At 49.1% G+C, this 143,031-nt stretch overlaps 2 protein-coding genes and 1 long non-coding RNA gene across 9 annotated transcripts; 1 reads left to right on the top strand and 2 right to left on the bottom strand.

Annotated features, from left to right (window-relative positions):
- Positions 1-24,655: 24,655 nt before the first annotated feature.
- Positions 24,656-28,713, top strand: RNF223 (ring finger protein 223). 2 transcript variants are annotated; one of them, XM_025186676.2, is made up of 3 exons: positions 24,656-24,891; positions 27,376-27,514; positions 27,863-28,713. In XM_025186676.2, the coding sequence occupies exons 2-3, from the start codon at positions 27,460-27,462 to the stop codon at positions 28,648-28,650; spliced, it is 843 nt and encodes a 280-aa protein (XP_025042461.1). In that variant the 5' UTR covers positions 24,656-24,891; positions 27,376-27,459; the 3' UTR covers positions 28,651-28,713. The 2 variants fall into 2 exon arrangements, 1 of the variants encoding a protein (XP_025042461.1); XR_012897357.1 differs by lacking the exon at positions 27,376-27,514 and having other exon boundaries at positions 27,863-27,999.
- A 3,040-nt stretch (positions 28,714-31,753) lies between these two features.
- LOC102443910 (tyrosine-protein phosphatase non-receptor type 11-like) lies at positions 31,754-142,714 on the bottom strand. Of its 6 annotated transcripts, none has more exons than XM_075906704.1 (17): positions 142,538-142,714; positions 132,140-132,235; positions 74,232-74,354; positions 55,940-56,134; positions 51,505-51,697; positions 51,218-51,337; positions 50,243-50,356; positions 49,812-49,908; positions 49,146-49,225; positions 48,015-48,170; positions 41,779-41,910; positions 40,514-40,668; positions 40,007-40,074; positions 38,944-39,095; positions 37,931-38,031; positions 34,676-34,784; positions 31,754-33,231 (listed from the first exon to the last, which is right to left on the bottom strand). In XM_075906704.1, the coding sequence occupies exons 1-16, from the start codon at positions 142,549-142,551 to the stop codon at positions 34,700-34,702; spliced, it is 1,881 nt and encodes a 626-aa protein (XP_075762819.1). In that variant the 5' UTR covers positions 142,552-142,714; the 3' UTR covers positions 31,754-33,231; positions 34,676-34,699. The 6 variants fall into 6 exon arrangements, with proteins under 6 accessions (XP_075762819.1, XP_075762817.1, XP_075762818.1 ...); XM_075906702.1 differs by lacking the exon at positions 142,538-142,714 and adding an exon at positions 133,373-134,447; XM_075906703.1 differs by lacking the exon at positions 142,538-142,714 and adding an exon at positions 133,373-134,447 and having other exon boundaries at positions 31,754-32,872.
- LOC142819447 (uncharacterized) lies at positions 129,414-132,133 on the bottom strand. The gene is made up of 2 exons (XR_012897358.1): positions 131,342-132,133; positions 129,414-129,537 (listed from the first exon to the last, which is right to left on the bottom strand). It is a non-coding gene; the product is annotated as an uncharacterized LOC142819447 (long non-coding RNA).
- Positions 142,715-143,031: the final 317 nt, after the last annotated feature.

The following is a 143,031-nucleotide window of genomic DNA, read 5'->3' as shown; positions in this document are numbered from 1 at the left end:
ACTTCCTTGCTATAATCAGGGTTTGACACACTGGCAAGAGATTAATCTTTATAGCCTGCCTCCCCAGTCAGATGATCCCGGCCTGTCACATGTCTGTGGTGCTAATGGTCACATGTCTCAGAATGTTTTGTTCGCTCTCTCATACTGCTCGCTTCTGTGGCTCTTGCTGTCACAGGGTTTGTCTTTCCCTTTCAAAGTCCTGATCAGGGCTTTGGGAAAACCAGCAGACCAGCTAGATGCATAGGGAGCTTGGGCATGTTTGGCTGGGACTTGAAGCATTTAGGCAGCATGGGTAGTCACACTAGAGCAGCGTGTCCCAATTTTATTTGGCCTTTTAAACTCAAAAGAATTTTGCAGAACCCCTAATAACAGTCTTATATATGGAGCTAAAAAAGTAGACCACAAACAAGTAAGGATAATAATGATCTCATGACTTTAACATTTAGTTTAATTGTACATAGCTCAAACAAATGCTAAACAATCTATCATAGTAAATTTATATTTGTCAGGATTAAATTTTTAAATACAACAAATCATGCGATTATACTGAAGTAAAGTATTCACGAGAGCACAGCCTGCGCATGCCCATGCAAGCAACTGGTTTGACAGTTGAAGCTTGGACTTTGTCCGACGCGGCGCTAGTATATTCATATTCAGTCACCCACGTGATCCACACTCTCTGAGAGTGCCTGTTATATACCACCGTAAATCCCTGTACTCAATCGCACCACTGATTGACTGTGAGCACAGCGCTGAGTAGTGACATCCTCATCCCCACTCTCTGGCTAAGCTGGCATTACACAGGGACACAGCAGGGCAAACACAAATAAATATTAATAATTGTTATTTTTTAAGCATGTATTAATTTTATTGAAACCAATTTTCAAGTCATAAAATGTCGTTGTAATGGAATTTTCTCGCAGAACCCTTATTTTCACTTTGCGGAACCCCAGGGTTTCGCGGAACACCATTTGGCAAACACGGATCACTCAGGCTCTGATGATTCCGTCTAACAGGGATTGTCAAAAGAGCCTAAAGGAATTAGGAACCCCCAAGGTGTTTGAGTGGAGCTTCCAGTGCCCTGGCAGACAGAAAATCTCATGGTCAGCCCACAGCTTAGGTTTCAAGGGGAGATTGGTTCCTCCTCCGCAGAGCAGGGTGCCCTGTCACAGACCCATGTCTCTCAATGAGTGGCTGGGGGGGATGATTAGATGGCTCAGCTCAGGTGAGTGCCAGGACTGGCCTAGCAAGGCTGAGGAAGGTGTATTGGCAGGTCTGCAAATAGAAAAAGTGCAAAGCACTAATTGAGGCCTCATGCAAATGGTTGCTAGGCCATTATCTCATCCAGGCACGTGCACCGGCACGCTCATGCAGTGCCAGTATTCCAAAGTGCAGGAAGAACAGTGGAAATGTTTTAGAGAGGTCGCCATGTTAGTTTGTTGCTTTAAAAACAACAAGTGGTCCTGTGGCACCAGAGGGCATGTCTACACTAGGAAATTATTTCAAAATAATAATGCGCAAAATAACTATTTTGAAATAGTGTGTCCACACTACAGGGACTCCTCAAAATTAGGCCAAGGCAGGCTCCCTTAATGTGGATGTGTGATGTGTGACGTTCTACCTCCACTTAGAGCCCCAGGAAGCTCTGGGGAGTAATTACTTTGAATGACTCCAGGACATAGTTTAGTGGTAGTATGGACGCTCCACTGCTGCTATTTCAAAATAACTATTTCAAAATAAGCAATAATCCTTATGGAAAGCAAGAGTTATTTCGAAATAACGCGCACTATCAAAGCTGTTATAAGAGGCTGGTTATTTCAAAATAACTCCCTAGTATAGACCAAGGCTTAGACACTCTCAGAAATGAGTTTTTGTGGGTAAGACTCATTTCTTCAGATGAGTTGGAGTGGAAATAACTGAATCCAAGTTATATATATATATATATATATATATATATATATATATAAAACAGCAAAAGAAGATATTATATATATATATTGGATTCTGTTATTTCCACGCCAACTCATCTGAGGAAGTAGGTCTTACCCATGAAAGCTCATGATCCTATATATTTCTGGTAGTCTCTTAGGTGCCACAGGACTACTTGTTTTTAGTGGAATTTTTTGTTGGCCAAAGACAGGGAACAGAAAGATTTCAACAGGTAGAGAAATAAAGAAAATGTGTTTTAAACCTTCATTCTTAATAATATGTTCAGCATGAGCTCGCCAAGTGCTGCAGGAACACATCTGGGTATTGTTCCCATAAGTGCATAGTTATGTGGGGGTGTAACTACCAAGCTGAAATGCATTCACATACCGAACAGTCCATCGCCACATAGCTCAGTAAGCTCTTGCAGCACCCAAAGGATGAGCTGCATTGTGCCAAATTCTACGGGCTGTAGTCAGGTAAAACATCCCAATGGGACCAGTGGACAAAGCAGGCTCTGGTGAGCCCTACAAATATGACAGTCCTGGCTAAGATACCTGCCCTGCCCTATGTCTGCAATCCACGGGGGCATTCAAATAAAAGGGCTGGTTCAAGTATGAATCTATGTGAACCAGTATGGAAGAGAAATATATGGTACAGTTTGAAACTCTCTAGTCCAGAACCATCTGTGGTCCAGCATGATTTGAGTTAGCCAGATGTCCACTTTTCAGGGGTGTGGCCACGTTTCCTGCAGTTTCATAAAGTTTGTTTACAGCCCCCAGCCCTGCCTCTCAGTGGTCTGTGCTGTTGTTTAACCTCTATTTTGCCCCCTAAATGTCGTCTAACAACCCAGCAAGCAGTGGAAGGATTGGTAATGCTCCTGGACAAAACTGACCTCCCATAGTCTGGAAAATTCTCTGGTTTGAACCTCTCTAGCCCGGTACCCTCGGGACCTGACTGGTTCCAATCTGTATAAACCATGCAGCCAGAAAGCCCGCTCTCAAGCCCTGTGAGACATGATATCTGATAAGGCAGCCGAGGGACACACACCCACTTGTAGGCCCACTGCACAGAGTACATTAGCCTGTGAATGTTTGCATTTAAAAAAATGATTCCCATGTCTTTTCCCTTGCATAAGCTGTATGGGGGGAGGGAGTTTCCCAGATCTGTGGCCCACTGTCCGCTGCTACATGGAATTGGAACTGTGTGTCATAGACCGTGTTCTGCTAGACAGCATCTTCAGTGGAACAGAAGGGCAAGTTTAATCATGCAGCGTGGATTTGACTCTGGGCCATCAAGCTCCCTTGTTCTTAGTTATCAAACTGGGTGCCAGCTGGCTTTATAGCGTACTCTACAGAGGCTCCTACAGTAAGCTCCAGCGGTCACAAATTCAACTCTCCCTGGTGGCTTTATAACTCAAGCTATAGTGGTTCCTATGTTACGTTCCAGAAGGCTCAAAGTGCCACAGTGAGGCTAGGTCTGCACTATGGGGCTTTATCAGAAAAAGGTATGCAAATTGCGCGCTATAATTTTTATAATAGTTGTTTTGGAAGAGGCTTTTCCAAAATTTGACCCGTCAAATTTCAGACCCACCCCCCCCTTTCGGAAGAGCCTGTCTTCCTCATGGGATGAGTGAGATAGGGCTGCCAAATGAGCATGGCTGCTCTTCCACAAAAAAAAGCATAAGAGCAGACATGTTTCCAGGACATAGCCATAGCCCACACTCGAGGTGTGGGTTACACACACATTCTATCACCATTATTTCTGTGCTGTAGCGGGACACCTGTAAAGCTTGAAGTGACTGTAGAATTATTGCACTCTACGTGAGATGCTCCAGGGTCCAGCTGTGTAGTTAACAGTCTGATCTAAAGCCAAGAGAAGTGCTTCCATTTTCTGCAAAGGCCCGTGGCGACAACCCTAAGCAAAGCTGAGTACAGACACTTAGTACTGAAAGTGCAAATTGCTGTCAGTTGCAAGAAAAATGGGACATCAAAGAGCTGTCCTCTGGAAAAAAGAAAAGTGTGTGTGTGTAAATAAAAGGATCGCCCCTGTGGGTTTGAACCACAATTGATTGCAATGGCACTGCCAACCTGTGGGTGCCAGCAGGTGGGGTTGCAAATGTCAGCCTCTGCTCTGAGATGGTGCCGGGGACCATGCCCAAGACACTATCCTGCGTCCTCCAAAGACTGCAGCTCAGGGCTTCTTCTTAGTAAGGCACTTTGTGCAACGCACGTGTGAACGCATATACGCAACGTCAATTGGAAACTGCGGCCAAAGGCTCAAGCGAGCACATGCAGCTAGTTTGAAACCCCATCTGGGCCAGGTTGCCTGGGTTGACTCTGGAAGGGCTTCAAGGCCGTTGCCACCATGCCGAGATTGCCCTAAAGCCTTGTAAAGTGCGTCTCGGTCTAACTGACACACCTTGGCTCCAGGTATAGTGTCTGGCGCTGCGTTTCCACTTGGATGAGGTGGGTTTTACCCATGAAAGCTTAGGCCCTAATAAATGTGTTCGGGTCAAAGCTGCCACAAGCGGCCTTGTTAGATTTGCTTCACAGAGCCAATGCAGCTGGCGTGAGTGAAGGTTTGACCCATTAAATCAGGGGTGGGGAAGCTAAGACTTGGGGCCAGATGCACACCCTCACCCCTGGCTTGGACCCAGGCCTCTCCCCCCCCAAAGCTCGGGGCTCCCTCAGCATTGGGGAGCCTGCGCTGGCAAGTTACTCCCCCCGCCCTGAGCCGTACACCCCACTGGGCTGTATCACACAACAGCTACTAGCCTGGGCCCCCTTAGGCTATGGTGTGCAAGGGGAGTGGCTTGCTCCTTCTCAGTCAGAGGCCTCATCAGTGAGGGGTTGTTTTTGTTAATTTGCTTCTCACGTGTGTGCCACCCCCAACTGATTTTTCTGTAGGTCAGTGCCCTCCCCACCCCCAAACAGGTTCCTCATCCCTGTGTTAACTGAAGACCAAACCCCTGTGCTTATAGAGCCGAGAAGCACTGAGCCCACTGATAAAGGGGAGTACTATCTCTCTCTACAGCATGAGCTAAAAGGCAGGTGGCACTGAGGTAAGGATGTAGATAGAGACAATGCTTTAGCCTCTAAGGCCGTGGTCACCAACCAGTAGATCGCGATCTACCGGTAGATTTCAGGAGCTCTAAGAGTAGCTCTTGAGTCCTCTCTGAACTGCGCACCTGCGCAGTACATTTACATTAGATTTCCTCATGTAATGTAGGCGGGGCTTCAAGGAAGGGGCGGGGCAGTAGATCTTCGCCTGTTCTGAGACTTAAAAAGTGATCTTGGGTGTAAAAAGGTTGGAGACCACTGCTCTAAGGTTACAGGTTCAATTCCGTCTACCGACAACCAGGTCCCTCTGTCTTAGATTCAGCCTCGGAGCGGGTGTGACTGGCGTGTGGCCAAAGGCTACCTGGAACGCAAGTACTTTCCCTTGCAAAGATACAACTATGCCATTTAGATAAGCCATTTTCCTCCCTAATGCCTTGAATGAGCTACAGCCCTCCTCTGCCCACCTCCAACCGCCCCAGTTCGAGTCAGCATAGAGCCTAACAGCCTAGCTGCAATCAGGCAGTCCCTCAGACAGCGGATGTTCTAGCCTTTCAATTTAGTTGAAGGTGAGGTGTTTAATTAAAGACAAAGATAAAAATGCTCAGTAATTAAAAAATCCCTCGGCTGCCTTGTGTGGGCATCCAGGATTTGGCCACCAGCCAAGCAGACTCAATTTGAGGTAGGTGGCAGGCTCTGTGTTCCTTTCGTGCCTCTCCAACAGCCCCGGGATCTACTTCTTGGCCTCCTGTACTGGCAGACTTCAGCAGCAGCGCTGCACGGGGCAGTCTGCCAGACTCGGCCCGCGTAGGTCTTTATGCGCTAGAGAAATTTACAGCCAGCAGCTTCCTGTTGTTGCACCGCCGGCCAGGTGTTGGCTGGTTCAAGGCTCTGGGTCACCAGTTCAAATCTGACCGAGACTGGTTAATGCGGGGAGATGGCTCGCTGCATGTGTGGCACAGATTGGTGAGTTTTAGGGCCGTGCGAATTTGCCACCTTGTAAACGCTGGAAGTGTAGCTGCTACTCCCCCAATCTTGGCTGTAGTTGCGGGATGGGATGGATATGGAATCTGTCAGCCCTAAGCAGAGTAACTGACAGCATCCGTGGGCCCCTGGGCAAGGTGTGTGTGAGGCAGGGGGAAGCTTTGTGCTCCCCGAATGGGAGGCAGAAGGGTTGGGGCCAGCCCTGAGCAGAATCTGGAGTCCACCAGACAGCCCTCAGAACCATCCAGAGCATGGCACTGTCCCCCCAGCCCTTAGCACTGCCAGGAGCATGCGGCATGGCACTCTGGTGACAATTTAAAGGTTCCAGGGCTCTGGCTGCTGCCACAGTAGCAGTGGTGGGGGCAAAAAGCCTTGCCGAATCACCTGGCCCTAAGGCCACTGTTCCTCCTCCCTGGTCTGGGGCAAGGCACATTGACCAGACAGTGGGGCTCTGCTCACACTGTCCCTACGCTGGAGCTAGCGAGGGTGTAATTCTCCGTCGCCTGCCAATCATCCTGGCCCGGCTCAGCCATGCTAACTGCACAGCGGCAGTTAATTATTGTTCATCAATTGTGGAGGAGAATGGCATGCATTGTAAGGAAGTGATTGTGTGACAGATTAAGGAGCACCCTGAACCATGCTCGGGATTCGACAGCCTCCTACAGCCTTGGACTATTAGCCTTTTATTTCCGCCTCCTTTGATAACTACACAAAATATCAAACACAGAAATTAAATTTAACCCGCCCCCCATTTCTTCCTGCCCCCCCCCCCCCAGTTGAAGTAGCATTTGCAGCTCAGCCCACTACAAGCCAGGAAATTCAGTGTCAGGGAGGATGCTCCAGCTTTACAAATGCACCAAGGGTTTCGGTTTTTATGGCAAGAGGGAGAAAAAGTGCAAAGGGGTTTTCATTTTCATATTGCCAGGAAGAGGAGCAAAAAAAAATCTGCTGTCCTTAGTACTTTCCTGGATCATTTATTAGATAGCTAATCAATAGTGCACATGTGGTGCAAGATGGGGCAACAGCCATGAGGAACTGTGAAGAAAAACGACACGAGGTTTTTATTCTTCCTGGGAATAAAGTATGTTACCCTCCAAATCATGACCGATGGCCCTGATAAAAGCACAACTGTTTGTTGGTATGCATCACTGGCTCAATGACCCCCCCCTCATCCCAGTACAAAGTGCACCGCCCCAGTGCACCTCCGAGGAGCAAACCAGTGCATGGCCTTCAGGCCTCTGTTCATAGACACACTGGGGAACTAGAGGCTTCTCCTACTACCTCCCAGCTTCTTTTGGAGATGGAACTGGGAGGCTCCGGGTCTTCCTTTGCTGCCCCCTCACCCCAGTCATCCCTTGCTTGCTGTGGCTAATCCACCCCAGTAAAAGTACAGAAAATAATGGTGTAGAGCAGCGGTTCCCAGCGTGTCCGGGGTCTGCAGAAAGTTGAAACTAGAAATTAAAAAAAAAGAACAGTGTATAAAACGTATGTATGTTAATTAATAAATATTTGCATATTGTGTAATTATAAATCTATAGCAAATATTTAGTTCCATGATTGTGTTATATAAATATGGCACCCCACTCTAACCATTCAAAAGCTATTAGAGTGGCAGGAAGAGTTTAGTAGGGCTAGGGTCCATGAAAAGCTTAAAATAAAAATACAAATAAATGTAGAGTGTATAAAAACCACTTATGAATTTTAATTAATAAATATTTGTAGCATGTTTAGGAGGGTCCGTAAAATGTTAAGAGATTGAAAAGGGGTCCATATGCTGGAAAAGGTTCGGAGTCACTGGGGTAGAGAAGGAGGCCGCTCCAACTAGCGGATACCTAACCCAAACTGCAGTGTGCATACTCGGCCCTAAGAAAAGGAAAGCGTTTCTCATGTAACAAAATGACAGAGCAGAGGAACTCATTGCCACAAGTTATTCCTGCGGCCTGCAGTTTAGTGGGACCCAGAAAACGCTATTTGCGCAAGATCCTTATCAAGGGGCTTTTGCGCAAAACGGACACATTCACACTGCTTGTTCTTGCGCAAAAACAGCTCAGAATAGATTATGCAAATGAAGTATGACAATATGCTAATCAGCGCTTCATTCGAATTGCCTCTTCCGACAAAAACTGATAGTGTAGACGTAGCCTAAGTGTACCTCAAGGACCATAGCTCTTTTGGGTTGTGTTTAGAGCAAACCCAAGGCCAAAAGCTGGACCAGCGACTGAGGCAGGAGCGCTCCTAAGTCCCTTTCTATCTCTGTCAGCGGGTACCCCGAGACAGGCGATGCTCTGGTGCATGGTACCCGTGGATGCGATTAGCTGCTTGATGAGAGTGACTGTCAGAAGCCAGTGATATGGCGACACAGTGCTTGGGCAAATATTGCCGTATGCTGCTGTAGATAAAGGCCAGGCCTCCGCTCAGACAAGCCTGCTCCAGAGGTATTAACCTGAGAAGGTCTGTCAGAAACCCCTGCGGTGGTTCTGCTCTCACAGCGCCCGGGGCCAAAGGTTCTGAGCTAATCCCAGGGATTCCTGTGCAGTGAAAGTTCATGGCTGGGTGCAAAAGGTGAGCTCCAAGATAAAAAGTTGACAACTTCAGTGCTTCCAAAATGCCAGCAGGGGTCAGTTTATAGCCCAGCAAATCGCTCAAATGCAGCTGTGTGCTGGGGCTGAAAGAGAGGATGAAGCCAGCTCCTGAATGGGTTTTATGGGGGCTGGTTCCGAAAGGCAATCTTATCTGGTGCTTGCTGTTTCCTCCCCATTTGTGGGGCTTTATCAGTAGGGCGAAGGATGGTAAAGCACTTTCTTATCCTGCAGCGCCCTGGTGTTAAACCTCTTCTTTGAAATCCTAGGGGAGAGTGACAGACTCTTGCTCCCAGTCCGGCTGCAATCCAGGAATTTTGAATGCTCCATTGGAAAACACACCAGAGGAGGGAGGAATATAGTATGGTGGCTCCCTGCATTTGCAGATCCACTAGTCCAGTGGTTCTCAAAGTGTGGTCTGAGGACCACTAGTGGTCCGTGACAATCTTGTAGATGGGCCCCGGGCTCTGGGCTCACTCCTCCCCGCACAGCAGGGCTCCTGCACTGACACTTCAGGCCTACCCATCCCCCGCGAGGTTGGAGCACCAGCACCGGCTTCCCGCTGCGGTGGGGGCAGCTGCTGGCTGGGGGAACAGTAGCACAGGAAACCACTCACCTGGAGGCTTTCCCCACTGCTCCCATTGGCCAGAATCACAGCCAATGGGAGTGGCAGGGGGCAGTGCCTGGAAGTGGCAGGAGGCATGGAGCCCCCCCATCACCCTCATGCCAAGATCCCACACTCCCACCCTGCTCCTGCACCCTCCCTCCCACCCAGACTCCCTTACTCTCAGCCCCCTCCTACACACATTTTGTAATCACGGGTGTTTGGCTCGTGGTCTGTGGAAAGGTCTGCGTTGAGCAGGGTGGGCCGTGGGCCAAATAGTTTGAGAAACACTACACTAGTCCTACCCTAGGAGTATCTCAGGGACTGTAGCTCTTTTGGGATTGCTCTCTGCACCTCCCCCCGCCTTCTCCTGCCATCCTCTCACCACCAGCTCCCATGCAGCAGAAAAGCACTACTGCTAGTTGCATCTCAGCGTTTCTCAATTTTTTAAAAATAAAGTTCCCCTTTTTCAAAAAAAAATTGTAAGTATCTCTTTGAAAACTGTAGGTACTGGGGGTACTTATCTTTTTTTTTTTAAACACCGTTTTTTTTCTACCATTTGTTGATGTGATTCGTTGATATACATGTGTTGATGTGCTTAAACAACTTAATCGCAGCTGGGCAGGCGATTACATTTTTGGGTATAAAAAGTACAAATATAATAAAGCGCTGTAAAACTTTAACAAAAATTCAGTTTTCTCCAAATTTCAGTTGTGTTGACGTAACTCCCCACCCCCCAGACTTCTCTTGAGTACCCCTGAGGGTCCTTGTACCACTGGTTGAGAAACACTGCCCCAGATCTCCTGGCTTCCACAGTCGGGGATGACATAGTCCCTATTGTCTATTAATTCGTTGTGTTTTACATTAGCATTTGCTGCCTACAACAAGTGGCTTATTGCTTCCACATGAGGTCAACTTTCCCATAATCAGGGCCCACAATAGCAGAGGCTTATGCTGGCTTGAGGGTTTTCAACTGTCTGTTGGCGGGGCTTGTGGGCCTCTGACATGGAATGTGAGACACAGCATCCCTGTGAGCCTGTGTGATGCAGGCCCCATCCCCAGCTTTATCTGTGGGGCCTGTCTGATTATTCTGGAGTTTTCCAACATCCCAGTTAAAACCTCTGGAGGAGAAGGGTGATCGATCTGATGGGCCATATGCTGCGTGCCAGGCAAAGAACCAAGCCATTTACTGCCCCTTGACACAAAGTTCAGGCAGCTGACCTTTGGGTAGCACCCCTCTCCCCTCAGGAATTCCACAAGCAGATCACTGACCTTTCTGTCAATAATTCCTGCATTTTTAATAAGTCAAAGAAAGTCTGTCAGTTCCTGAAGTTTCACACTCTATCCAGCTGAGGCATGGTGGGGGCAGTGTGTGTGTGAGGGTGGAGGCAGTCTGAAATCCTCCAGTGGGAGCTGTTACTATTCCCTCTAAAACATATAATACCTAGCTGTTAGCAATAGATTTAAAAACACATTTCAAAGACTATCAGTAACATTATGCCTATTTTACGGGGGAGGGAACTGAGGCACTGGGCAGCGACATGACTTGCCTATGGTCACCCAGCAGTACAGCGGCAGAGCTATAAATAAAACACAGGTTTCCTGAGTAGAAAACCATTGCTTTACCCCTTAGGCCACATTGCCTCATATAGGACAGCCCTTAGAAAAGATTGGAGGCTCATTTGAGACTACTGGTTGAACCTCTAGTCTGGCACGCTCAGGACCTGACTGGTGCTAAACAAGAAAATTTGCTGATCCATGGGAGGTCAGTATTGTCAAGCAGCATTATCAACCCTTCTCCCGCTTCCTGGGCTCTTAGAAGACATCTGGGGGTAAGTTAAAACTAAAGAACAGCACAGAACACTGAAAGCCAGGACTGGTGGCTGCAAACAAACCTTATGGGACTGTGGGAAACTTGACCACACCCATGACAAGCGGACATCTGGATAACTAAAATCATGCCGGACTACGGATGTTGCTGAACCACATTAGAGTGGTTCACCCTGTACTTAAGGGGCCTGATTTTCATGCTATGCTGAGCACTCACCCTCTGACAAGAGGACAAGTTGTAAAACATTTCAAATCTGACTCCTACAAACACTGGCCAATTTAAAAACTCTTGGCTGCAGGGTCTGCTGTACGCGTGTTCTGGCTGCCAACTCTTACAATACACGCTGTGTTACTGAAATCCCCAGCTCCCGAAGACAAGTCATTTATGTGAGCGTGCTGGCCTCATGTTGTGGGGGGTGGGGAAAGAGTCTGTTTCTCATCCTTGCAAGGCTATAAATGGAACCCAAGGGTGGCCGTACTAGCTCTGAAACCAGGGGGCCAAGGACGAGAGCACCAAATTAATGTTTTAAATTACAGTCGTTCATAATTCTTGAAGGGCTCATAACTTTTGAATGCTAGGAGCTGGCAAGACCAAACTCCGCTGAAGTGTTTGTAGCCTAGAGCTTAATGACTCCTAATTGCTAACCCGCTCATTACAGCAAATGGCTACACAGGCAAGAGCAGCAAAACCTTGAATCTAACCCTACCAAATACTGAGCACTGTCCACTCCCATTCATGACCCCAGGAATGCAGGGGGGGCAGCCTGCAACCCACGTCCCCAAGAGGCACTAGCGGACTTGAGCAACCCCATTTGACTTATCTTGCAAGATAAGTTAGAGGGTTATGAATTCCCTCCCGCCCTCTCCAGCTGCCTAATCAATGGAGCAAGCAAGCCTCAAAAGCAACCCGCACTTATGCTCCACTTAAAGAGAAACATTCATCAGTTCTGAGGCTCTAAATCAGTCTGCAAAACAAGTTTACAGCTAACACCCAGGAATGGGCCTGTCAGAGATACTTATCACAGGTTACATTTTAAAAATTATATATAAATTGTATCAGTTCCCGAGTCAATTGGCTTTAACAGGGAAGGTTTGAAGCGATAAGAGTGCTCTTTATAACCTTGGAGTTATACAGGTAAACAAAAAGCCAGCCATTTCCAGCACAGAAACAAGACCATCTGCCCTGCTACAGTGAAATCCTGTTCTATCCAGAACTGGGATTCTCAAGCTTTGAGGCCAACATGTTTGAAAGGTGAGGTGGAGGAGGGAGCAGAGAGAGAGAGGGTTGTGTGTGTGGGGGGGGGGGGTGCACACTTGCATGTGCGTATGTCTGCAAATCAGACCAAGGTGTGAGGGGAGCATAAAGGTAAGATTTTGAGTCAGATACACTACCCTATACCAATAATTGGCATATGAGAGCTAAGTAATAGCAATTATTAGTATTACAGCAAAATTTGAAAAAATTGTCACTCTCATACTGAATGTTTGTTTATTGTATTGGATGTAAAAATGCAGCGTCACAAGGCTCCCACAAATCAGGCCAAGGGAACGACATCTAACACCCTCTGAAGCCGTCCATATCCCAGCCTACCCATTCCCTGTATTAGAACTATCCCTCTTGCTTATGTACTGCCCCCAACAGCAGCTGGAGAATTTCAGTGAAGTGTGTATTTGTGTGGGGGTGGGAGGGAGAGACAATCAGCCAACTGGTTAAAGAAAAACTAAATCCTGTTTCAAAGCTGCATTATCCCAGCAAAATGGCAGGAACCAGCTTCTTAGGTACTTAGAGCGGGTACAATTCAATATACAATCCACACAATACAGGGTCACTCCCCACCTGCATGGCTGGCATGGGGTTGGGTATTTTCATTTGGCTCTAGACCTCACTCTGAATGAGGCTTCCCTGCTTTTCTGTAGAGGGTTGGGTGTGGCGGTCAGTCTCTTCCAGGCTGTCCTGGTTAAAAGTCATCTTGGGACAAATCCCTGTAGGTTGAAAGTAGGAGATTTTTTTTCTCCCTCTAGGGAAGTATCCTTTATGCAGCTATGTTTCTGTGTTTGCCATGTTGTTCCAGATAGGGAGGCAATGGCAGTCAGAGGGGAACAGAACCTGTTCCCATAAAAATCTCAGCTGCAGCTACAGAGAGTTGAAACATGTATCTTTGCTAGGAAAAAAGGTCTTGCAAACACAGAGACCCGAACGTGAGGACAGAATATTTTTTTTTCCCCTAGTGAAGACAAGGGGACCCCAGAGGTCAGCCACAGTCTGAAATGTGAACTGCCCAGCCCAGCTACGGAGCCCAGCAAGGTCCTTTTAAGCCCAATGCCTTTTGTTAGGGCTGCGTTTCTCAAACTGTGGATCCCAACCCCCTGGGGGGTTGCAAGCAACTTAGAGGAAGGTGCGAGCAACATAGAGGGGAGGTCGCGGTATCACCAAGTTTGAAAAGCCCTGTGATTGGGGGTATTTTTAAATGCAAAAAGGCCGATGAAACCTTTTATTCTGTAACATGGAAGGATGTGAGAGGTTTAACCAATGTAAATGATGTTGTGGGTTATTTCTAAAGCATCTGATAACAACATTGGCATTTACAGTACTAGAAACTTAGCAGTTCAATCGGAGTGGACTATACGTTGTACCCAAACTAAAAGAAGATTAATAAGGCTGCAAAAAAGTTAAGCACCCTGACATTAGGCAATGACAGAGTTAAGGTGGCCGTTCCCACCTTAATCCAGCCCTCTTGTCCACATGCATTATGGGTCCGTGTTTTACGATAACACACTATTATATCTATCCACTGGCTTTCCCAGGGTTTTATAATGGAAAGAGCAGGACAACACTGAAGCCAGAACTGCCTCTTATCTATGTTATTATTAGGACTCAGGGTCACTCAGCGGAATGCAGCTGGCAGTGCAGGTGAAGGATTTAGGACTTCAGATGGCACCTTTCACCTTCAGATCTTAAAGCCCCTTCCAAAGCTGTGTCATCCCCAGCTGACTTCATAGACACAATGTGACTGTTGCAGACAGGAACAGAGCCCAGCTCTACCCGCTTTGTGGTCCCCGTTCAGCAACATGCTTGGACCCATGCTAAGTGCTTTCCTGAGCTGGGAACCTCTAGGTTCAGTTCTGGGCACTTCCGTGAGATGCTGGATGCCTCCAATGTTACCCCAAAATTCCCACTGGAGGCTACCCAGGGTTGCACGAGTATGGATTTGTTAAAACTAAAGAAGATAGAGCTGCCACTAAAGGTATAAACTAAAGAGGGAACCAGCTCTCTCTCTCTCACACACGAACAAACACACACCACACACACACCTTCATTCATTCCTGCCCTCAGGCACTCACACTGGCATATGGGTTGCAGAAGGAGCCAAGGCATGTAGATGCTGGAGGGTCTGTCTGCTCATCATGGCTGGGGAACTGGTCAGGAAAGAAACTAGCTATTTCTTCTCAGAAAGAAAGAGGGTTTCTGCCATGTACTCTCTCCTTTTATTGCCTTTTTGCAACCCCTGTGACTCATCCACACTGGTCACCAGGGAGCATGCCCAGACTTCCCTTGATCCAGCAGAGCAGCAGTCTCCTTAAGTCATCTGATGACTCATCACCTGGCTCCATGTGCTCAGCCTTGCATTTTCTAGTCCCAAACACACAATAGTTCTTGTGCAAGAAGCTGCCAGTGTCGACGTAGCCAGAGACTATAGACTGTTTTGCAGAAGAGTTCTTGGGCAAAAAGTCTTCCACAAGAGCACGTCTACACTGGCATGTGCTTTTGCGCAAGAGCATCTATGGCAGTGTGGATGCTCTCTTGTGCAAGAAAGCCCTGATGGCCATTTTAGCCATAGGGGTTTCTTGCACAAGAAATTCATGTTGCCTGTCTACACTGCCCTCTTGTGCAAGAGGGCTTATTCCTCGTGGGGAGAGAAATAACTCTTCCATAAGAAGCCCTGTTGTCCAACGCTAGACTGTAAATTTACTTGCCCAAAAATGCGTGTGCAGTGTAGACACCTGGCAAGTTTTTGCACAAGAACAGGTGTTCTTGTGCAAGAAGCCGCCAGTGTAGACGTAGCCCCCCTCTCTCTCTCTCTCTCTCTCTCTCTCTCACACACACACACACACCCACTTGCCTTGGGACAATGCAGTTTAGAACAAGTTACAAGCAAAGTGGCTGAGTTACAAAGTGGCAAGGTTTTACAAAGGCTACAGAGTTGCAAGGTTCAAGATCACAAGGAATTACAGAGTTGAAAAAGCAATGCAGTTGAAACAATTCAGCTTCAGAGAATTATTTACATATCAACAGGAATTAAGTGACTTAAAACAGTGTTTCTTAAATTGTGTTCCGTTGAACACTGGTGTTCCGTGAACAACTCGCAGGTATGCCGCAACCTCTTCTTTGTTTTTGTTACTTCTTTATTTTGGGGGGTTTTTTTGGCTGACAATTTTTTTGGAAGAAAATTTTCATCAGTGTTCCGCATAAAAAAAATTATTGTTTGGTGTTCCGTGGTCTCAAAAAGTTTAAGAAACACTGACTTAGAAGAAAACTACCCCTTCCCCACAGCAATGCAGTCAGTAGGAGGTTTTTGTCAGTCTAAGTCAGTGTTTCCCAATGTTATTTGGCCACAGAACCGCTAGAGTTGCCTTAAAAAAAGGCCCCTGCCACAGCTCTGTCTCTTTAAGAGGGGGCGGGGGAGTGCCGGCTCCTCACAGAACCCTTACTTTCACTTTGCGGAACCGCAGGGTTCTGCGGAGCACTAATTGGGAAACACTGGTTTAAGTTATGTGTTGGCAGGACCTTACAGTTTAGTGTATTTCCAGAGAATCCATGTGTAATAGCTCGGGTGGAGGCTTTTATGCAACATGCAACACCCACCGACTTCAATAAGCAGGGAGGAGTTAAGCACCCTCACTTGACTTAATGCACCTGGAGTCCCCATAGAAAAGATGCAACTGATAACTGCTGCCCAACCCTCCACCCTCCACCCTCCTTCAAGCACCTCACAGGGTTGCTTTTCTAGTTCTGCAACTGGTGTCCACCCTAGCTCTGTGTCGGAGGCCTGCTGTGGTATTTACATGCACAAAGAAAGGAGCCCCTGTTCAAGAGGATAAAAGCAGGCATTGTGGCAGCAGCACGACCCGACTGGTCAATGGCTTAATGTCCCAAACCCATTCCTCAGGGCCTTTCCACAGACACAGAAGCGCCAAGTCGACTGGGTGCTACTTTCCCGACAATCCTCAGTCTCAGAGAAAAGCCTCCTCAGACCCTAATGGTAACACCCCACCACCTCTGTATCTAATCTTCCTTCCTACTGCTTGCATCAGTCCTGCATCAGCATGGCAGAGAGTCCAAACTGGAGCCCTTCGTGTGAAACTCCCCTCCTCTCCCAAAGGGCGGGGTTTCAAAGAAATGGGCAGGGAATCCTGAGAGCCACTTGTCAAAATTCAGCCAGATGCTGTCATTTCCCTCATCCGTCAGAGAGCACAGCTACGCCCTAGCTCTTGCCACGGACTATTGGGGAATGGAAGCTCCTATTTTTCCATTTTGGGATGGTGTCTTCCCAGGAAAGGATACACCATCCATCCTCCAAATCCACCTGCCAGGTTGTCACCCGTCTGTCTCAGGACCTTGTACATGCTCCAGAACAATGGTCAAGAGGAGCAAGATACGGACTTCCCAGCAAAGGGAATTTAATATGAGTTTGCTGCATAGAGGCATGTGGCATTGCATGTATTAATATTCGCATTGCAGTAGTACCTTAAGGCCATAAGAAGATGCGCATTTTTGAAATTCTATCAACCCTCCCCCTCCCCTATTTTTCTTGCAAATTTCTATCAGCTACCGCCGTGCTGTAAACATTTTGACCAGGTCATCCCTACCCATATGCAAAACTCACAGCTGCGCAGGGCACCTCAACATTTGGGGCACCAAATTGCCCCCAATTTCATGGTTCCATAGGCAGCCTTGTGTTGCTTATGGGCTCCAGCAGTCCCCATTCCCCCTCCACAGGCTCAATGCCCAGTCTTTGGCAGCTCCCAGCTACCCGCCTGGGGCTCCAAGGGCCCCCATCTCCCAGCTGCTCCCCCAGGGCTCAGTGATCAGCCCCAGCATTCATGGGGCCAGAGGAGTCATGGAGCAGGGGGCAGTCATGGAGTCGGTGGCTGGAGAGAAGCAGCCTTAAAAGTGCCACTTCTCTCGGGCCGGCTGCACGGCCGCCCACTGCTCCTGCCGCCTGCACCTCCCTCCTGGTTCTGCTCCTGCACTGCCAATAATCCTGGACTGGACACCAGTGCAGTAAATAGCATCCAGCCTGGGACAGTTCGCAACCCCTTTCCCCACAGCTTCATCCCCACCTCCCATTGGCAGGTGCCGGTGCTGGGTTGCTTAGGGTAGTGTTTCTCAACCAGTGGTATGAATACCCTTAGGGAGAGAAGTCTGGGGGATAAGTCTACACAACTGAAATTGGAGAAAACTGAATTTGTGTGTGAAGTTTTACAGTGCTTTATTATTGTTGTACTTTTTACACCCAAAAATGTCATCGCCCGCCTGGCTACGATTAAGTTATTTAAACAAAATGTGTTGCAATGGTAGAAAAAAATTGTGTGCACCTGAAAACTGTAGGTACAGGGGTACTTTTTAAAAAAAAAATGGTATTCTATCAAAAAAAAAAAAGGTTGAGAAACACTGGCTTAGGTCATCAGTAGGAAAAACTTAAAAAACAAAAACTGGTCTGGGAGCACTTTATAGACTAACAAAACATGGAGACGGTATCATGAACTTTTGTGGGCACAGCCCACTTCTTCAGATGACTAGAGTAAAACCTAAATAAAACTCTGGTCATCTGAAGAAGTGGGCTGTGCCCCCGAAAGTTCACGATACCATCTACATGTATTGTTAGTCCATAAAGTGCTACCAGACCAGTTTGTGTTTTTTAAGTTTATCCTGTACAGACTAACTCGGCTACCCCCTGGAGTACCAGTAGGGACGGCCCTGGTTTTGACAAAGTTTCATTATAATTTTTACCCAAGTTTGGATAAAATTTAGTTTTTGGACCAAACCCTCTTGTTGTGTTGATGCCACCTGCCTGACTTCAATGGCACTGCACTTGTGTTTCAAGACAATTTGCTCCATACATAAGCATTTTTAACTAGAGCAACATGCAGCATCCCACCTCCTCACCCCCGGCAGCACCCCATTCCATTTCTGGAGCTCAGACCGGGGCCACACGGGGCCTGTGTGTGAGTAACATTGAAGGAACCTGGTCTCTACAAGAACACTCATGAGAGCAGTGGAAAATAGCCCAGTGGTAATTGATTGGCATTTTCTCAGCCTTGCTCTCGGTTCAGCATCACATTGGTTGCCCCATTAGTCTTGCTGTTAAACTCTGCTGTGAAAGGGACTATGACTAGTAGCTGCAGGGTATAGTCTGTTGCCGTCTTGCTGGTTCATGACAGAGAACATTCTGTCCATTCCTAGGTAATTATTTTGATTCCCCTGTGCTGAGTAGGTGCTACGTCTCAGCTTCAGTGGGAATCACTTCTGCACGGAAAAATCCCAAATCAAGTAGCATCAGCAGGAGTTGGTCTCTTTGCACATCTTAAATCATGGATGCCCCTGCCCAGTTCTTTGTTTAGAGCTGGATCAAACCCAGGTGGTCTTCACTTCAGCATATGCAAAAGCATTGGCCTTCACGCCCAATGCAGTTTGCTTCACAGCTTGGGACCAGCCCCATGAGAAGTCTCGGTCTCTTGACTAGAGGAGGGGTAAGAACCGTTGTGCCAAAGGAGCAGAGCTGTTGACCACACTACTCATCCTGGAGCATTGAGCGAGCTTCTAGCTATCCTGAACATCTTGAAGAGAACCACCAGGATTTTGAGTAGGATATCCTATGGGAAGCCAGTTGAAAGAGAACAGTTGAGGTGTGCTCTGGTGAGCCTGTGGAGCTGTTGTATTTGGACCTTTGTGGTGATCTAGAAGCTAAACATGCTGTTTACAGATCTCAACGGCTTTGGTGCAAGTGATGCTTCCAGAAACAGTGTTTTTTACAGCAGACATTCCAGGGAACAGTGCACTCCCAACACACACAACCCCCCAGCTTTCAGGGATCTTGGTGGCTTTGCTGAACTACAGTAAGAATCCTCAGAGGGGTGACTGGGTTAGTATGTAAACTTTAAAAACAATAAGTGGTCCTGGGGCACCTTAGGCTACGTCTAGATGCACAATTATTTCGGAATAAGCTATTCAAGAATAGTTATTCCAAAAGAGCTTATTTCTCTATAGCACGTCTACACTGCAGGGAAACCTCAAAATTAATCCGAGGCAGGCTTCCCTAATGGAGACGGGTGATCTTGATTTAGAGCCCCAGGAGGAATAACTTAGAATGGCTCTGGTGAGGGGCTATTTTGCAATAGCAACAGTGGAGCATCTACACACATTTTATTTTGAAATAGCTATTTCAGAATAGGCATTATTCCTCATAGAATGAGGTTCACAGAAGTTGGAATAAGCCGTCCGTTATTTCAAAATTATTTTGAAATAACAGAATTCCTGTGTAGATGCTCGCATATTTTGGAATAACAGCCTTTATTCCGAAATAACCTTGCTGTGTAGACGCACCCTTAGAGACCAATCAAAATATATAGAATCATGAATGTGAATGGGCAAAACTCACTTCATCAGCTGACTACATCTGAGGAAGTGGATTTTGCCCACAAAAGTCCACGATTCTCTCTATATTGGTTAGTCTCTACAGTGCCACACGACCACTCATTTTTATAGTAAGAGTTGATCATGAAGGTGCATATTGACCTTAAAGTCTATGAGTCCTTAAAGCCCAGAAGTGTAAACAACTGAACAGCATAAAGGTGAGCTGAAAGAGTCCAAGCCTATGGAAATACAGCTGAAAACATTTTGAAGGACTGACATCTACCAGTACATCATCTAGGGCTTAAATGTTCACCATGGCTGGAGGAAGCTTGCAGTAGTGACAGAAGCCCCAAGCCAATGCTTCCTAAGCAGTAATTGGCTGGGAAAAAGGCTTGACATTAACTCCAGGAGAATGGTTGCTATTCCTACTATTTGGGAATTATGCCATGACTGGCTAATGAATCATGCAGCTATGAGGCCCTAGCCGAGCAATAATCACAAGGCTATGACATCATATCCTCACCTCCTTGCATCTTCTCATTGTTATGTAATCGCTGGCCTTCCTCATTTCCTGTAGTGAGGCGTAATAGTGCAGAGTAGGCACATCTGGGTGAAGCTTGGGACAAGGCTACACACCAGAGCTGGGTGGTTCTGGGGCTTTGATTTGGCCTGCCATAACTGACAGAGAGAAGCTTTTACTCTTTACAGTGCTGGATCGAGACTCAAAAGTGCCACCCTGTGATGCTCCAGCTCAGGATCTCTAAGTGCTGCTCAGAAGAGATTCAAGTGCTGCCAAGCTGATTAGCAGAGTGCCCACAGCTGGGTTTTTGTTTCTACTGATGGTGCACATTCACACCTGTCTTGGTGCACATTACAATTTATTCCACACGTGGATGGAAAAGATTAGAGGGAACATTTGCTAGCGGACATGTTCATTCCTTGGGTTACCCTTTTAAATACCCCAGCCCTTAATGCAACATACACTCTACGTCAGGACTACTCAACTTTGGAAGCCTCAGGGGCCACAATGATATTCACAGCACATGCCAAGGGCCACAACATGTACATGCAAATATATATGCAAATATATACAAACAACTTCTTTCACACTGACAGGCATGAATACAAAGATTAAGGCAAGACTACACAATATACAGGCCCCATTTAAGTCAGTTCTGCTGATATTAATAACATGCAATAGTTATCCGACTTCCACCCATATGACAGCACTTTTAATGAGCAATGACAGCCCAGGAATTTAACTACTAAAATACATCTCAGCAGAAGACCATTCTATTGACTCGTTGTTGTGGAGCGAGTTCCCAGTGGAGGCCACATTCAAAGGCTCCCACCTGTGGGCTGCGTGTTGAGCCCTGCGTAAACCCAAACCGCTGCAGGGGTATCTGTGTCCAAGCTCATCGGAGCTAATGGGAGAATTTCCATTCTCTTTGAATGGGCTCGGGATCAGGAATTTGAATGCTGGTGGAAAATGCAATCTAGGCAAACTCTCTCCACTGCCTACAATTAACCCCCTCTGGCCTTGCCAGTCTAATTTGCACTCCAGGGCAGATTTGGCCAGGCTTGTGTGTGTCTTGTTTAAAAAAAAAAATCAGTTCACCTGGCCTTAGCACTGAACTGATTATTCTCTGGCATGAAATAAGATGCCCCATCAGGAAGCCAGAGAAGAGGTTTGGGAGGGGCATGATCATCATCAGAACCTCTGGTCATCTGAAGACATGGGCTGTGCCCGCGAAAGCTCTGACACCATCTACATGTTTTGTTAGTCTATTTATACAGTGCTACCAGATCTTTTGTTGTTTAAGTTTATCAACAGAATGACCTGGTGAAGAGGGAGGGGTTGATAAAGAGAGTCCTGGCAGAAGCACTTGTGATTAACACTTAGTATTTCAATAGTGTCTCCTACTTGCAGATCTCAGCACTTTATAGCTAGCTTTCAAAGTGTTATAAAGACAGCACAGGTTTGGGGCGACCCACAACCACCAGCTTTTCCATCCCTTTGAGCTGCAATCCAAAAAGCCATGGTACAAGCAGCAAAAACCATAACCTAAAGACTAGCCCTTGCCCTCCAGAAACCAAGGAGCCCTTTGATCTCCTGCTTTATGTGTTTATTTTCCTTGTCGCATTTTATTGGCTGGACTGCCTCCTTTCAATTTGTACACAATGCAGGGGAAAAGTGAAAGAGGCATATTTTGCTGAACCAACCCTGGAAAACAGTCAGTTACAACAGCAATCAACGTTTCTCTTTTAGTTTTATTACCATTTTACTGTATACTTGATTTTAGAACAAAGGCAGGTCGCCAAATATTTATGTTAAGTCACAGTCCTGCTTGCCCAGTCAGCTTTTACCAAGGAAGGCGTCTGCCTGGGAGTGGTTACAAATAAATTCCAGGGGGGAGGGTTGTTGTCATTGGTTTTTCGGAGCTGTGGAGTCAATGGTCACCCAAGAAGTTCTCCCTTTGCCCACAGCACAGAGAGACCACAGATAACTGAATAGGAAAATACTCTAGAATGCCCGCTACCACAGTGGGTAACTGGAAGGTTAATTGAGGAATGAATACAGATCAAGGGCCCAAGTCTGTGTCTCTCTCTCTCTCTCTCTCTCTCACACACACACCCTCTGCCCTACCTGTCTTGTAATCTAAATTGATGAGATGGGCAAAGTGTAAGGGAGAGGGAAGGATAGTTCTCGCCCCCCCTCTTTTTAACATATGGGGAATTGAGGCTCAGACTGAGTGATTTGCCCAAGATCACAAAGAGTCTGTGGCAGAGCTAGGGATTGTTTCCCGATCTCCTGAGACCTAGTCCAGTTTTTGAACCACACTTCCTCAACTGTGGACAAAAAGTAATGAGAACAAATATTTCTAGCCGGGTGTACACGTGTCATTGTCTGTTCTGACCCCTATGTACAAAGGAAAAATGCAATTTCTGAAGTAACTGTCTATATTTAATTCAGTAACAGAGATGTAGCCGTGTTAGTCTGGTCTTTCTGAAACAAAAGACAGGACTATGCAGCACTTTAAAGTGCTGCATAGTCCTGTCTTATAACTCAAGACCTGATCTCCTGTGCCAAAATTGCAATCAGTCTGGGCACACTCAGTGCTGTGCAGATCTAGCATGCCCTTGTGACAGAAGCACGTATGAGACACACAGACTTCCCCTCCTCACTCCAGGCAATCAGCTGCTGGAGCCGAGTCATTCAGTACCATGTGTCCATCAGCCCTGGGGCTAGTGGGGAAACCAAGGTAAACAAAGCAAAGCTTGAAACTAGGAAGAGGGCACAACAGCTGGCAATAGCAGAATGGCTGGGTTGATTTAAAATCCTCCTGTCCGTTTCTCTTCCCAACAGTCTTCCTCCATTGGAATATTTGAGTGTCACCTTGCCTACAAACCTGGGAAGACGGCCGGATCTTCACCTGTTTACCAAAGTCAGTGGAGCTATGTCAGCAAAGTGCTGCCCATTTACACCTGCCAATGACCCAACCCTCATCTTTGTCAACACAAAAGCAGCATTTGTTGGTTGCGTATTTCCAGGCTGCATCGTGATGGACACGGGCACTAAGTTATTTATATTGCTCCAACTTTAGCAGCACTCAGACAAAGCAGAGATGCTTATTAATATGCTTAGATACACAAGCTGCTCACTGACATGGATGATGCCTGCCAAGTATTGTAGGTACACACATACACACGCAGATATGTGCACACAAGTCTCTGCTATTATTATTCACGTGTCCTGCTGCTCAGTTTGGATGCCTCAAGGCAGAAGATGAGCTATATATCTGCTAAGTAGCTTCTCTGTTCATTCCTCCTTCCTCCATGTCAGGTCTCCCATTTTCAGGGTAATCTGGATATTCAATGTCAGAAAATCTCAGAAAGGATTGCAGTGGTCTTCAGGAGCTATATAGCAGACCTGATAAAAAGCACCCATGGACAGGTCGGGTAACTCCAGATTTAATTAAAAACAAAAAACCCAATTAGAGATCACATTTCTTAGTCCTAAAATCCACCCTTCTGGCACAGTGACATATAGAATTTAACAGGGATGAGGGAAAGGACTTGATTTTCAAAGGCACAAATTGAGTTAGGCACCCTGTTCCCACTGAAAGTCAATGGACTTTAGCCAGTTAACATCACCCCCTACACAAAAAAGGCACCATATAAATTTAAATATGGCTCCACAGCAGCGCAAAACCCTTTAGTAGAGAATGGGATTCTGCCTATAGGCTTATTTTGAGCTAGCCTATAGAATTACCTAGCAAGTCTAGATAGAGCCCTGAAAATCTGAGGATCTCCATTGCTCATTTTTTGTGGATACAGATGCAGGCACAAATTTTGTATCTGCGCAGGGCTCTAAGGTACAGTCTATACATTTCATCGGCCTACAGAGAGACCGATCACACGTTAGCTGCTAGTAGTGCACTCTGCCATTAAAACAAACCCACTTTTTCAACCAAAATCATGGCAGGGGAGCTTCAAAGATATCCCATCTCTTGCTGGAAGCCCCAAGGTGGTCCCTTTCTTGCTACAGACCCAAAATGATTTCAAACGTAATTTATCTTGAAAGAAGAATCAGGAGAAAAATAGTAACCTTCCTAAAATTTGCTGCACTTACAATTCCACCACAGAGGACAAAAGATTTTATGGAAAACTTATCATGCATTAGTAAGCCCAGAAGCATTTAACATGAACTACTTAAAACTAGAGTAGACCGGCCCAGGCCAAAGCCTAGACAAACATACTCTAACGAGGGCTGGCTGCCACAGAAGATGATAAGCAAAGAAATGTTTCCCATCATCGGATTCAATAAACAGCAACAATTCAGTCAGCGAGCAGGTATGACTTCAACCCTGTATCTCATCAGTGACCTTCCAACCTGCTTTATCTGTCAAAAGAGAAACCGCCCCCTAGTGGAAATGTTCTTGCAGTCAATTGAATGATTCACTTATAATTGGGAAAGCCAGGTGATGCAGGTAATCATCTTCAGACAGGAAGGTATAAAAGACACCCGAGTGACAGAGGCAGGCCACTTGCACATAACACTGGGAGCTGCTGGAGATCATTCACTCTACCAGATCAATCTCATCTCATCTGGAAACTTAGTGAAAAACCATCAGGGGACTTGGCAATCAGAAGACAACCAGAGGCGGCTTATAACTAAACAGGAGCAGAGACTGTAAACACAACCTCGGAAGAGGAGAGCCAAGAACAAGAGGCAGAACATGCTTTTCTCCTGCTAACCTGAACTCTGTACAGGTAATTATAGACTGTAATCTCAGTTATGTAGCTCTTACCTCTGCATTCAGTTGCTTGGCGTTAAAGACGGCACTGGGGAATCAGATTACATGGTTAACACAGTAGGCCACTAATGCTGTTTTCTGTGTCTTTATGGTCAAGATGGAAGTTTAAGAGGGTCGCCTGGAAGTAAAACTACTTAATGCTTTTTCCAGTAGCCTGGCAGAGGCAAGTGATTTGGAATTTGATTCATTGCAGAGTCTCCTTTCATGGCTCATTTATTGAAAAACTTAAACAACAAATAGTCTGTTAGCACTTTAAAGACTAACAAAATATGTAGTTTTTAAAGTGTTAACAGACTATTTGTTGTTTAAGTTTTTCCTGTTACAGACTAACTTTAGTGTCTACGGGGGCAATTGATGCGCCATTATAAATTAGATACATGTATGAAGTTATGGCCGAGTTCAGATGACATTTAGGTGCCTGGTTTCCTGTTCATGCCAAAGCAATGCCCCGTTCTTACTACTACATGGGATTGTTTTAAATAGGTTTGTGTACTTTTCTAGCAGATTCACAGGAGTTATTCCAGAGCAACTCAAAGTTGCATTCAAATATCTTCTAATAAAACTAACTCCTTTATAAAAGTAGTGATTATTTGGCTTTAGTTTTGAGAGATTTTACTAACTACTAAGTGTGTTCAGGTTACCAGGGCTTCTGCAATGACCATTATGGAGCACTCGTGAAAAGTTTTCACCAAGCTTTTTAGGCTTCTAGCCATATTAACTCGTGCAAAACTTTGTGATATCAGCACAGACTGGTGCATCCTTCATCACCTGTCCATGTGGGTGCTCCTGGTGCCCCAAACACTGAAAAATGAAACTTGGGTGAAAAAAAAAAAAAAGTCAGCCAGATTTTCCTGGATGGAGTTTTAAGAAGCCACAAAGTCTGTCTGATTTTGATTGAAAGCCAGGAAACTGCCCCAAGTTCCCTGAAAACTGGGCTCTGGCTGGTGAACGGTTTGAAAAGGGCTGTGCTGGAACCAGACCCCATGTCAACTTCAGGTTTTAGTGCAATAAAATAAATACATGCTAGGATTTGCTGAGGTGTCAACAAGAGCCACCCGGCAACCTGTAGAATCAAGAAGGGATTAGGTGACCATAAGATAAAAACATTATTGTGCAGGCGATGAGGGGGAGACATGACCCCCCCCCCCACCGATGAGCTAAATTCTCCTCGTTAACAGACCAGGTTTTGGCTCAGAGGTACAAATCTGGGTACCTAAAATTAGCTTCAGCCCTAGCAAGATTAGCTTTATTCGGCAGCTTCAGAGGGTAGCCGAGTTAGTCTGAACAGGATAAACTTAAAAAAAAAACAACAACAAATGGTCTGGTAGCACTTTATAGACTAACAAAACATGGAGATGGGATCATGAGCTTTCATGGGCACAGCCCGGTCATCTGAAGATCTACATGTTTTGTTAGTCTGTAATTCAGCAGTATTTTATTTCCTGCAGGGTGTGTATGCACTTGATGGGGACACACTTAGGTACATGGAGGAAAAAGCAGGATTTTCAATACCATTAAGATGAGACGAGTCATGCCAAGGGTGGGGAATTACCCACTGAGCAAGTCGGGTGCTATAAGAAGGGCTGTGCTTAGAACACCCTAGCATGTCATCCAGATGCTGTTTTGCAAAACAAAGCCAACAGGTTCGCCCAGTTCAGTGACTAGTCTGAAACCAATGCTTCCCAGGAATTCTGGGGAAACCTCCAATTAAATGTCCACTTTCCAAGACAAACTTTTAAATATTCCCCCAAGTCAGGGTAGCTGCCCTGTTGTCATGGCTACAGATAGCCTCCAACTGTGAGGCCACATTTACACACCAACTGGAGTGACTCCACCTCAAGCTTGTGAATTCACTTGCTGACAGGGTGGCAGCGTTGGCACTCGGTGCCAGAGCTCCCTCCCACGTGGACATCCTTGGGGGCAGACAGCACCAGGGCATCACATAGCTCAGGGCAGGCTGGCGCGGTCAGTCTGAGGTGACCAGGCAGAAGCCGCGTCTCTAGGAGATAGCACAACAAGGAAATAGCTCAGTGAGGAATTCTCCTCCCTCAGGTTCTGGAGGGAATTTCCTTAGGCAATGTTTCTTGCCATGTCATGATTGCAAGATTAGGTCTCTCCTCTGCCCCAATAGGAAACACAGCAAGCTTACCTACCTTGCAAACAACCGGGGTCCCCCACCCATTCCCAAGGCGGTGCACTGGAGAGGACACTCAGGGGCACATGAAGGCACCTGGCTGGGGGTGCTGACCATAAAGCTGAAGGGGATGTTCTATCAGTCCATGGGGGCGCTTTCGAGTTTTCATATCCCAAGCTCATAATACCAGTTATCTGAAGAAGTGGGCTGTGCCCAAGAAAGCTCATGATCCCATCTCCATGTTTAGTCTATAAAGTGCTACCAGACCATTTGTTGTTTTTTTTACAATTTATCTATTTATCTTAGGCTTTTGTACTGGTGCCCATCACCGTTACCCCTGAGCACCTCCCCGCTTAATAGATTGGCATAGCCAAGTCCTTAGTTGACTTCATGGAAACTTCTGCTCTGCTCCTCCCGTCTCAGGTGATGGGAAGCGGCCAGTGGGGTACGTCTTTTGGTTTTTGGTGGCAGGGGGAGGCAGCCGTTGTGAACTCCTTCCAGCGGCTGTGGTGGAAATGTTTTGGCTAGCTTCGCCGGATGCCTGCTGGTGGCTTGTCTCTGTCCCCCACACAACTTTTGCTGGAGGAGGATTGCGGGCGTGGGGTCTTACTTTCATATCTACCTCCCCCCCCCCATAATTTCAGCTCTGTGGGAATTGCAGTTCTCAAGGGAGCCACGCTCATGCCTGCATCAGACTAATCTCTCTTTAGGGGTAAATATTTAGGAGAACGTAGCAAAGCGTTTTCCCCTCCCTCTTACCTAGCCTCTAACGTTGTTCTGCTTGTCTCCTCAGGGTCAGTCATGTCGTGGTTACCCCAAATGCGGCGCACCGAGACGCCCCGTTCCCCCAGCAGCCCCATTCCTGCCGCTCAGGATGAGGTGCCTATTCCCATAAGCCCCATCATAGTCACCTCCCCCACTTATGGCAGGAAGCTCAGCTCCCCGACCTCCCCCAAGCCTACCTCCCCCATCGAGTGCTCCATCTGCTTCAACACCTACGACAACAGCTTCAAGACACCCAAGTTGCTGCAGTGCACCCATGTCTTCTGCCTGGAGTGTGTGGCCCGCTTGACCTCGGCGCTGCCGCCGCACCGGGTGGAGGACCACCTGCCCTGCCCCCTGTGCAGGCAGCCAACGGAGATCCCCCTCGAGGGCCCTCCAGCACTCCAGACCAGCAAGGAGCTCCTGTCCACCTTGCCTCCTGAGCTCCAGCGGGAGAAGTTGGTGTGGATGGAAGGCAGCAAGCTGTGCTGCCGACAATCATCCCAGGACACAGAAGACCCCAACGCCTGCATCTGGCTCGACGTGGCCATGAGCAAGCCCAACGTTCCCACGACGCCAACAGAGGGCATGGCCGGGCGGCTGTCCCGCTGCGCCATATGCGATGACTGGAAACGCATCGTCCTCCTCTCTGCCCTCGCCATCATCCTACTGTGCATCATTCTGTGGCCAGTTCAGTGCGCCCTGAAAACCGGGAACCTCCGCTGCTTCACAAGGACCGTCACGTACACAAGGCCGGGCACCACCCTGTTTACACAGAACAACTCTACTGTGCCTGGTACCAGCCTGCTCTCTAACTAGAGTTGGCACTGAAAAGCAGCCCTAGGGCTAGCCATGCCCCTCCACTTCTCTGACCTAGGCCAAGTTGCCGACTACTGGGCTTTGCCAACATACCTCATGGCCAAGCGGTAGCAGTCCCTGTTCTCGACCTACATGCTGCTGCGCCTATGCACTTTAAACTTCAGTGATGCCAGTGCAAAGTAAGGGACAGCATTCCCTGTAAGCTGAGCACCTGGGCGGCCACCCAGGAGAGCTTGTGTTTCTACTGGTGGTATACATCTGCACATGCCTGAGTGCACAAAATTTATTCTTCACATGGATAGAAAAAAAATTAAAAGGGAACCTTGGTGGAGGGGTTGTGTATAGCAGCATATTAAGCCACCACCTCAATGTTGTCACCCCTGTAAATGTTACGTAGCTAACAGAACCCTGAAGGCTTGCACAAAGAGTATTGTGCCAAAGGTGTATTTCTAGGACTGGTGCTTCTCAGGAAAGATGCATGTGCCTCACACCAGTGCCATATTCTGCTAAGACACGGCTGGGAATAGACTCAGCACTTTCAACTCACTGATGACAAAGAAGTGACAGTAAAAGGATTATTTTCTTGGAACCCCATAACACTGTGAAAAAAATAGTCTAGCTGTGATTATTTCTAAAGGAGAGAAAACCATCGGCCCTTGGAAAGAAGCGTGCAAATGCTGTGTATCTATAAAAAGTGACTATTTAATTTTATACTGTGTGCTTTATTAAACATTTCATAACTATATTTGTTAGTGTTCAACTATTGTTGGTGTTGTTCAGCTTGATATTTGGGGCTGGGGCTTTTTACTTCCAACGCTGGTCAATGGAGGAAACCCCACCTGAAGACCAAGCTGAAGCTGTGAAAAAAGTTGTAAAACTACCTTCCACCCCAGCACTTGTGCTTTAATGTTTAAGTTTGAGGGGGAGGAATAATTACTACAATAGGAGTGCCTTAAAAACTGCAGAAATTTGCATTTTCTGTTGAAAAGCCACCTCTCCATATTTAGCTTGGCCATTTTTTAAAATTCAAAACCATAGACGGGAATGGGGCAGTGGGAGCGGGGAAAAGGAGTAGTTAATTTCTCTAACATGCAGGACTCTGGTCCTGTCAGGGGTTACCGGTTCACTGAGAACTTTGCACAGCTCCATTAAAGATGGACTAGCCCATGTACCAGAGGGGGAAAAACAGACTAGATGCTTCTCCGTAACGATCACTTACCTCCTTTAACAGCAGCGTGGTAAGACACCGGCCACTTGTCTCCAGCTAGGTCTTTAAACAGGACGACTTTGCTGCATTGCTCAAGCCTGGAGGACTCAGTGAATACACCATTGCTAGAGACCTGCTAATGGAGCTAAATGTTTCTCTTTAACCACAGCCAGCAATAGCAGTTCTACTATTTTATGTCAGTGGCACTGGTTAACTCCAGGCCATTGCTCCTTCATGGAGGTGCTCCGCTTTAAATCCAGACCAGATGCACCTAGCATTTCCCCAGCGTCTGCATCAATCCAGCACTCAGCTGGATATCGCGAGCCAGGGTCCCGCTCATGGTTGCCAGCCCTCGGTAAATTCAGGGACAGTCCATAAAAGAGCTAAAATCAGAGTTGGGTAAAAACACCTTAGACCAGTAAGACACCCCACCAAGCTTTACAGTGGAGCAGGGTTCCTCTCCCTTAATCCCAGGGTGACTTCTTTAGGGTGGGGCAGCTCCAGGGGGATCTAAATTCCCGGGACAGAGGGGGATGCTCCTGGCAGGGCGCCCTCCGACCTGTGCCTGGGGGTGGTTCTTCTCTGCCTCCTGCCTTGAACTCTTCTTGGGCATCGCTAGCATCAGCACAGCAGCACCTGTAGGGGTGGGCATGTGTGCAGCACCCCCCCCCCCCCCCAGGCTCCCGTGGTGGGGGACAGGGTACAACGGGCTGGGCCTACCAGCCTTCCCCTGGCTCCTGTTTGTAACTCACAGCATGGTGGTCACAGGGGTGGCCCCTGGCCCCAGCCAGCAAGCAGCTCCTAGGAGTCCCCTCCCTGGCTGGGAGGAGGGGCCGGGCAGGAGGGCTGTAGGAGGAATGGGATTGTGTCTGGATGCATGTGAAATATTGTGCCCTTTTGAGCCATCTTTGTATTACAGAATAATGGGTCTTAAAAAAAAAAAGTCTGTGCGCCTGTAATTTGTCTGTACTGTCCATAAAAACCAATCAATCATTTTCAGCAGCTGGCAACCCCCATACAGACGCCCTAATGCTCAAGTGTTTACCCTCACCCTACTTGACCCCCTCTGCAGTGTGCCTCTAGAGATCTTATTGTAACCCCCTGAATAGGGGGGGAAGGCTCGGTTTGCAGATGGGCCAGCCTGGTGCTCTCCCCAGCTCTTCTCCCCCTCCAAGCCGTCAAGAGGGATTGGAGTAGGAGAGCAGGTCGCCAGCATGGGCATGAGAGCTTTGCCAGGGGAGCATTTCTGCAGGGCCCTGCTGCTGTCACCGATTCAATAGGTGGCTGATTTATAGCAAGCCTTAGAACACACGCATTGTCCAGGCCAGCTCCCTGCCTGCTGCATCCAGGACTTTTAATCCAGTGCTGGGCGGAACCTTTTGTACGGAAGGGGCTCAGTCTGGGGAGGGGGGGATGGATCAGACGACCCAACAATCACCAACATCTCACCTGTAATGGCTAGGGGACAAATAGAGAAGGAAGGGGACGGGGCTGGTGCCTGTGTCACAGTACAACTGCCTGCCGTCTGCTCATTTACTTCCCACTGCAAACTGCAGCCCAGGCAGAGCCCTGCACCCGCTGCCGTCTGGTCTGTTCCCCCGGATTTACCCCAACAACCAACCCCCATCACCAGCAGCCCTTTAAAACCGCCTCATTTCCCAGCATGCGCTTGAGGCTTGGGAGGACTTGGAGACTGGCTCTCTCAGAAGCTAGTGGCTCAGAGCTAGCCCAAAACTAGGGAGGGATGCCAATCGGGGTGTCAGAGGAGCAGGTGTTCAGGTAGGACAGGCCTGGCACCTGCTGGCATCCCTCCCCACTTCAAATATCCATCCGCCACTGTCACTAGCATTTCAAATGTAAAAAAAAAAAAAAAAAAAAAAAAAAAGGGCAGCTAAATCCTTTAGAATAGTCAACATTTATTAAAAGTGCAATAAAAATAAACGGCTTTCTTGTCCCTGTGACCGACGTGCCAGCCACGGTACATCCTTGTACTCCTTGTTCTACCCCGGCAGCGCCTTGGAAGGACCACAGTGCCACCCCTGCATGCTAACGCCACTGCCCAGCAAGTCCATCTTCTCAGGCAGACAAGGAAGAGCTTCTCTTTTGCCATTAACAGCTGTCCAAGACAAGTTCTCCAGCTTTAGGCCCTGGCATTCAGGCCCTGGGCTTTTGCACAGAGCCAGGAGTCCGGCAGAAAGGAGGGTCTTTGGCAGAGCGGTTTGCTGGCCCGGCACTGCGACAGCTGACAGTCAGAATTAAGATGCCCGAACCAAACTGGAATATGAACCCTCCAAAGCGTTCTCTCCTCTTCTTCCCGGTGCTGTACAAATATTAAAGCACTTCCCACAGCTCCCCTATGCGGTGTACATGGTATCAGCCTCAGCATACAAACGTGGGGGAACGAACGCAGCACGACTGCAGCAGAGTCAGGAATCGAATTCAGCAGAGCTCTTAGTCCTTGGTTCGCTCTCACGTGCTGACGGCCCACGAGAGGTGGCCCTCTTGCTGCTGAGCACACAGATCCGTGACCTCCCTCCTGTGTTTGCCGCCACAGAGAGCTTCAGGCTCCACGGACAGAGGCCTGCGTTGCTGGAGATGAAGGTTCCACGGCTGGCTCCTCACTTATGCGGGTGTCCGAGTCTACTCCCTGTGTGGCAGGTGGATTCTGCTGCCAGATGGACAAGTCCACTGCACCCCACTGGTTCTCTGCATGCGGCGATATCAGGGGCTGCCCCATCGTCAGGAGCTAGGCGCTTTGGCAGGACGGTGTAGCTGCCCACGTTTAATACAGCAGAATGGAGGGGCATTTTCCAAAAGAGCGAGGGAGCAGAGGGCCTTTACACAGCAGTGATTTGCACAATACCTGGAGCCAGTCCGCGTTCTCAGTCCGTCACTCCCATGCCAGTAGAGTGAACCCAGGATTCGGTTTAAACACCTCGTGCTCAGAAAGGAGCAACCTCCTGAAGCTGTGAAGTGCCGCCACACGCCGGTGATTGTCCTCAGCAGGCCAAGCTCCTAAACAGAGCCTCAATTTATTTCAATTTTTTACAAAACAATTTAAAAAAAAAAAATTAATTTAATTCTTTTAAAACAAAAACAAGACAAAAACATTAAAAAACACTGAGCTTTTACACCCTATCAACATCCAGAGGCACTTGCACATAAATATCGGCCTAAGTGAAAAAGGGAGCGGATAAAGGTCGCTCCCCGTGAATACGTTAGATCGAGGCGAGTTCCTAAGGCGCACACTCTGCCCTGCTCATGTGCTTTCAGCATTGTGGTTCCTCGCTGGATCCAAGGTGCTTGGAAGGCGAAGGTAAGGGGGAGGCAGTGGTGGCAGAATTTGGGAAGTGTGGAGGGAAACACGGTAAACCCTAAGACCCAAAGAAGAGAAGAGGAGAGAGAGAGAGAAGTTGTCAGCTACTAGGTATAACGAGTCAGACAAGACAGACAAATGAGACGCGCGCCCCTCCAAGCTCTAAGGTGAGGAAACCATGCATAGGAATACTGCAGTTGTGGGTATTTTACATCTGGGCACCTATCGGAAGCGGTGGGGCTGTTGAAGTCATATCGAGAGGTGTCTGATGAAGCCAAGCCAGAGAGGGCTATTATGGAGGTCATGTCAGGTTGGGATTGACCATCCTGGCCCAGTGTAGTGCAATGACACTGACTCATCCCCAAAATCTGAGTCTCCCCTGCTGGTCATGGAGGAGGGAGAAAAATTATTCTCCTTAACCTCTGATAGGACAAGCAGCAATGGGCTGAAATGGCAGCAAGGGGAGCTGGAAAACCTTCCTGTTGGGGTGGTTAAACACGGGAATAAGTTGCCTAGGGAGGCTGTGGAATCTCCATCCCCGGAGATATTTAAGAGCAGGTGATGACGATCTAGAGCAGTGTTTCTCAACCAGTGGGACAACTACCCTTAGGGGTACTTGACAGAAGTCTGGAGGGTACATCAACAACTGACATTTGGAGAAAACTGAATTTTTGTTTTAAGTTTTACAGCGTTTTATTATTTTTGAAATGTTTTGGGTGCAAAAAGTACATCGACCGCCTGGCTACGAGTAAGTTGTTTAAACAAATGTGTTGCAACGGTAGAAAAAAATTGTGCGTGTGTCTGAAAACTGTAGGTACTCGGGTACTTACATTTTAAAAAAAAGGGGGGGGTACTTTAAAAAAAAAAAAAGGTTTAGAAACACTGGTCTAGATGGTGCTTGGTCCTGCCGTGAGGCAGGGGACTGGACTTGATCTCTTGAACCTTCCAGTTCTAGTATTCTAGGTGTAGGTCTCCCTCTTTCCAATACGCAATCCAGGGTTTGCCTGCAGCTCAAGAGTACAGGCCTGTGCAAGCATGGCTCAAAACAGCAGCATGGATGCAGAGTTGTGGTTTTAGCCACCCAAGTAGGTACGCAGGGTTCTGTGCCTGTGCTAACGTCCATACTACTGCATCTGCCTGGCTATTTGCAGCCATGCCAACCTGGACATATCTACTCAAGCTGTAATCCAGTCAGACTGCAATGTAGACATACCCTCAGCACCGACACTGGGAAGACAACCATAGAATGAGACCAACAGGACAAGCTGAGGCCTTTTTCTAAAAATAAAAATTCCTGCCTCATTTCTCCCACCCCCACCCACAGCCAGCCACTGCCCAGGAGCAGCACACACATACATTTAAGATCTGTTCGAACATGTAGCTGGGTTTTCCCTGCATAGATGGGGCCACACATGTCACATGATGCTGACCAGGGACTACAGCCCACAGAATCCAGGTGGGGTTTAGTGCCCATCTCAGACAATGGAAGGGAACCCTCATACCTGTGCAGCCTCCATCCAGCTCCTTTATCTTCCCACGTTATTCATCCCTGAAACCTTTGGGCCTTTGATGTTCAGGTTCTCGTAGACAGTGGCTGAGTCGTCATCAGCCCTGGAAAGACACAAAGCCTTCTGTGAGTAGATTGCCTAGGGGCCCTTCCACACCCTCCCCTCAGCTAGTGAGCCCAAGAACGACCCCCATGCCTATGCACCTCATGCCTATGGTCCCTCACATTGAATGCGCACTCAGACCAGGCCTTGACCATTTATCCAAGAGGAGGGCCTTTATACGCACATGCACAGGGATTGAATAGTGTAGTCGATTAACCGATAAGCAAAAGCTTATAGGTTAATGCTGTAGATTACACACATTTCCCTGCTCCCCCCGGTCACATTTTTTAGTGTGTTGGCCAGCAACCCAGCTCAGTCCTGGCTTGCACTGGGTCCAGGAGCTCAGACTCTCACCCCCAGACAGGGGCTGCTGCCACCACCTAGCACTGCTGCCTCTGTATCAGAGGCAGCAGCATGAGTGACAGGCAGCCAGTCCGTGAGGGGAGCTGGTTTTTAGAGTCTGCCCTTGCTACCCTGATACAGAGGCAGCAGCGTGGAGTGGATGGGGGCTCATCGGGAGTGGGGCCGGAGTGCACTGGCTACCAGCCCCGCCCCCAGGGACTATAGAATAAATGAGTAACTGATAAGAATTCAGGAGGCTACTTGACTAGTCAATTAACTGATATTAACATCCCTAACACAACACTAGAACAAGATCGGTGAGAGAACGTTCCCAATGCTTCCTTCACCTCTAAAGAAGGGGGTGAGCCAAAACTGTGGACTTTCTGGAGGAGGGAGGTGGATAGCAGCCTCCATCCTGACCTGCTTTTTGCAAGCCAAGCTTCTCATTCAGAACAGGCCTAGCCAAAATCCCAGGTGCACATAACCGTGAACATCCCTTGAAAGCCAGCCCAGGCCTTGTGAAATAAGGGCTATGCAATATTCAGCCAGCAGGAAATAATTTTCTTTGACTTTGTCCCATGTACCATCCCTCCCTACCCTCATTCTGAGGTTCAGAGTTTTAGGTTCAAACATCATCAAGAGAAACATTTAGGTCATGTCTTCACTCTGGGGAAGATAGATGCTGCTGCGATTGATCTTCTGGAGTTTGATGTAGCAGGTCTAATAAAGACCCACTAAATCGAACCCAGAGGGTGCCCTCATCAGCAGCCAGTACTCCTGCTTCTGCAAGGAGCAAGGGAAGCCAACAAGAGCATTGGCTCCCCTTGGCCTCCCACTGAGGGAAGTTCGAATCAAGGTTCACCGACTCCATGTATGTAATTAACGTAGCTGGAGTTGCGCATCTTAATTTGACCTTTCCCTTTAGGGTAGGCCTGGCTTTTGACAGGTTGCAGCAGCGAAGCAGGGTTCAACTTGGCTTGGAAAGTTCACCATACTAGAGAAGAACTAGGGCTGAGTGATCGTCAGACGAGCTCAGGGTCCACAAAGCTCATTTGCAAATAAATGGACACGTGCAGGTGTCTTGGGCTTGTAGAAGGACAGTCTCAGCCCCCCAGCCCCTCTGCCCAGCGTGTCTGCTGCCCTCTAGCAGATCCTGCTGCTACTGCTGGTACAGCCCCAGGCCCACACGTCTCTCTGCAAAACCCGTATTAGAGATGGGCTCTATCTGCAAAAGGCAGCTCTCGGGCTTGAAACATCAGGAGCATTTGGAAGGAAAATTTTATTCTGCCGCCATTTCCACTGGGTATGTGGGCTCAGAAAGCTTTGGTGCTGGGGAGGAGACAGGAAGGGGACAGCTGCTAGACCCTGCCTGCCTTCATGCACAGCCACTCGGCACAAGGCCAGAGATGCCTGGATTCTTCTTGCTGCCGGCATCACAAGGGATGCGCGTGTGATTTTTTTCAACCACTGTTCCAAGAGTAGGCAAGACTTAGGCTGTAGCCCTCAGCTAGCCTGTAAAAAACAAACCCTCAAGCCACCCACTAACACCTCCATTTCTGCTTCCCTAGCCTGCTTCAACTTAAATCTGACCTAGCACCGGACCACAAAGTCTCTTCTGGAGGAGTAAGCAGCTGTACAAAACATCACCCCTTCAAGTGTCCACCCTGACAGCTCCGGACACCCTGCCCCTCCCATTCATCAATTCCACTGCCCCTCCCATTCATCAATTCCACTGCCCCTCCCATTCATCAATTCCACTGCCCCTCCCATTCATCAATTCCAAAGGCAGAAGGGACCATTGTGACCATCTCAACTGACTTCCTGCATAGCACAGGCAAGAGAAGTGCCCCAAAGTAATCCCCTTTGAATGACAGCATCTCTAGAATTGGTGGCCCACAGATTTCCAAAGGGGTCCACTGCTGATTTCAACAATTTTTAAAGAGTCCACAAATGAAGCAAGGTTGAAAAGCCTATAGTTTTAGAACAAAAAGCTGCCAGCAACGGCAAATTCGTTGCCTATATAGCACAACCCCCGGCTCACCGCTTCTATGGCCCCTCTTCTTTTAGAGAGAAGTGTAGAACCTCTACTGTCACCAAAGAGTCATCAATAGACTGGGATGAAGTTTAATCAACCTCAAGTGTTTCTTTTGGCGAAAAATGCAGATTTGGTGACTGGGAAACGTTTTGAAAATTCACGTCTTTTGCCAAGCTGCGTTGGTGGGAAAAATACTCTAAATAAATGAAACCCAAAGACTTCACTCTTTTGGGGAGGTGGGGAGCAACAGAGAGCCTCGGTTTTTCAATTTGAAAAAAAAAAAAAACCCTTGAAGTGCAACATTTTGGGTAACCTCCAGTGAACTTTTATTTTATTTTTCAGAAGGGGCAATGAACCGAAAAATACATTGGTCACTCAGCGTTCAGCTTCTCCAGCTCACCTCTCCCCCAACTCATCCCCCACAAGCGCGCTCTCTCGCTCTAGAGCGCTGTGTAATAGCGGATTGTTACTCTGCTGCCCTCCTTCCTCCCTCTTGCGGCTCACAGGACAATTCCAAGGAAAAGGGGCTTACGCAATTGCCGACGGAACGGCAGCTGCAACAATGGGGCAGACCAGCAGGCTGGGGAGGGGCTGACTGGTACATATTTACACTGCCAGTTACAGACTCCCTTCCCTCTGGGAGCTTGGAAAGTGCCCTAGCGGGAGGAGGAAGTGGCGGTGTGAAAGATGGCAGCCATTGGGGAGGCGATGGTCCTTTCAGTCCCGCCTGCTCCCCGCCCCATCCCTAATCTCCTTCCATGCAAACATACCCAGGCTGAGGCCTCGGCGAGGGCAGCTGCCCTTTGGCTCTGGCTTTATCCATAGGAGGGTAGCGGATATTCAGGTAGTCCCGCTCTTTCATCTTATTCCTCTGAAAGGGAAAGTAAGGAGATGCAGCAGCTGCCAGAGGCACGTGTCCACCCCCAGGCAGCTAAATGGGTGATGCTTATCAGTTCTGGTTAACTGAAAGGGGCTGGAGCAGCTTCCCACCCGCCTTGGGCAGAGAGCTGCTCTAGACCTTCCAGGGCCAACGACCCCACGTCCAGGGAGCTGCCCACTGCAGTGAAGCCCGTTGGGGAAGCCGACACGTAGCCACTACGGTTTTTAGCGGTTACCTTTTTAAGTGGATTTTTACATCCCTGCCTGCTCCAGACAGGGGGCTGCTCCGGCCCCACGGGGGCTGCCGCTGACTCTGGCTGTCTAGAGCAGCTCCTGTCCATGGTGGGCCTGGGCGCACCCATCGCAGGCAGGGGCTGCTCTGGCCAGGCTGGTGCAGTCCCTGCCTGCGGTAGGCAGCCCGCTCCGGCCTGCCCCTCCCCCTTTAAAAATCAGTGAACTGGTTAAATCTAAGTTTAACCCGTTAACCAATTGAACAGGATTTTACATCCCTATTGGAAGCTCCCTGGCACTTGGCTCCATGGCAAAGCAAAATACTTGAAAGCTCTTGAAATTGCCATTTTTTTTTTTTTTTTTACAGTCAGTTTCATTGTTAACTAGAGAGGGGCCCTGACCCAGCCTCCCTGGGGGTCATGCTTGGGATCTGGATCCAGGTTTGGAGCTGGGGACGGTGTGTCCTCACACGTTCAGCTGCCTGGAGGCAGCTGGGCTCAGAGCTGGATTTCCAGTGCTTGCATTCAGCGGGCCCGGGATTTGGATTGGCCCCAACAGGGAGAAGTGGCTCCGTTCTGACCTGCTGCTCTGACCGGGAAGGGTAGGTTTAGAGCAGATTCTCCCATGGAACCAAATCCCACCGAGATGCCTTGCGGACAGGAACGGGACCCACCTGCTCTTCTTCTAGCCTCTTCTGCTCGGTCTCGATGTACTGCTGAACCGCCATGTAAACAAACTTGTACTGTGCCTCTGTCTGCACCATGCCAGAGCGTTGCCTGCGCACCATCTGGATGGTTTTGGGGATGTCTATGTCACAGTCCAAACCTGCTCGAGGGGGAGAAGCAAACGGGGTAGAAGGGGGAGGGCGGAAGGGAGAAATCCCTCTCTTCCTGAGCACCACACAGACCCACTTCCTTTGTGCGGCATGGGAAGCCATGACACTAACCCTTCTGGAAGAGCCCTGTAGGGCACAACACAGAAGGACGACCTAGCTGCAGGCATCTGGAGCACTCCAGGATGGAGAATTCTAGTCTACCCTGCCTATGTTGTTCTAAAGATGGGCCCACAGAGCATCTCGAAAGGAGATCCTTCTCCATTACATCCTGAAGGTCAGGACAATGATTTCTTGGAGAGGCTGGTGGGCGTCAGCCCCACCTTAGCACAAGGAAAGGAGGTTTTAAGGAGGTCCTCTGGGTGAATGGGTCCCTCTGAAACCAATGGATCACTTGATGGTTCCCTGTTCATTCCCTCCAGGAAACCGGGCATTGGCCACTGTCAGAAGATGACAGGATACGGAGATAGATGGGCCTTTGGTCTGACCCAATATGACCATTTTTATGTTCTAATGGCCGAACTCCCAGTAAGGCCAGGAACTCAGCCTCCATTTCAACCAGAGCTTGCTGTGGGAGTCTGGGTGCGCCAGTTTGTTTTGGGAGGCAGTGGATTTCTTCCTCAGGAGGCAGAGTGCTGCCCCACCCCACACACACCAGGCCCACTAACCCAGAAGGGAAGCTTACCATTCCAGTGGGCAAGAGGCCTTTCCCCCGCCCTTCGGACACTTTCAGACCAGCCCCCATAACAAGGGACGTATGGCTGAACAGATTCGGTTGGCCACAGATCCTCAGACTCACACTTGTAAGGGGACTAGGTTAGACTACACCGCCATTCAGCAACCAAGGGGAACCGTTTGGGCACCAGGGGGCAGCTAATGCCATGGGAGGGGCCAGGAGCCATACCTTGCCGGTGAATAATATCCACCAGGATATCAACCACTATGATCGTGCCTGTGCGTCCTATTCCAGCACTGGGGAGAGAAGAGAAGGAAGGGTCAGCGCAGGTGCAGCCAAAACACATCCACAGACCTTAGATCTGCCAGCTCCGTGCATGCCCTCCGTCAGCACACCAAGCCCATCAGCGCCTGTGGCTGGAAGAGACACTCACCAGAACCGCATGCTCAGCAGCACAGCCCACGGGTCTGGGCAGAGACCTGGGAGCTCAAACCTCCCAAGTTCTAACCCGGGCTCTGCCTCTTTCCCCCATCTGAAACCGCCCCAGGGAAGTGCTAAGTAGTGGCAGTGCACTGGGGACAAGGCAGGCTCCTTTTTAGGCCTTGCTGCCAAGGCCACCTAAGCAAGTTGCGGCAGATTTCACCTCAACTCATGAATGACTCGCTTGAGAAACAGCCCCCTCTGTTCACCCACCCCCGACACCCCTCCGCGAGCAGGGAGGCTGCTGGTGTATACCTGCAGTGCACGACGATCGGCCCAGAGTCTGGAATGCTTCGCTGTGCTCGGTTGACTTGGTCCAGAAAGCTGAGAACCCCTCCTGGCTCGTTAGGGACCCCGTGGTCTGGCCAGCTGAAGTACTGATAATGCTTGACCAGTCTGGGGTGCACCCCCTGCAGGACAGAGCCCGGTCGCTTCGTTAGAACACCCCATCCACCACAGACGGGTACAGGACGCGCTCCCACGCCCACAGAAGAGATCTTCTAAGCCAAGGGGGGGGAGGGGTCAGTAATTTTTGCAGGGAGGCTGCTTAATGAATTTTGGTACATGGTCATGGGCTGGCTCCACTCCCAGAAGGGGCGGGGCTTAGCATGGAAGGGGCGGGGCTGGGGGACTGCCTCCCCCCCCACACTGGTCTGGGGTTGGAAGCTTTGAAGTGAACACACAGCAAAGGGCTCGCAGAGCCTCTCCCAGTCGCTACTGCATTGCCTGGCAGCCACCCGGGGTTGTTCCAGCTATTTAAAGGGCTCACAGCTCTACCGAGGTAGCATCATGACCAGGAGCCCTTTAAACAGACGCAGCAGCCATGGGCACTCCCAGGCCAGACGGTAGCAGTGGGACCGGGAGCCATTTCAATAGGATCCTGCTGCCTGAGCTACCGCCTGGAAATTCAGCAGCACAGGCAGCAGGATATCAATAGCAAGTGGCCAGATGCTGTCCGCCGGCCGGATTTGGTCCTCGGGGTGCATCTTGCCCAGCCTTGCTCTAAGCCAAGTAAAAAAGGAGGGAAACTGCCCCATCAAGGTTTTCTGCACCAAACATTGGGTGGGGGAAGGGGAGGGGAGGGAAGGGAAGAGAGAGAAGAGACACACAGACACACATACTATTCTGCTAGGGTAGAGCCCCACTGTGTAGCCACAAGCGAACAGGAGTGGGCTGACACCCGCAGGGCCTGGATTCTTTTCCTGGGGAGGTCAGGGAAGATCGGTCCCCACGCTGATCCCACCGACCCTTGTTTGGGAACCTCTCCCACCACGACAGATTTCAGTGCAAGGCCCAGAGGGCCAGGAGCACGAGAAGGATTCTCTACAATGCTACCGGCCCAGGGACAAAAGCAAGCGCCGTCCTCATGAGGGCGATGCCGGGAGGAGCCGCATCAGTGCAATAAAATATTTCTACAGCCGCCCAAAGCCTCAAAGGTGCTGGCTGGGGACTTCTCCCGCACCACAGCTCCGTGAGCATCTTGCCCCCCCCCCCCCCCCCCCAGGAGAGGCCCCTCTCACCCGGTCTGTCCGCGTGATCTCCATCTCCCGGAGGTAGTAGCCCTGCGCCTCGCGCTCGCTCACGATGCGCACGCAGATGCGGCCGTACTCCTTGGTGCAGTTCTTCTCGGGCCAGTAGCGGAAACATTTATTCTGGAGGGACAAGGGAAACGGCGTTCGGGGGGCTTGGCTCTTCATTCCGGGCCCGCAGCACCGGGCAAGGAGCTCCGCAAATAGCACCTGCTGTGACCACACGTGCTCGTTGTACTCCATGCCAGGGGCTGGCTGGGCAGCCACAGAGATGCCCAATTCTAAGAGCACGAGCTGCTGCTGGAGCGCCAAGACCCAGTTCTGCTGGCCAGAATCTTCCTCAATTGCCGCGAGCAGGGGGCAGAGCGCTAGCCTGTGTGGGGTGGGTAACATGGGCACTTCGCATTGCATGTGCGCTGTGGAGAGACACCCTCCCCAAGGACGAACTGCACCTTCCTCTACCAGATACGCCACCGAACGCAGGGGGACTCCTCTGCAGTATCGCACAGAGCAGTGCCAAGTACTATCCCTGCTTTATAAATGTGAAGGCGGAGGGGGTCCAAGGCAGCCAGGAGGAAAAGTGACTTGCCCAAGGTTGACAAAGCCTTGGCTGGGTTGATTTAGTTGCGATTGGTCCTGCTTTGGAAAGGGGGCTGGACTTGACCTCCTGAGGTCTCTTCCAGTCCTAGGATTCTAAGGTTGCACTATGAGGCAGTGGCTGAGCCAGGAAGAGAACCCTCCTGCAAGAAACTGACTGCAGCCTTGTCAACACTACATGGAAGATCACTGCTGCCACAATCGATCTTCTGGAGGTCGATTTAGTGAGTCTAGTTAAGACTCGCTACATCAAACTCAGAGCGCCCCATCCCCCCCCCCCCCCCAGCATCCGGCACTCCTCCTTTTGTGAGGAGTAAAGAAAGCCCACGGGAGTGTTTTCTCCCATCGGCCTCCTGCTGTGGAGATGCCGCCAAGCTCTGCTTATGGTAAGCCAACTCCAGCTATGTATTCTGCGTAGCTGCAGTGGTGCACCTGAAGCCGAGCTGCTGGATCTAGTGGAGCCCTGGCCTGAGGGTTTCCTGCAAGGAGGAGGGTGTTTTCAGGAGGTTAAACAATCCAGAATTTGATGAGGATGGAGATTCCGCCCCCTCCCCAGCCACACTACCCCCAGTGGCCTCTATGGGAAGGTTTTTGGCCTGTAGGACATATTTCTAAAGGCTGTGTCTAGACTACATGGCTCCATCGACGGAGCCACATAGATTAGGGTTGTAGGCAAAGGGAAATGAAGCAGCGATTTAAATAATCGCCGTTTCATTTAAATGGCTGCCACGCTGAGCCGACAAACAGCTGATCAGCTGTTTGTCGGCTCAGCGCGCTAGTCTGGATGCTCCGCTGTCAACATCGAAGCCCTTTGTCGACCACCCCGTTATTCCTCGTGGGATGAGGTTTACCGGGGCGGTCGACAAAGGGCTTTGATGTCGACCGCGGAGTGTCCAGACTAGCGCGCTGAGCCGACAAACAGCTGATCAGCTGTTTGTCGGCTCAGTGTGGCAGCCATTTAAATTTAAATGAAGCGGCGATTATTTAAATCGCCGCTTCATGTCCCTTTGCCCAATAAACAAATCTACATGGCTCTGTCGACGGAGCCATGTAGCGTAGACGTACCCAAAGAGGGCTAATCCACAAGAGATTATCACTTGTCCCCAGAGATCACCTCTTCTTTCCCTTGCCCCCCACAGACCCATCTGCATGCCTAGCTCTGCCCAGCCATTGCAGCCCTAAACTGCAGCACCCCCTGTTGGCCCATGTGCAGTTATGTGGGTCACTCCATGAGACATCCTAAGACACTATGCTGCTTGCCAACACCCCCCTCTCTAACCCACCGAGAACGCCATCAATCCCTATTTCTGTACCTTAAAGCCTTGCCTAGAAAGGACTTGCAGGTGTTGCTGATTAATAGCTACTGGGCTAGCATACAGATCAGTCATGCTACCAATATATATTGTCTGCACCACACATTTAGGGATGTTAAAAGGATTAACTGCAAAGCCTCCTGCTTAATAGCATGCTCGCCACATGCTTCGTGATTAACTGGCCCCTGCCAAGTGGCTGGACCTCACAGCTGGGCAACGGGCCTCGATCCAAAATGGCTAAACGAATAACTTTTCATATCCCTAGATACATTAAGCACATAATATAGTAATCTAGCCATTACAGAGTCTAAACTGACCTGTTCTTTTTAAACAGCCCTGCTCACTTGTGTGAACTATCCCATAACAGGGGCAGAGAACCATTTTTGGGTTGAGGGCCACTCACTCACAGGGAGAAAAAAAAATCAGTCAGAGGCCACACAAATGAAAAGGCAACTCTCCCCTCCCCCCCAATCCACCTCGCTCACTGACAAGGCCCCCGACTGAGAAGGGGAAAGACATTCCCCACACTCCCCTCACACACCAAAGTTCAGGAGGGGGAAGCCTAGTAAATTGTGCGCTCCAGCCCCACCGTGGGTAGCAGGGGGGCTGGAGCGACAGCGCGGACTCCCCAATGCTGGGGGAGGGCCTTAGTCTCAGGGGGCTGGATCCATGCAAGCCAGGGGCCACATCTGGCCTAAGCCTGAGGTTCCCCACCCTTGCCAGAACCCCTCATTTCCTGAAGCAGCATTTGGCATAAGCAGATAGGAAACTTGTCAAATCAAAAACACATTTGTTCTAGGTCTTAATACAAGCTAGGGAAGGACTTTCTGAAATGTCAGTATTCAAAACAGAGGGAAAAAGAGGAAGGACCAGGATATGATAGGAAATGGGGACAAATGGATGGGTTGGATTTTAGTGACGCAACTTGTAAAATCATCAGATAAAATACCAGCTAAAACGTGTAACTTTGGGATCACAGCTTCTGCTTAAGATGAATGTAACAATCCCGCACGACTCATGCATCTGGCAAAGTGGTTTCGACCCACAAAAGCTTATGCCCAAATAAATCTGTTAGTCTTTAAGGTGAAAAGACCTCCTTGCTGTTTTAACGCTGCATGAGAGAGCTTCCCAGAGACTGGAGCTACAAAGAACCTTTTTCCTGTACTAGTTTATTATTGGCTTATAGCAATAAACTTGACTGGTCTCTGGACTATAAACAATTTATCAAACAGCTATACTGGGAAAGTCTTCTGGTTTAGACACTGCTTGTACTGGCGCGGGAGTGCTTTTTGCTAGATTTCTACCACTTTCCCTAATAAAATAGCTGTTTTGCGAAAAGCACTTTGCCAGTATGACTGGGGTTGCACTAAGGCTTTTACTGTAGAAATGTTATTTGTTTAAGACAAAACCCCACTGCTCTAAGTGACAGATACACCAGTCAAAGTTTCTAGTGCAGATGTAGCCTAGCAATCTAGTCTGGTCGGTGGCTCTATTGGTATCATAACATTCCTCAGGACTAAAGATGTTAAATATCGAGTCATTTACTAATCGAGTAGTTGATGGAAATTTCCATCGGCTACATGACTAGTCAATAGGCACATCCGCATTCCTCCTTTGAAATGTACACGAGCCCCAGAGACATTTCAAAGGAGGAATGCAGAACCCTGTGTGCAGTCCGGGGCCCGCGGGAAGTCCTGCTGACTCTGGGCTGCACGCGGGTGGATCAGCTTTGAAATGTACAAAAGTCCCCAGCGGGGGCTCTTGCGGATTTCAAAGTGGAAGCACCCACATGGAGCCTGAGGTCACTTTGAAATGCCACGTGGAGCCCAGGTCCCGCATGTTGTTTCCATGGAACCCAGGATCAGCTGGGGACTCTCCAGCTGATTCTGGGCTTTGTGCTGGAACCTGGGATCAGCTGAGGATTTCCCAGCTGACCCTGGCCTCCATGCAAACGCCATGGCAGCGTTTCAAAGGGGCGGCGCTTCACAGAGCCTGGGTACAGGTTCTGTGCAGCACTGCCACTGTGAAGTATTCTCCCCGCCCTCCTCCCCCCCGCCTCTGATAGTCGACTATAAATCAGGAAAGATCTTGGAGTTATCGTGGACAGTTCTCTGAAAACTTCCACACAGTGTGCAGCGACGGTCAAAAAGGCAAATAGGATGCTAGGAATTATTAGGAAAGGGATAGAAAATAAGACCCAGAATATCTTACTGCCCCTGTATAAAACTATGGTACGCCCACATCTTGAATACTGTGTACAGATGTGGTCTCCTCACCTCAAAAAAGATATTTTGGCCTTGGAAAGGGTTCAGAGAAGGGCAACTAAAACGATTAGGGGTTTGGAACAGGTCCCATATGAGGAGAGGCTAAAGAGACTGGGACTTTTCAGTTTAGAAAAGAGGAGACTGAGGGGGGATATGATAGAGGTCTATAAAATCATGAGTGGTGTGGAGAGGGCTGATAAAGAAAAGTTATTTATTAGTTCCCTAAATAGAAAAACTAGAGAACACCAAATGAAAGTAATGGGTAACAGGTTTAAAACTAATAAAAGAAAGTTCCTCACACAGCATGTAGTCAACTCATGGAACTCCTTGCCAGAGGAGGCTGTGAAGGCTAGGACTATAACAGAGTTTAAAGAGAAGCTAGATAATTTCATGGAGGTTAGATCCATAAAAGGCTATTAGCCAGGGGATAGAAAAGGTGTCCTTGGCCTTTGTTTGTCAGAGGCTGGAGAAGGATGGCAGGAGACAAATTGCTTGATCACTGTCTTCGGTCCACCCTCTCTGGGGCACCTGGTGCTGGCCACTGTCGGCAGACAGGATACTGGGCTAGAAGGACCTTTGGTCTGACCCAGTACGGCCGTTCTTATGTCTAATCTAACATCCTTACTCAGGACCTCCCTCCCCCCATATGAGCTGTAGAAATATATGCAGATGGAGCATATACAAATTGTATATGCTCTAACTCCCCCCCCCCATACACACACACACACACACACACACACACACACACACACACACACACTCACTCTCTCTCTCCTCCCCCCCCCCCCCGGGTTTATTGCAAGGAACACATTTCCTCTCGTCCAGCTGCAGCAGTTTTGCAATGCCTCAAAGAAAGTCGTCATCTGCAGGGCCATGCATAAATATTTAGCCTACCAGATAGATCAGCTGCGAAGGGGGAACATGATGGGGGGTTAGAGCAGCTCCCCCACCTGCAGCACGCTGGGGGGTGGGGAGAGGCCTTCTCCAGCCCCAGCCGGTTAACCATAATTAGTAAGGATCACCCAGAGTGGATGATGCTTACCAGTTAACCATTCACATCCCTGGCTGAAACAAATCATGAGAATGTCTGCCTTGCCCAGGCATCAGGAGACGATTTTCTTAATGGAAAGGGACATATAATAGCCAACCAGTAACTTCACACATTCTGCATATTTCCCCTCCGGTGGCTGGGCTGGCGGGTAGAGAGATGCAGTTGTTCATACAGGGTGATGCGGAGGACTTTCCCGCCTGTTGAACCACAATCAGCTTGCTAGGCTTTCCCCTCATTCCCCTTCACATTCCTAGAGGCTACTCAGGCTTCTTACAAGCCTGTTGCAATCACCCTCTTTGACATACGAAGAATCAGACTGGATCATTAAAAACAGCTAAGCAGGGACATGGGGCTGTTGCGGGCGAACTCTGACACAAGTTGAAACGCTCGTGACAAAAGTGCTTCCTGTGTTTGTGCGTCAGACCTACGTCCTGGCAATACTGGGAGTTTTCTCGGGGGCTAGGCAGGGCTGATGGAGTAGCCTTTCACCACAGGAGGCCTGGGTTAAAAAGCCTGAGGCTTAAATTTGACTCTGCTCATTGACTGCAGCCCAGCTGGCTGAAGATTCTGAGGGACTGGAGCTAGGAAGGGGGTAGCTAGGTGTGGGGAGCAGCAGCAGCGTGAAGGGGCACGTCAGGTCAGGATGGAGGGGCTTTGCCAGAGCCGTGTCTGGATTGAACCAGCCTGGGATGGCAGGCAGGGGGAGGGCAGTGGGAACGCCGACGTTCCCTGACGGAGTTGGCCTGGGATGGAACGAGGTTGCTCAACATTCCCTGGTGATGCTTTATCTGGCACAGCCCTTCACCGGCCCAGGTCTGCTTTCGACTGTCACCTTTCATTGCTCAACATGGAGGCAGCACTAGGTCGCGGCTCTGCAAGCCGGCAGGTTTCCCATCCAGAACTGCCTGGCCAAGAGGAGGGGCAAAGTGCACTTGATAGGCAAGAGGTCCTATAGACAGACCGCGCCTTGGTCTAGCAACAGCCTGCAAGCCAAGTACCCACCCTGCCCCGCTCCACTTCCTTGGTCGTCATGACTATGACGTGGGTGTTTTCTTGGTACACCATGGCCCAGAAGTCGTTCACCGTCGTCTGCAAGCAGCCTTGGGTGGCAATGTAGACTTTGCAGTGCTCGGAGCTCCTTCCGTCTTCGGGTGTGCTCTGGGGGTGCAAAGAGATAGGGGTGAGGGACTAAGGACCATCCCAGTACAGCCCTAGCTAGGAAGATGGAGAAGTCGCATGAGCTGTCCAGTACAGCACCTGCTGCCACATGCTAACAGGCTTTCCTCTGGGCATCATGCTGTATCAGAGTCCCAGACACAAATCTTTCTGTTTGCATTTTCTAGGAACCCCATGACCACTGCTAACGAGACACCCTCTGCTAATTTTCCTCATGTCCCTGCCCGCAATGAGCTTACCACCCTCTGCTCCGTGCAGGTCACAAGACAGCGGCACAAGTTCTGGCTGAACCGGACCGGAAAATACACGACCCCATCACTTGGCAAATGCTTACACACCACCTGAGCTGCTCAGGGCTGGAAATCCAGCTCCAAATTGGTTTCAGCTCACAGGCACAAATGAGTTTGACCTCAAGGGCAATCTCCTGCCACGGCGCGCCACTTGGCTTCGGAGCCCCTGCTCCGGGAAGGCCAGGTCAGGAGAGCAGCACTGGGAATAGAGACGGAGGCATCTCGGGATGAGCCGTGCAGGGACGGCCAGGACATGGGGTGCAGCAGCATTAGCAAAGCCTCAGGTCTGGAAGCACACGACGCCATGCACCCCACGGTGCACTGGAGCACGCCTGCCCTGCTGCTTTTTCTGGCTACCCTGAATGATGGCGGGTAGGGGCTTCCGTGACGCACCTCTTGTGCTGGTCTCTCTGGCTGCAGGGAGCAGTCCATAGGGGCCCCCTCACCCTGCCAAAGAGGCAGCTGGCTCAAGAGCAGGTGGAGGAACATCAGGAAATTGCCGGGAGTGCGGGAGCACGCCACAGTCAGCATCAATGCAGCTGGTCCGTGACAGCCAAACACACGGGCTCCTGCTGGGCTTTGCCTTGCCAAGGGTATCCTGCTCCCTCGTTGCCCACAGGCACGGAGAAGCAGACTCTGCAAAAGCCACCTTTCCCTCCCCACGTACCTTGATGTAATTGGCGTTGATGTAGTCGGAGCCTGGCACGCTCTCATCCACGTCTCGGAGTGCAACCCGCGTGGTGTCGACTGCACCGGGAGGGAAGCCAAGTGTGAGCCACGCGGAGAAGCGTCACTGTGCTGCACACCCAGCCCCAGGAGTTTGCCAGCAGCCCGGCGGTGGCACAAGCTCACTCACACGTGACCGGCTGGGTCTTTCAGGGCTGGGGCTAATTGGATCCCACTCCAAAGCAGAGAGAGGTTTCCCTTGGGTCCGATAAAGGCAGCCCATTCTGCCTGGCCCTGGAGTATGCTGCAAACGCATGAAACTTAAGCCAGCCTCCTGGGCGGCACCCTGATACAGCTGTGTGCACAACCCGAGACTGGGTCCGACTGCCCCAGGGGCTGGAGCTTGGGCTTCACGTGATTTTTGGCCAATGCCAGCGAGGCTCAACCGAGCTCTGGGCACGAAGTGGCAAAGATGAAAAGGGAAAGCCTGGGATTAGGAAAGTTTCCCTGGGATCAGGAAAGCAACTGAATGGACCCTCCCCCACTCTGATCCAATAGGCAACGATTCGCTGGCATGTGAATCTAGGGCCAGGGCCTCTGCCAGGCAATCCCAGCCCCGAATACCACTTGTCAGCAGCCCCCAGAGAAGCTCGGAGGTTATCCTTACAGGGCAGGATGTTCTTATAGCGATTCTTCGATTTGTTCTCCAGCCGCTGCCCTTCCTTCCGGGGGTAGAGGAGCTTACATTCCTGCTGCTGCAGCATCTGAGGAGAGGGGGACAAGCACGTGACATGCTAACGGGGAGCTCTCCGGTACCATAAAGGGATGTGGGTGTCGTCCTACAGGGCCCTGGAGCCAGGAGGGGCTCCTCGAGCAATAAGGAGAGGAGGGTAGGACTAGGAAAGGGATCCTACAAACAGGGCATAGAGTGGAAGGAGAGGAAGTGCAGAGAACTCCCTCAGACCGGACCCGGCAACCAGTGCAGGGAGGCGGCTCCCCTCTTCCCCCCCACATACTGGGCAAGCCCGAAAGTTCAATGCCGAGCTGGTGTCCTCTGCAGGTGTGGGGGAGGGGAAGGGCACACAGTGTCTCCTGTACCTCAAACTCTTCCCAGAAGCCTTGCTTGGCCTTCTCGCTCTGATCCGCCATTTTGTTCAGCTCCTTCACTCTGTTTTCGATGTTGGCGGCATTGATGCGGGTGGCGTTAAAGGGCTGAAAGGCAGACAGGTGCAGGCACGTTCAGAACAGAGGGAGCGTCACATACCTGTGACACTGGGACGCTGCTCCCACAAGGGTCCTCTGCTTTCTGCTCTGCCCCCCCCCCCCCCCACCGCCAACTAGGATGGGCATCAAAGCACAATCTCCCCCTCACCCCCCTCACATTTTCTGCTCGAGACTGCGGTTGTAGTGCTGGGCTAGTGACACAGCAACGATTTACTAGCCGAGTACAGCTCAGACTCTAGCAGACAAACATCTGCTTGCGGATTAGCCACTAGATGGCGACAGAACAGTGACGACCAGGGTGTAGAGTGGCCGGGCTGCAGGGCAGAGTAAAGGCTGTAATAGGCTGGAATCAGGTCATGACATAAGAGGTGCTGTTTGGTCACAGGATCACCCTCCCCCCCCCCGCAAATCTATTCCACTTCCTAAAGCCTGGGAGAAGCCAGGCTGAAAGTTGGGGGGGGGGGGGGAAGGGGAGGGAGTCTTATGGGAAGCCACTACACTGTTTGCATTCTCTCTAGCCTCAGTAATCCACTGCTGACTTGGCCAGTGCGAGACATGCCCTCACCCTCAAGTTTTTGCTACTGTGCAGGTTCTTCCTTAAGCGTGAAACTGATTTCCAGTTTCCAGACGGGTGGTCTAAACATGGGATGGAGAAAGGGAGACTGCCCAGTAAGTGGAGCAGGAGACAGATTCCACCACAGATTGCCTTTGGCCACCTTAGGCAAACCACAATGCCCCGTGCCTCAGTTTCCCCAACTGTAACAACCAGGAGATAGGACGGAGCACTCTGTGGCTCAGGAGAGGATTAGTTAGCTCACACGTATCCGGTCCACGCTTAGCAATAGTTACCTGTTTCAGATGAACCACAGCTCCGGATTTCTCTACCATGGGGTTTTTCTTATAGTGCTCTACGAGGTCTGTGAGCGTGTCGAACCTCTCGCCTCCTCCAACGTCGTACTTCCCATCCAACTGCGGGAAGAAGGGGCAAGTTATCAAAGCTCGCACCATGTGCTTGAGCCAATTCCTACTGGAGTTGGTAAGACTTCCCCACTGGACTGAAGGAAGAGCTGGACAGGACCCCAGGAGAGCCAAGACAACCAATTCCCCACCCTACCAGCACATTTGGGGTTTCCCACCTGGTAGCGGATCATCACATGAGTCACCCGCGGCTTCCGGTCTCCAGTCTCCATCTTGTCTTCATTCGTCAGCACCGATAAGACAAAATCCCCCGGTTTGCTCTGGCTCTCCCGCACCAGAAAGCTGCCCGGCTTGCCTTTCTCCGTCAAGAGCTTCTCTGCCTCTTTGCCAGTCAGGTGCCCATGGTACCACCTGAGAAATGGAGAAGAGAATCAGGGTGGAGGAGAGACACACCCAGATAGCAGCACTCCAAGAGAAAAGACGTCCCTCCCGATAAGCTTAGATGCCGCCATGACTGGGCATTAAACAGTTATGCTGTCCGGCAACTGGCAAGATACTTCCATTGGCACGTGGGGTTTGCAGTGAAAATCAGAGAAGACAGAGCAAGGAGATGGGAACCGCTCAAGCTAAACCAAGAAAGAATGTGCCAATATACAAGTCTGTACAGCTTATGCTTGCCACGCACAAGGCTGGTGTCCCCACCCTCACCCCCACAGCCTGCCTAACTGGGGGAAGCCCCCAACTCCGAATATTTAGAGTAAAACCCCAAGGACATTGCTGCTATGTGTGGCAACCGCGCGTCGATACGTCATCCGGCTGAAGATGCCAACGGCAGGATGTATTTGCCCCACTGGACAAATACAAAACTCCGTGGTTTAATATAAAAAACAGGACTATGTAGCACTTTAAAGACTAACAAGATGGTTTATTAGGTGATGAGCTTTCGTGGGCCAGACCCACTTCCTCAGATCAAACAGTGGAAGTAAATGGTCACAGCCATATATACCAAAGGATACCATTTAAAAAAAAAAAAGAACACAATTTGGTATATATGGTTGACAATTTTCTTCCACTATTTGATCTGAGGAAGACTAACACGGCTACATTTCTATCACTATTCTACATGCATGGTTTAATATACTAATTGATCCTGCTGGAATCAGATTCTCATTATGTTACAACTGATGGAGAGTAGCTCTGTCATCTGCCACCACTGAGAAGAACAAGGAGCAATGGTCTCAAGTTGCAGCGGGGGAGCTCTACATTGGATATTAGGAAAAACTATTTCTCTAGGAGGGTGGTGAGGCACCCTATCTACGTTCCTATCTCCAGCTCGTCCTGCTTTAAAAATGCAAGCCACTTATTAAAAACAAGGCATCCCGGGGCAGACTGAAGACTAACAAATTTATTGGGGCATAAGGTTTTGTGAGCTGCTACTCACTTTTTCAGATTTGCAATGCCAACTGGTGGAATCAAATCTAGGACCTCTGGAGCTTAGTGCACGAACTTCTATTGCGTGAACTAGAAGTCAGCTGGCTGGTAATTAAGGCGTAGAGTAGGGATGTTGTTAAACATTTATTTTGGTAAATGTTTGTAGCAGCTAAAAAACACTCCACTGTTACACTTATGCATAGCGGACAGGCAGGTGCCAACTTTCAAGCCAGCTCCCAGCGAGCACCAGCTCCTCCCCACTGCTGCCTCTGATACAGAGGCAGCAGCACAGTGAGCAGGTGGCTTTACCGGAGCCAGCACACATGGAGAGCTGGCTCCAAAGCCAGTTCCCACCTCTCCCATCCCTTGCTCCCTCCAATACAGAGGCAACAAAGGGAGTACATGCACGTAACTGTTAGGATTAACCAATGAGCTCAGGCTTAATTGGTTATACATGTAAACGGATACACACTAAAATCCCTAGCATAGAGAGACTCACTCTCTGTCAGTGGTCTCAGTGACACTAGATGGGACAGTGTCCAACCCCCAGCAGGTGTGTGGTTACACATGAAGTGAAATTCAGATGGCAGGGAACACACACACACACACACACACACACACACACACACCCACCCCCTCTAAGGAGACTAATTTCAATCCGGGTGAATGTGGCCCACTTCCAACAGTGATAAGAAGCTGGGAATACTAAAGGGGAAAAATTACTTATTGTAATGAGCCATTCCCCGTTATTCAACCCATTCTGAGGGGGTCAAATCTGCTCAGTGGTTTCAGGAAGTTTTGTTTGTTCATGTTCCACATCTTCTCCACTAGATGGCAGCTCCAACATGCTCTGGCCAGAGGGATACAAGCTTTCGTAGCACAACTCGTCTCATCAGCGGAACTTCCAGCACTTTACAAGAGTGGCTATTACCCCCTCTTGCTCAAGGCTCCCCAGTGAATCACAAGTACAGTTGGCTGAGAACTAAACACCATTCCTCCCAGCCCTACGTCACCACCGGAACGCACGGCTTTTATTCCTGGACTTATGTTAGCAGCTCCACTTGTTAGCTCAGATCCAGGAGCCTTGTGAGTTTCGCTTGGATAGTGGAAGGATGTCCTACTGGTTAGAGGACTAGCTCAACACTGACTAAACTCACTGGTTCCTGCTCTACCACAAACTTCAGTGTGGCTTTGGGTACATCTCTCTGGAAGAGGAGGAGGATTCTTCCTGTCTTACAGCTGCAGCCCACAGTCTGTCTCAGCTTAGGCCAGGTCTACACTGAACTAAGGGGGTCCGCTGAAAGTATGCAACTCTAGCTACATCAATAATGTAGCTGGAGTCAGCTTACCTTAAGCCAAGCTTGGCACTATCTTCACAGTGGAACGCCACAGGAGCAAATGCTCCCGTCGACTTTCTTTATTCCTCACAGTTATGAGGAGTACTGGCACGTGCCCTGACTGGGGCAGGCCTCAACATTCGATTTCACAGGTCTTAACTAGACCCACTAAATCAAATGCCAGAACATTGATCTCCAGTATATAAACACATGACCTGAGATTTACCCTCCTCAGTTCAGGTACTGTTACTGCGGGCCTACAACACGAAGCACAAACCAGGTCTTTGACTACTGTCATACAGTCTGAGCATGGATGTCCTGACGCAGAGAAGCTCTGAGTTAGCTCACACATCCAAACTGTGTCTGTGGACAGATGCTAGTTTGTTCCCAGTTTGAGGAGGCTGGTGCCTGGCCTGCAAGTCAGGCTGCCGGGAATTCAAAGAGGTCCAAAATATCTTCCCGGAATGATGCAACAGCATCACATCATGTCTCAGCAACTTTGCTCCAGAGGGCAAAGTTCACAGTGGGAGGCAGCAGCAGAAATCCCAAAGGAACGGGCTGTGACCACAGGGATTTCAGCCAGGGGCTGCGGGGCTCCCCAAGAGCCAATCCCTTTGCGCCGATTCGAGAACGTATTAGGATTCTGCGTACGGGTGAGTTTTATTGCTGCTGAGAGTGGCAGGATGGCACCTCGGTAGAGCCAGCCAGGCACTGCACACAGCTCTGCAAATGTGCTTCGGTCCCCAGGTCCCGCTTCCCTCCCCAGTCCCCGCCTCCCTCTGCTTTGCAAATCCCGATCCTCACACAGTGCCCCTCCGTATCCGCAGTCCCACCCCTTGTACCTCAGGCCCATTTCCTCCTCCCCTCTCCAACCAGAGAGTCATCATGTTGGCGATGAGCAAGAAACCCTGTAAGCAACTTCTTTGCCATGCCCTGGGAGACCCTATAGGACTGCCGGGCCTTTGGGCAACGTGTGGGGGCAGGGTAGGGGCACTCAGCCTCCCAGGACAACCCCGCCTCCCCCCGAGCCACATGGAGCGCATGGCGCTGGACTCAGGAGCATGCCACCCAACACTCCAGCAGCAATTCTAAAGGGTGCAGGGTGCCGCACCACCAGGTCCCGGGGCAATACCCCTTTACCCTCCTCGGCTGAGTCTCTTTGGAGGGAATCAATACAAAGGGAGTTTCCACTTCTCCGGGTCTCCTGTGAGCCTTGGCTGCTGCCCGGCCTCCCCTCACGCTGCAGGAGAGAATGAGCAACCCGCCACCTTAGCAACCGGGCCGCACGTGACCCAGAGGGACTGCCCAGCCCCTCAGCTGGGACAGCTCACATGATGGAGCAGCTCTGCTCCCTGTGCACTATTTCAGGAAGTGAGACCGTCCTGCCAGCTGACTGGGGCTGCTAAAGTTAGAGTAACAGGGGCCGTTGGTGGCGTCTCCGCCCACCCTGCCCATGCATTTCCCTTTCTGGTCCAGGCAAGCCAGCTCTGTCGGGGGCATGTGACCTGGGGGAAACTCAGGAGGGGAAACAGGAGTGCGAGGGTCATGGGGGGTGACTAATCTGGGACTGCGGGGGAAGTCTGAGGTTACTGGAGGCAAGTTTGCAATTCAACCGAAGCCAGAGGGATCCCTGGCCTGATGGTCACGACTGTCACAAGGGGCTGTGCCCTAATGCCCTTGCTGCTACATGGGACAGGGAAGGGATCACGAGGTCTATGCATGCAGCTCTCGAGCTAGGAAACCCAAAATACACCTCGTTTTGGGCTCCATTCCCTGGGGTGCCGGCGGCCTCAGAGCACACCTATGAGGACCACGCCAAACGGCCCTCCGTGATTTGCCCAGCGTGTTTGAGAGGCCAGACGGCAGGCAGCAAGCAGCAGCTCACCTCTCAGAGGTGGGGTCCTGGCAGTTCAGAGGATATTTCAGCTCAATGACGTTGCTGTTTTTCTCCCGCAGCAGCCCCTGCTGCTCTGTGTAGTACTGCACCAGCTCTGCCAGGGTGGCAAATTTCTCCCCTCCATACAGGTCGTAGTAGTCTCCGGTGTTCTGGATCTTAATGTGGGTCACCTCATCATTCCTCCTGGTGGGGGAGAAGGCAGGAGATCATATCACTGTGGGAGGAGAGGGGGGAGGGAAAGAGCACAGCACACACTGGCAGGGGTCTTGGAATTATCTCAGAGTGGTTAGACTCCAAACATGATGCTGTCCTAGTAAACAGCTCTTCTCTAGCACACTTAGCAGATCTCAAGAGGCTTTACAGAAGGAGGCCGATATCATTATCCCCATTTTACAGACATGCAAGTCAATGCCCGCCCCTGCCTCAGTTTCCCCAGTCAGCAGGCCCTGTTCAATGTTCTACCCACTATGTAATACTACTCTGCTGATATACTCATATTAAACAGGCAGCCGCATCAACAGGAGTCCTATCATACAAACTTCATAACAGCTAATTAGTTCCCTCCCTCCCCCGCCCCAACAAAACTCCTTCCCCATTTATAAGCAGCCCAGGGCCTGATTCAGAGGACCTGGGCATTTGCCTCTCCCATCAACTTGGGCCATACAGATGCTTAAGAGACCCACCAATTTCTATGCTTGACTCTGTTCTCTTTCCTAACTCCAGTTCCGAGAGCTCCCTACCAGTTAGCTGCTATCTGGCAGTGCATTTTTATTACCCACCGCCAGTGTTTCCTCTAATTTTTTCCATCCATGGGCAGAATAAATTTTGCTCTGTGCACCGAGGCATGTGTGGATGTGCACCACCAACAGAAACACAAGCTGCCAGCTGTGGGTACTTTGCTCATCAGCTAGGTGGCTGCCCAAATGCTCAACTTCCAGGGAACACTGTCGGGAACCTCGGGACAGGGAGGACGATCACTTCCTAGTACCCAGCAGACATTTATTCGGTCCACACCACATACAACTGAGCACGAGTTCTGCCTGCCTGCTCCAGGCCTGGGCTCCCATGGGGTTAATACATGCAAGCAGGACTCAGGTGCAGCAGCATGGTTGCCCAGGGTGCAGGACTGGATAGGAGGCTGCATGTCAGGATTCAGGTTCACCAGCAGAGCTGCACAGGCAAAATCTTCCCAGCCCCAGGAAGCAAACTGGCTCCACGCCCAGGCAGCAAGGCACATGCTGCAGTGCTCAAGATAGTCCACCTCCCTGCCACGGCTTCAGAGAGCCAGTGTCCACACAGCTGTTCTCAGGGCCTTAGTGCAACCAAATCAGTCGCCCCAGGCTGCAGAGGGAATCTAGCCCAACGCTGTTGGTGAAGCAGACGCTGCAGCGTGGGGCTGCTGCACAGGGCTGACTTGGGAGGGGAGCCTGTGGCAGGAAGAGCAGAGAGACTACTAAAGGGCAGGATTTCGATCTCATGCACTGGCCATGACCAAGGGCGAAAGCCTCCAGCCCACGTGCGCCCGGTCTTGGAAAGGAAAGCGATGACCCGACCTTGGCTAGAATCCAGGTCCCCACCGCCCATTAGCATTAAAAGTCTAAGAGGAAAAACAAATAAGCAGGAGGATGTGGATGGAGCTGGATTATTTCATTCTTTCCCCTCCTACTCCAAACCTCCCCCCACCCCAGCTGCCACCAACCTCTCCAGCCAGCAAGCCCAGTTGGCTAGGACAGATCTGGCATTCTGAACTCATTTTGGTTTCCTTCGGATCCATCCCCAAGGGATCTGGGTGGGATGCACATGAAACGCGAGTGCCCAGAGCAAACCCTGCCCCCCCCCCCCACTTTGCCACTGGCTCTGTCCTGGTGTCTCAGAGCCCCAAGCCTGGGGGTTTACTAGCTTCTTCCCACGGCCCCCACCACCCCAGCCGGCTCCCGCCACTTTTCCGAGAGGCAGGCTAATTGCATTTTAAATGCACTTAGCAGCAGCCCTGCTGAGCTCATTCATGGTGGCCAGGAGCCTGTTGCTTGATGGATGAGCTGGCTTGGAGAGAGTTTTTTAATCTGGGGCGGGGGGGGGGGGGGGGGGGGGAGAAGAGAAGGGAGACAAGCGGCTCCCAGTCTTGTATTTGTTACCAAAGCAACCGCTACAGCCAGACATGGGAGCCTGGGAGGTGCAAAGGGTGGGCTGGGTTGGATCGAAGAGGCACCAGTTTTGGAGCATTCCCAGGGCAGGAAGTATTCTGCATGGAGTCACATGGAACAAGGAGCCACACCCAAAGCCTGCCGAGTAAACGCCCTTTTCTGGGGGTCCAAGAGTCCCTGGGCAAGGCTGCTTGCAGGTCTCCCCAGAAGCAGGCTGCCTGTCCAGGAGCTAGGTTACAAGAGAAGCGGTGAGGCCTGGGCAACACCGCAGGGTTTGTGCTAGAGTAGCTCCAACAGCGTTACCACGCCAGGGCAAAATTCCCAGACATGAGGCACGTGCTGCTGCGAGATGGGGCTGGCACCCGCGCTCCTTAGCCACAAAACCCCCTCGGACAGCTGCACCAGTTCTGCAGCATGCTTATGCCAGAACTTTGCTGCAAAGTCTCACATCAGTATAGTGGCTTCCATGCCAATTTTCTCTAGCATGACAAGCCCTTAGAGCAGCACCAGGAGGTTGAGATTTCTTTGTGGCGCTGCTTCCAGGAGCAAGATGACACCCATCAATTTACATGGGCTGGGAGGAAATCAGAAGGTGGAGGGAGAAGACAGGTTAATCTGCTGCATACTAGGGTAAACACTCATTTAATTGTTTAAGCAGTTAACCACTTACAGGCAGGGCAAGTGGAGAAGCGGGGGGGGGGGGGGTGTTAATCACTCTCACATCCCTACACCATAAAGGTTTGGTTGTGCCAGGAAAAATGGGATGTGCCTGGAATAGGATTGCTTCTCAACAAGCCTTATAGAAAAGGAGATAAAAGAGAAATGTGTAGTGCTGCTCTATTTTGTCACAGCTAAATCAATGCTTAAGGTTTGAAAACTAGAGGAAAGTGTTATTGGAAACTTAACTGACGATTGCAGTTTTTTGATAAAAATAGCAAACGTTAAGAATATATAAGGATGAAGAAAAAAACCCACTTGACGTAACTCCCTTTTAAAAAAAATTAAATGGACAAATTTTATCAATCCTTTAAAAATAATCTGAAATAAACAAAAAAAGACAGTAGTCGTTTTTGAAACTACAATCATTTAAATGAAAGCATGTACATTTTCCTTTTATTCACCAAAAAAATCCAAAATGTAATTGAGTTACGGACTTGAGCAAACATTAGATAAATTGCTAGTTATTTTGCACCCATGAAGCTGCCCAAGAAGCAGAGATGAGTTTAAGTGCCAGCAGCATTACTGAGCCTGTGGTGACCCATGGCAAAGCTCTTCTTTGCAAAGACACGGTAGCAGCCATGTTTTCTCCAACCACTAAGCCTCCTTGGAGGGTTGCCAGCCAGCCATGTTAGGCCAGATCTGCCACTGGTGTAGGCCAGCATATGCTCCACAGGTGAGTTTCACATTGAGTATGGAGCTGTGCCCATGTGCTGGCCATTTCTCTTCAACTCTGCTAACGGAGACATTTAAGCTAGTAAGAATGAACTCACTAAGCGTTCTCTACAGAAGTTGGGAAACTCCAACTGGAGTCAATGGAGCAGACTTAGGCCAAGGCCTAGTGCTTTTGAAAATCCTATGTGTCTGTAGAATTTTTGGCACAGCAATACATAGAAACCCTCTCTGGAGAAGCCAGCGCTGCACACCAGGAGCACAGTACATCACATACTGTAAATGAAGAAGCACAATGGCATGTGGGGTGGTGAATGGGATCATTGGTTCATCTAGCCTGACCTCATATTACATTACAGCCAGCTAGTCCATAGACTAAGCACACCAACTTTAGTTAGACCAAATCATTTCAGTCCTCAAGAAATGAATTTATCATGTGCCATAGGCAGACCAGGAGAGATGTTTCTAAAACATCTGGTGTTTTCATGTCGTTACTGGGAGATGGTTAACACCTGCCTGTACTACCGCTGTTTGCTACAGCTTGAATCTGACTCTTGCAACTAGAACAGATTGTGGAGGTAGACAGATGTAAAACTTGGGGAGCATTTGGATCTGGAGCGTAAGGTCAGTCTGCTGTATGGAAGTAGAAGCCAGCTGTGAAATGTCGTTTCATACTAGGTTCAGATGACAAACCTGCTCTCAAGCACTGGTTGTTCAGAAGCTCAGGTTTATTGCTGTTGCTGACAGACTAAGGCATGTCTTCTCTAAACGGAAGATCCAACGCGATCAATCTTCTGGAGTTCGATTTAGTGAGTCTGAATTAGACTCGCTAAATCAAACTCAGGGCATCCCCCATTGGCATCCAGTATTCCTGCTTCTGTGAGGAGTAAACGAAGCCAGTGGAAGCATTCACTCCCTTCAGCCTCCCGCTGCAGGGACAGAGCAGAAACTTGAAACGAGGCACGTCGACTCCATCTACGGAATTAACGTAGCTGGAGTTACCTATCTTGATTTGATATTCCCTTGTAGTGTAGGCCTGGCCTGTGTGTAAGGTTTTCAAGGGAACTCAGCCAGCTTTTCAAGAGAGATGCCAAGGCTTTTCAAAAGTCTGTCGCCAACTGTGGCAGCTCAGCCCTTCAAAAACAGACCATGGTCAGAAATGGCCACACACTGGGAGCACCCTTACTGCCAGAGGCAGAGTATTACCATGGGTGAAAGACCTTATCTCCCCCTTACACAAAGCGAGTCTGTGCACTCAAAAGCACCAAGAGGGACAGATCTCTAGCCTATGCTTCCGGCATGGTCATGCAAGAGTTTTGTTCTCTGTTGGGCAGCACCATTAATGGTCTCGGCACAATTGGCAGATTAAGCTCACCAGCCATTTAATGCCAGACACTGGATGCGAAGAGCTTTTGCTCAGCACAGACCACATCAGATGGAAACCGCATCTTTGCCATTTGGCCAGACGCTCTAAAGTTTCCTTCATCCCACTCCGCCCCCCCCCCCCCCCCCAAGCGCCTTAACCTACAAAGCCTCAGTTCACTGAAATCTCCCCCTTCCCCCAGTCTAAAGGCTACTAGTACTGCACAGATGCAAAGGAAAAAAATAAATGGACAATCAAGGCCCTTTATCCAGACAGCCCTCAAGGTCATGCTTAGCACAAAGGGCATTGAGGCATTTTGTCCTTCCCTCCCTCTTTTGCAACTTTAAAAAGTCTCTCTGGAGCAGCTTCAAACTGGGCAACAGAGCCTGCTCCCAGATCGTCGTCCTCCTCCCCTCAATTGGCACCAATGCAGCGCCCTAGCATGATGAGAAAGAGCAAAGCTGCGATATGTGAGGCACGGCCGTTGTGGCATTCCTATCGCTGGTTAGCAACAGGGACCTAGTGTTGCATCCACGTGCTAGAACTGCTTGCTAGCAGGAACCAGCTTCAATGGAGAGTTGACACACAACAAATTTGAAACCCCGAGCCAAATGGTGCACCCCATTCCAAAAGCCTCTCAGGAAACACCAATTATCTCTCTTACAATGGCCTATCTAGAGGCCCTGCTCAAGATTGGAGCACTATCAGGCTAGGCATTGCACATGCATGGAGACACTCAGTCCTTGCCCTGAGGGCTTTGCAATTTAATTGGAGAAGTTTTACATTTTCCTTCTATTCTACAGGTCAATATCTGCAGCAGAAGGCGACAAATAAGGTCACAAGAAAGCAGTGATGGAGCCAAGATTCAAACACAAGATCTCCTGAATCTAATGCCTTGGCATTAGTTCATAAGTTGTAGCAGCAGCAGTGCCTGGAAGAGCCCTCCTACGTTCTTTGCTAATTGAATGGGGAAGCGACAACCCAGAAGCATCTAGGTGAAACCAACTACGGCTGGTCAAAATGTTTCGCATGAGCCAAGAGCTCACTCAACCTGCCCACAGGGCCTGAACCACAACCCATTATTCTGATGGTTGGAAAAAAAAATATTTGGGATTTTCTTTATTAGTCCCACATTTCCCTCGTGGGAAGAGTTGTTCTACGTGCTCTTTAAGTGGCCCAATTGAGAACAGCCTCATTAGGTTTCCAGGCAGATTTCTAGACCGAAGATGTGCAGATTGGGGTGTGTTTGAATCTGATATTTTTGGCACGAAAGGCAGAGGAACTGTTCTATGAGTCAAAACATGAGCCACCTCTGGCTGCTGTCCCCCCCAAAGTACCTTTGGTCATGTGATTCATTGGGCAGAGCCACAAAGACAGCCTAACTGTTATCAGGCAATTTGTCACCCCACTTAAACTGCAAGAGCAAACAAAAAACCAAAATCTTGCCTATGCAAAACAGGAAAAGCCTCCCACGTATTTTACAATCTTGGTTGAACACTTGATCAGATCGTAACCTGGATTCTCAGCTACAGGCTCACTTCTCTACCAGCGCACCATGCCATTTGGGGATGCACGTGCAAACGGATGGACAGAAGTTAGAGAACCAAACAGCTCCAGGATGGACTTGAAAAGACGTGAAAGTAAGGGGGTGTGCCCCGGTACACAGCTCCAGCAAGAACTGGCTGAGCTGTGGCAAAAGCCAGCAGGGAACTATTGAAAGAGTTGGCAGGGACACTGGTTGTGATAGGACAGTACCTGTAAGAATGTTAAATTCCTTTCACCCCAGGACTTGAGTGACTATCTTCATCCAGCTGGTTAATGGTTCAAATCCAAGTCAGGGTGCCCAAGCCAGAACTTATCATCCCCAATGTCCCAGGAGCCTACCTGAAGTCAGCTGATGGTTTCAGTCCTGTTCCCCATTGGCAAGGTGTCCCCAGTACAGCAACTTAGCAAGGCCAAAGGATCAAAGGGGCATGGAGAGTGAGCTGGTCTCTTGGGCGGAGGTTCAAAGCACACACAAGCCTATGCTGCTGCTACACCTTGTTTACTCAAAGAATTTCAGTCCCCTGGGCTAGCAAGGTGGCATCTTTCACCAATGCTAGTATCACTCGGCGGGAGGCAGAAGCCTTTGGTGACCCAGGCTAGAGAGATCCCAGCGTTGAAGCACTTCCCTTCTTTGAAGGCCCACTCGGACCACAAGGATACCTCGGCCATAGCCAATTAGCTTCCCCTCAACATTGTCTCACTGTTCACCAGGGCCCTAAACCAAGGCCATCTCCTCTTTCCCACCTGCTTGTGATAGGCAATATGAGATGGCTTCACCCACCAGCATAAACTTGGATGGGCACTTCTCCTGCATTCATCATGCTTGGTCATTATGGAACGGGTGCAGATGGTTCAATCAATGCAGGCTCCAATGGGGGTGGCAGGAGGGAAGTGGAGAGGTCTCATCCCTCAAGATTACTTTGCAATGGGAAAAGCATTTGTCCCATGCAGACTCAGCATGAGGAACCCACCTCCTACTACAAGGCAACAATAAATGTTCCCATGTAGGAGAAGACCAACTCACTTATTTTAATTCACTTAGGACGATGCTTAAAAAAACCCCAAACACCAGACTTCTGAAAAGCTCCTAGAGAGGTTCCCAGATTTCTCACATCACCTGAGACGGTGTCAGGGATTGCTCAAGTCAGTCAACAAAGCAGCTTCAGGCACTGCACACGCATTACCGAGCACACCATGGACCCAGGATGGTGCAAAGAGATCAAGGACATCTAGGTAGTTTGTGATCTCACAAGTTGGCAATGATTTCTCCACAGGGTTTGAGCTCTGTAGATTCCAGGCTTATGCTTTTTCCATGCAAGCTTTCCATACAGAACTAGTTCCCTGCTTCCAGGTCTCAAAGTAACATTTCCCTGACTTTGTTCTTCCCAAATCTGACTTGACCAGCCAAAACTGCCCCCCCCCCCCCGCAAAAAAGCTCAAACTCTCACCAACAATTCAAAGGAGGCATTCCTAGGATATACCCGAGGTATCAGGCAAACTACAGCCCCGAGTTAAATTTGTAAAAAACAACCAGTAGCAAACAAGTGTTTAAGCCAAAGTCTCAGATGGTGGCATTCCAACTTCTTCCTGGCAGTTACATGCGTGAAAAAATTTGGCCCTTTGTTTATAAAAACCCTGCTTTGTCTTATTTTTTGTCAGAAGAGAAACCCAACACCCAAGAAAGATGGTTTTGTGATTAAGGTGCTTGACTGAGGCTCAGAACAGATGGCTTCTCACCCTAGCCCTGACACAGACATCCTGTGTGACCCTGGGCAAGTCATTTCATCTCTGCTCCTTATCTGTAAATGAAAAATAATACTCCCTTCATCTGGTCCATTTGAGTGTGAACTCTTTGAAGCTGGGTCTGCATCTCCCTAAGTGTATGCAGCATGTAATGGAGGACTGATATCGGATGGCACCTCTAGGTGCTAATGTACTAACCTGCAACAACAACTGCTTTTTACAAAATTTTCTGCAAGACTTGAGTTCCCCTTTCAGGTGCTTGCCTCATCATTCCATCCATACGCCTGCCAACAGTATCTCATTAGTACCCGTGTGTTTACAATATCGGATTTAAACCCTGCAGTGTGCCTATGTAGAATTAGAGAATTTAGGGTTGTGTCTCTTTGGTTATAGGTTTAATCATCCAAATGCCAGAAGGGCAGGGAAGGAAGGAAGGGGAACAACCTTAAAAAAAATTCAGCGTCTAGCTAACAATAACAGTGTCCTACAGGAGTGTTAAGTGGGACACCGCTATGGGAGAAAAGCACTTTCTATTGTATCCAGCAAACCAAGATAAGATCAGGTCACAGTTTATGGGAACAATTTACCAAGTTAGTAGGGTCTCCATTAGGTGGTTTGAACAGATCTGTGTAACTTCTGTGGTCTAAGGTCAACTGTGTCTCAGGAAACTGTAAAAATCCCTGTTCCCCTTGTTTACGGTTATTTACAGAGAGCAGTCTGATTTCTGTAAATGGATCCTTGCTTTTCTCCAAGGTGATTCTAAATATTTGGATGCATCAGAAGGCCAGAAACATGGCTCTAAACACGCACCAGCTTCCCCATGTGATAACAGAGACAGTCTAACATAGCTCAGAATCTCTCCCAGACATGTTTTCCTTGATCCACCTCCATCACGTCACTCCCCAGTGTAAGAGACTAGTTCTGTTACAAACCAATATTGAGCTTTGTAAGACAGAGTATCAAAACGCTAATTAGAATCTGGTCCTTCCTCTGAACTGATAAGAGAGCTGTGATTAAGTGTGGGGCGAAAATAGGGTAAGGGTATGGTATTTTTAGAACAGTCTTCTAATCAAGACTGCAATATGCAAATAGCCTCGATTCAAATCAACCGTAAGACGACTGGCTGAGCCACCTCTGAGGTCACCATTTCACTCCCCCGCCCCCGCAACAGTTTCTATAATTGTCCTTCCAAGCACATTAAGTTTCACAAACCCATTAAAGTTTAGGAAAGATTTTGTTTCTCAAAGTGCCCCATTGCTCCCCAAGATCCTACTCTACACTGGCTTTGTATGCCATTTTAACAAACCAGGAAGGGTCGACTTGTTGTCAGGTCCCTGTGAAAAGGCTCCACTCCCAATAACCCACACGAGCCAGTCCCTGAAAGAGTAATTCAGTGCCGTGTAACCCGCTGTTGTATAAACAGTTGTCTTGTTATCTTCCAGAAGCACCGAGATACTCCTAACAGATCAAGGTCCTCCATATTGAGCAAGAGACTGTACAGACATGGGATAAGAAATGCAGCTGTTTCTCAGGAGTAATTACCACTCTCTTAATTTTAGCATAAAGTCACAGCTCTGTTTCTTCAGCTAATACAGCTAGACCCTTTCCATCCTATGCTGAATCAAATATTTATTATTAATTAAAATGTATTGTGCTCTCATTGCTGAAGTGCCCAGAGCCAGAGACAGACTCCATTAATAAAAGGCTCAGTAGAGCCCTGCAAATCCATGGCTCATTTTTGCGGACACAGATGCAGATACAAATGTTGTACCCTGGCAAGAGCTCTAAGGATCATTAGTCCAAAATAAAGACTTCTCAAGAATACAAACTCCTCCTCCTACTGGACTAAGATGGACTAGCAACATCCCAAGTGTGGCAACAGGTTATTCTAACTAGCTGAAAACTATCCTACCAGAGGGGCGGAAGGAGGAGAACAGATGGGAACATGGAATATTCAATAGCTCAAATAAATAAAGAGAGGGCATCACTCCATTTCTTACAGGCATGGAGTCTCTCCACACAGGCCTGCCCTTTCCCCATGTGAACGATTTATATAGCCCTGCACAGCGTAATAGCTACAGGGATGGAAGCAAATAATCCAGGCTGTGTAGAGCAAGGACGAACTGGAGAGAGGGGTGTTTACAAAGGCTGCTGCATATGTTGTGGAAGGCTTCTGAGGTTCCCACAAAGTAACTGCTTAAAAGAGACTTCCCTAGAGATCCCAGAACTGTGGACCACTTGCTGTGGGGTCTGGTCAGCTAGAGCAACACCTAACACCTCTCCTCAGCCCATGTGCCTTCTCTCAGGAAGGGAGCTGCCTTTTCATATGTTCTTCGAGAAGCTGAAGGCGGAGAGCTTGGTTACTCTCTCCTGACCTTTTCAGCCCCACTCGGTTCTTTGAAGACATTTGTGATTTCCTCTGCAGAAAAAAGTGCCCTAGAACCAGCCTGGAGCCCTCCCCTGCGTGGCAAAAAGGACCCCCGCCAAAGATACAATTGCAGCCAGGCATGCTGGCAGGCAGGGAGGAGAGAATAGAAGCCTTGGCAACATGACAAGTTAGAATTCACCAATGCTACTCAATTCGGTACCCTGATCTGTGCTTTACTGTTCCAATACGAGCGCTTGTGCGCACATGCTTACATGGCATCTGAGTCAACGGGACACAAGCATGTGCCAAAGCGCTTTCCTGAACCACAAGACACGTGTAAGGGAAGATCGTATCTATCGGGCACATGGCCCAGTTTGGGTGACAAAGTCAGCATTTGAAGGCAGCCACTAAAAATGAGAAGGAAGCAAAGGTGGGAAGATTTGAGACAACAAGGAGTCCGGTGGCAGTGGTACCTTAAAGACTAGGGAATTTATTAGGGCATATGCTTTTTATGCCCCAATAAATCTGTTAGTCTTTAAGCTGCCATGGACTCCTTGTTTGCTGAAACAGACTCACACGGCTACCTCTCTGATAGAAGACAAACACATTTTCATAGGCAGGACAGTGAGAGAGATTGAGGCATTAGGTGTTTAAGCAATGGAAACAAATATATGACACACAGGTTGAAAAACAAAAATCGAATGCACAAACTTAGAGGCACTTTCCTGGAAGCCTCTGAAGTGTCCCAGCCTTTGCTTGTATCATACTTTGAGAGGGGTTGGGTCAGAATTTCCATTGAACCAAAATGTGCCAGTGGGTTGTGGCCATGCAAGATTGAAGTCTTAATATTTTAAGGCGGCAAACAGCAAATTCCGTGCTTGACACATCTCGGTCTTCCCTTACACGTGGGCGAGGGACATTGGACTGGGATTGAGCTACCCACAATTGGTTTTTTATTCAATATTCACACTGCGGATCCGCCGAGAGATTTGGGCTACAAATATGACCATCTGTCCTAGGTCTTGCCTACTGGGAAGGCACCTGCTCCCTTAGCACAGACAATAGCTGCCCCTGATGCAAAGCCACCAGGGACTGGGCTAAATGACCAAATTTGTTTTCCCCCTCTGGAAAAATGTTCCAAGTACTTCCTCCTCTCCCCTCACCCGTGGCTGCCCTCCCTCCCCATTCCCCTGCAAGAACAAGGGATACAGATTTCCTTATTTAAAAAACAAAAACAAAACCAAACAAGGTCGGGAAGTGGCAAGTTTGGAAGAGATCACCTGCATTTTAACCATTCCACGATAGCACGTGCCAGAGACAGAACGAAAAGGGATGCAGATTTAAGGGCAGTTTGCATGATCAACCACATGTCTCAGGGTTGTGCTACGATGGATGGGAGAAGTTCTGTCCTTCTAAACATCCCAGCATTTGGTAACTAAAGGGTTAAACCTAGGTAGCTGGGGGGGGGGGGGGAGAGAAGGAGGAATGTTGAGATTAAAATTGAAAGGGAATCTGCCTGCTGCTTTTTTTTTGTGGGCGTTTCCACCAGGAGTTGGGGGGGGGGGGGGGGGGGAGAGATGAATTGAATCAGGTAGGGATACCATGCATAGAAAAGGAATAGAATTGGACTGGACTTTGGAAGTATGGATATGTGAGTAGATAAGAAATGTTTTTAGGCAGACACGATCAAGTTATTTTCTTTGTTTTTTTGTTTGATTAAACTCCTCTGTGTTAAATCCATTCCCCCACCATGTACACACTGTAATTAAGCTGAATCACAGGGATGCAATTCTGTGTTTCAATATATTTTTTCCTCGGTTGCTTTATAACATCTAGTAACCAAGTATGCTTTGCCAAATATATCTTTTTGTTTTGTTAATAAAATCACCTTGGTTAATTCTGTAGTGGACTAAATGGTGACATCCCTACTTTAAACAATAAGCCTTGGCTTCTATATATGCACTCCCCCCCCCCCCCTTTGCTGCCTCTGTATCAGAGGCAGCAAGGGGGAAGCAGGAGCTGGTGCCTGTGAGGAGCTGGCTTTAAGCAGGCTCCTCACAAGCACTGGATCCATCTGCCCCTTCCCACCCTCCTGCTGCTGCCTTTGATAGCCAGCTCCCTGCATGTATCGGCTCTGTGGACCCTCCTATCCCATCCTTGCTGCCTCCTACAGAGGCAGTGAGGGAGGGCAGGCAGCAGCCAATTCCCCCCAACCCCCAGCACTTCTGCCTCTATCAGAGGCAGCAGCATGGGGGGAAAGGAGGGGGGACATGTGAGGTTGCTGCAAAGCAGCCTCGGTCCATGGAGACCCGGGCTCACTGCAGACAGAGACTGGCCTGTGGCAGCAGTCCCTGTCCGGGGGAGGGGCTCTGAGCTTGCATCCCTTGCAGACAGGGGCTGCTGCCACCCAATGCTGATGGCTCTGTATCAGAGGCAGCCAGTCTACTCAAGGAGCAGGTTTTTAAACGCTCCCCTTGCAGACTGGCTTCCGCCTGCCACCCTGTGCAGCTGCCTCTGATACAGCAGCAGTGTGGGGTGACAGGGGGCTCCTTGGAAGTGCACTGGCTGCTGGCCCCCCCTTTGGAGACGATAAGATTTCATGCAGTTACGTGACTACTCAATTACACTACATCACACATCCCGGCTGCGTCTAGACTGGCATGATTTTGCAGAAATACTTTTAATGGAAAAATTTTTCCATTAAAAGTATTTCCGCAAAAGCGCGTCTAGATTGGCACGAATGCTTTTGCGCAAAAGCATCCATGGCCAGTCTAGACGCGATTTTGCACAAGAAAGTCCCAATCGCCATTTTAGCCATCGGGGCTTTTCTGCGCAAGATAGTTCTTCCCTGTCTACACTGGCACTCTTGCGCAAGTATTCTTGCGCAAGAGGGCTTTTTCCCCGAGCGGGAGCGTGAAAGTATTTGCGCAAGAAGTATTGATTTTGTACATTACAAAGTCAGTGCTCTTGCACAAATTCAAGCGGCCAGTGTAGACAGCTGGCAAGTTTTTGTACAAAATCTTGCCAGTCTAGACGCACCCCCCTAGTTAAAGCTATGATTTGATTCCTGTGTTCTGGAAGGTAAAGGTAATAGGAGGTCTGTGTATTCAGTCTCAGGCATGTACGGTCAGCTATCAGAAATTACAGTATGTACCCCACCCCACCCCCACAAGATCTCTTGTGGCAGAAGAGCTTGGAGGTACCCCTCTGGAAGAAGTTCAAGTGATTTCTTCCTGGGGTCAAGAAAAGGGTTTGTTCTCCCCCCTCCACACGCAGGTTGTGGTATGTAACTGCCACAGGGCAGATTTTAACCTGGGACCTCTGGAGCTTAGTGTAGGAGGCTCTATGCCAGGAGCGGGAGAAAAGGGCCTCCACAGGCCAGATTTGGCCTGCCAAGTGGGTTGATCTGGCCCCCCGCAGGACTTGCTGCTCCCCCGCCCCAGGCCAATTACGGCCTGGGGCCAGGGGAAGAGCACGAAGTTTCTTCCACCCTGCCAGGAGCATGTAGCACTTTGAAGTACTTCACACGCTCCCCTGCCCCCAAGCCCTGATTGGCCTGGGGGCGGGGGAGCATGCGAATCCTCTTCCTGCCATGCCAGGGGTATGGGTGCTTAGTGGGAAGGCGGGGGGAGGAGCTCCCTCACCCTTAGACCAATCATGGTCTATGGATGGGGAAGCCCAGATGCATCCAGACCTTGTCCCTTCCATTTTAGGTCGTGCCCCTTCCGGGACAGCTCGGGGCCACTTCCAAAAATTATTGCCCACTCCTGCACTACGCTAAGGCTTGAGCTATAAAGCCAGCTGGCTCTCAGAGTGGGACATAGAGCTCCCTCAGTCTTATGTCTCGCTGTAAGTGGTCTACGTGCCACTACATGGGTACGTCTAGACTACAAGCCTCTTTTGAAAGAGAGTCTAGACTGCAGCCACTTTTCAAAAGAGCGAGCCGCTTTTTTGAAAGAACGCCCAGGCAGTCTGGATGCTCTTTCAAAAAACCCTGTTTGCATTCAAGAACCCCTTTTTTCGAAAGAGCACTTTCAAAAAAAAGGCGTTCCTCGTAAAATGAGGTTTACTGCGGTTGAAAAAACGGCCACGTTCTTTCTTTTTAATTTTGAAAGACTGCGGCGGCGTCTAGACGCAGGGGAAGTTTTTTCAAAAAACCCTGTAGTCTAGACACACCCCATGGGACAGCAAACCACATGACATGTGTGGGTTGCAGCAGCACACCTCCCAAGGTCAGGGAATCTGTGACCCTGGGGAATTTTGAAGCAGAAGCCTATAGAGGCAAGATATTAAGGTCTCTTGCAGGCCCCCCACCTTCTGTACTGAGTGTCAGAATGGGGGGAGAGCCTTGACACGTGCCAATGGGCCAGCTAAGAATGGAGCCCTACAGGCCCTGGAATGGCAGGCGTGTGTAGGCAGAGTGCTGGAAAGGAAAGCATGAGATGCAGTGTCAGCCTGCACATACACCATGCCTGACTCTAGGATGCTGGCAGTGGTTTGCTTTGAAAAACGGACAAAGCCCTGACTCACAAAAAAAGTTCACACCACACAGAGACAAACCCAGTCTTACACTTCTCTCCCAGTCATCAGCTTGTTCAAGGCAGCTCTGTGTGAGTAACTATTTTCCATTCCAATCAGAAACACTTCCTGTCTCATTAACTCAACAGCTTTTGATTGCAAAGATAACCAGCAGAACAAGCAATTAAAATCTGACCCTGGAGCTCTCTACCCTGCTAAAAAAGTTAGCTGCTTTCCTTCCCATGTTTCTCACCCCCCAGAAAAAGTCATAGGTCACCTGCCCAACTTGTTAACAGATCAACCGTTACTTGCTTTGGAGTGCAACAAAGGCAAAACCCTCTCTATGGCTAAAACTTAGTAGATTAGCATGAAGAGAGTCATTTTGGGTTTTAGCATCAGAGAGGAATCGGGGGGGAGGAGGAGATTTTATTTTTAGGCAAGAACAAAAAACCTCCCTGGAAATATTCAAACACATGATTTAAACCTACAAGTGGCTACCAAAGAAGTCAGGGAATTGGGGGAGGAGTTAACTATCCCTCCAGTTAACAAGTCATGCTCACATCCTGTAATGCAGCAATACCCTCCCTGCCATATGGGAAAAAAAAAATCTAACCAATACATTGTTTAGAATAACCCCATGATGCCAAGTATATGGTAATGACTTGATAACTAGCCATTTTAAAAACCCAACAAACTTCTAAAATAAGTCTCAGAAGAGGTTTGCAGGGGACATGAATATTGTTTTATCCTCCGTAAGGCTCTACATTGGTACGGCACAGGAGGGGTTAAAAACTATTCCTGACACTCACCAGTTTCCCCTTTAAACCTCACAGACCCAGATGGTTCAGCATTACTCTGCATGGTCAGACAGAGAATAAAGACAGTGGCATCGTGATATTTTCTATGTAAATCCACGGTAGACTCACACCCTGAATACTGTATGCAGTTCTGGTCACCTCGCAGAGAAGGGCAACAAAAATGATTAAGGGTATGAAACAGCTGCCATAGAAGAGGAGATTAAAAACCATGGGCTATTCAGCTGGGAGAAGAGATGATTTGGGGGAGGATATTATAGACTATAAAATCATTAATGACGTTGAGAAAGTGAATAAGGAAGTGTTATTTGCCTCTTCACACAACATAAGAATCAAGGGTCACTAAATGACTCAATAGGCAACAGATTTAAAAAAAAAATACCGGTAACCAAAAGGAAGAACTTCAGTCAGCTGTTGGTAGCCAGGGATGTCATGAAAGCCAAAATTACAACTTAAATTCAAAAAAGGATTTAGAATAGTTCATGGAGGAAAAGTTCATCAGTGGCTCTTAGTCAAATGAAAGACAGGACTATGCAGCACGTTAAAGACTAACAAGATAGTTTAATAGGTGATGAGCTTTCGTGGGCCAGACCCACTTCCTCAGATCAAATTGTGGAAGATGACTGGCATGACCATATAGACCAAAAGGGATGCAATCAAAAAAAAAGTGAACACACATAAAATTGACAAATCAGACTAACACGGCTACATCTCTATTACTATTCTTAGTCAAATGAGTAGGGATGCAACCCCATGCACTGGATATGCCTAGGCCTCTGACTGCCAGAAGCTAGTCCTGGAGGACAAAGGATCCCTTGATTCCCCTGTAGTATTCATTCCCTTGGAAGCAGTTGGCATTGGCTGCTGTCAGAAGACAGGGCTATTGGCTTAGATGTACCTTTGGTCTGACCCATTATGTCCATTCTTATGTTCACCTTCACATCAGTGATGAATGAACATTATACACCGTTTCCTGGAAGGCCACATTCAAAAGCCAAATCAATCACAAGCTTCACTTCTAGGACTGCTTTTAGCCCAGCAGACCCTGACAGCACTTTAAAGGTTACGTACAAATGACTGTGGAAATGCAGCCGACACGAGGGTTTAGGAGGTCTGCCCTGTGGACATCAGACAATGAGAGGCTCTGACCCAGTTTTCAAAGGCAAAGCCCTCTTTTTAGTGGAAGTTATCTTGCGATTTGTCCGTGCAGAGCAGACAGGACCTGGGTTTTCACAGGATTCTTTCAAAAGGCCTATACCGTTCATGTTGTACTTGCGTTTATCCTGGAGCAACGAAGGGATCCTTCAGTCCTGACAGAGTTTAATGCTATGCTGCTAGGGTCTGAGGCATTCAAAGCTGAGGCCTCAATCATTAGCACCTCCTCCTCCCCCCCACTCCCCAACACCTCATTCTGCTGATGCTCTATTATGCATGCTCAACAGCTTGCCTTGACCGGTCCCATGAGGTTCAGGGCTTGGCCCTCCCTTCTCCCCAGTGGCAGGCTCATGACTAAGCCCCAAGGGGCCGGATCAAGATAAAATGGGGCCAGGGGAGGAAGCAGTTCTGCACGCCACAAGGAAACACCTCCTGTTGCTCCCTCCCACCCTGGCCCCACATCACCAGCCTGCTCCTGCCTCATACCTACCGCCCACCCAGACCCCCGCCCACTCCTGCACCATACCTCCCACCCAGACCTCTGCCTGCATCGTACCTTCCACCCAGACCCTGCACCCTCACCCCAGCCCACCTCCTGGTAGCTCCCTCCTGCACATTAAATTCCTCCTTTCTGTACCCCACCCCACAGCCTAGGGGTGCCCTCTCAAAAAATCCACTAGCCCCAGGGCTCCCACAAGAGTTAATCCGGCCCTGGGGGTAAGCTGGGGCTTGAGGAGAGTATCTGTTTTCCTGCTTTGGGGGGGGGGGGCACATCCATGAGGGGGTTTTGATCCTCACTTGGGGATAAGTGAGAGTTTGGAGGAGAAGGGGGGGAGGGGAGAAAGAGGGTTTTTTTTTTACTTCGCGTTTGTGTACAGCTCCTGACTAATTTCAGTGAGTCAGAGGCCCCCTGACTTACAGAGAATGACAAGTCTGCTCTACAGCCTTAGCTACTGACCCGTTGGCTTTTAGCTCATGAGGTGTCAAGGTCAAAGGTTCGATTCTGCCCTCAGATGACGGGAGCCCAAAATCTGGTCAGTGGAAATACTCCCATTGATCTAAACAAGGTTGGAACCAGAACCATGTACAGGTACCTATAGGCAACCTACAGCTGCCCCTGCCCACCCCCCATTTCCCTCAAGCATTTGTCAGGAATTTGCCCACTACAATAGAGTATTTAGACCAATGCCGTTAGTTGCCCCAATTCAACCCTCTCCTGTCCCAGCTGCCACTTCCATACCTGACAGAGAGAGTGAAGTCTCCTGGGTTGCTTTTACTAGGCCGGGCCAGAAAGCTTCCATGGACGCCTCTTGTCAGGAGCAACTTCTCTGCCTCTATGCCGTTGATGTTGGGGTGAAACCACCTACAATGAAAACGTGGAGTGTGAAAAGAAATACACTTTGTTGACGGCCAGGTGGCACCCAATCTCCTCAACGGGGGTAAAAGGCTTCTCTTCGCCAGGTAGGCCAGAAGGGAGCACTGGAGAGCCATGAGTCTCTCCAACCCACCTGCTTACAATTCTCACATGCGTAAGGTTGGCCCACTCCCGTCCCTCTTTCCTCCAGATGCGCTCAGACACAGAAAACTGGAAACTAGGGATGTCAACGTGTAGTTGACTATACAATTAGCTAATAAGCCTACATGCATTCTCCCTGCAAGCTCTAACACACTGTAAAATCCTAGCCAAGAAACCTTTATGCAGCAATGTTTGCTATGAACAGCCACACAAGAGCACAGGTTAGGAGAGAGATTCAAATGCTGCCCAGCTGATTAGCAGAGCACCCCCCAGATAGGTTTTTTTCTGCTGGTGGTGCACACAAAGTTATTCTGCATGAGAATGGAAAAAGATTAGAGGGAACATTGTTATGCAGGTGAGCAGCTATAAATATTCCTTGCATTAACCTTAAACTACAGCTCACTGCACAGTAACGTGAAGTGGCATCCTTCAAGACTTTGCCATCAACTACAAGAACAAATACACTTGAAGCTCAGAGTTACAACCTGGACCTGTCAATCACACACCTAATTTGGAACCAAAAATACACAACCAGGCAGCAGACACCCCCCCACCACCTCCCCAAAAAGATATTAAATTACAAAAAAACCACCACATTTAAACACAAGATTTGACAAAGTAATTTAAATGAAACAAGTTGAATTTCCTTAAGATGGTAAAAAGCAGTATCTTTCTACTGCATAATGTCTTTGAAATATTGTTAAGGTAATTCAGCTGTCAACTTTTGAAAGCGCCACCACAATGTTTTGTTCAGCGTTAAACAACTTTCATTACCAAAGTGCTTGTAACACGGAAATTCTACTGTGCCGAGATCAAATTCCCCTTCCAATGACAATGAGTAATCTTGGAAGAGACCTCATGTGGGTGGCGTGATGCGTTTTACCTAGATCTGTGACGAGGAGCGGGCAAAGCAGGCAATGGTCTTTGGGCCCCTGGCTGATGCTGCTACTCTGGCAGCGGCCGGAACCCGGGCCCTTTAAATTAGCACCAGAGCCCCATGCGGTGTGCTCTAGGCAGCTCTGAGGTTGGAGGGTGGTGCAGCATATTCCAGCAGTGCTGAGAACTGGCTACCCCAGTCCCGTTTCTCCCACCCGATGCCCTCCCTCTTCCAGGAGTATAGAGCTAATAGAACTGATGGAAGAAAAGATCCGAGGATTGGAGATGCAGGTGGAAACTCTGGTCGAGTTTAGAAGGGTGTCCGAGCAGATGATGGAGCAAAGGCATGAGGTGGCTGAAGGGGAAAGCTTAGACATGCAGACTGAAGCAGGATCAAAAGGCCTCTAAGAGGGGACTGCTGGGCGAAGAAAATGGACAGTGGAAGCATGTGACGATGAGAAACAGGAAGAGGAAAAGATGGGCCAGTGAAGGAGAAATAGAGCTCAAGAACAGGTATGCAGAGTTGGAGAATGGAGAAGGGATACAGCAGGTGGCCACTGAAGGTGGAAAGGCAAGGAAGAAGAGAAGAGTGGCTAGTCCCATACATAAAGGGGAAGAGTCGATGGAGACAACACCAATAATGAGCATCAGGAGGATACAGGATGGGTTGAAGAAAATTACAAGGGAAGATAGGAATGGAAAGGACTTGCAGCCAGAGGAAACTAGGGATAGACCAGAGAATCGCACTGTCACCAGGAAAAGGCAGGTCTATGTGATTGGGGACTCCTTATTGAGAAGAATAGACAGGCCTATAACCAGAGCTGATCCAGAGAACAGAAGGGTGTGCTGTCTGCCAGGTGCTAAGATACGGGATGTGGAACTAAGGTTGAAGAGGATCCTAAAGGGAGCGGGAAAGAATCCATTTGATCATCCTTCATGTAGGAACAAATGATATGGCTAGATTCTCGCTGGAACAAATCGAGGGAGACTATGCCAGGTTGGGGAGGACGCTTAAGGAAATTGAGGTTCGGGTGATCTTCAGTGGGATTCTGCCTGTTCCTAGAGAAGGGCTACAAAGGTGTGATAGGATTATGATGATCAATAGGTGGCTCAGGCAGTGGTGCTATAAGGAGGGCTTTGGGATGTATGGTCACTGGGAGGCATTCACAGACAGAGGACTGTTCTCTCAGGATGGACTTCAGCTAAGTAGGGAAGGAAACAGACTTCTAGGATGGAGGCTGGCACAACTGATTAAGAGAGCTTTAAACTAGGAATTTGGGGGAGACTGTTGGGAGATGTCCAGGTAATCTCTACGCTGGATTTTAGCATTGAGAGGGAGGAAAAAGTGAGAAAGGATATAGCCAGGGGTAGGAGAATGGACATAAGGAGGAAAGGCAGAGTGGATACTAGTCTAATATTGGAGGTACAATGTCCATGCCAAATGGGGTAAAGAATGTGAGTGAGGTGAAACAGCAAAAATTAAGATGTTTGTACACCAATGCGAGGAGCCTAGGTAACAAAATGGAGGAACTAGAGCTACTGGTCCAGGAAGCAAAACCAGATATTATCGGCAAGCTCAACAATTAGGGCAATCTCCTCGCCCGTGGCGAGTAGATTTTAGCCTGGCACGGTGCCGCAGTGCAATCAGCGCATGCGCAGCACGCCAAACCGCGCGGCTGGCAAGCAGGGCTCGTCGCGCTTGTCAAGCCCTGACTATAGGAATAACAGGAACATGGTGGAATACAAGGCACGACTGGAGTACAGGTATTGAAGGGTGTGTGCTGTTTAGGAAAGTCAGAAATAAAGGTAAGGGTGGTGGAGTAGCATTGTCTATCAATGATGAGGTAGATTGCAATGAATTAAAAAATGAAGGAATTGAGAAGACAGAGTCTGTCTGGGCAAAAATCACATTGGGGAAGAAAACTATTAGATCCTCCCCTGGGATAGTGCTTGGAGTGTGCTATAGACCACCCGGATCCAATTTGAATATGGATAGAAACCTCTTTAATGTTTTTAAAGAACTAGATACTAATGGAAACTGTGTAATCATGGGAGACTTCAACTTTCCAGATATAGACTGGAGAACAAATACTGGTAATAATAATAGGGCTCAGATTTTCCTAGATGTGATAGCTGATGAATTCCTTCATCAAGTAGTTGTTGAACCAACAAGGGAGATAGCCATTTTAGATTTGGTTTTGGTGAGTAGTGAGGACCTCGTAGAAGAAATGGTTGTAGGGGACAACCTTGGCTCGAGCGATCATGAGCTAATTCAGTTCAAACTAAATGGAAGGATAAACAAAAATAAATCTGAGACACGGGTTTTTTATTTCAAAATTTTAATAAATTAAGGAAATGAGTTAGGGAAGTGGATTGAACTAAAGAATTTATGGATCTAAAAGTGGAGGAGGCCTGGGATTATTTTAAGTTAAAGTTGCAGAAGCTATCAGAAGCCTGTATCCCAAGCAAGAGGAAAAAATGTATAGGTAGGTGTTTTAGAGCAAGTTGGATGAGCAAGCACCTCGGAGGTGATTAAGAAAAAGCAGAAAGCATATAAGGAGTGGAAGATGGGAGGGATCAGCAAAGAAAGCTACCTTATTGAGGTTAGAGCATGTAGGGACGAAGTGAGAACGGCTAAAAATCATGTAGAGTTGGACCTTGCAAAGGGAATTAAAACCTATAGTAAAAGGTTTTATAGCCATATAAATAGGAACAAAACAAAAAAGAGGAAGTGGGACCACTGATCACTGAGGATGGAGTGGAGGTTAAGGACAATTTAGGCATGGCCAAATATCTAAACAAATACTTTGCTTGTCTTTAATGAGGCTAATGAAGAGCTTAGGAATAAGGGCAACATAACAAAAGGGAATAAGAATATGGAGGTAGATATTACCAAATCTGAGGTAGAAGCCAAACTCAAACATCTCAAATAGGAGTAAATCAGGGGGCTCAGATAATCTTCATCCAAGAATATTAAAGGAACTGGCACATGAAATTGCAAGTCCATTAGCAAAATTTTTTAATGAATCTCTAAACTCAGGGGTTGTACCATTGGACTGGAGAATTGCTAATACAGTTCCTATTTTTAAGAAAGGGGGAAAAAAGCGACTAGGGTAACCACAGGCCTGTTAGTTTGACATCTGTAGTATGCAAGGTCTTGGAAAAATTTTTGAAGGAGAAAGTAGTTAGGGACATTGAGGTTAATGGCAATTGGGACAAATTACAACATGGTTTTACAAAAGGTAGATTGTGCCAAACCAGCCTGATCTTCTTTGAGAAAGTAACAGATTTTTTAGATAAAGGAAATGCAGTGGATCTAATCTACCTCGATTTCAGTAAGCCATTTGATACAGTACCACATGGGGAAGAATTGGTTAAACTGGAAAAGATGGGGATCAATATGAAAATTGAGAGGTGGATAATGAACTGGTTAAAGGGGAGACTACAGCGAGTCATACTGAAAGGTGAACTGTCAGGCTGGAGAGAGGTTACGAGGCAACGGAAGAGGAGAAGGACCTCAGAGTCCTGGTTGATCACAGGATGACTATGAGCCGCCAATGTGACATGGCCGTGAAAAAGGCTAATACGGTTTTGGGATGCATTAGGTGAGGTATTTACAGTAGAGATAAGGAGGTGTTAGTGCCGTTATATAAGGCATTGGTGAGACCTCATTTGGAATTCTGTTTGCAGTTCTGGTCCCCCATGGTTAAGAAGGACGAATACAAACTGGAACAGGTACAAAGAAGGACCACTAGGATGATCCGAGGAATGGAAAACCTGTCTTATGAAAGGAGACTCAAGGAACTTGGCTTGTTCACCTTAACCGAAAGAAAGCTGAGGGGAAGACATGATTGCACTCTTTAAATATATTAGAGAGATAAATGCCAGGGAGGGAGAGGAATTATTTAAGCTCAATACCAATGTGGACACAAGAACAAATGGATATAACCTGGCTATTAGGAAGTTTAGACTTGAAATTAGACGAAGGTTTCTAACCATCAGAGGAGTGAAGTTCTGGAACAGCCTTCCAAGAGAAGTAGTGGGGGCAAAAGGCCTATCTGGCTTCAAGATTGATGGGCTTATAAAGGGGATGGGGTTTGATGAGATAAGATCTTGGCAATTAATTGACCTTTCACTATCAGTGGTAAACAGGCCAATGGTGGGAAGATAGGAGTTACTATAGAGAATCTTTTTCTGGGTGTCTGGCTTGTGAGTCTTGCCCACATGCTCAGGCTTCAGCTGATCGCCATATTTGGGGTCAGGAAGGAATTTTCCTCCAGGGTAGATTGGCAGAGGCCCTGGAGGTTTTTTGCCTTCCTCTGTAGCATGGGACACGGGCTTGATTTGCAATTCCGAATGCCTACATTTGCAGCCCTATTCCTAAATAGGCTGCAAGTGTAGACATACCCATAGAGAGGTGGCAGCAGCCGTTGTCCAGGGGTGGGGTGAGAAATGCACAGTCTATAGCATTATCCTATAAGCAAAAGCTTATAGGTCAATTACTTAATCCACTTCACTATTACATCCGTTATGCAAGATAGAGACTCTCGTACATGCATGTGTACACAGGAACGTACAAATAAATGTAGCGTCTGCTACAATGAGGGCTATTCCTCCCCTCCCTGAGTGAAACACTCTTTTGGGGGGGGCTAGAGAGGGGGAAGACTTGAGACTTGTCCAAAAACCAAAAATACACTTTGAAAACAGGGCAGGAAGGCAAACTGTTGAGAGTCTGGTCTCCATTTAAGATCCTCATGCTTCTGAGACTGAGCTGTGAGGACGCCCCCCTCCTTTTATGTTACCGCCACATGCGGGAGCCAAATACTTAGTATTCGATATAGCTGCTCCAGGCAGAAGAACAAATGGCTCTAATGGAGTTTAATGGAGCTCAGGGACAAGGCAAAGTTGCAAAATGTCACAGAGAACGTTTTAGCCGAGTGCCTAATAGCAATAAGGATGGGCTGTGAGTGTTGGGTGTGATTTTTCTTCTCTAGCTAAATGCACCACAGGTAACTCTAGGCTATACGTCTTTGTGCACATATTATACAACCCCTACCAGGGGGGATACCTTGCAACCTCACTGTGTTCTGACTAGGGCTGAGAGTGTACAACTGTATACACAGTTAACCAACAAGCCTGGGCTCAGTTACGTTCACTGTTACATGCAGGCTCCTGGTATGCTCAGGAAGCCAGCTTAAAAGCCAGCTCCCTGTATGTACTGACTCTTGGGAGCCACTTGTTGCCTCACGCTGCTGCCTCAGATACAGCAGCAGCAGCATTGGGAAGCAGGTGGGAGCTCGGGAGGGAGGGTGGGCACGGAGCTGTTCTGGGAGAGAGGCTCTCTCTGACTTGCCTTAGGCGTGTCCTTGCCGGCCAGATTCCTTGCCATGTAGTGTGGGCGCCACTTTCAGCTGTTACATGGTGACTTAAGTTACACACATTTTAACATCCCTAGTTCTGACACCATCCTGGAATCTGGATTAGAACTTGAGGGACGGCACGGATCAGCATCGGGAGATGGGTGTGAGGTGTGCTCATATTGCCAGTTTGTGTTTCGCAAACGCACATGCCTTATTGTCATGTATCCAGGGCCGGCCTTAGGGCCGGACAATCTGGGCCCATGCCCAGGGCGCCAGAGCTGGAGGATGAGAGGCAACTGGGCATGGGTGTTGCTGGGCAAAGGGAGTGGGGGGTACTGGGCGGGGGGGCAGCATGGCAGGACATGCTACAAGCACAGGGCTGGGGTTGAGGGCAAAGGTGGCAGGGAAGTGCAGAGGTTGGGATGAAGGGGGCCCTGTGCAGAAGTTGGGGCAATAGGGGTACACTGCAGAGATGAGTGATAAAGGCACAGGATGGGGGTGCAAGAGCTGGGGAGCCCATGGCTATCAGGGGAAATGGGTGCTGCTGTGCCCATGCAGGTCAGGGGCACCAAAAAAGACAAGTTTGCCCAGGGTGCCGTTTTCCCTGTCCCTACCCCAAGAGGGAATGTTAGCAGGTTCTTGGTGAGCTGTGGTTTTGGAGGTCCTGAAGGGCAGCTGTATTAAGATGGTCACTGGCGGCAGGAGGAAGAGAGGTGCTGCACTTAGAAACCATCAGGTGCCCATGGGGCAGCAGCTGTTGAATTAAAAGGTGGGAAAGGCACAGAGTGCACATGGGAGAATCTCGTTATTGTTGCTATAGGGGAACAGCAAGGGGGCAGCTCAGGGACAGAGATGCCAGTTTCCCCCTGGCTTTCCAGTCTCCTCTTCTGCCCAGGGCCCCATGCTATGCTGAGATTCTCAGAGCTCTATGGAAAAGAAACGCAGGCCTTCACATGCAGCAGCACACCCCTTGCTCGTTCAAAAAACACCTCAACAAGGTCATCAGGGATGAGATCAGAGCATCAGGGGTGGGAGGGTGTCAGGTATTGGGCATGTTAATTTGGAGGGCCTCTCTCAAATCTCACCCGGAACCTAAAAGCCAAAAGCTTTCTAAGCAGTAGATATGACTAGGGAAGGAAACAGATAGAAAACCACCATGCGCTAGGGATGTAAAATGTCGATTATTCGGCTATCAACTATTCCATCAGTCGATGAAGGCGCTTCTGCCTTTGAAGAGTAGCAGCTACCCTTCAAAGGTGAAAGTCCCAGCTGGCCCTGGACTGCACGCAGCATTTCAAAGCAGCCACACTGCATGGAGCCTGGGGTCTTCCCCTCCCCACTTGCTGCCTCTGATATAAGAAGCGGAGGATGGGGGGAGGGGAAGTGACTAGTCGTTCACATCCCTACCATGCGCACACCCCATTGCGTTCAGCCAGTACAAAGCGTAAGAACATAGGTGGTCCTTAGAGGCAGGAAAGACTAACTTCCAGATTCAAGAGTGGAAGAATCTTCTAAACATTAAACTTACCCCCCACTAGGTGCTAGAGGAAACAAAGCCTCCCCTGCAGGGCTCGCCTTCTGAGGGCTACGTGCACAAGGGAACGGCTTGCTGAGAACTGCCTTGGGAGAATTCTCTGACCCAGAAACATGACTAACTGTAGACCTGCAGCATGGGGGGAGAGGGGGGAACACCCCTGCTTCAGGCACAGACTGTGATCACAAGGGTATCCCCACTTGACTGCCCCCTTTCCTAAATGGGAAAGCTTTGCGATGGGCTCTCTGCACAGCTACATGCACAAACTGAGGACTTCCCGGTTCATTTCAAATACACACTCCAAACCAAACCTTTAACAGGGATAAAAACAAATGCAGGGACTTCATTTCCCACTATGCACATTTGGGGGAGGAGGGGATCTCATTTACAGGTTCAAGGTTGGCCCCAAACAGAGGCTGCTCTTGCAATAAATCTCTGCCATGACAGGGAGCAAGATGTATCTGAAGTCAGCCTCGAAAGAAAGTGGATTCTAGAGAGACTCCCAGCTTAGTAGGACAATACCAGAAGTTAGCTTCTTTTCCCCAAAAGAATTCACGATTGGTGCAGGGCTGCTTGTGACTCCTGCATGCAGCCCACAAAGGCTGAAAATAAGAAAAATCAAGCTGTGACAAAGTGGGGGTTGTATTCGCTCCATTCACTTACATTGTATGGGATTCTACAGTCCTATAGTAACCCTGTGTGCATGTGCCTCAGTTTCCCTGACACTACGTCAATACCTAGAAGGCAATGGGAATTTCAGTGTGACAGCCTCCCCCACAGAAAGCTAATGCTTTCTGTAACCTGAGCCTAGGGAGAGAGATGTAACCAGGTGACACCTTTTGCCTGGGAAGCTGGACAAAGACCGAAAGTGGGTCTGGCTGCAAGCCTGGGGTGGGCTTTTGAATATATGAGTCACGCTGGTTTGGGGTGCAGAGATGGGGACAGGGCTCGTCTTTGAGTCCCCTCTCCCCAAGATGGGCTGTCCTGGCTGCTTCTGGGCTGACAAGTCTGTTCTACTTTACCCGTCAACTAATAAACCTTCTGTTCTGCAGTCAGATGTGACACTCAGCCACAAGGGAGATAAGATGGGGGGTGGGAGGGTTCAGGGCCTGGTGGCACCCCACATCTTGGTGACACACAGCTTTCCAATAGGAGAACACAATACCCTCTAGTTTGAGACCATAGGTTTTTTTTTTTAAAAAAACCCACAACCCTACGCACCACAGAACAAAAGCTAAAATACAACTGAATTAATCAGAAAGCTCAATGAGCTGGCATGTCTGATATCTCCCAATACAAATCTTCAATCTAGTAACCAGGATTAGTATACTGTCCAGCACGTTATGCAATGGCACAGTCTGCACACCACTTTATGCAAAAGACAAGCAAGCAGAAACCAGGGATTTAATTTTAAAAAAAAAAAAAGCAGCAGCTTCCAGGGCGTGTCATGGGGTCATTCGACTCAGCCCAATCGTTATCAACATCCACTATCACTATAGAAGGCCCAGAGGCACAGCAAGACCCTGAAGTGCCTTCAGGATCCAAGAAAGATTAAATTATGCTCGGTTATTGTAGTGTTAAGCGTATTTTTAGTGATCTGGGTCTATGCCACATGCTGCCCAAATGGATACACCGTGTCCATGGGAAAACTTCCTGTGTTTAAAAAAAAAAAAAAAAAAAAAAAAAAAAAAAAAAAAACCTTTACATATATACACTTAAGAGCTTCAAGAAACCAACCAACCAACCACTGGGCAGTGCAATACTACGAATGGATTGGTGGTACCTGAATACAGTATAAAATAGCACACATTTTATTGCAGTCAGATATACTTTACCAGTGGAATACCAATTTTTACTCAGTTAACCTGAATATTTGATTAACCAGCACCCTCATTCTCCCATCATGCTGGATAACTGAGCTTTCACTGTAACTAAAAGTAATTCATTCAAGCCGTATTTAATTATGAAGGAGAGCTCTATCACACAGAGGTATTTGCAACCCTTTGGGACAGAAGAGTACAAGATAAAAGTATGACTCTTCAGGAAGGTCCATTGTTTTAATTAACATGAACTGTGTAAAAGTGTTCCCCAGTAAAGTAAAATTTCCAACTATTAAATTGTTCTCGTTTTTTGTGGAACTGAATGAGCCTTAAGACTTACGCTAAAAGACGACAGACCTCTGTTTTTCCTATTTGTTTGTTAATTGCAACCTACTCCAGGCAAGTCTGCTTTTCGACAAAGAAATGGAAGTTTCCTCCACGGTTCAAACCAAAAATAAAATTAAAAACCAAAGCTCTTTTCAGGAGCCCCAAAAAACAATAGAAGCTGCCCCAGGAAATGTGTAAAACAAGACAGGAAACGAGACAAGTTAAATAAACACAGCATAAGAGCCAGACTCATGGGAGGAAGTTACCCAGGCCTTTCTGGAGAAAAGAGGCCTACGAAAGCCTGATTCAGTCTGGACAGGAATTGACAGCCAGACAGTGCTAACGCAGCCAGAGATGCTCTCTAGTGGAAAGCTCAGGCTGACTAATGCTCCAGCCCTCAAATCCAAAAGGAGAAAGCTTTGAGAACCACAAAAATGCCAGAAAGCCCTCTGTGAAAACCTGGAATGACTAACCAGCCAGTGAACATGAGACAAGTGACGTATGTGCCACACTTCCCTTGCGGCAACACCGCTAAGTCAGCTGCTCTTGCGCTGTCTGGATCTTACCAGCTCTTCCACCTCTAGGCACGGTGTCTACACTAGCCCTTTTTCCGAAGCTTTGTTCACATGTGGAAATAACCCCAATCCAGTTAACGGTGGACTCTGCTGAATGTAGCTGCACAGGGGCCGATTCAGTCTAGACAAGGGCACACTGGAGTTTGCAACGACCGAGCTAGTTAGTTAGGGCTTACCCCAATAACAGGTAGTGAAATTGGTGCAAACCCCACATGAATGAGGATCAACCCAATTAGTTCAGTTGCTTCAAACCCTGGCTTAGCCTTGTCTGCATTAGAAATGCTACAGTGACACTGACGCCAGGTCTACACTACAAACTTAGATGGACATAAGCTGCCTTGTGTTGACCTAGGTGTGCCTGTGTTGACACTTACACGCAACTCCCGCTCCCATATGTTCTCCATTGCACCAACACAGTACCACCACATGCCTGTGTGGTATCAAACTTGGCCAAGGTCAATGTAGATGCTCCACCCTATTCATCCTCCAACAGCCTATTAGTCTTCCAACAGCCACCCCAATGTTGTCCAATGTTGACTGCTAAGATCACAATTGCGACCCCTCTGCCCCGGGATCCCAAGACCCTCCCCATGCTGCAAAGAAGCTTTTCCCCTTTGAGACAGTCAGCGCAGAACATTTCTTGCAGCCCTAGTGATGGGAAAGCAGAAGTGTAAAACTAAGGCTGCTGGGGCAGGAGGGAGACATGACATTTACATCTTGCTCAGAAGGGAAATCTGCCAACTACATCTGCTGGCTCAGCCATGCATGCCTATAGTCCTCCCTTACATACGCCCTCCCTCTATGCGCCAATGCCCCCACGACAGCCAGGACCATAAGCAGAAAGCTGGAAGTCACTGATAAGAGTGGAGGGGGAAAAAACCCATCATCTCTTTGGCTTCCTGATAATGAAATTCACCACAATGCACAGGAACCAACTCATGGCTTATGCCGCACTGAGCCCTATTTTGAGGGTCGATGGGGGAAGGGAGGTGCAAATAGGTGCCTCTGCAAAGCAATGAATTTCATCTTTGCAGGATCAGAACTATTTGGAGGACTTGTAAGGCGGCAAAAGTATTTTTATGCTTTGAGTCAAGGACCAAACAGAGCATGTGCCTTCACTATGCTCTTAACCCAGGTTAATACTAAAGCAGAGTTCCCTTGCCTTTCAGCTTGCACCAGCAGCTATATTTTATGCATGTACATACTCAAGTTTGTCTGTTCAAGAATTCCTCCAAAACCGTAAGAGCTAGGACTACCAAACTCAGTACACAGCTTCCTCTTATAACGTAAAAGCAAGGTCAGTGTCTGGTTATGCCGGGACAATGGGATGTGCCTGGAACGGGATTGCTTCTCATAAAACCATATAGAAAGGGGCTGGCTGGAGGTGTCCCCGCCTCCCCCTTCCCCAGTCTAGGACTCCACCTTTTAGGGAGCACAGGGTGGCTGAAGCTTCTCCCACTTTGATTCATACAGGGACATGGCTCACTGTTCCCCTCAGTCAGGGAGTGAGGGGAAAGTGCACAGTTTGCTGCATTCCTCACTCTGACTGGGGAGTGCAGGGACGCAGACAAGCTGTGCACTTTGCTCTCACTTCTTGAACGAGATAGGAAGGAGAAGAGCAAGCAGCCCTGGTACATATCTTGGGGACACGTTTCCACACCCTCCCCCCCCCCCCCCCCCCGCATACAGTCAGTTCCCTGCTCAGAGCCCCTCACCCCATATACTCTCTCCCCACATCACTTTACATTTATATATATATATATATATATATATATATATATATATATATATATATATATATATATATATATATATATATATCCTTAACTAAGTCCCCCCCCCCATTTAAATCATTGTCCTGGAGTGGGCTGGGGATGAGGCATTCAGTATGCAGGCTGTCATAGGGAGAGAGCAGACAACTCCAGCCCTCTCTCACTGCAGCAGCTTGAGGGCCAAGAAACATCTGTCTATGGCCACTAAGACAGACAGATGGGGAAGGGGTGTATGTCCCCCAGCTGGGGACCAGACACTGTGAAATATCTAATAAATAGCTATCCCTTTCTCCTCCCTTTCCCACTGCAGACCCAATGGGGTTATAGGTGTCCTGGTCCCCATCTCTGGTCCTGTGCTGCCCCCTGTGGTTATTCTGCAGTATAATTGTCCCTCCTGCCCGACCCCTTCCTTTCCATTATGAGAAAAATTGAATTACAAGCACATCCCATTGTCCTGGCACAACCAAACATGACCATGCTTTAAGTTAAGATAAGAGGAAGCTATGTACCAAATTTGATGGTCCTAGCTTTTAACATTTAGGAGTTCTTGAACAAACTGAGGACTGGATGTGGGATCCAGCCTAATCAGTTTCACTGGTTAAACCTAAAGTTTAACCGATTAACTGAGATTTTACATTCCTGTTACTAACGCTCTACAACTGTTAAAAAAACCCACAAATGTGTCTGTTTTGACGCATGGTTGACAAAGTAAATATCCTTAAATCAAACTAGATTCTCAATCAGAACTTAAAAAAAATAATCTCTGTAAATTTCAAATCGATAGAAATATTTTGTCGGCTTGTATGTGTTGACATTCACGTTTATCAATAAAAATCTGCTCCTTCCAAGCCTATTTGGGGGTTGATCTCAAGCAGCTAACAAGTTAAAAAGCAGTATTGCCATGTTTTCACTGGTGTTTTCCACCACCACCTGGGGTTGTTTTTTTTTAAGCGGGGGCGGGGAGGGAGGGGAAGCAAAGACATAACCAAATCCAGCACTAACCCAAGGTAGAGAAAATCCTTACTTTTACTGAACCGTTTTGTAACAAAAATATACAAAAGTGCCAAGTCACCAAGCTGTCATCCGGAAGGAGGCGGAAAGAGATCCACCCTTACTGCAAGAATTTAAGAGACTGGCACCAACCGTAAAACTACCTGCCAGAATTTGAAAATTTCCTGAAACTCAATCAAAAAAGGTCACGTCCACAAGCAGACGAAGGCTCAAGAACTAGTTTTCATCTCGATTATCAGGACCACCGAGAGGCGAGTTGCTCCAGGGCCTGGTGATTTAAAAGGCACATGACTCTGGCTGCTGCCACTACAGTAGCGGTCACAACCCTTCCATCACCAAAGCCCCGCGCAGCACAGTTCGGGCATCACTGAGGGTTGGCTGCCTCTAGCCTTGCCTCTCACAAGACCCCGCCTCTTCTGGGCTCCGAGAGGCAAGGACCTATCACACACATTGCCCAGGAATTCAGGGGGCAGCTGTCCTGGGGCTGGGGGTTCTCGACTGCCACCTCTACCTCTGCTGTGGGCCTCAGTGGCACTGAAGGGCTTGCTAAGGGAGGCTAGCTCCTTCCCTTTCTCCCAAGGCCCTGCCACTTCCAGAGGGCCCAGAGCCAACTCCCCCTAGGTCCCAGTGGAGCCGCAGCCCTGGAACTAACCCAGAAAACTCACCTGACAAAGTTCCAGATCCAAAAAGACAAATTCCACCCCAAAAAGAATGGAGTGAGGGTGCGGGTTTGGTTTGGACCCTACCTCTTTTTTAAAAAAAAATGCTGACAGCTTTTTTTGGGGAGGAGGGGGTTGTTAATATCCTTCATGGGGGGTCTGGAGGCCATGCTGATATCCTGGGATACTCCACGTAATTTGGGGGGAAAAAAAACATTTTTATTTTAAAATTTGGAACAAGACAAGCAAACATATGAAACTATCCAGGTTGATGTATTCACAACTGCTCAAGAGGACGGGGGGACGAGTTGGCTGCCCGTTTCCTATAAGTGGGATTTTAAATCCATTTTTAATGTTTTAAACTTGCACACAAATAGTGTTGTTTGCAGCATTGTTGCAGCTGAGTTGGTCCCAGGCCATAAGAGAAAAACTTTCTATTGGTGGAAGCAGTAAGCTTTTGAGCCTCAGTTGAGCTCTTCCTCAGGTCCAGAGGAGATATCCAAAGCACCCACACTAACACAAGGTGGAACAGATTGTTAAGAGCAAGGGGTTCACATGTACTGTAGGAGATCACTTAAAATAAAGCATGGAAATAAGTTAGAGAGTGTGTTACAAACCATAATGAACCATAAAAACAGTCGTCACCCACTTCATTTCATACAATTTCACCTCAACCTGCTCTGACCCATGCACAATGTTCACACATGAAGAACAGCATTCAAGAGGGATAAAATGTATCCACACCCTTCAAGACGGGATTTGCACCCTGATAAGTTGCATTGGGAGACTCAGAAGAAAGTGCTGTCTTGCCTGGCCTGCTCTCGTGAGCAGCTAAACGCATCCTGCAAAGGCATGAACACCCGTAAGTGGGCAAGGTACTCTTTCATAAGGCTTGTCCACATTTGAAAGTTAACGTGGATTATGGCAGAGTGCAAATTTAAAGCTCAATAGCGGTTATTAATAAGTGTGTGTGGACATTTATTTGAGAACCAAAAAACGCCTCAATTCCACTGGGTTAAATTTAATGGGAATAAAGCACTTGTTAGAAACAATTCAAGTATAGAAAAGCATTTAGGCCTTGTCTATGCAGAGAAGATGCACGCACCACTAGAGTCTGGTTTGTAGTAGGACTGTCAAAAGTTAAAAAGACTTGTAATTAAATAGAATATAATTTACATAATTATTGTTGGATGTTTTCTACATTTTCAAAATATTGATTTCAACATATACAGTGTTCACTTAGTATTTTATTTTTGCAATGCAAAGAGATTTTCAACTGTAATGCACTCTTTATAATGAAAACTGAACTTACAAATGTAGAATTTTGTACAAAAACTATTCAAAACTAAAATACATTTAAACCCCACAAGTCCCACTCAGTCCTACTTCCTGTTCAGCCAATCACTCTAAACAAGTCTGATGACATTTGAAGGGGATTAATTATGCTGCCTGCTTCTTGTTTACAAGATCACCCAAAGTGAGAACAGGCATTCATATGGTACTTTTGTAGCAGACATTGCAAGGTATTTATGCACCTGATATGCATACAAATATTTAGCCCCTTTATACTTCAGCCACCATTCTAAAGATGTGCTTCCATGCTGACGATGTTTAAAAAACCACACACACTAAATTTGTGACTAAACTCATTAGGGGTGAATCGTATATATTCTGCTCTGTTTTACCTGCATTTCATGATAACATTTCGTGAGATAGCTGTCTCATAACTGGCACATGATGTTTTCACTGCAGATAATAAAATACAAAGGAGGTACCAATGTGAGATTTCTAAAGATAGCTACTGCCCTGTACACTTTGCATTCTATGCTATAATTGAAATCAGCATTTGAAAGATGTAGAATAAATGTCCAAAATATTCAGTAAAATGTCAATTGGTATTCTACTGATTAATCACCATTAACACAATTTGTTTAGTTATGATTTATTTTTTAGCTAAAATTGATAGCCTTTGCTTATATGTAAATTGGGCGCTTTTTAAAGCCAACCAAGGTAGCTATGCTGATCAATCCCTAGAGGAGAAAAAAGCAGCTATATTGACAGAAGAATGCTTCTGTCAATCTTGCTACTGTTGCTCAGGAAGATAAAGCTCCCATACCAAAGGAAAAACCCCTTCTATCAGTACAGGTTGCTTCTACATTACGGGATTATACCAGAGTAGCATTGCTAAAGTGGTAGAGGCTCTGGAGTGCCTCCATATCTCTATTCCTCTATGGGAATTCGGTTGTGCCCACCATGTCTCCCCCCTACCTCTCCCCCCTTCAACTTCCCCCAGTTGAGTTTTATATTACAAATATAAAAACAAATAAAATTAACATCATGCAGCTCAGAAGTTACCAACAGCTGCCCATCACTGAAAAGCCATCGAGTTGCAAAGGAAAGAGCAGTGTGTCAATAAATCCTTCAGGAACAGGGTAACACCCACCAAACAAACATCACTCTGAGATATACTGGCAGGACTGTTGTACAGACTACATGGGAAGCAATTCTTCCACTCCATTCTGTGTTGATTAGGCCTCAACTGGAGCATTATGTCCAGTCCTGGGCACCACATTTCAGTAAAGATGTGAAAAAAATGGAAGTCCAGAGAAGAGCAACAAAAGTGATTAAAGGTCTAGAAAACATGACCTATGAGGGAAGACTGAAATTGGGTTGGTTTAGTCTAGAAAAAGAGAGAAGATTGCGAGGGGACATGGTAACAGTTTAAGTATGTAAAGAGATTGATTTTTCATCCTCCTCCTTGTAACATTCTCCTTAACCTCTCTGATCATTGGACAAGACACAATGGGCACAAACTTCAGCAAGGGAGGTTGAAGTTTGACATTGGGGGAAAAAAGTTTCCTGTCAGGGTGAAGCACTGGAATAAACCGCCTTGGAAGTTTCCATCACTGGAGATTAAGAGCAGGCTAGCCAATTACTGGTCAGGGTTGGTCTGGCTGGTGCTTGCTCCTGCCATGAGAAGTGAACTGGATTTGACCTCTTGAGGGTCCTTCCAGTTTTAGGATTCTATGGAAAGCCAAAGGCAGAAACAGAAGCGCTGAGAACTCCAGTAGTGTCAGTCCCAAACATTCAATGACTGAGTTGACCTCAAACAAAAATATCAAGAGGATTAAAAAACAAAAACATAAGTGCTGGGGTTATTTCCCCTCCGGTTTTGTCTTTAGATCACTTACTTAGCCCTTGTTGTGGAAAAGAAAGAAACTTCCCCCACCCTAATGAAGCTTAGATTCTGGGGTAATTACTGAACTCTAGCAACTGGTGCTTTAATCTATCTATCTATATCTATCTCTGTCCATCTGTTTGTTCGAAACTGCCTCCCAATCGGTAAGAGCTGGGCCCACCAAATTTGGCATGCAGCTTTCTCTTGGAAGATAAAAAGCGTTTAGATGTACCAGGAAAATGGAATGTGCCTGGAATGAGATTCCTGTATGCATTTATGTCGGGTTGCCAGGTGTCCGGTTTTAAACCTGACAGTCCAGTATTTGAGGGTTCTGTACGGGAAAAAAATTAAGACAATACCGGATACATAAAATGTCCGGTGTTTTCTAATTAGGTAAGTTTTATTATTATTATTAGGAGTATCAGTACGTAGTTGCGAACTGCTGCTGCATGAACGTGTCTACCAGCCAGGCAATATGCAACTATGCAAGGGAGTGCGGGGCGGGAGAGAGGGGGCATGCCGGGGCGGGAGGGAATCCCCAGGGCCGAACTTGCTTGTGCTTCACCAGGACCGTGCGCGGGACGGGCAGCACCCCAGGATCTGTGCACACTCGGGTCAGTCCTGCTCCCCGCTGGCCGATTCTCTCCCCCCGCTCCCGTCCCCCCCAGCCAGTCCTGTTCCCCCCCAACCCCCTCCTGGCCAGCCCTGCTTCCTGTCAGCCGGTCCCCCCCACCCGATCTCCCCCAGCCAGCCCCGCTCCCTCCGAACAGCCCTGCTTCCCGCCAGCCAGTTCTCCCCCCCACCTCCACTGGCCAGCTCTGCTCCCCCGCCCCCCCGACCTCCTCCCAGCCAGACCTGCTTCCCATTGGCTGGTCCCCACCCCCCAGCCAGCCCCACTGCCCCCAATCTCCCCTGGCCACACACACCCCAACCCCCCCTGCCAGCCCTGCTTCCTGCCATCTCTCTCTCTCTCTCGCTCTCTCTCTCTCTACACCCACCCACCCACTCTCTCCCGGCCAGTGTCTTCCCCTCCCCAAAATCTGAGATGGTGGGGAGGGATAGCTCAGTGGTTTGAGCATTGGCCTGTTAAACCCAGGGGGTTGTGAGTTCAATCCTTGAGGGGGCCATTTAGGGATCTGGGGCAAATTTGTCAGGGATGGTACTTGGTCCTGCCAGGAGGGCAGGGGACTGGACTCAATGACCTCTCAGGTTCATCTCATAGAACTGGAAGGGACTTTATCTCCATATCTCATTATTGTGTCTTTTTTTTTTTTTTAAACCCAACTTTTATGAGAAGCAGAGACAAAACCAGCAGGAAGGTGAAAGGGGCTGCCTGGAGGCACCCCCTGCTTCCAACTGGGACTGCCCCAGCCCCGAGCCTCCCCCTTCCCCTCCCCAGAAGACTTTTAGGAGAGCAAAGGGGCTGAACTCCCTCTAGCCCTGTTTTGTATGGAAACATTTCTGGCTGTTCTCCTGTGTCAGGCAGTGAGGGGAAAGCACACAGTTTGCTGCATTCCTCAGTCTGGCTGGGGAGCACAGTAGGCAGACAAACCTGAACCTGCCCTAGCCAGGGGACATGCCCCCCTCCCCTGGTTGTGCCCTCTGGAGCTGCAGTGACCATGGAGAGGTGCTTCTCACCTGGCTCTAAGCTGCTGGAGTGAGAAAAGGTGAGGATAGTCTTTCCCCAGGGCAGCCTCCCTCGCCCAGAGCAAGGATTTAAAATGAATAAAAACAAAAATTGAGATAAGGACCCGAGCAATGCGGGGTAGATCTCCTAGAATATCATACAAAAAGTGATTAAAATTAAAAAAAATAAAATAAATAAATAAAAGCCAACCACCCTATCGCGTCAGGAGGTAACACTGAATTAACACGAGTCAGCGTGGGATAGTAAATAAGCAAGACAGTCGGGAAACAGAAGTCATCATGAGTCCACAGTGGGAGCAGCATGGAGCTTGTGTGTCATAGTTCGGCATTTAAGGCCTCCTGCAAAAGAGATTTGTTGATACGGAGACAGAACCAAGCAAACACTTTAATTCAGCAATTGTGCAGAGAGGCGTGTGTGTAGGTGTCACATTTGTTTTAGTACATTACTGCTTTAAATTGAGTTTTAGCAAAGCAGCATATCTGCTGTACAGCGAATGCTGCGTTGGCTTTGAGATGTTTCCATACATGTCGATTAGTGTTTATCTCTTAATAGTATGGTAATAGCTGTTCTATATATAAGTATGCCTGCACAGAAAATACTTCCTAAACCTGATAAGACAAATCTGCCTCCTTTGCTTTCTTTCAATTCAAATCTAGTCAGGAGAATAATTATACCCAACTTAGCCTAAAGGGGGGGTGTTTAACACAGATCCAGCAAATAGGCTCAGTTTTACATACAGGTAAACACTTCTATTTCCCTACAGTAATCAGCATCCAGACAGCTAACCAGTCCACCATACATCACTTAAAGCATCCTTTTATGAGAGATAAAAGGATTTACAGACCTTAAGGGAAACATGGCACATTTGGACTGAATTTTTAAACCAGCATCTACAATTCTATATTAGGGACAAGGCTGCATTATTAGATTCCACTGGATTTGAAAGTGATTTCTGCAGAGTTCTGTTTGTTCTAGACCTTTGTATGCTAAACAGGGCTTTTCCAGAAGGCATGCCATATACGTGCATGCAGAATGATTTATTCCTTTAGGCTGGCACCCATTTCATTTCAACAGAGTCCTAGATGGGCTTGGAAGGGATTAGATTTTTATTGATAAGTGTTGGTAAACATTAATTTCATCCTGGGTACACAAGCTAAAGTTCTATCGATAATCGAAGTTTCCAGATCAGTCAAGTAAGCAAAATGTTGCTTCAGGGGTTATTTGACTAGAGAGACTATTTACTTTGTACATTTTGACCTGTGATACTGCGGATGTATTTTACGGTTTGAAAGCTTTAATTATTTGAATCCCAATGTCTGTCATTTACGGATGGAAAAGGTTAACTGGTAGCCTCACCTTTAATGGGAAGGCTTACTGGTTCTGGTTAACAGAGGGGCTGGAGCAGTTCCCCACCTGCCTGAGGCAGGGGCTGCTCCGGCCATGCAGGGCCCGCTGGAGCAGCCCCTGTCCATGGTGGGCCGAGGTAACTCCCCTGCACCCAACACCCCCACAGGTAACACGCTGGCTCCCAGGGAGCCAGCTGCAGAACCCGAAGCAAAGTCTCCCCAGGACCAGGGCTGGCTTTGCTGCAGCAGCAAAACCTCCTCCCTGTGAGCTGAGCAGGCAGGGGCTGGCAGCCCCGCTCCTGGGGAGGCCTCGCGGAGGACTCTGCAGTATAACCACTAGGACTTTTAGTAGTTACATTTTTACATCTCTACTGCCATTAAACAATTCTGGTCTGATCCTCTCCTCTCTGCAGTCCTGGGTGTACGTGCACACTTCCTGCAACTCACATTTAAATAGCTTTAAAAAAACCACAAGAAAAAATGCTTAAGATCAATATTTTTCCATCAAATTTTAAAGACTCAATTCTGCCACACTTAGTCAGAGATCATGGCCCAAAGAGAACACACCAAACCGTCTAGTGCAAGCTTCTGTGCATCACGGGTCCCTGGTGCCCGCACACTAAATCCAACACCCAAGATGAGAACAGAGTATTACAGCAGCCGGGAGATGCGACAGTTATGTGCTAGGAGCAGAGAATAGGCGTCGTGCCATTGCTCCAGACTCCTGCATAAAAGGCATCAACCGAACACGGACAAGGCCTTAGTCAACTCAAGAAAATTTTCTACAAAGCAATTTGAAAAAGAGTGCGGCTTGCTGCCTGCTGACGGTCACCTGCACTAGAGTCACTAGTCTAGAGGGCACGAGCATTTTCAAACACTCCTCTTCCTGGGAGACATTGTTATCCAGGGCCTCTGAATCATGCTCCAACATACAGCAGGAAGGGGCTGGCACATGCAGAGTGAAATACATGCACACAAAAAACAAAGCCAAGCATCGAACTCCCATTTTAGATATTAGAATAGTCACTAACTCACAAATGAATCGCAAAGCAAGCTAAGGATTCAGGCTCCACCCAACCTGGGCACTGTGTCATTTTACAGACCCTTCCATGCAGGGACAGATCTGGCAGTTACGAACGGGGGCAGTTACGAACGGGGCTTTTCTCGCCCCGGAGGACGGGAGTCGCGGAACGCCCAGATGAGCCGCGGTCCCGCCGCCCGCATTCTCTGGGGCGAGAAAAGCTGCTCCCCGTCTCCCTGGTCTGCTGGTCAGACCAGGGAGACGGGGAGCAAAGCCTCGGAGGCCGCCCGCAGCGGGACAGCCGCGGTGCGCCTGGACTGTCCCGCTGTGGGCGTCCTCTGCGGCTTTGCTCCGTGTCTCCCTGGTCTGCTGGGGGGGGGGGGGGCGCAGCTAGTGCCCCCTCCCCCCCAGCAGACCAGGCTTTTCTGCCCACAACGCCTGGAGTAGAGCAGCTGGGGCGCTGCTGGGTTGGTCCCGCAGCGCCGCTCCTCAGCGCTACTGGAGCAACCCAGCAGCACCCCAGCTGCTCTGCTCCAGGCGTCCTGATTCAGCCGCTGCTGGTCAGTTTCAGCAGCGGCTGAATCAGGACGCCTGGGGCAGAGCAGCTGGGGTGCTGCCAGGTTGCTCCAGTAGCGCCGAGGACCGGCGCTACTGGAGCAACCCAGCAGCACCCCAGCTGCTCTGCCCCAGGCGTCCCCAAGTCAGCCGCTGCTGAAACTGACCAGCGGCTGACTACAGTAAGCCCGAGGCAGAGTTTCTCTGCCCCCGGCTTCCTGGAATCAGCCGCTGATCAGTTTCAGCAGCAGCTGACTTGGGGACGCCTGGGGTTCTTAAGTTGAATCTGTATGTAAATCAGAACGGGCATCCAGATTCAGCCACTGTTGAAACTGATCAGTTAAGAACAAACTTAAGAACAAACCTACAGTCCCTATCTTGTACGTAACCCAGGGACTGCCTGTATTGTGGCTTTAGCCCACGGCATCTTTCAATTTCCCTTTTCAGCCTAGTTTGTTAGGAGGGTAGGAGTACACTCTATGGCAGTGTTTCTCAAACTTTTTTTAATAAAGTACTCCTTTAAAAAAAAAAAAATTAGAAAGTACCCCCAGTTATCAGACAAATTTTTTTTTCTACCATTGCAACACATTTGTTTAAACAAGTTAATCATAGCCGGGTGGGCGATGACATTTTTGGGTGTAAAAAGTACAAAAACAATAAAGTTCTGTAAAAGAACACAAAAATTCAGTTCTGCAAATTTCAGTTGTGTTGATGTACCCCACAAAGTTCTCTCAAGTACCCCTAAGGGTACTCGTACCACTGGTTGAGAAACACTGCTCTATGGCAGACCACTAGGACATTTCTTGGAGGCGAAGACTCCAATAATGACTAATGGGATTTTATTTATCCCCAGCTAAGCCTCTGTAATTGCACTCTAGTTAATAATCAGACAAAGAAAACCACAAACACACACAATGTGGAACTCATTGCCACTAGAGATATAGAATCACAGAATACTAGAAAAGGAAGGGACCTTGAGAGGTCATCAAGTCTAGTCCCTTGCTCTCACGGCAGGACCAAGCACTATCTACCATCCCCTACAGATGTCTAAACCTGCTCTTAAGTATCTCCAGAGATGGAGATTCCACAACCTCCCTAGGCAATTTATTCCAGTGCTTAACCACCCTGACAGGAAAAATTTCCAAACTAACTTCCAACCTAACCCTCCCTTGCTGCAATTTAAGCTCATAGGACAAGAACCAATCTCCTTCCTCCTTTTAGGTACTTGCAAGTTGTGTCCCGTGTCTTCTCTTTTTGAAACTAAGCCACTAAACCCAGTTTTCAGTCTTCCTTCATTGGTCATGTTTTCTAAGTCTTCACTCATTTTTGTCGCTCTTCTCTGGACCTTCTCCACATTTTTCTTGAAATGTGGTGCCCAGAACTGCACACAGTACTCCAATTGAGGCATAAATAGCCCAGAGTAGAGTGGAAGAATTTGTGCCTTGATCATTAATAGGAGTGTTGTGCATCTCAGAATCATGTTTGGTTGTTTTTGGGTTTTTTTGCACTAATGTCACACAGTTAACTCCTGTTAGCTAGTGGTCCACTATGACCCCTAGGCCTAGGTAACAGTGGCCAAGAGCTTAGTAGGATGCTGTTGGAGAAAAGTCAAGACGGAGGCTGGAGACCTGATGAACCGAACTTTATTACACAGCGCTGTGGAGAAATCACAAGGGGATTTCTACTGGACGCAGCCAGGTGAACTCTTTTATACAGCGCAGTAAACAACCACTACTTGACATGCCCAAATTTGTTGCTGGGCAGGATACAGCAGCTATCATGTTTGGCTGAGAGCCAAACATGTTACAGTTTTTCTTTTCCCACCTAAACATGCTTATCCTGCCCACACTCAGTATTCCCCTTTGACCTGCCTCCACTTATGTTAGGAGCCTGCTTCCACAATGCAAAAAAGGATTGGATAAAAAAGAAATATTTAAATATCAGTAAGAAATGAAGTATGAGGGTTTATAGCTTTTGGGCCCAAATGAGTCTTAATTGTGTCAAGATGGAAGTTTTGTCGGGGACAAGTTCTCCCAAAACTGCTACGAAATAGCTGGAGATGGGACACTAATCTATCTGAGCCACAGGTCTGATCAGGTATGGCAATTCCTGTATTTGCGGCAGCCAGTCTACTCAGGTATGTTGGTGGCTGCTGCCGATGCCCAGGTGTGTACATTCCCAATTGCTAACTCCTCCCTGCCCCCTCCCCAAACCAGTGACAGACTTTCCATCAGCCGGGTGACAAGAACAGTACAGATATTTTCCATGTAGTTCTGAAGTAGCTGGTTAGAATGTACTCTACGGGACTTCCCCAGAGAAACACTGCTCCGAGTTAAGTGATGAGTCACTCCCAGGCAAGAGATGCTTCATACAGAGCGCTCTCTTCCCTCCCCTTCCCCTCCAGATATGGTCAAAAGGTTGAGCTTTAAAACCTTCCCCCCCCTGCCAGATCTGCCAAGTGTTGGTGGCATCCAACCCAACAGTCATTCAGATGAATGGGAGAAAGGAAGTTAACACACAAGTAATGGGATTTAGTCACAATGAGCATGGAAAAAAACAAAACAGGAGTCCCAATTACTTTTTGGGCCTTGAACAGCAGCTTTCTGGTTCTCTCTGGCACCACACACTTAAATAAGCATCACCTGGCTTTTCAGTCTCAACATGCCTCTCTAAGGAGGTCAGTATTTTTATCCTCAGTAGAGCCCCACAACCCCAACCCCAACCTGACTACAGGCAGTCCCCGGGTTACGTACAAGATAGGGACTGTAGGTTTGTTCTTAAGTTGAATCTGTATGTAAGTCGGAACTGGCATCCAGATTCAGCCGCTGAATCTGGACACCAGTTCTGACTTACATACAGATTCAACTTAAGAACCCCAGGCGTCCCCAAGTCAGCTGCTGCTGAAACTGATCAGCAGCTGATTCCAGGAAGCCTGGGGCAGAGCAACTCTGCCTCGGGCTTCCTGTAGTCAGCCGCTGGTCAGTTTCAGCAGTGGCTAACTTGAGGACGCCTGGTGTAGAGCAGCTCGGGTGCTGCTGGGTTGGTCCAGTAGCACCAAGGAGCGGCTGAATCAGGACTCCTGGGGCTGAGCAGCTGGGGTGCTGCCAGGTCGCTCCAGTAGCACCAAGGAGCGGTGCTGCGGGACCAACCGGCAGCGCCCCACCTGCTCTACCACAGGCCCCGGGCTTTGCTCCACATCTCCCTGGTCTGCTGGGGGGGGCACTAGCTGCGCCCCCCCCCCCCAGCAGACCAGGGAGACGCTGAGCAAAGCGGCGCAGGACCCGGGGCCGGACCCGCGGCCGCTTCCAGATCAGCTGAGCAAAGCCGCGCAGGACCCGGCCCGACCCGTGGCGCTTCCAGCTGATCTGGAAGCGGCCGCGGGTCTGGCCCCGGGTCCTGCGCCGCTTTGCTCCCCGTCTCCCTGGTCTGCTGGCTCCCGCAGCAGACCAGGGAGACGGGGAGCAGCTTTTCTCGCCCCGGAGGAGGCGGGCGGCGGGACCAGGCGTCCCGCCGCTCGAGTCCTCAGGGGCGAGAAAATCCCCGTCCGTAACTGCGGATCCGCGTAACTCGGGAACTACCTGTACAAGTGTTGCATCCAGCCTGGAGGGCTGAGGGGTGGACCACCAGACCTTCTTGGACCTGCATTGGGCCAGTTTTCCTCCTCCTGCTAGTGGGCATGGCTGTCTCCCACCCCAGTAAGCGGCCATCACTTTGTAACGTGCTTTGTGCTCGGCTCTTGAAAGACCGTGCCTTGCCAAGGAATGGCAGCATTTCAGCCCACAGCATGCAAAACAATGCCTGGATGTGGATGGCAGGAGTGGAGCATCCCACCACCATGGCACAGCTGCCAATGCCGACCCTGGGTGGTTAAAGCGACAGGGGTCAAGCTCAAAAAGTTATTCAGCCGTCTCAGGGTTTTAGAAAAAGCCCACGCAGATTCTAGGAACACTTCTCATTTCTGCTAGCACCTTCCACAGAGGACCTCAAAGCTGTACACCACAGCAGCTTCAGGTACACACCTTCACTGAGAGAGCGAGGAACTAGTCGCATCCCCATTTTACAGTGGGGAAACTGAGGCATGGATTAAGGGACTGATTTTCAGAGGCTCTGGACTCTCGCAGCCTTGTTGGCTTCAGAGTTAGTGTGTGCACACCCCATGCTGCTGAAAACCATCAGGTGCTTTGGTCTTATCGACACTAAACTTGCACCAGGTTCAGCTAGGATTGCTTTAGTTACACCAGGTCAAACCTCTGCATGGACATTTGAATCAGTTTACTCCCACACCAACCTAAGTAGCTGTGTGACAGTCAGCCACTTAGTCAGGGGCAGAGAGTTAGAAAAACAGAACCCAGGGGCCCTGGCTGCCAGTCCAATGCTAGCCCCTATGTAATCATGCTTGGCTTTGTCCCGCTCAGAAGGTCACCACCACTTTTTTACAAGAAGCTTTCACATCCTACCCTAGTGACTCGACACAATAAACGCAAGTTCATTTCACTCTCATGCAGGGGCTTCAGGAGGAAGCAGGCAGTAGGGAAGACCCAGAAGTTTTGTTCTGAGCCACTGCTAACCTTGCAGTGGGTGTAGTCACGCGGTCATTGATCTCCAGCCTCATGACACCGTCGGGGAGTTGCAATACCGAAATCACTCACCCACCGCGGCCGCCGGGCTATTTAAGCCACAAGCCTTTTTAAGTCTATACAGGGAATCCCAAATGCAGTTCATGAGCTTCTGCTTTCTTGAGCTAGAGGATCTTTTATCTATGTGGTCCTCAATGGAAACAGGATGGTAGCACCAGGTAGTGGGCCTGCAACCGCTTCCCCTGTCTGCAGGACCATGCATGTCTGCTGCCCTTCAAGTGGCTACAAAAAGGCAAGTGGGAATGTTCTTAAAAAGCAGGAATTTTCCACCCACGGGTGGGCTTTGCAGAAGTCAGTCTTGGAAGCTTGCCCACCAAACTCACCCCTGCTGCTAGAGCTCCAGCCTCTTGCACCCATCTGCCTGCTGCTGGATCCTTGTCCATTGCAGATCTTGCCCTCAAACTGGTGCCCTGGAGCTCTGCTTAAGCCCTTCCCTGGGCTTTGCCCAAAGACCAGGCCAAATCTTGCTACTGTCCTTCCTCAGGCTTTAGAAGCTACAGGCCTCCAGGCAGGGGTGAAAGTCGTTTTATATTTCTTACGGGTACTGTCCTATCACAGCCAACCCCCATTGGGGGTTGGGGGGGAATGGTTGTACAACAGAACCTGTACGAAATTTAAGTGTAGGGTGGAATGGGGGGGCGTGTGTGGCGGGCAGAGAGTTCGAATGTGTGTGTGTGTGGGGGGGGGGTTACAGGAGTCAAGGTTGGGGTGTAGAAGGAGGATGGTCAGGACAGAGTGTGGGGGTGGGCAAGGGCAACTTTTCAGGGGCAGGGGGCTGCAGCCACACTTACCCCAGTCGCCGAGTGGGTCCCCCCCCTCCGTTTGCTGGCTAGGGAGCAAGGTAAAGTGCACAGCCTGTGTCCTTCCTCCTCTGCCCTGTCCTCCTCCCCCCGGAGCAAGAGCAGGCTGTGAACTTCACCTCGCTCCCTAGTCAGCAAAAAAGAAAAAGACCCACTTAGTGAGGGGTACGGGCAGTTGCAACCCCCCCCCCCCACACACACACACCCTCCCCCCTGAAATGGCAGAGGGGAGCAGGGGGACTCTAGGTTGGGGCAGTTCCAGGCACCCCTCACTTCCCCCAGCCAGCCCCTTTAACCTGCCAGACTGCAGGCTTCTAGTGTAGCAGCCTGCGGGAAGATAGGCTGGAAGTGCCCTGCCCCTTCCCCTGTATCTGCGTGCCCCGGCAGGCCAGGTTCTTGCCAGCCAAGCACCAGCTCATTTCACCTTCTGCCTCTAGGACATGCCACACCACCTTGGGTCCCAATCTTCACGCTAGGTCTTGTGCAGTGTGGGCAGGAAATGCGACATGCCAGGCCCTCTTTGCCCTGCACCTTGTGTCCCTGAAGAGGGACTGATTCCTCATCGCGACTGACTATCCATCTCCGCTGGCTGTGGAATTCCGCAACCCACTAGGGATCCAATCTGAAGCAAAGGCAGGGTGAGGAAGGGTGCATAAAGCCGCACTGCACGCCGGTGGGCAGCTGACAGAGAGGTTGTTCCTCCAGAGATATAGTCACATAGGACCCATTTCAAAAAGAATTGTTCACCACCCACACGTTCCTATTCAGTGAAGTTAGAATACAGTGGCCGGTAATGGCTTCATTGACACAGTTTCTGAGACAGACTTTTACATAAAAAAACGTCACTTGTAAGGTAAGTCGCTGCACTTTGTACTGTCACATTTTTTTTTTTAAATCTGCTTTTCCCTCAAGATTAAGGCAGGCCAATAGATTACGTCTTAGGTTTTCATGGGCTCCTACCTCTAAATCCAAAAGTCAATCCTTCCTGTGTCATTGGCTCAGAGCCAAGCTCTCTGGACTCCAACTCAACTCTGCATGTATAAAGTGGACGCCCTAAAAAGCCAGAAGGGGAACGGGTTGCATTGCTCAGTTTGATGAAGCAGAAATAGAAGGCGGGGGATAGGAGGTATACAAATAAAGCTGAACAGTGCTCTGTAACAGACTCTGCACAGGAGCAAGAATGGTCACTCGCCTTCTGCAGAAAAATGCAGCTTACGCATACTGGGCCAGATGCTCAGCTGGTGTAAATTGCTGATTTACAATAGCTTGGGATCTGGGCAGTCTGCCAATTGAGTTTCCCTACTCACTTCTGTATCTATTCCCTCAAGGGTGCCTTCTCATTCCCTTTGCTCCCATCATGGTCACCCATTCTGTCCCTTTTCCCTATTTGCATTGCCTCCTCTTGTGCACGGAACAGCATCCCTCTGGTTCTGCACCAAAACGTCTTCCCCGCCCCTCACCCCCAAGCACTCCTTAAAAACCAGCCCTTTTCCGCAGCATACCCATCTTATTTCAAGTCAAACTGGAGTGTTATCTGCCCTACTTTGTGTAGTAAGATGAGAGACGCATGTCAGGACTGGACCATGTCACCACAGGGCTAGACAACACAAAATGCATAGATGGAACTTATAATTAGCAACGGTTAGGGTTTTGTAATGCCAAGGTACTGTCGTCATTCCAGACCCTAGAATTTCCACATCAAATAATGCAACGTTTTGCCATTTCTGTATGAAAACTGGTGATGCAAAATGGACTTCTGCGAGCCGAGATCTCGGCTTCAAAAAACGGGACCTTTTGTGTCCTGAAACAGTCTATTTAAATTCCTCAAAATGGTCCTTCGTCCATATGGAAAAAAAGGGGGGGGGGGGGGGGCAGAATTTCCAGTCTGTTTACCGAGAAACTGGAGCAATATTTCTACTCTGAAGCAAAATTTTGCATATTAAGTTGTGACTATTGTATCCAGGCTTGAAGCAGGAAATTACAGCAGAAAAGCCTACTGAGATGCAACAACTACACAAGTGTTTCCTAAAAGGGAGCATTAATAATTAACAAAACAATAGTTATTTACCCACCCAAATTAAGCCCTTATTTGAGGCAGGGTACTGTAAAGACATCTGCATGGGCAGACCTACATCTTCAGTGAAGGCCGGCTGCGGAGATGCCATTACAAAAGGAGGGGCTAGACCAGGAGTGGGCAATAATTTTTTAGCGAGAGCCATTTCAGAAATTTTTTCAGTGGCCGTGGACCACACCAGAAGGGGTGGGGTCAGGATACTTCCCTGTTTCCTCATCCACAGACCATGATTGGTCTGAGAGTGGAGGAGCACATGAAGTCTGCCTCCCCCAGAGGTTTCCCTGAGGTGCCCATGCCCCTGGCAGTGGGAGGAGACTTCACGCACTCCCCATTCTGCGCCCAGGCGCTCCTTGCAGGGCAGAGGAAACTTTGTGCGCTTCCCCCCTGCACCCAGGCCCTAATTCGCTGTTCCTTAAACTTTAAGACCACGGAACATCAAACTTTTTTTTTTAAATGCAGAACATCAAGGGTTTTTTTGTTAAGCAAAAAAAAGGGGGGGGGGGAGTTGAGCAAAAAACCCCAAACAAACAAAAACTGAAGGAAATACGTGGCCAACGGGAGCTGCCATGGCCTCCTCCCCTCTAGGGCTCCTAGTTACTCACAGGCTGCGGCCATGTGCTTTGAGTGGGGGGTGGGGCAGGCTCCTTGACTGTCTGCCTAAGAAACTGCTGAGCTGCTGGCTGGTAAGTCTCCCAGCCAGAGTCTGCCTCCAGCACTGCAGCCACTCCCTTTTCCAACCCTCTGCTCCAGATCACAATCTCCTCCTAGGTCACAATCCAAATCCCCTGCCCCAGATCACAACCTCCTTCTTGACCCAAATTCCCTCTCAGACCCCACACTCCCTCCTGCACCCCAATCCCTTACCCCACTCCACCTAACCTCTATCCCAGACCCCACACCTCCTCCATTAGTATCATGGAAGAGTGTAGCTCTCAACCACTTTCCAAATTCTTGGGGTGCCCTCCCAATCAAAAATTATTGCCCACCTCACACTCTGGAAGTGACCTCAGTGCCTCTAGGTGGGACAGTGCACCACTCCCAGTAGGTGTGTGGGTTACACTTGTACTTTTCAGCTGACTGCTAGTTGTATGATGGTTGTAACATGGGCAGACAGCTCACTCTCCTTCAAGTCCCCCTCTCACTTGTGACCCCAACAAGGACTCATTTCAACTCCCACCACAAGAGATACAAGGCTTGTGTGCTGAACCACCGGGAGCACCTTTGCAGTGACAGTCACGATCATAACCCTTTATTTTGAGAGGCAGTACATGAACTCAAGTTCCCAGATCAGCTGCAGACTCTGGAACTTTGAGCAAGTCACTTCACCTCTGCCCCTCGACTCTCCACCGATAAAATGGCAATATAATGAATATTACTTTTGCCTGCTCTTTGGAGGGGGGATTGTATCACTACATGTTTGTACAGCACATAGCAGAATGGGGCCCTGCTATATTCCCTGCAAGCTGAGTGCTTGGGCGGCCACCCAGGAGAGATTCAAATGCCGCCCGGCTGAGTAGCAGAGTGCCCATGTGTTTCCACTGGTGGTGCACATTTGCACATGCTTGGTGAACATAAAATTTATTCTGCCCAGGGATGGAAAACACTTTTGGTCCTGACCCTGCCTGCAGGTGCTAGCACCTACCCTACTAGATCTACCACTATTTGAAAATTCTCATTCATACTGGTGCTGCCGTATGCTTGGCCCTTTCAGAAAACAAAGGCACCACCGGCTTGTCCTGCTGCCCTCCCTCATTTTATTAATTCTTGCTATTGCAAGAAAACAAATTCCACCTGATTTTACTAGACCCTGCCCTGCGCACAGCCCCTGATCCAGAGTGTGTGGCATATCAGAGGCAACCTCCCACGCCCATCCATCCAAAACAAAGCCACAGTGCTGATGTAGACCCCCCCCACCCGTTTCCTTCCCTCTCCCCAGATAAAAAGCCATGAAGTGACAAGGAAGGGAAGCCGTTAAAAAAAGTCCTTTGAGGAGCAGAAGGATGACTGCCTGCTCTGGGAACGCAGCAAACTGCGTGGCACAGAAAGATACTGGGACATGCAAGGGCTGCTTTGGATCCACATGCACAAAAATAAATAAAAGACTGAGACGTGCGCACAGATCCAGGTGCCCAGAGGATGTGAAAGTCATGAGACTGCCACATGCATGTACCATTCAGCACATCCCTGCATATTGGCCGGGGAATCGTTACATGCATCTGAGGACCATTGCTCCAGTGCTCTCACGTGTACGGCTTCGCAGGGGTCCTCACACAGCAGGACCCAACGGTAGTTGTCGTATCTCAAGGAACAAAGTGTCACCATCAGTTTTTTGAACCCAAACGTCTAGGAGTCTGAGCAGAAGCTCCCAGAGAAAGGTCCCAATGGAGCGTTACTAGTGAGCCTCTGCACATGGCCAGCTCAGAGAGGCTGCCCCGACGTCGGGTTTATTGTGCCCACAAAGAGGGAGAAGGCTGCTGCTTCCAGCAATGTGGCGAGAATGGCCTGTCCTAGGAGACGGCTGGGCACCTATTTCCGGGACAAGGGAAAGCTGGAAATGGAAAGGCTGCCACAAAGCAGCTACCAGCCTGGCAGGGGAGGGGGTGATATTAACATGCCACAGGACTCCTCGTGCGAGCACCTTAGAGAAACCTTTTGTGTAATCCCTCTAGAAACAGCCCGAGGTTTAGCAGCACAGGCATGCAATAGGGATGTAACGGTACAGTTGACTAACCGGTAAGCAAAAGCTTATAGATTAATGCTACAGACCACATGCATTTCCCCCCCCCCCCCCCTCCTTGCCAGTAAATTTTTTTAGCAGGCTGGCCAGCAGCCAAGCTCAGTCCCAGCTTCCCAGCTCGCACTGGCTCTTGGACCTACCCCCGCTGTGTGTCTGCATTTCAAGTGTATTGGGAGCCAGGTGGGCAGGCAGCCCTGCTCAGTTACGGCTCATGCAAGGTCCGGGAGTTCAGACCCCTCCTCTTGGACAGGGGCTGACTGGGGACTATCGACTAGTCGACTAACCGGTAAGAATTTAAGGGATTAATCGACTATTCAATTAACTGATATTGAACATCCCTAGCACGCAACAGTACAGATCTGCGTGTGTGGTTTCTGCACTAGGTGCATGCCAGCTTCCCTGATTTTCCTACCTCCTCCCAAGCGTCACAGTAAACAGGGCCATTATGGCCAATGCAACAGCCTATCAATACTGCTCTGCTTAGCGCTCAGCTTCAGCGTGCAAGAGGGGATACAGGGACAGTGCTAAGCTAGTCTTTGGCCAGAAAGGGAGGAAGGCTAATGACGGTGGGGTGAGATCAGATTCCCATTATGCCAGAAAAGCAGCTTTCCCCGGTTACATACCCCTGGTCTTTGAAAGGACACATTACAGCCACTGCTGCATTCATATTCCCTAAGCTCTACAGTGGGGGCCTGTGTGTAATATAGCAAAGTCCGTCCCACCCACCCCGCACCTGCATTTTAAAGCATCTCTGCCTTCCCAGATACGGATTCGTGCTGGGGTGTGCATGCTACAAGTCTGGCTGTTACGGCCTCATGATACACACCCGCCAACAGCCTTCCTAATGATCTCAGGTGTTGTCTGTAGCTAGGGGAGGTGCAGCATTTGCAGACAGACATCTTCTCCTCAAGCGGTCTCTAAATTTCCTGAGGACATGGTGAAGTGCCCTTGAGGTGGGCTTTGACGGTACCGCTTTGAGTCACACTGCACATTTTATCAGTTCACAGGAAACTGGCTCTGAGCACACGTCCCGTGTGTTTGCTTTGCCCACTCTGTCAGATGCCACCCGTTCCCACCAGGGATGGTTTAGAGATGGAGGGGTGTTGTCTTGGACAGCAGCTGGCAAGGCCTTTGGCTCTGCATTCGAGGAGCACACGATCAAATCGCACCTGGGAGTTTGGTTTACACTGCAGGCATGTCACGGCTGTGTGCAGCAAGGGCTTTCCACACCCCGGATTCAAACGGGGAAGAGGAAGACGCCTGCGACGGCAGGTTATTCCTGCCCCTGCTCCCAAGCCACTAGAACAGTGGCTTGGGGTGCTCAGCTGCCACAAGAAGCTATAGCACAGGGCTGCATTGTGTTCGATCGTTCTCCCCGCGTCTCACAAATGGGAGGCTCCTATTTGCGACACCTGCCTGGAAGAAAGTATCTTGGGACCCACAGGACCCGGTGCGTGAACAGCCACTGCTTCAGGTAATGGTTAGCAACATCACCGTTTCAAGATCTAGAGTCTGTGTTTCCACCCACTGCCACATTAACCCATAACTAGGGTGGTGAAGGTTTAACCTCACCTGTTAAGGGAGAGCTTATTGGCCAAGGTTCACTGGTGGGCCGGGAAGGCTGGTGGGGAGGTGCAAGGGGGAAGAAGAGGGGGCACGTTCCAGCCTGCAGGCAGACATGGGAGCCACTCCAGTGTCCCCCTTTTAAAATTGGTTAACCAGTTAGTTAAACATGCTTAACCAGTTAGCCCATTAAAATGAGATTTTACATCCCTACCCAAAACCAGGGTCAGCTGCTTAGCAAGTCTCTGGTGCGAACATCAGTGTCTCCTTCCCACCGCAGGCTTGCACTCAGAGCGGCACTCCTGTGTGGCATCTCACTAGATCTGGAGGCCTGCTCAGCACGGATGTGAAGACATGGTCACATCCACCTCCATGGCGGTGGAGTCTTGGGCTGCGGCAGTAGATGCATGAAGATCCGGGAGCACAGCTCGGTCAGATGGATCGTGTGGCTGAAGTGTCCCATCTGTGCCTTCCTCTACCGTGGTTCCTCTGCAAACCCCCAACTCATTAAGTCCGGGCTTCAAGCCAGATTCTTAGCTGGTGTAAGTCCCCAGAGTGCCACGGAAGCCAAGTACAGCAGCTAATGGTCTAGCCTGAGCAGGTGTGTCTAGTGAGCATGGTCACAGGTGTGAGAAAGTGCAGAGGGTGAAGTGGGGAGGCCACTAAGTGTTCACACCAAGCCACGAATTTATTAAGGGGTGGGGAAGGAGAGAGAATAGCTCCCCATGGGCAAGCCCCTCACACCACTGAAGCCATGAAGAGTTGGCACTAACTGGCAACCCTATTGTCTGCTTCTACGGAGAAGACCCAATGGGCCATAGAGGTCTTGGTCATGCTTGCCCCTTAGAGGGGGCCAGTCTTGGTCAGGCCCGAGATCCAACAGGGCAGCCCATGTTGTCTCTATGCGCCAAGTGAGAGGAGGACTTTAGTCCATAGGACCAGCTGCTGTGAACGCATACAGAACAGGCCAATTCATAGCATGGGTGGGACAACAGCATGGACTAAGCAGGGAGCCTGATTGGACCTATTTGCTACCAGTGCAAATTCTCCCCACGGCTGAGGAAAGGCTATTCAGATGCCCAGACTGCATGCACATTAAGGAACGCCCATGGACAGAAGCCAGCAGATAGCCAGCGCAGGGTTCTCAGGAGAAGGACCTGTTTCCACCTTAGCTATCCAACAGTCACTGCCACCCTCCCAATGGGAGGCGGGCAGAAGGCTCCAGAAATTTGGAGGTGGATTATATTATGGTAAAGTGTTTCTCTTGAAAAAGGCCCTGCTTTAAGAATGTGTTATTACTCCCCCACACAATACAACATTGCCTCCTCCAGCCACTTATCCAGTTAGTACACGAAGCAGAAATTGTGTGCCCAGACCCTTATCCGTGCCTGTGTTCCCATATACAGAAAAACAAGTTTAGATGGAAAGCAACCTAAGAGAGGAAGGAGGGGTCCGTCTGGAGATATGGGAGAACTGGGTTTGTTTCCCTTTTTGGACAGGCTCCGTGTTGTGACTTCAGACAGAATGTAAAGATGACTTGCCCCAGTTAATACCCCTTTCCCGATCTCATCCTGTTTTCTCTGAGAGCAGCCCTGTTTGAGGTGCTTAGGTGTCTGTTTATCTTGGGTATTTATGCTACAGAGTCATATACATGGACAGTGACCCAGGTGTCTGCCGATAACTTTTGCAAGTAGAATAAGAGGTCAAAGATTCATATTGGGATTCTGATACCTGCTTCCTTCCTCCTGAATCACCCAGAAAGACCAGACATGTAGAGGCAATATGTAAACTATGGAGTCTACAGGTTCTCCTCTGCTCGGTACAAGAGGACATTAAATTTGTTTTAAGACTGAATTTCAGGGCTTAGGTGCTGTGGCAGGACTAGTACATTGCATACCACCAAAACAACAGACTGCTTGGTGGACTACAGTACAGGTTTTGTATGCTGATCGTGCATGACAGACAGGAGCTAAAAAGACAAGAGAAAGCAAGCTAAATGCAGCTTTCTTTCAGAGTGAGATATTCATGTGGCCATAAGTCTTCACTTAACTCTAAACAGGGTCCCTATGAAGGAGAAAAGGGGGTCTAAAGTAGCTTGGCCCTATTTTATACAATAATGCTCTGTTAGTAGGAAAATTAGAGGGGAGATTTCCAGAGAATCCTACAGGACTGGGGCCACTAAATTATTTAAGGCCACTTTAAAAATATCAACCACCTATAAAAAGGTGGAGGGAATAATCAAGCTGATAACTCCTTTCCCCTCTCCTTCCCTTCCTGTTTGCTAGATATCCACAAGTATTTTGCAATTTAAAAACTGATATTCAGAATTATTGGTCAAATAAAACTAGTCAAGTCTCCAATCTGAATGTTTCTCTTAATATTTATACACAAAGTACATTTCATATGTGCAATAGGACTGCATGTTAACCTTTAGCTGAGGTGGAACTACACAGCATCTCATTTAATTATTGGGGTATTTAGCAGCCTGTATGTTACAGGTGTTCTTGTTCCCAGAGTAATTAAGTTGTGTACATGCCTGGCAGAAAGTTGGGGCATTAAGTGTCACCAGCCAGCTATACAACTAGTTTGGATGGGGAAGACAGTTGCTTGTTTAGCTGCTTTGCTATCACCCAATGCAGCAAGGTAGGAGCTGAGAGGGGGAATGAAGTGGCTTTGGCAAGGCACAAGAGATTGATCTGAAGATGCCCCAATGAGAGTGAAGCTAGTGAGAACCTTAAGTTCTTATTATAACAGAATGAACTGCAGGTTTATTTAAACAGAAAAGTAGCCACAGTCAAGATTTACTCTACCGAGAGGGGTATAATCCAGTCCACACCCAGACAAGTAATTTTAGAGTAAAATCCAAGCATGCATGTTGTAAGACCAGGGTCTATATGCCTGCAGAGCTCAGTTTCACAGCAATCTGGCTGCACTGAACAGAATCAAATGTGGCTTCAGGATCACTTAGATTCCATATCCCAGTCCCCCCCCCCCCCACCCCCTCGCCCCCATTTAGTGAGTGTAGTACATCCTTGAGCCTCAGCTGCCTGGAAAGCATTTCTCTTTTCCATTCAATTTCTCACCCATAGCTGCTTTCACAGCTTAAGCTGAGGTGGGTCTAAACCAGTGTTTCTGAACCAGTGGTACGAGTACCCTTAGGGGTATTCGAGAGAAGTCTGCAGGGTATGTCAACACCTGAAATTTGGAGAAAACTGAATTTGTTTTAAGTTTTACAGCACTTGATTATTTTTGTACTTTTTACACCCACAAATTTCATCGCCTGCCTGGCTACCATTAAGTTGTTTAAACAAATGTGTTGCAATGGTAGAAAAAAAAGTGTCTGAAAACTAAAGGTACTGGGAGTACATATATATAATTTTAAAAGAAGGGTACTTTATAAAAAAAGTTGAGCAACACTGGTCTAGATTACTTTTCTGAACTGTACCTGTGAGGACTCTTGGGTTCTTTCCAACACATTTTAGGAGTATTTGAAAGATTCAGTCACACGCATTCAGCCACTCCTCAGATATTTGCTTAGTTTTACAACAGGCTACATAAAAAGCGCTAGCAAAGTCCGTACAAACTACAATTTCACATAATGGCTTCTTTATATTGCTCTGTGATCATTTCAGTGCAAGTACAATATTTATACTCCAATTAATGTATCATTATATGATAAGAGTGGGAAAAGGAACACGTTTTCAGTAAGTGCTCTGTAACACTTGTCTTATTTCTTGTTTTGCGACCAAGTAGTTTAAGTGAGGTGACACTTTGGGTCACGCAAGACAAATCAGATTCCTGAACAGGGGGCAGTCGTCTGGAAAGGATGAGAGCCTCTGAAGAACAGCACCAAACACCCCTTCTGCGCTAATCATACCATTAAAGGTGTGCTCAATTTCACCCACAAGAGAAAGTCAAACATTTGTTACAGTTTCTACTGCAGAAGCTTGTCCTGCAATGAGATTAGAACTTGCACCTGGTCAATATCAAGTTATCTGCATTGCAACAGCGCGCACAGCCTGCAAAATGTTGGCCCATTTGCACCCTTGGAAGATGCTCTTGGACCTGAATGACAAACCATTTATACAATTGTCTCCCTTTTGCTTTGCTCAGGCTCAAAAAGCTTCTTTGTTGCCGGACAGAAGCTACATACGCGGAGAGCGGTCCTCCTACCTCACCATAGCGGTCAAGGCGCGCCAATCTCAGGAGCACACACAGAAAGTCGTTAGTCCCCCAACCGCAGGGCAGATCAGAAAGGAGGAAGGGTTGTAAGGCACAGGAAGGGAGATGGGGAGGAGAGTTTGCTGTTCAATAGAGCCCCAGTCTCTAGCATCCTCAGAGGTTTGGCCAGAGAAGTTTCAACTGAAGTTTCAAGTGACAGCTGAAGTTATTTACTAAAACCCAATACCACCCAGCGTATGCTGGACGGGACGGGGGGCGGAGAGAAGAAAAGGAAGTCATCTCATTTGCTTATCAGCACAGAGCTGGCAACTGTGACTAATGGTTAGAAAACAGGCAGGAGGGGTTGGACACACACACACACACACACACACACACACACACCCCCCCCCCCCCACACACACACACCCCCACCCACCCACCCTCTGGTCCAAGTATGTGGTGTGGCTGGAGCTCCTACATCCAGATGGAATTTCCTTGGGTGTCCTCCTCAGCCCTCCCTTACGGAGCCAAGAATTTAACAGCTACGCCGCTTCTGCCAGGGGGCCCTACAGGCCGGCTCCCTAAGAACCGCAGCAAAACCCACACAGGCAGAGGAAGGGTGGGCTTGTGGTTGGGGCAATTCTACTGCGACTTAGGAAACCTGGATTTCCTCCTGCTTGTACCAAGGGGCACCTGGGGAGAGTCAGTCCCTCCGACAGCCCGTTCCCTCGTCTGTCTAAAGAGAATGATCCTTCCTTTGTCATGTCATTTTACACTATCTGCTGTGTAGAGCAGGAAGCATCTTACTGTGAGTTTAGACCAAGGGTGGGCAATTGTTTTTCACAGGGGAGCCACTTAATGAATTTTGGTACATGTCATGGGGCAGTTCTGCCCCCAGAAGGGGAGGAGTCTGGGGACTAGCCGACTTCCAGGGTTGGGTGAGCCAGATGCTTTGAATTTAAGAGACACAAAAAACCCCACAACCAAACACACCACAGCAAACGGCTCGCAGCTCCGGCCCCTGCTGGGGCAGCACCACAACCAGGAGCCATTTAAAATAGGATCCTGCTGCCTGAGCCACTGACTGGAAACTCAGTGGCATGGGGAGCAGGATATAAATACAAAGTGGCCAGACAGTCCACGGGGCATCCAGCCCTTGTGCCCAGGCCTGCTTTAAATGGTGCCTTGTGTAACGGGAGTTTCTCTGGGCTCTTATGACAGAGCCATTTCGATACAACCTTGTGGCCTTCATCTCTACGGATCTGTAGAGGACTCTTCCTCAAGGGCTGATGCTGGAAAGCTCCCTTTAAGGGCTACAGTCACGACAAGACAAGAGCTTGCATGAAGAGAGGTTGGGGGTGGAGAGATTAGCCAACCAAGAATTTGGGTTCCTTTAAAAATTCTTGCTGCACGGCTGAACTGCAGTCAAGTTGGCCACAACACAACTGTGGTTGGCTCCAGCCAGACCTGGTCATCTGCTTCTAATCACAGCGGCTGAGGGCTGCCTAGCCACCAAGGGGTGGGCAGGGTAGTATCCCCCCCAAGCAGCAAGAGAAACACCCAGACCTACCCACGCAGAGCACCTGGCCGCTCATCAGCCATCACAGAAACTGCACGGAATCCGCGGATTCAGCACCACAGAGAGCAAGTGAGTTACAAGCGAGACAGCTGGCAAAGGGACACAGCTCCACCCATTGTTAATCTCCTCCACCCTGTGGATTCACAAGCCTCCCTGGAGGATGCCCACCCTAATGCAGGTGGGAGGGCAGCTAAATATACTTCAGAGTATTGAATATGCAGGCATGTGGCAGCCTTCGCATCTGCAAGAGTAACAGAGGGAGCACAAGAGGCACTTGGGGCTGTTATGGCCGCTCTTTGGCGAGCCTTTAATGTACCCGGAGCAGTTGAGGCATAGACGGGATTAGAGGGCAGCAATATCCCAACCATGGAGCAGCTCTCAGGCCTGGAATGAGGGCTGCCAGAATTAGGATGCGGGTGAGCTGGAGAACACCCTGCAGCAGGGGGCAGAGGGGTACGTGTGGGGAGAGATCTGAAGTGGATTGGAGTCAGATTCTTGCACGGTTGGTCTGGCTAACAGCGCTTGGCACAGAAGCCTCCCCTTGCAGCCTAAGGAGGAGGGAGCAGCCCGGACTCGCACAGCCTGGGTCGTGAGAAAGGAGGAGTGATGGATGGAATGAAACTTCACCCGCACAGTGTTGGACTAAGGGGTGACTCTCTGGAGGGACTTTTGGAATCAGGCCCCATGGGTTTCAGCTCATGTCCCTAGGATCCTGTTGGTGCAGGTTGGGACTCAGGACCAAGCCACGTAACTAGCATAGGCACTAGGGATGTTAGCGACTAACCAATAAGCAAATGCTTATGGGATAGTCCAGTAGCTACTCAACTAGTTGCTTCCCCCCACGCCTTTGCTGCCTCTATCAGAGAGGGGCAGCACGTGGGGGGAGCAGGAGCTGGTGCTGTAGGGGAACCAGCTCTAGGGGCAGCTGAAGCAGAGGCACAGCAGGGAAATTGCAGGGTGACAGCTGGTGCCAGTTCCCACTTAGAGTACTTCTGGGTTGTTGGTGGTGGGGTTTTTTTTTTTTTTTTTTGAAACATAGAAGAGCCCTTTAGGGCTCTTGTACATTTCAAAAGCAGAAGTGGCCAGGAAGCATGGGGGAGTGGGGACTCAGTCCCCGCTTGCCTGGTGCTCTCTACAGCATCCCTCCCCTTGCTGTCCCTATAGAGGCAGCAAAGAGGAGGGGGGGGGCAGGAGCCAGTGCTGGGGGCAGCTGGCTTAAAAGCCAGTTCCCCCCCCCAACACCATCTCCAGGGTGCCACCAGCCCCCACCCCACTGCCTCTATCAGAAGCAGCTGGGGGGGAAGGGGCAGAAATAAGGGACACTGCTAGGAAGCAGTCCTGTCCACAGGGGTCCCAGTGGGACATTGCGCCCACTGTACACAGGGGCTGTTGCTGCCAAGCAGCCTCTGCATTTTAAATGTAGTAAGAGCCCAGCAGCTCTTACTACATTTAAAATGCAGCAGCAGCAGCACAGGTCGCTCCGGAGCTGGCTCCTGAAGCTACCTCTGCTGCAGCTCTGCACAGCAACGCTGATCGACCGGTCCTACAGTCAATACAAATGGTATCAACTGTACGATTAGCTGGATAATCGCATGTTAACATCCTTAGTCGTCACAGCTTGAGTGGCAGATCTGGGTCAGAGTCAGAGCAGAACAGTATGGACGTGAGCACAGCAGAGACACCCATGCCGTGCAGGCACTAGAGTCCATAAACCCAGGTCCTGTGGGGCTGGGCTTAGTGTGCCGCAGACACTTTTCCAGGCCACTTTCAAAAGGATCTCCTAGCATTTCACCAAAAAAAAAAGGTTGCTTGCTCGTCTTACATTCTGGGAAACTGAGGCACAAAGAAGGGATGGGCCTCATGGAGACAGTCAGGGGCAAGGCTGGGAATAGATCCCAGGACTCCCTCCTGTGCAGCTGCAGTGATGAGGGCACTGTGTTGGCAGAAATTGAGGAGGAGGTGTGCGAAGTGCCGATTCACTGAAAATGGGAATTACAGTGGAAACAAGCTCATCTGAGGAAGTGGGTTTTGCCCACGAAGGCTCATGATACAATATATATTTTTGCTACTGTCCAAAGTACCATAGGACTATTCTTAGTGGAAACAACATTCTTGATAAAGCTTTGGTTGGGAGCTTCTCAGTTCCAGGATGGAACATGGACTCAAAATGAGAGAGGGATGCCCCCCCCCGGGACTAGTCAATAGCCTAGTGGCTAGAGCCCTCCACTGGGATGTGGGAAGTCCAGGTTCAAGTACCTGCTCTGATGTGGTTAGAGCAAGGCCCTTGGGAGCCCTCCCTCTCATATCCCACGTACTGGGCGGTTGGCCATTACAGCGTGGGCGTGTGCCTCAATCTCACACAAAATCACACACGCAGACGTGTTTCGGTTTCATTCTGCCTTACAATGGAAACCCAGCCCGGCTACAGGCTGTCTGCTCCTTATTTCAGCTCCCTCCGTTGGCTGTTGAGTTTTCAGATGAGAAACAAGACAGAGCAGCCAGCACCCAGGGATTTCCCAGAGACCACCAGCCCACAGGTCACAGTTGAGGAGCACAACTACAGTTAAATCAACAGGCTATTTCACAGAATGCATTTTAGCATCCTGATTCTGGAGTAATCACGTAACCACTGAAGGTTTCAGCGGTAACATGTGGTGGAGGGGGCAGACAGGTTTGGGGGGAGGGAGAAGACAGCAGGGGCATACAAGCTCCTACCTACCCCCTCCCCCTCATGCTGCTGCCTCTAATACAGAGGCAGCAGTGCAAGAGTGGGGGAGGGTTGTGTGCAACTATGTACACGGTTACACTTCCACATCCCTACTCCCGACAGTAAATCCTCCTCCATGTTTTTAACAGTGCCCCAAACTCGAGTCCCTGCTTTGTGTACGCTCCAGAGTATGTTTGTCCAATACTATATAGCACTCCCCTCACCCTCATCATGCCTGACCCAGGAAGTAGGAAGGATTTTGCCATCAAACCATCTGTCAGGGGCTTCTGCTGAGGTTTCATGGAGCTTTCACATAATCCCCCCTCTCCAGACAGACTCTTCCAAGGCTTGGACTACGCACATTTGGCATCCGAGTCAGGCAAGATAATCACAGTCTACAAAGCGTCCAACCACAATAAGCTCATGGCTACCTGGATGTCGAGCAGTCTCACTAAGAACCTGTCATTACAGCAGAAAAGACCAGACCATTACTCTTCAGCAAAGGGAATTTGGGCTGCCAGAGCCAGAGAGAGTCAAACATGAGATTAAAAGCACTGGAGCAAGGAAGCCTAACCAGTAGCTCAACACTGGCTCGATATCGTATTTCTCTGCCACTCTCCAGCTGCTTAAGCTATCCTTTGCGAACGGGTCATGTCTGCCTTTTACTATGCGCCAGCGCATCTCTACTAGCCTCAGAGGCATCACTTCCAATTCACACCCATGGCAGGGAGTTCAGAGTGAGGCCCAACAGTCATTATAATTTGTGTCCTTTTTCCCCAGTCACAAGTGACCTGTGCCCCATCCCGATTTTCATTCCCTGCCTCTTAATTTTGCCCAGGAACTTGGAGCATCTTCAGACTCTGGACTGTGCAGAAAGGGTAACACACAACTCTGCCGACGGCGTGCACAAGATCTATGCATTACACTTCGGATGAGACATGAAAACATTTATTTTTGGAACTATGTAACTGCTAAAGTTTTCAGTGGTTACAGGATTACATGCAGAGGGGCAGGTGGGAGCTGGCTTGAAAGCCGTCTCTCCCCCCCACCCTCCAAGCACCACGGCCTGCCTCCCGTTCCCTCCTGCTCACTCTGCCTCCGATACAGAGGCAGCAAGGGGGTGCATGTATCCATGAGGGTTAACCAATGAGTCCAGGCTTCTCTGTTAACCATGTACATGTTAACTTCCCTACTACACACGGGTGAATTTCACCCCAACTGTTGGTGTCAATGAGTTTGCATCCACGCGATTGGTCACCTTGAAGCCACCACACTGCCCTCCCCAGGCAAATGCCCTAGCCCCTAGGCCACATCAGAATGCGCCCCACCATCTCCCCTTCAGGGCACCCCTTACCTCACCTCTCGCAGGGTGGGCGGTACTTGAACCCGCCACCCTGCCCTCCTCAGGCGAGCGGAGGGCTGGTCTCAGTGGAGCGCCTCCATCTTGAGTATCACAAAGAATAGGAGAAGATAACACACTTGCCTCCAGCACCATCCTGCTCCCCGATGGAAATGTTTACTGTATGGCCAGTCTAGCTAACATTGCTTGGCACCAAGGCCTCCCCTTACAGCCTAAGAACGGAGCGGCTTTAACTCTCACAGCCTGCAACAAACTCTGGAGAGGACCCCCCCCCCACACTCCCAGCCTTCAGGATTCACAGCCCTTTCCATGAATACCTTTGCTGGGGGCAAGGAGCCGCACTGCCAGCGCTGAGCATTTCAAGTAGTCAAGATCCCCTTTTAAAAAACAAACACAGAATCATGCTTAAATACTGGGGGAGGAGGGGTTGCCTTCTGAGTTGGGGGGGGGGGGGGTGTCACATTTTCTCCACAACCATGGAGGCTAGACGTTCTTATTCTCACGAATCACAGGAGTCCAGGAGATGGGGATTTAAAATCAACTCCCAACACCATGGAACTCAACAAGACCTCAGAGTTGGCAATGCTGCAGTAGGAACTGCTCTCTAGGATCTCACCCGTGGTCCATCTTGATCAGCTGTCCTGAGCGGCCAGCGCTACACGCTTCCCGAGCCAAGGCATTTACTCACAAGGAGAGAACAGACCCATACCAACACCTGCATGTTACCGAAGGATCCCTGAGGTCTCAATCCCACTATTCCCTAGGTACGTGTGTCCACACACACCCTGCCCCTAATTCATACGCGTTGCTGCACGGAGGAGGAGACGCTTCAGAGACCTAGCTTCTCCCTCGCTGCAGGACGGTGCTCGAGGCAAGCACATTATCTTCTCCTACACTTTATGATACTCAAGATGGAGGCATGCCACTGAGACCAGCCCTGCTGCCTGCAACCCAACTGCACACAAGTCATTAAATATACATTTATGAAGAGAAAAAAAAACCCCTCACTCCCCACACTCTTGTTCCAAGGCTGAATACAGCAACCGAACGAGCTCTGCTGAGCCAAGAGAGACTCTACACTGTGCCTCTCCAGCAATTAACTGCATCAGCAACTTTACAGCCAGAACACGACTTTCCTTTGTTTACAACCAACGTTTCCGTGCAAAACCTGTGCTTTAAAATAGAGACCCGTTTCCTATTTGACACTCAAGCACTTTTCCTCTCGGCTCAATGTCCTGTGTGCGTGGGCAGATAGCGCTGCCACTTAATGGTCAGAGATAGGCGCTGGGAGGATACTGGAAAGAAAAAGTAGGTTACATCCTGGGCTAAAATGAGTTTCTACTGGACTAGGGATGTAAGTAACTAGTCAAGTCACTACTTGACTCATCGCTTCCCTCCCCCCCGCTGCCTAATAGAGGCAGTGGAGGAGGGGGTGGGAGGGGGAGCAGGAGTTAATGCTCGGGGGAGCAGCTTAAAAGCCAGCTTTCCCCCAGCACTGTCTCCACCGGGGGGGGGGGGGGAGGGCGGGGAAGGGGAGCCAGAGGTGCAGCGGGGGACCCAGCGTGAGCTGGAACTGAGCAGTCCTGGATTGTGCTACCTCCCAGATGCAGCACCTCTGCTTTTTAAATGCAGTAACAGCCTAGAGGCTCTTACTACACTTAAACAGCAGAGCTGCAGCAAATCGCCTGATCGACTATTCTATGTATTTCCATTGACTACTCGATTAGCTTTGTAACATGTCTATACTGGACCTGTATTTTCCTACTAGCTATGACGGAGACATGTTAATATACATTATGTATACACATACTACGCAGATGCTTGCCACCGCATTTTGGGTATAGGTTTTATGCACCCAGAAATCATATCAGAAGCCACAAAGTTCAGAGTTAGAACTAAACTTACAGGGGTCCTAATCATTTTACATTATGAAACTCAGGCCTTGTCTACACTTGCACTCTGAAATTGGAGCTGCAGGGATCATAGATAGATGTCTATCAGGGATGGTCTAGAAGTACTGGGTCCTGCCGTGAGGGTAGGGGACTGGACTCACTTACCTCGAGGCCCCTTCCAGTTCTAGTGTTCGATGATCAACCCCCCAGAAGTTGATTTAGACCCACTAAATTTACTGCTGATCATTTGCCCATCAACTCTGGTACACCACAGATCAAGACATGAAAGGGGAGTCAACGGGAAAGTTTCTCCTGTCGACCCCCCGCAATAGACACACCATGGTAACTTGATTTAAGGAAAGTTAACTCCAGCTACGCTATTCGCATAGCTGGAGTTGCATACCTCAGATGTTACTAAGGGACAGACCTGCCCTCAGTCAAGGAACCCCAAACCACCTTAACTCTGCCCCTTTACCCAAGATCTAACCTACCCATTTTTAGGCAGATAATCTTTTGTTTATGGACTTTAGCGGCTGTATCAATAACGTGAAAAATAAGTCTTATGATAGAAAGTTGCTTCCAAACTAGCTATGGAGTAATCATCAGTATTTCATAAGAGAATGAAAATCTCTTGCCTAATGAGTTAGGTGCCTAAATCCCATTGACAATTAGTTGGATGCTTACCTCCCTTACATTACACTTTAAAATACAGATGGGGATTTTCACAGAAAGAAATGCCAGCCAAAAACACCAAACCAAAAAGTGGGGCGGGAGAGAAGAGCTTTGGGATAAGTTGTGTTCTGATTGGTATGGAAGTTTTTCTGGCAAGTGATAAAAAAAATATTTTTAAACTGAGCAGCAACAAAGACAAGCACAGTCTCCTGTAGTAAAAGTTTGAGCTCGACAGGAGGCAGAGGAGAGGGGTTGCACTGTGCTTCCATGCTAGATAAGCTCAGGACTCAAACCAAACTTCAATGCTGGGAGCCTGAATGACAGAGAGGACGGACAGCAAGGCTGATCCTGCAGAGCCAGATGCACAAACTCAAGTGTGCAGTTGCATCAACACTGTTTAACACTAAGTGGGTATGCACACAAGGGCTTATCTGCATACAAACTTGCGTTGAAATAACTGGGGCCAGATCTACACTAGGGGGCAAAACCAAATTAAGATATGCCACTCCAGCTCCATGAAGAGCGCAAGAGGAGTCATCACAGATTAGCTCAATTTACCACAGTGTTCCCACTGGGTGTTTGTGGAGGGGGAAGGGAGGACTGACAGGAGATTCTCCGGTCAATTTCCCTTACACCTCATGACCCAGTGGAGTATCGAAGTTGATGGGAGCATGATCAGCAAGCCATTTAGCAGATCATGACTAGACCCACTAATTCGGCCCCCAGGAAAAATTCATCTCTGCAGCGCTCATCTCTTGGTAAGCGTAGACAAGGTGTAAAATCAGTTTTGATTCACTCCTTTTGTTATTTCAGTGCACGTGCCCACAAACAGATTTGCCATGAAGCAACCAAAAGGGACTCAAACTGATTTAGCCACTCTGGTGCAAGTTTGTGTGTAGGCCAGTTGGAACTCTTTGCCAGAGTAGAGACCGAGTGCTCATGAGGAAAGGCAGCAACATGATTTGGAAACTTGCTGTTCTTCTCCTCCCTTTTTATACCAGAGATTATGCAACCAGAACTGCAAAGCAGTTTTAATCAGCACATGTCCTGCTCTCTTAGAAGACTAATAAAACCACCACAGTGTGCCAGTAAGTGCCGCACCCAGTCACATTCCCTACCCACAAGTCAGTTCTGTGAGCATCTCCTTGTCTATTTCACACGAGGGTGAGGCAGGATGGATAAAGGCGCCAACAGCTGCCGGTCCGCACATCGCAGGCAGAACACAGTGCTTTTCTATGTTTGCACCCACTCCACCCCTTCCCCTCTCAACATGAGATCCTGCCAAAAGTCCGGATGCTAGAATTATAAACTCAAAGCAGAGATTGCAGCCAAGAGACAGTGCTCCATTCTCCAGCATTAATCTTCGCAAGGGGGAGTTAACTTTAGGCAGATGCATGAACCAGCCCTTTTGATTAAGCTAAAATAACTGGAAAGGCCTAAACCAGAATACATCCCCAGCATCCTACCCGCTCAGAGGTATTGCAAACAACTCTAATGAGCCAACCCATGAAGCTAGCGCTCTATAGCAGCAACAAAAACAAAAAACGAAAACCAGATTTATCACCTGACTCTGTCTTACATACAACTCTTATCAAGAGCCAACCTAAACAAAGGAGTTTGAGAAATTAGTTTTGCTTCTCCTTTCCTGCCCCCCTGTTATTTTAGTCTCTGCACTAAGGATGTGAATGGTTAACCAGTCAGCATCACCTTTACTGGCTGATGCATTACAGTTAACCATCGGGGCTGAAGCAGCCCTCTCCTCACCCTCTCCCCTCCCCGTCCCGTCCCATTTAATCAGTTAATCAATTAAATACGGCATTTAACTGGTTACTTTATTAATGGGATTTTACAACCCTACTCTGAGCAGGTGCAGAATTACTAGAAGACCTTGAGAAAGGGCCCTGTTCTTGCCAGATTTCCAGCAGCGTTCTGCTGATGCTAGAGATTGAGATGCACATGAACGTGGAACATTCCAAAGTTGTGGTAGGTTGTGTTTCCACATCCCCAAGCTGAATAGTTACTGAACTCAGCATGTCAGAGCGAGGAGCAATGCTGCTTTTAGCTGTAGAACCAACCACTATGGTTTTTTGGAAGAAAAAAAAAATACCACATCATCCGGTGACACTTTAAATACTAACAGATCTGGGCAGAAGCTTTCATGGGTGCCCATGATGGGTACTGCCCAGCAGAAGCACCTAAGCAATGTCTTAGACTTGGCATCCTTTGGAAGGCCCCAAGCCAAAACATTGGTGATGGCACTTTGGTTTTTTTAGTTCCTGTGCTCCATCTGGTGGTTAGCAAGTTGTCAACCTTGCTTAACTGACCACAAGCAGCTTCTTTCTATGAGGGAAAGGTTAACGAAGCATCTTTCAGATTCTAAGAACACTGACAAGTCTCATCCCAGCAAGCGTATAGAGGCTATTCGAATCGCTCGCCCCCAAAGACTCGTTTATGTCCATGAAACTTCTTACAGCCACTCTGTGAAGTGGAGTCAACCTACTGTGGTAGTGCAGTCATGCCCGTTAGCCTGTAGTCAGACAAAAAAGTTAAGCTGCACTGTTTTCCCCACATCAAATTTCAGTGCTCCTTACAAGCTGTGCGGTCACTCAGGAGAGATCGGAGTGCCCAACAGCTGATCAGCAGAGCCCCACAACCACGTTTTGAGTTTCTCCTGGTGGTGCACGTTTGCCCATGCCTCAATGCCCATAAAATGTATTCCACACACGGAACATTTATAACCACCTCTTCCCACCTGGAGTTGCCCTCTGTCTGGGGACAAGAGAAAAGAGATAATTCAGCCCAGCCCTCTGTTGTGCTATCCAGGTCTGCTCCTCAGGCAACTCCATCAGGCAAAGGAGGGGCCATTCTTAAGAGGCCCATCTCAGTCACAGCCTCGTACTTGATGCACAGTTCTCTTTCAGTTTAAATCCTAACACCCCACAGGGCAGCAGCGGATGCTGGAAAAATAAGACAGCGTGACGCTGCCGCTACCTTCACCCAGAGGCCAGACAAGATGGCACGTGACCCTCTGCCCAAGCTCCCTCCGCCCTGGCGCTAAGAGTGAGCAGAAGGAATGGAGCTCCCTGCCACCTCACGCCCCCATGGCACCTTCCCCTGCTGCCATTTGCCAGAGACCCCCCACGGCCACATGCATTTCTGCTGGGCCCAAGCTCGACTTACAGGATTATACAACACGATGAGCTAATTAAAACGAGGGTTTATTTCGGACCCGGGAAGGGTGACAAGGCAAAATATAGCCTATGACAAGCCTGTGGCGCCTTTGAAGAGCTGCCAAGGTTATTTTTTACCTCAATACATCATGATGAATCGGAGAGCGGATAAAAATAAATAAATAACACGGCTATATTTAGAATAATCAGGGGCAGGGCTGGTTACACTTCTTAGGGAGGAGACTAATATTTAGGGAAGGGGGCAAAGAGAATAGCAGCTGTGGCTACTGCCCTGTATGGCATGGACACTGCTTGGATCGGTTGCGGGTCTCCTGTTATTCCTCCCCCGCCTCTTTCACACCCTCTGACGCTAGCAGCCTCTTGTCGCTTCCCAGTGTTTTCTCTGGCTGGGTCCTCTTCTCCCTGCTCCAGCTGCCTCTGCCCAGTAGGAGGCACTTTACTGATCTTGGCCAGCAGTATCCATTGGAGCTTCCTAAAGCTGCAGCAACACAGGGCCCTCAAAATGAGTCTGAAACTACAGCACTTTCAACGTATTCAGGAGCCACCCAGAGTTAGCCCAGCTTCCCTGAAGAAGAAAAAAAACCCAAACATCACTAACAACTCCACGCCCAAGACATTGTGCCACACCCTCCATGCCCACGCCTGAGGGCAGGTGCACGTCACAGCCCAAGATGGGGAGAGCCGGCTTTTGGGCTCAACTGAAGCAGCTCCTTTTCGCCCCTGGGCCATCCCCACACAATTGGCCACCAGCTCATGTGCACTCAGCTTAGGGTCGCCAGGTGTCCAGAATTTGCGTGTTTTTTTTTTTTAAAAGAGGACAGAAGACACCAGGATTGTGGGATTTAAAGGCGCCGTGACACTTGTGTGCGGTTTTGTTTTTTGCTCAAGAACTTTGTTCCCTGGTGTGTGTTCCTCCCCCCCCCCCCCCAACAACTTAGTTTGCAAGCATGGCAGGGAACAATCATGCAACCCTATTAGCAATCCCGAAACGGGATTTTTTTTTTAAAAGACAAAAGTTAATCTGAAGGTTGGGGTTTGTTTGTTTTTTTGTTTTTAAAAGTCTCTTGGTTTGAGCCCCATCTCCCAGGGATTCTTCTAGCCAAGTGCCTCAAGAGGGGACAGAGATGTAGAATCATGGGATGCAAATCAGGACGCCAACCGTTACATGCTCAGACTTATGGGACACAGTATGTCAGTGGGAGAAGACCCAAGGCCATTCATTTGGAGCTGCTGTCCTGACTACAGCTCCTAGCCCGGAGGAGGGAGACGGACTCTCCCTCCCACAATGAGGGAATACAACAGGGACTTCCTGGGGAAGGATTAATGTGAACAGACCAGGCGGGGGTGGGGGGGGGGGTAGGAGAGGAAATTTTCCCCTTGCCTGAACTTCTCATTGGTGGGAGGCAGCTGGAAACCAAGCACACAGATCAAAGCCAGACTCTCGCCCTTGTCTCTGGCTTCTAAGCAGCAGCAGCGGCCCCCCCCCCCCCTTCACTCTAGCATGAGGCAGGTTTCTTGTTTAGTGTGTGTTTATCAGGGCTGCTAGGAGGAAGAGGGACATCTTTTAGCTCTGGCTGCCCCGGTGCTGGCTAGAGCAAGCCTGAATTTATTTCTGTGCAGACTCTTATGTAAAGCACCGAGGAGATTAGTAGGCAGCTAGTTATAGAGTCATGACACAAACCCCATTTAATAGCCGGAGACTTGTGACAGGTCAGAGATGGGGATGATTTCCATACCTCGTTATCACTATCACGCAGTCACAGCCGGCTCCAATTCGCTGGGGGAAGGAAGAGGATGGATTTACGAGGGACTTCAAGCAACTGCTAGAATAGATCTCCCCCCAGCTATTGTAAAGCCACAAACATGTGGGGGGGGGGGGGGGGTAAGGAACTGCTGTGGGCCCATCTGGGCTGCTTTTTACTAGGATTCTTGAAGGAGAAAGTGCCCAGACACAGGAGGCAAAACTTTCCACTGTTTCATAGCAAGGATCCCAAACCTGACTAGTCCTCAAGAGCAAAAGGGATTTGAGGCCACAAAGTTGTGCACGAGCCCAAAGTGCAGCCCCTAACGAAGTGGGGTGCTGATCTCCAACTAGGACGCCAAGGCACTACAGTTATACCATGGTCGCCAACGTGTCCGCTTTGCTTCAGTTGGCCTGATGCCAGATTCAACAGGCACGGGACAGAACCCCATGCTCCCTAGAGGGGTGGACTCAGGATTTCAAAGCAGGATCCTGTAAGCCAGCCACTGGAGGGGAATGGAGCGACACTGTAGGTTACAGGCAGAAAGCCAAGGTCATTTCCCGAGAAAGGCATCACCTACATCAGGGGTGGGCAAGAATTTTTGCTCAGGGGCCACTTGAAGTAGCCCCAGGCCACCCCAAAAGGGCGGGGCCTAAACAGGAAGGGGCGGGGCTACCCACCCCCAAACCATGATTGGTCTGGAAGTGAGGGAGCCCTTTTGCTCTCCCTTCCCACTAGGCACCCATGCCTTGCAAGAGGCTTGGCACGCTCCCTCATCCCAAGGCCAACCAGGACAGGGACAGAGCGGAGAAGGCTTTGCGCACTCCCCTGCCCCTAACTGGCCTGGAGTGGGGGAGAAGTAGGGCCTCAGTGGGACAGATCCACCCGCTTGGCAGGCTGGATCCGGCCCGCTGAGGCCCTTTTGCCCACCCCTGACCTCCATACTGCCCCCAGCCATCATCGCAGAGAACGAAAAAGAGATCTGGTGCCCCAGCTGGCAAGTTTCCCCTACGACCTTCTTAAACGAGCAGCCTCACAAGCAGCACTGGCCATTGCAGGGCACTGCCCTCCACTGGGGGAGCCAGCACTGCAAGGCACGCGCGAGCGAGACGCAGTACGCCTGGAACAGGCGGAAGAGAATTCCACGGGACGTTCCGACCGGGCGCAGGGGGCACCACGAGGCAGCAATTAAAGGGCTACCCTGCCATTTCCAGAGGTGCTGGGTGCTCACCACGGCACCGCTCCCACCCAGTGTGGGGCTACATGCATCCTTCCCTAAAGCCCTGAGCAGATGGGCCTGCCCTTCCTCCCACGGGCAGCCGTACGTGACTTCTCTCCAGAGGCAGGGGGAGAGGAGGCATGAAAAGCAGGCTGGGAACCGCACCCTGACCATCTCTTCCCGCACAGGAAGCCTGAGAGCAGATGCTTGCTCAGAGATAGGCCCTTACCTGATAAGATACCAGGTCTGTTACAGCCACCGGCAGCCTGCCCAGAGAGCCCTGCTCCTCCCGCCCTCACCCCCTCCGGCCTGAAGAACCTGCAACAGGACAGATTAACGGAATCGCTCCTTGCTCTAGCAGGCTCGCCAGCCAGCCATCCATGGGGGCTGCCTCTGTGATTCATGCTGGAGCATGTATCTGCCAGGTGCTTTAAAAAAAACCCACCCCACACACAGATCGTCTCAGCCAAGGGCAGGGGGTGCAGCCACCAGGAGATCTCAGTCCATTTACTAAGGCATCTGCTGTTCCTGTGTTGAAGCATGTGAGCCATAGCGGGTCAGACCAAAGGTCCAGCTAGCCAAGTAGCCGGTCTTCTGACACCAGCCGATACCAGGTGCCCCAGGGGGAATGAAGGGAAGAGGGAATTATCAAGCAATCCAGCCCCTGTCGCCCATTCTAGCTTCTGGCAAACAGGGGTTAGGGCGGGGCAGGGCACTTAAGGTGCAGGGTCCAGATGCAGCCTCCTGACTTGCCTGGATCCAACTCCCAAGGCTCTGGGCTCCCCCCACCCCACCACTCAAGAGCCCACGGGGCTGGAGAACACAAAATCTTCTAGGCTTGGCCCTATCTAGTGTGGGAGTGGAATGTGGGAGTGTCCCTCCTGCTAAGCTGGGGGCCACGTCAGTAAGATTTGATTGTTTTCTTTTGCTTCTCACTTGTTTGTGCCCCCGCACAACTGACTTTTCTGTGGGTCAGTAGCCTCTGATCCAAAAAAAGGTTCCCCACCCCTGGATTAGGAACCACATTCCTACCCATCCTGGCTAATAGCCATTGATGGCCCTACCCTGCATGAATTTATCTAGTTCTTTTTTGAACTCCATTGTCTTGGCCCTCACAACATCCTCTGGCAAGGAGTTCCACAGGTTGCCTGTGTGTTGTATGAAGAAACATTTCCTTTTGTTTGTTTTAAACCTGCTACTTATTAATTTCATTTGGTGACCTATAGTGAAGCAGTAACATCGATGGCTCCTTATTTCTGTTAATTCGTATCCTGAGGACACAGGTAAATTCATACAAGACAATTTGAAAGGAATGGAGAAAGTTCTGCTGACCTTTGCTTCGTTACTCAGCAACAGCCGAAGGGTGGAGGGCTGCACTGGAACAGATGGACTTATAGGGATGAATTTAGAGCCTCATCTCTAGAGGGATCAGCACAGGAAACGTTAAGTAACTGTCTGACTTCCCACCTGCCCCACACTGTAAATGGTTTAAGAGACCAGGCAGCAGCCAAATGGAAAATATTTGGAAATCATTCTAATGGTGCACATCAAGAATCGGGGGGGGGGGAGGGGGGGAGGGCGTGGCGGCGGGGGAGTTTAAAAAAAAGGCAGAAGGAGAGGAAGCTTCATGTTTCTTCTGTCTGTATGTTTATGGACAGTAATCCGGCAGAGCAGTCGCTTGCGGTCACTCCCTAAACTCTGAAAGGGCAAATGGCACATTAGCTGTAGAGGGGTTTGTGAACAATCAATCCTACCAACCTCCTTTTTAAACGTGATCAAATCTTTTAGATGCCCTGGATAGGGATACAAGCAACTAGTCAACTACCCGATAAGCCTAGGCTTAATGGGAGGTCAAGTCACTACTCGACTAGTCACATCCCCCCCACCCTCCATATCAGGAGCAGCAAGGGGGGAGCAGAAGCTGATGCTGGGGAGAGCCAGCTTAAATGCTGGTTCCCACCCTTTGTGGGGTGGGGCAGAGGTGCAGTGGGGAACCCAGGGCGAGCGAGGACTGAAGCAGTCCCTACTCATGCTGGGTCCTGATTGCTGTACCTGCCTTTTAAACATAGTGAGAGCCATGGGCAGCTCTTACTACATTTAAAAGGCAGAGGTGCAGCAGGGATAGCTAGTGCTCTGCCCCCAATGGAAATTTGATTGACTACTTGATTAGCTAATTAATTGAAATTTAACTTCCTTCCTCCCTCCCCCCACCCAGGGCTAGGGCTGAGACCTGATCTGCAGAGGGGGAGAGGGAGGAGGAGAGAGAGAGAGAGAGAGAGAGAGAGAGAGAGGTGTACAGACTTTGGAGAGATTTCACATTGGAATGTCTGTGGCAAGACTGGAACAGGTAGGACACATGCACAATTTCCAGCTTACTTCCTGATTTTTAAATGGCAGAAGGAACTGGCAGTTCTTGCCCCCAAAAGAAGGGAATTTCCAAGGAGTGTCACAAGCGAGAGTTCTCCTACACGAGGCTGTTCTTCGCTTCCACCCAAGCCAGCATGCGTTTGGTTTGCGACACGCAGGGGTATAGCCGCAGACTTCCCCCAAAGTCCTCTTCATTTTAACAGGAGGCGGGCTGAAGCTTTCTACAGTTTCTCCCTTGCATGGCTGGGGGTCCTTGGGTGGAGTTCATGTATGGCAAGCTCCCAAGAGCCAGCATTCTATGAAACAGACTTGCAATTCCAGCAGATTTCTCTGCTTTTCCACCCTACAGGAAGTGGGGCGAGGGAAAGCAGGAGGAGACGTTAAATCTCTCTCCTCCACATGTCCCTCCGTCACTGCGGGCAGACAAAGTGCAGGCCTTTGAAGAGCGCCCTCGATAGAAGCCGCAGTTTGAGCTGTTTGCAAAAAAAAAAAAAAAAAGCGCGCAGCATCTATACAGGAAGAGCCCAGTTCCTGATTTCCAGTTTGGTTTAATAAGAAGAATTTCCTTCTTCCCTTCAGACTCACGCAGGAAGCCTGCAAACAGACCAGCTTCGTAAGCTGATTAGCTTCCATCCTACACACGTTTCCTGAAACACAGAAGTGATTTGCAGGAGTTACTCTCCATTCTGCCCTCAAAGGTAGCAAGTGAGATTCTGGCCAGGGGAGCAGGTTCGGGTTCAAGAAAGCCAACGAGCAACCAAAAGGATTCTTGCCTGGGAAGACTGCATTCTACTGGCACTTCCCTCCACCCTAGTAAAACAGGTCCCTATTTTTGGCAGTCCTGAGACTGCCAGTCCCTCGGGCAGCAGTTGCATGAGTTGGAGCAAGTGCAGCACCCAAATGTTGTGTGGTGAGCCATTTGGAAAGACAAACCCTGGGCGTGAGCTTTAGACACAAGCTGTATTTCAAGGGTAGCAGGGCAGCCAAGTAAGGAAAGAGCCATCCAGAATATTACAGGTACTTCTAGGACGTTCATCACACCAGCCCACATGACTCACGACACCCACGTGAAGGGACGTGTTCTCCATCTCACAGATGAAGCAATTGAGACTGAGTGTGGAAGTGACTTGCCCAGGTCACACAGTGCATCAGTGGCAGATCCGGGACCAGAAACCAGGTCTCCCAAGCAGTGTGCCCTCTAACCTTTTCCATGCATGTGAGAATTTTTTCCATCCATGTGCGGAACAAATTTTCTTGCGCTCTAAGGCATGTGCAAATGTGCACCACAGTAGAAACAACCTAGCTGTGGCCGGTTGCTAATCTCTCCCAGTGGCCACACAAGTGCACAGCTTACAGGGAACACTGCTCACAGATTGTGCCAGGCCACCCTGAACAAGAAAGGAGCTGGCTGGCACAGGCCAGGCCATGGCTCGGCGCAGGGGAAGCAGAGATCCCATGAGACAGAGGAAGAGTCGAGGCCCTTGCCAGGGACAGAAGAGCGTCAGACAGGTACAGAATCCGGGCTCACTGCCTGCACTGCCTTCGAGCGCATTAAAGGCACGGAGCTGAGACCAATACACAGTGGTCGCCATTAGACACTAAGGCTGTGAGGGGAGAACTCAGCCTCCCACCCTCATGCCAGAGACGAATCAACTGCGGGTGGGGGGGCGGGGGGGGGAGGGAGAAGATGCCCAGTGTGTAGGAACAGCTCCTGCTGCCGGGGGGGGGGGGGGGGGGGGGCAGCCATTGCCCCAGGGCCCAGTGATTCTAAAGGGCCCAGGGCTCTCAGATGCTGCTACTATGGCAGCACCGAGCTCTGGATCCTCTACATTGCTACTGGAGCACTGCATGGCAGGCTAAGGGCTGGCTGCCCCGGCCCTTGCAGAGTGAAGCGCCACCCCAGCATGACTGTCGGCTCGGGGCCCAGCATGACTGTCGGCTCCCCCGATCACACTGCAGGAGAAGGCTTAGCTTGTTCCCCCCACCGTGAGTCCACAGAGAGGTTACGACCACAGGCTGCCAAGGGAATCACCTCTCCAGCTTAAGCCACAGACACTCATGCTTGGAGCCCCAAACATCCAGGTTCAAATCCTGCCAGTGATTGGGGAAGGGGGGGGGGGGGGGGAGGAGTGAGGGGACATGGGCCATAACAATACTATGGCAAAGGATGGTTATCTTCCAGGGGCAGTCAGGGAGGTTGCAGCCCTACAGCCCTTGGAGGCAGCCAGCTAGAGTCATTTACTAGCCACAACCGAGCTGCTCCTTGACCATCAGCAGCCAGATGGGGAAGGCAGGTCAGCTGCTCCACCTATGCACACCAAGCCCTGACCCATCGGGATCTAGCGACTGGCTTTCGGAACCAAGGGGAAGAAGAGGGGCGTTTGAAGGGTCTTGTCCTCTGTTAGCAATAGAATGGAAAGGGAGGGGCTGCTACGTTTCTCTTTGGTGCACCTGCAGCTTCCAGTCCATCTGTGGCTACAGAGGGTGAGGAATTCTCTTCAGAACACACTGGACAGAAACGGCCGAATCACGGAAACACGTTTTTGTTGCTTTTCCTCTGAGCCTGTGACTGAAAATACCTGACCTGCATCCGTCATGCTGGCTCTGTCACTGGCTGGGCTAGCAACCAGCTGCAGAAGAGACTCGGGTCAGCAGCCAAGCAGCTACACCAGAGATGAGACACCAGGCACCTCACAGAGACATTATGACCCAATGGCAGCAAGGGGCTCGTTGGTATTGGGACTGATCCCAGATTTAAACCTAGACAAGCCACTGGTCAGGGGCGTGGCCCCATGGGGAAAGCAAGGGTCCTTCTGAGGACATCCTAGTTGGGCCCTCTCCCTATTGCACTAAAGCGATTGTCCTTGACTAGCGACAAGGAGTCCTGTAGCACCTTCTAGACCAAGAGATGTATTGGAACATAAGCTTTCGTGGGCAAAGACCCACTTTGTCAGATGCAGGTAGTGGAAATTTCCAGAGGTAGGTATAAATATGCAGGCAAGAATCAGGCTAGAGATAACGAGGTAAATTCAATCAGGGAGAATGAGGCCCACTTCTATTAGCTGATCTGGAGGTGTGAACACCAAGAGAGGAGAAACTGCATCTGAGGAAGTGGGTCTTTGCCCACGAAAGCTTATGCTCCGATACATCTGTTAGTCTAGAAGGTGCTACAGGACTCGTCGCTTTTGCAGATCCAGACTAACACGGCTACCCCTTGATACTTGTCCTTGACTAGAATCCGAGACACACCGCTTCCCTGGGACACACACAGCAAGCGGGAGATGCCGCATCATTTTGATTTCACAGAATGCTTCACATGTTCTGTCTGCAGTAGTGTTAGTGAGTCTGAAAAAAAAAAATCCACGTTTTAAACTTCCCTTTCAGCCAACCCAGACCTTCCCCACCCCCCAGCTGCCAAAGCATGCAGCTACTGAAAACACTTATGGTTAATATTTAGTCAGATTCAGTTCAGAAAATACGCGTGTTCTCTGGTGAGAGAGCGGGACGCTTGGACCACAGGTTTCAGGCCGTCTGAGGGAGGGCAGCAGGGTTTTGGCATTATGTTTCCTGTTGCAATAGGTCAGGGTTTAAAACCCAAACAGGAAAATGTAAAGGGGCAGTTCAAGGCATTTGCAGGTTCATTTTATAACTTCAACACCTCAGAGCCCTGGTAATGCCAGATCTTCAGCACATTAATGTGATACAACATATCACCTCGTGGAAGGCAAATTAGCGTGGAAAACCCTCAGAAACAGGTCCTATGCTGATTTCTTGCTGCTTCACACTCAAGCACTGGCTTTCCCTACTAGCTATCGGTGAACCGGAACCTTAAAAAAGGGACCCCTGGTTGCACGCTGCAAAATGAAAAGTGGACAAAGGGCTTTGGAAGTCAGGGCTGCTTCCTAGTTAATCCACTCAGCTCAAACGGAATCTTTTCTCTAAGCAGACACATGTTGTGGAGTCCACAACAGATCTGAATTTCGAACCCCCAGAGCTCAGGATTGTTTGGATCAAGGGGTTTTCGGTTCAGCGCATTATAAAATTGGAAGCATTTGGCAAACTTCTGATACTTTTGCCTATTATTTGAGTCCCCCCCTTCCCTCACCAAGTCCTGATAACCTCCTCCCTTAGTTGTTCCATTGTCAGATGTGCTGACAAGAGCAACTAGTACCTGTGGGGAGAGGAGATGCAGGGAGGGCCACCCAGAGGGGTATGCGAGGAAACCCCATTTAGCAATTTAAATTTCGGCAAGGGTACAGAGGAGTGGTGCACTTCTGAGTGCTACCACTCACCTGCATGTACCATGCTGGAAGCTTTTCTGCCAAGATTTCCAGCCTGTTTCTTTTTAGCACTAAGGGATGTGGCAAAGCTTGAAGTATGACAAACATTTAAACTTTGCCTTTGGCCCTTCACTCAGCAGGAAGCATGAAACAAGGCCACCTGCAGATATCCAGTCACACAGGGTTAACCCGGGATACCTACATGCATACTCCAGGGTTACCGGTAAGTCTTCTACACTGCATAAGACCTGTTCAAACAAGCCACCCTTGATTGCTCCATGGTCTGCTGAGGAGGACTCTCTTTTATATTACAGTGAAATGCTGAATGAGAGAGACTTTCAGAGTGTTAATTCGGGGGCCCAATTGCCACAATCCCAGCAAAAGTCCAAATACCCACCCACCTCGAAGGTCCCTTCAACAGTTCGGAACACAGAGGTGGATACAAATATTGGTTTCTTCCAGGGGTCAGAATGGGGAAGATAGGGAATTGATGACCCAACTGTTTGCAGTTTGGCAGGTACAGAGGCTATTAGAGACCGTGGCATAATGCTTATGCTACACTTAGATGCATTAAGGGCACTTTCGCCGTGAAATGGCAACGTTCCCACCGACTTCCATAGGGAAAGGATTTTGCCCTTACATTTGCAGTGAACTCACTTGTAAATGCTTACACCAAGCTGCAAGTTTAACTCGTTCCCTCCTTCGAGGGGGAACTCTGCAGTCTATGGACTGAAACAAATACAAAGGCTGCTGTTTGGCACTGGGCCTCGTGGAAAAAGCCAGAAGAGAAGTACCATCTTCACGGGCCTCTTCCGATACATTTACACTGCACACTAAGCCTGAGCTCTGAAACAGGTTTCAGCCCAGTATTTCCTCCTGACCACGCAGAGCTCAGTCTGACTCGGGTCAGCAGCAAGCACTCAAGACCCACGTGGGCCAAAGCTCAAATCCTGCTGCAACTTGGGTTCACACTGTCATTCTGGCTCAAACCACAGATCTGAGTCACATGGTCTGTATAATGCAGTACGGACAGACTAGCACAACGGAGATCACTGGGTGGAACAACTATAAATTCAGGCTTCCAATGTAACGTGCGCACCCAAGTGGGAGTGTGCAAACACAAGTCCGCAAGGCTAGATCCTGCTGACCCAGGTTTCCAATGCACTACAGACGTACTTCAGAGGATGCTCATATTAGCAAGGAGCCTGGGATGTGCTGATTGCGAACAGTCACTGTAGAATGCACAGACACCACCAGTAGGGTTGCCATATGATTGAGCCATGCCAGATGGTTGAAAAAAATATCGAACACCCCCCCTCCCAAAATAAAATAAAAAAAATAAAAAATAATAATAAAACAGCATGGCCCCTTTCAGAGCGAGTGCAGAGTTAGAAGAGGGATAGGAACAGGGGAGCGGTTGAGCACTAAGACCAAGGGAAGGCATTGCTTCCCCTTGGTCTTTGGGCTTCTTGCCAGGGGCCATTTTGTGTTCTTGTTCAAGCCAGAACTTAGCTTCCCTGCGGAACCAGGTAAGCAAGGGGGTTGGAGGTGTAGTGCCTGGGGAGGGGGGGGAAGAGAAGGGCAGAGAGGCCTGGGGTTGGGCCTGAGCACTAGGATTGCCAGGTGTCCAGTATTTTTGCCTCCTGGCCGTGGGGGGAAAAAAAAAAAAATCAGAAAATACCGGACATTTTAGGTGTCCGGTATTTACTGAATTTTTTTTAAACCGGACAGGAGGCAAAAATACCGGACTGTCCGGGTCAATACTGGACACCTGGCAACCCTAACCTCTAGAGGCTTTGAGTTAGCAGCAAGTTTCAGATGTAACATGCCCTTAAGAAGAAAGGCTTCCATGTACAGACAGAATGGAAAGGAGGAAGCCCCACTGCACCCTTCTGGGGGGCTACTTTCCCTAAGGCATAAGAGCTACATAGAACTGTGCACCATTTGGGGCTGCAGCCAATTGCCATTAGCCACAGCAACCCAGTTCTAGTCACCCCCTCTCAAAAAGCATCAAGTGGAACTGGAAAAGGTTCCAAGAGGGCAACAAAGATGCTCAACGGTATGGTACGGCTTGCATCCGAGGAGAAACTAAAGAGATTAGGACTGTTCATCTTAAAAAAAGACAACTAAAGGTGTAGGAAAGTGAAAGAGTTAATTATCTCTTCACACACACACCCCAACCTCAGGGGGACTGAAACAAAAAGTAATTATATTTAATTTAATAATTTTGTATTATTATTTAAAAGTAATAGGTTTAAACAAATCTAAGGAAGTACTTCACACAGCACAGCCCGCCATCCTGGGGAACTCATTGCCACTACATGTTGTCAAGGCCAAAAGTGTAACTGGGTACAAAAAAAGAATTAAATTAAGCCCATGGAGGATAAATCAATGGCTATTAGCCAAGATGGTCAGCCACTCTAAGTTAGGAATGAAGACTGAGAGCATCACTCCAACTGCCCTGTTAATCCCCCTGAAGCTCTGGCACTGAGCTAGATGGACCATTGGTCTGACCCAACATGGCCGTCCTCATGTACGAGGGCCCAGATTCTGAGCTCAGGTTAGTGCCACTCAACTGATGACAAAGAGGGATGATGTCAGCCTAAGTAAATTCTGGATCTGGCCCAATGAGCTAGCATTTGCTACAGAACTGGTTTCTAGAGCAAGCAAGGCATTTTTCCCATAAACTGTTTCAACTGAAAAAATGCCGCTTCATCAAAACGGGTTGGTTTTGATGCATCTCCCAACACAAGACAAACATTTTGGAAAAAAAAAGTTTTGATAATTCCAGACATTAACGTTTTCAACCAGAGAAGATTTTTAATACTCCAAACATTTCATTTTGACATTTTTGGTTTTAACCTACATTTACTGAAGTTTCAGAACAAGTTGTTTTGAAATTTACTAAAAGTGTCAATTAAAAGTGTCAAAATCCAAAATGAAGTGTTTTGACACAAAGTAGAAAAATGTGTTTTGTGTTCTGGAAAACTTGAGGTTGATTTTGTTCAGATTGGCACAAAACTCTTTTCATTCACTCAATTTTCCTGGGATGCGAAGACCAGTTCCCACCCAGCTCTGCTTTTTCCTTCTTCCTAAGCCCTGGAGTCGCAGGGAACTGATGGAACTAAAAGGACATAACTAGATCTTGCAGGAGCCAGCCAAAAATGGTAAGCAACAGTACAAGTGCTGTGGGTACCCTTTCTAGGAACAATTCATAAGCATGCAGGACCTAGGAGCAGCTGGGAAGATTTATCCACTCAGATCTCTACATCACAGCAAGAGACCTCTAATCTCACCGGAGTGGATTTAAGCATGAGGCTGGAGGAACTATTCTTAGATGCCCGTGCTGCTTAGCAAGCCAGCTGGGGTGTTTCACCAGAACCCTGCCTGCTGCTCTTCTTAAGCTTACAGATTTGGTGTTTTTCTGACTGTCAAAGGCTTGAAGCCTTAACTGGAGCAGATGCCATTAAAGGATGAAGGAATGGAAGGAAGAAGCAACTTTTATTATTATTAATAATATAATCAGGCTGCTTTTGGGAACCAATACACCAAAACATTAGAGGAAGTTAGGGAGCCACTGCTGGTGTCCTGTTGCAGTTTTAAAACGAACAAACCCATTTCCCTCTACTGCACACCTGTGAACACTTGTCAGTTTACACACTCTAGCCTTCCAGACTGCAGTGCTCTTAGTATCCAAGTGCCTTCAAGAAGGGTAATGAGGCAGTGCAATTAACATCTGTCACCTGTAGTTCTCTCGGCAGGGGGAGGGAATATTTATATTTAATCAAATCACATTAATTTTAATGTGCAATAAGAGAAGGAGCTTATTTGCTACCTCAGCCTCCCTAATGCCTTCTGTTAGAGCAAGAGCAGTTTTAGCATGTAGTTTTAGCTTCCCCAGACACACAAGCAGGTGTGTGCTAAGGTGTGTCTGCCGGCTACCCACATGACTGGTGCCAATGCTGGATTCAGCTCTGTCCCTCTCTAGGCCACCCGTCTTTCGGCTGCCACGCCCTTTAGGGCAGATCGTTTGTTCCGGTTGCGTGTCTGGGGGCAGGGCATTGCACAAATAAAGGGACTGATTGTCCAGCTCATGCTGCTCCCAAACCCATTGCTATCAAAGGGATACTGTGCATAGGGGAAAGCAGCATTCAGCCCCATTTTTAAAAAGAGGGTCTCAATTCTTTGCAACAAAGCTGTCCAAAGAGAGGCTTTCCTTTCCCTTCATCTCCTCTTGGCCCCCTCTCCCCCATCATTTCTCTTTGTTATTTGCAGGCTTTGCAGAAAAATCAGTGCTTTAAAAATAAGCCTTTTGATCAATTTAATTCACTTATGCAGAGTTGTGGTACGTTATGGGGATTCTATTCCCTTTAAGTCACAGGTGTTTTCTATGGCCCTGTAGTCACACTGTGTGCATGCGTGCCTCAGTTTCCCTGAGCACTGCATCAGTACCTAGATGGGAATGGGAATTTTGGTGCAATAGCCTCCCCCATGTACACACTTTGCTTTTCAACCTGAAGCCAGGAGGGGGTGGGACCAGGAGACATCTTTTGCCTGGAAAGCAGGACAAAGACTGGAGGAGGGGTCTGGCTGGAGGGCAGGGCCCAGGAGTTGGTAGCGGGTCGGTCTCAGCTGGCTTGGGGAGAACCAGGGTCCTGACTCTGGGCGCCTCTCTCCCAGAAATGGATTGTACTGGCTGCTTCTGGATACTGTGCTGACAGGTATGTTCTATTGCGTCCGTCACTCAATAAACCTTCTGTTCTACCTGCCGTCCGAGTCTCCCCTCAGACACTGGTTGCGGATGACCTAGGGTTTAAGCACTTTCATTTTTAATCAATTTAAATGTTCAGAGTTGTGCAAAATTATGGGTACCATGGTCAGACCATTATTTAAACACCAGCAGAGGCAGAGATTCAAAAAGAGCTAAAGCTTTAAACCAAAAAAAAGTCAGTCACACCTTAGCATAGCCCATGCAAGACAGCCGTCAAAGTCTAACAAGTTCTGAAGCAGCATTTCTTACTTTGCCTAGGTGTCAATTAGTGGAAATAGTCTTACCTCGAGAGGCTGAAATAGACGTGGACTGAAAAAAAGTCTCATCCCTCCACACCTAGTTACATTTTCTAAAGCTGTAAGCTCATCTGGGCAGAGAAGGTGCCCTTTGGCCATTATACAGGGATGTTAGTCTCATGTGATTCTCAACAGCTCATTTTAGAGCTATCCACAAGCTGAAGCCTTCTAAGCATCTGACCTTTGAAGGAAACTTCTGTGTTGGTTCCCAGCTTGCCCCCTCTCTCCATCACCTAAATCCTTCAATCCCAGCACCAACACAGGAAACTTGCGACCCAGGGTTTTAAATGGAAAGGGCCAAAAATCAGCTGCCATAAAGGGAGCCCACAACCTTTGTATTGCAGCAACTCTACAAGCTAATGGGCCGTTTGGGCTGACACTTTGCACTGGCAAGTGAGCCCAAAAGCAAATGCTTCTGAATGGGCCCCCGTTCTGGTAATGGGGAAGCCACATTACATTGCCCCGAGGCTGAAAGCCATAATGACGCAGCATGGAGCCGGTTTGGGGCATGAGGCAGGGCCTACTTTGAAGCATTCGATACACTGAGTGAAGCGAGTCTTAGGAGATTTGGTCTTGCCTTCCACTAGGTCCGCAAGGGGGGCTGGTTTTTAAACTGGCTTCCCTCAGACAGCACCCCGCGCTGCTCCCCCCGATACAGAGGCAATAGCGCGGAGCGGCAAGGGACTCTTCCGGAGTGAGGTCAGAGCTCACGGGCTATTCCAGAATAGTTGAGTAACTGGTAAGAATTCACAAGACTTCTGGGCTATTCAGTTAACCCATATTTAACACCCCTAACATGCACCACCAATAGAAACGCTGTTGTGAGTGCTTCACTAATCAGCTGGGCAGCATTTGAATCTATCCTGGGCTTCCAGCTTTGAGGCAACACTGCCCCACAACCTAGCAGCAGCCTCTTCCAGTAGTTTAGGGCAGGGTTTCCCAAGTTAGTGTGATCTCAGAACCCTTTTCATCTTAAAGGAATTTCAAGGAACCCCTAGGAATGCCAGGGTAAAATTTGTCAAGCAATAAAAAAAAATAGCCCCACTGAAATTGGTGGAGCCAAAAAAAAGTGCAAAATAGACTCTGTGTCTTTAAGAGATGTTGGGGGAGTGCTGCGTCCTCCGGAACCCTTACTTTCGCTTTGTGGAGCCCTAGGGTTCCATGGAGCACCAGTTGGGAAACACTGGTTTAGGGAGACACAGCAGGAGCCCTGCACTTCCTGTCAGCTGCTCCCCAGTGCCATCCATTGCTAATGGAGCCAGGACGCCTATTAATTACATAGTCCCTCGTAGCACCACAAGCTGCCCTGCAAATTGGAAATATTAGTGACCCAGAAAGCAGAAGCACGGTGTGAGACTGCTTTGCACCCCTATTGCTCTTTACACCTATGACTTTTTTTGTGAACTAGGGATGTTAAAATACCCATTTATAAAAGTAAACGTGTAACCACTGAATTTTCCAGCAGTTGCATGTTTACATGCAAAGGGGCAGGCGGGACCAGTGCTGACCAAATGCATATACCCAACTCCTGCCTGCCCCGCCCCCACACTGCTGCCTTTATATCAGAAGTGAGAGAGGGCTCACGCTGCTTGGCAGGAGCCAGTATGTACGGGCGCCAGCTCCTGCCTCCCTCCTCCCACACTGCTGGGGGGAGGGGGGAGAGGCAGCTCTGTGGGAGCCAACTCTCACCTTCCCCCCCCCCACATTGCCTCTGATACAGGAGGGAGGGGCTGCGTATAACCCTGAGGGTTAACCAGTGAGCCCATGGTTCATTGATTAACCCTATATATGAGGACTGGTCACATCCCTAGTTTTTAGGGACATTCATTATACTGACCAACACCTTTGCCAAGCAGGTGTGACAGCTGGTGTGGCAGACACTCTAGGGATTGAACTAGCAGCATCCACAGCTGAATGCGCAAATCTCTACAGCCTGGAATCTAGTCTCTGCAGCTGCAGTCTGAAACAGAACTGCATCACCTCTGGTTCGGGCAGAGAGAAGGATGTGCAACACTTACCAAGCCAGTAGGTTACCCTGGTACTAGGACAAAGCCATGTCTGGTGTAAACCTGCACATCTCATGTGCTCCAAGTCATGTCACCTGCTCAAGTCATTAGAGCTGGGAGAATATACCCCAGATGAAGATCTAGCCCCTTATTTTTGTTTTACGGACAGATGGGGAGGCAGAGTGTGCTACAGGCAACTGGCCACGATCACAGAGCACCAGGGCCAGAACGGAGAATAGAACCTAAGTGTCTAGACTCCTGCTTCTCTGCTCTAATACCCTTGCCTGTCAGAGGTGTGCTTCATAAGCAAACAAGACACACACCAGTTTAGTGTCATGCCTCTGCTTTTTTATTCCCTCCCCCCCTTATACTTGGGGACAAACATTCACGTGACACACTCTGCAGGGAAGAGTAATGCAAGTGTCAAAACTTTCCCCCTTTAAAAAAAAAAAAAAAAAAGTGTTCATATCCCAGATCATGAGCCAACACTTACTGCCCAGAAATGTTTTCCCTTCGCTCCAAATAGACTCCTTCAGTTACCACCTGAGACCAGACGCATTAGTTGTATTGCTGCAGTGTCTAGGAACACAATTTATTGATCAGGACCCCACTGTGCTAGGCTCTGTACAAAGAGAACATAAAGATGGCCTCTGTCCTACAGCTAACCACATCACCATTTACAGTGTCAGTCATTTGTGGTGTTGCTTTCCACTGCCCGCTCCCTCCATTTTCAATATGAACAACAGCTTTGAAAGTTACTTTTCTGGACAGATGCTAAGGACAAAGCCACTTGGGGGAGAGAGGGAATGTTAAGACCTATCTGTACAGTCCTATGCAGGTATTTGGGTTTCATAGGCCCACAAGACAAACAGTCCGTTTGTCAAAGAGAAATCCCTTGCACCATCTGGTTACCCATTTTAGACCCACTCTCGGGAAGCCAGTTACTAGACAGCTTCAAAGGCAACATCTTAACAACCCTCCCTGCATAAAGGCAGCACAACCTCTTGGTTCCCTCTCCACCCCATGAGCTGGAAACTGTTCCATGCCAACAGAACCCCGTGCCCATGAAGACTCCCAGTGAAGTAAATGGGGCTTTCAGACCTACTGCAAATCAGGAACAATTTTGTAACCAACTAGGATAGCACCAGATTTAGGCCTCTGGTATTTAGGGAGGACAATGGGAGTCAGCCCCACACACACACACGCCCCTTTCTGGGGAGAAAGGGAGCTTGGCAGACAGGGCCATCCTTAGCCATAGGCAGAATAGGCAATTGCCTAGGGCACCAGTATTTCTGGGGCACCAATACTGTAAGCTTATGTTTGTGTTGCTAAGAGCAAGTCAAGCATAGGGGCACCGGATTAATAATCCCGCCTAGGGCACCATAAATCCTAAGGACGGCCCTGTTTTCAGAGTTTGAATTAAGATGTTTTACCAGGAAAAAAAATCCTGCTCGCTTGTTAGAGGGAGCAGGGTGAGTCCCGCCTTCCCTACTTTAAACTACGGAGCACTTTTAAGGAGCGACCGAAACAGCCGCACACATTCGGGTTCACACACACCTCGGACCTGGCAGCCAGGACTCCGTTTTGCTCACACTGGGTGCTGCTACCTGCGGCCAGTGAAATGGAATTAAATCAAGCCCTATCGGCAAAGGATTCAAACGCTGGAGAAAGCGAGGGAGATGAGGCCTAAGAGGCAGAAAGTCCCTTTCTTTCTGTGTGCGAGCTAATGGCCAATATGAGCTGCCATCGACTTTGCACCTTCCGCTTCCTCTAAAACAATCCGGCCCAAGAGGCTGGGGGAGATTATTAAACAATGCAACATGCGCGCCCGAGCCAGCCTTTAAAACCAAAACAAAACGCCTACAAAGCGCAAACTTTCCAGCCTCCGAGAGCCAGGCTGAGGCTTCCCCCCGTGAGCGACTCGAAACCTTCCCGCGGCGAGGTGCCAGCCTCTGCCTGCCAAAGCAGCGAGAGCGGCGCAGGAAAGGGGACAGACCCCGCCACACGCCGGTGCGTCCTTCCAAGCCACAGCGACCTGCCCCCTCCCCACGGGTTGGCAAGGCGGGCGAACGAGGCACAAGCGCCGGCAGGACCGGGGAAGGTCGCCAGCCCGTACGACCCCCGGGAGCGTCCTCAGCCGTGGGGCGCCTGGACCGGCCGCTGCGGGAACCCGGAGCCCGCTCGGCCGGGCAGAGGGGCGCCCACCCGGGGCCAGGCGGGTGAGAAGGGCTGAGAACCGGGCGAGCCGCGAGGCAGCCCAGAGCCGGAGGGGGCCGGGCGCGGGCAGCCCTTACCTGCGGGAAGTCATCGCAGCGCACGGGACGGGCACAGCCGCGCTCCGCAAAGTGCACGATGCCGGCGAGCCGCAGCTGCACAGGGCACAGAAGGGGGCGGAGCTCCGTCCCCCTCCAGCCACACCCCCCTCCCGGGCCAAATATGGATTGGACGCGTCCCCGGGCCTCGTCCCGCCCCAGGTCGCTCATTGGTCAAGGCTGAGAGGCTAACCCCGCCTCTTCCAGCTGGGAGGTTAACCCACGTATTAGCAGGGGGAAAGCCCTCCCTGTGACGAAGGGAACCCCCGCCCTCTATCCCGCCCAGCATGGCAACGGGCACCGCCCAGCAACCGAGGGCGGCTCTTAAAGGGGCAGCACGCTCCCAGGGGAGGGGTTGGCTGAGGCAGCTGGGCCTAGGTTGGAAAGGCTGAGCCTGGCCTGGCTGCTGCAGGGGGAACGCAGCCTGGGGTGCCCCTGGGGCTGGGAATGGGTCAGGTGGTCCCAGGCCAGTGGGG

Source organism: Pelodiscus sinensis, chromosome 23, assembly GCF_049634645.1.
Source record: "Pelodiscus sinensis isolate JC-2024 chromosome 23, ASM4963464v1, whole genome shotgun sequence".
Classification (NCBI taxonomy): Eukaryota; Metazoa; Chordata; order Testudines; family Trionychidae; genus Pelodiscus; species Pelodiscus sinensis.
The sequence above is the reverse complement of the archived record's forward strand: the minus strand, read 5'-3'. Positions and strand labels throughout refer to the sequence as shown.

Excerpts from the sequence above, each read along its gene's own strand:
- RNF223 (XM_025186676.2), top strand. The coding sequence starts at position 27,460 with ATGGAAACTTCTGCTCTGCTCCTCCCGTCTCAGGTGATGGGAAGCGGC. Across the intron at positions 27,515-27,862 it reads GATGGGAAGCGGCCAGTGGG|GGTCAGTCATGTCGTGGTTA; the intron begins GTACGTCTTTTG and ends TTGTCTCCTCAG.
- LOC102443910 (XM_075906702.1), bottom strand. The coding sequence starts at position 133,413 with ATGCAGTGTAGAAGACTTACCGGTAACCCTGGAGTATGCAT. Across the intron at positions 48,171-49,145 it reads TCAACGCCAATTACATCAAG|AGCACACCCGAAGACGGAAG; the intron begins GTACGTGGGGAG and ends TTGCACCCCCAG. Across the intron at positions 38,032-38,943 it reads AGAGGCTAGAAGAAGAGCAG|AGGAATAAGATGAAAGAGCG; the intron begins GTGGGTCCCGTT and ends TTTCCCTTTCAG.